Source organism: Pituophis catenifer, unplaced genomic scaffold (genome assembly GCF_029215685.1).
Source record: "Pituophis catenifer annectens isolate HBS135680 unplaced genomic scaffold, rPitCat1.0.hap2 SCAF_4, whole genome shotgun sequence".
NCBI lineage: Eukaryota > Metazoa > Chordata > Lepidosauria > Squamata > Colubridae > Pituophis > Pituophis catenifer.
Window position 1 is genome coordinate 30606895 of NW_027256884.1, and position 144179 is coordinate 30751073.

Consider the following 144179-nt stretch of genomic DNA (forward strand, 5'->3'; position numbering starts at 1 on the left):
ATACACATGCACACACACGCACACGTACACTTCCAAGACTCTGGTAGACCTCCGGCAGGCCGCACAAGGGAAGCCAACCCTGCCTCTTCACGCGCATTCACGTGCAACCACGAACGTGTGCACGCGTCCCTTCCGCCTGCCCGGGATGGGAGCTCCGCATCGCCGGCCTACGGGCGTCCTTGCGAGGAAAAGCTCGGCGTCGCTTAAGTCGAGATTCCCCGGCAGGAAGAGCGGCGGCGGGGTCTGGCGCGCGCGCGCGCCCGACGGCGGGGCGCTGACTCTTCGCGAGGTCCGCGCGCGGAGCAGGCGAGGGTCTATTTTTCTCCCACTCCCCCGCCTCCCGCTGCCCGAATGATGTCATGGAGAGGCAGCCGGCGGGGGGAGGCGCTGCAGGTTCATGTGTACATAATGAAAAGGCGTTTGACAATCTGCCAAAAAGCACGGGAGGGAGAAACTGAACCTCCTGGATTTCGTAAATCGAGTCGTCATCATCTGCAACTACGGGAGAAAAGAGGAGGGGGAGCAGCGGCGGCGGCGGCGGCAGCAGAAGCAGCGGCGGCGCCGGCGACTCGATACTCGGCTGCTGCCTCCATGTGAAACCCCAAGCAAAAAAATAATAATAATCAAGGGGTGGGGTGGGGGGGGAAAAGGGGGAGGTTGGGGGCAAATCCGGGGAGAAAGCGTTGTCTGGAGAGCAACAGTTCCCAGCGCCCCGTAAAATACGACCCTCGCCTCCTCGAGTGGTGCATTGCTTTCCCCGTCTCTGGCGCGCTGGCTCTTCGGTGGGATTAGAAGCTTCTTCTTGGCAGCGGCAGCAGCCATGAATTCAGCCGAGCAAACCGTTACATGGCTGATCACCCTGGGGGTGCTGGAGTCGCCCAAAAAAAGCATCTCCGACCCGGAGGGATTTTTGCAGGCATCTCTAAAAGACGGGGTGGTTCTTTGCAGACTGCTGGATCGCCTGCTACCGGGGACCATAGATAAAGTAAGTGCCTTTAATATTCCTATATTTCCCATTAAATCTCTCCCTCTCCCCTCGCCCCCCCCTCCCTCCCTCCCGCCTACGCCTGCCCGGCCCCATAAGAGAATCGGGTTTTACTTGGGCTTCATCGCCAGGGCGTCGCATAACGCAAGGAACGCACCAAACTGCCCTTCCAGCATGTGCGGATCTTTACAACCATTGCAGCCTAAAACCCGGTGGGCAGCATAAGGCGAGGCTACCGGCTCCTTTGCGATTTTCCCCGGATTATCTGGGCAGAGATACCAAGAGGCTAGGGCAGATTTAAAAAAAAAAAAAAAAGCGCGCATGACACGCCTGGATTCAATCCGTCAGGCTCCTTCTCTTCTGGATATGTCGGAAAGTGACTCGCCCGGGACTCGCTTAGATCCACTCACTTTCCTTTGTCCAGGGTCTCTCACCCCCTCCCCCCCCCGCAACACAGCCTTTCCCCACCCTTGGAAAGGCAGGAAGCGTGTGGCCTTTTCCGTGGGAAGGCTCTTGCGCGGACACATCCTTCCTGTCTAGCTGCAGAGGCTCCATTGTCAAAGCTTGAAGGAGGGGATGGAAACTGAGGGAGTGGGTGGGGAGGTGGGCCGAATTGGGAGCAGAGTTTGAAATATAGTAAGGCAGCTACACTTTTAGCTCTTCGGCCTTCAGGCAGAAGTGCCCCAGGCTTCCTATCTTCAAATCGTACCAAAAAGGACAAAAAACGCATTAAGCCATCAATCACTTTCTAGAATTATCATCTATGTGTAATTTGTGTGTGTGTGTATGAAAGAAAAGATGAACCTCTAGAAGAAAGAATTCCTTTTTTCATAAAATTTTTAGATTCGACGATGTTTTTTGTGTATGCATTATGTATCTTCTTTATTAGTGAAATGTAAAAATTGTTTTGCTTTGATAGATATGGAGGCGTATTTAATTTTACTTTGAGGTTATTTTCCGTAGATAAATACACACCACAATTTTGTACTGAGACTAGGTGTGATCGTGCAGGGTTTTTATATTATAGTTGCTATTTAATACAAACCTCACACACAGACACATGTTAAGAGCACTTCAACATGCAATATAGGCTTCTATTTTTAGGAGAAAATGAGAAAAATCACCTAATTTCAATTCTGCCTTGACACTCCCATCCCTAGTGCTTGAATATGTTCTTCTTAGTGAGAAATTTCTTAAGGTGCCCACATTGCAAAAATGATGACCTAGTTAGCAAGGCAGCTCCTGTGATTTATTGTGTTATTTTAAAGTCTAAGTTTAGTATCTTGATATTCAGATGGAGCACTGTGTGATGGGAAAAACCAAGGACATAGTTTTTTTAAAAAATTTTATTGGGCATGTGAAATGATTTTTAAAAACTCTTTCCTTCCTCAAATTCTTGTTTATTCAAGCATTTTCAAACATTAGTTTGAAATGAGAAGGTTCCATGTATTCTGCAAGAGAGAAGGGTATGTTTATTCCACATGTATACAAATGTACTTAGATCAGCAGATTGGACTTTTGTTTCTCTGTCTACTAGGAACCAGATTGTAGGGAGGAAGGAAGGGGCAATAGTGCTACACATTGATTCTTCCCCCCTCAGCATGTACTGTACAATGCACTTTGACCTAGATATTGACTGAAGTTGCACTTTTGTTCTAATTAAGGAGAGACTAAATGAGAATGGGCAACTGAGCATTTCCATGTTTTGAGGAAATCACAATAGCTGTGAATTAATCATGAGGGGCTGGGAAAAGTACATAGACTGTTTAATGAAAAGATTATACTGGCCAGAACTTTTGGTGCTCTTTTAAAGCAATCAGAATATTAGATGCATAGTAATGGCCACTAGAGGGTGGATTTGCTATGGAAGGTGGCTCCTACTTACATCCTGAGAGGTTATGAATTTGAAATTTGATTTTCTTTTTACCTTTTCACTCTGAACAATAGCCTGGGAGCCTGGGAGGTAGAAAAGTCCCTTGCATTTTCAAATTCCTTTCTTTAGAGATTTATAGAACTTGCTTTAATAAAAACACAGACTATTTCTCATAAACCTTGAGTCCTCTTCAGGAGTTTATAATTTAAATAAATTTATCAGTGTCATCCTGAGGAAGTTCTGAGTATATCACAGAATCACAGGATTGGAAGTCTTCCAATCTAAACCACTCCTTAGGGCAGAAATCCACAGACCATGGTGGACAAATGGCTGCCCCACCTTTGCCTGAAAGCTTTCAATGGCCCTCAGAGCTCCAGGAGGGAGGCTTTTCCATGGCTGAATAGCTTGCATGGTCAGGAAATTCCTCCTTATATCTAGATCTTCTTTAAAATCTCTGCCAGGTGCTTCTTACCCATAAGAGCAGTAGTGGGAGAAAAAAACCACACCCACTTTCCTGCGTCAGCCTGGATATGTATGATTTGGTATAGACTAGAGTACTGTGTGGGCCCAGCTGTTGTATTATATAAAATATGTCTTATGGGTTTGTGTATTTAGTGAAGCCAGTCAAAAGTGATTTATTCAAGAAACCATGATTTAAGCACACCATGCCTTAGCATAATTTGTGGACCATTATGAAGTATAAATCAAACACATGTAGCCCAATGGTCAACATGGTTTTGATGGAGGCTGCCTAAGACTTATGGACTCATGTTCAACATTTTTGAGATCCAAATTATGTTTATAGTAACCTTGCCACATATCTTGCAAATACATCTTTTTCAAGGCTAGGATGTGTTGGCAGACTGACTAGACCTGAAGTCTAACGAAAGAATGATTGATACGCAGCAATTGTTGAATGTCCTGGCATTCTTTGAAATTAACATTATTAAGGAGTAGAGAGAAAATAAGGGAGTAAGCAAGTAGAATTAAATTTGCAATTTGTGTGTCATTGTCACTAAATAAGAAATTTTGGAATGGAAACTGAAGGCATTTTGTGAAAGAATGGCTATCTGCAATGTGCTTACTCATCATTAATTTGGATAATGTAGCAGTGCAATTCACAAAAGGAAATCCTAGATGGTTTATGTGTGATTTAAGATAACATGGGATTCTGTTATTATCTAACAGTTTTACAGAAAATAATGACAAATGGGGTTTCTCTGGATTTCATTCAATAATTCTGCTGTATTCTAACGTTGGCAACTATTTACTGGGCTGTGGGCAAAATTGGAAAGTTAATATTAGTGGATTTTGGAAAAAAAAGAGTTATAGTTTGAGATAAGAGGAAAGTGAAAATGCTGCATGTATAGGTAAAAGGTTCATTGGTATTTTAGCTAATTTAAGTATATGATTGTCCAATTTTTTTATTGTGATATTCACATTCACAGATAGGGGAGTGTTCCATCAGACTTTCTGATTTTTCACTTGCTGCTTTATGTTCATTACTTAATTTTGGAAGGATTTATACCATTTCAATATCAGTCTAAATTTTTGGATGAATGATTTGTGTCAACACACATTCATTTTAAAAATTAATATAACCAATAATACTGCATCAATGAAAAGAAAATGTACTGAACTGACTCTTTGAGATGTATCTAAGCCTGGAGAAATATTAGGCATACAAAATAGTAGAGATTTTAATGACCACCAAATACACTCATTTCATTTTAGGATTCATCACACACACTTCCTGCTAAATGCTAAAATGGCTTGCTTACCATTTATGCAGGACATGTCCTCAGAGCCTTCCTCTTGGTACTAGTCAAAAAACAGTGTTTTTTCATTTGAAAACTGTACAGTTTTTTCTTTATGAAGATATTCTGCAACCTTGAGGAGGAGCCTGAGGGAGGTCCAGCTGACCTTCTCATCCATCCAGTTTCTGTGACCATTTCTCCTTTGATTGATGAAGAGATTAGAACAGAGGTATCAAACTCGATTTCATTGAGGACTGCATCAGGGTTGAGTTTGACCTCGGGGGCCTGAGGTAGGCATGGCCAGCTTGACGTCATGTGAATCAGGGGTGCCTTGGGTGATCCGAGCATTCTCCCGAGCTCTGTTTCCGGCTGCGATGGTCTCCTGCAACCCTCTGCCAGCGAAAACGGAGCTGGGGGGGGTGCGTGCTGTGTGTGGCCCTCTTAAGCTCTGTTTCCAGCTGTGACAGCCTCCTGCAAACATCTGCCAGCGAAAATGGAGCTGCATGTGGCCCTCCCAAACTCCATTTTTGCTGGCAGAAGCACCGTGGGCCGATCCTTAGCTGTTTCCAAGGCGGCCCGTGGGACAGATCTAAGCACACCGCAGGCCGGATCCGGCCCCCAGGCCTTGCGTTTAACATCCCTGGATTAGAATTTACCCAGCAATCAAATGTCTCCTTTAGGAGCAAAGAAATAGCAACCTTGTGGAACCTTGGAAGTTACTGGTGTGGAAAGTTTGCTTTCCAACAGTAACTTCCATACAGCCTGTTCCTGTCTCATACCACAACAGTCTTCTCAATGATAGCTTTCTTTGTCACCCCTTCTCCATTCTTCTTATCTTCCTACCTGTATTCACCCTTATCAAATGCAGAACTGTTGCCTTCCCTGTTCTTATCCCTTTGCTGCCCTGTCTCTTCTCAGTATGCTTCTTAGAAAGTATCATGATCACTTAGGAAGCAGCAGTAGTAGCTAAGGACTGCACGTGTAGGGATATGTTCTTGGCCCTATTTTGATAATGATAAAGTGGTAGATCAAGGGGAAGATAAGGGCAGCAAAGGAGAGTTGGATAAGGGAAGGAGAGGCAGGCAGATAGGAAAAGAATTCCCTCTTTCTTTCATTGCCGATTTTCCCCCCTGACAGTAATAGCAATAGCGGACCTCTTTTCCTCTGCCAGTCTCATTTGAGAGACACAACAAGAGGAATTGGATTTCCAAGTAAAATAATTTTCCCCCTCTTAGGGAGAAAAGCATATCACTGGGTTTCTGGATACCATCTTTAATAACAGTGGTGTGGCTCTGATGCATGTAAAAAGGGGTAGGGTTGCCATCTTGATTTTTTTGACTCCCGATGAATGCCCTAGATCACGGGTGTCAAACTTGCGGTGTCACGTTGATATCACATGACTTATTGCAATGTTTCCCCTTTGTGGAGCTGGGGTGGGTGTGGCCTGTGGATGACACATCCGGCCTGTGGGCCGCCAGTTTGACACTCCTGCTCTAGATGTTCAGGAAATTGGATGAAAAGTACAGGCAGCATGTGGAAGGAACAGGCAGCAGAAGAGTGATTGGTTCTTTTATTGAAACAATGGAATTTAAAATCAATCAATCAATAAAATAAATTCCCATTATTCTTTCCTTTTACAGAAAGAATAACTAAACAAATTATTTACTTATTTATTTATTTTTATTTTATTAAATTTCTTATTATTGCAAAAGTTTTACAATTACATTTTCCCCCCTTTCCCCCCCCCCCCACCCACCCCAAACTTCCCAACCTCCCTAACCCTCCCTAACCCTCCCCTCCCCCCAGACTTCCACACAATATACTCATATCCGATACAAACCCCCCTTAGTATAAAACTTGTATAAAACTTGAACCCCTCCCTCCCCCTTTTAATTTCTCTTTTTATCTTCATTACATTAAAATATTTCTAATACATTATTTTCAAATAAAAGCTATTTGATACTTCCTAGTTTGATATTTGTTCTGAACATATTCTATCCACTTTTTCCATTCCCATTCATAAGTCTCTTGTGAACAATCTTTTAAGTATGCTGAAATCTTCGCCATCTCTGCAAAACTGGCCATCTTCAAAGTCCATTCCTCAATAGTGGGCAAAGCTTCGTTCTTCCAGTATTTACCTATCAACAATCTTGCTGCTGTTATCATATGCAATATCAATTTTGTTTCACCCAGTGTAAAACCCTTAACTATACCCAATAAAAACAATTATTAAATTTCTATACCGCCCTTCTCCCGAAGGACTCAGGGCGGTGAACAGCCACAAGATAAAACACATAAATACAAAAATTTAAAATAAATTAAAAACGAATTAAATAATTTGGCTGAATTTAAAATACCCATAATTTAAAACAAATTAAAATTTACATTTAAAAAGGGGAGAAGATTTAGGCCAGGCCAGCTTGATGAAATAAAAAAGTCTTAAGCGTGCGACGGAAGGTGCGCAGATCCGGGATCCTCCGTATCTCCGGGGGGAGCTTGTTCCAGATCGTAGGTGCCCCCACAGAGAAGGCTCTCCCCCTAGGGGCTGCCAGTCGACATTGTTTGGCTGACGGCACCCGGAGGAGCCCCTCTCTATGGGAGCGTACTGGCCGGTGGGAGGCTATTGCTGGTAGCAGGCGGTCCCGTAGATAACCAGGTCCTAAGCCATGGAGCGCTTTAAAGGTGATAACCAGAACCTTGAAGCGCACTCGGAAGACCACCGGGAGCCAGTGCAGCTCGCGCAGGAGAGGTGTTACATGGGAACTCCACATTGATCCCATAACCACCCGCGTGGCCACACTCTGCGCCAGTTGGAGCCTCCGAGTGCACCTCAAGGGGAGCCCCATGTAGAGAGTGTTATAATAGTCCAGATGAGAGGTGACGAGGGCATGAGTGACTGTGTGTAGAGAGTCCCGATCTAGAAAGGGACGCAACTGGCGGATCAGGTGAACCTGATGAAAAATCCTCCCGGTCATGGCCGTCAAGTGCTCTTCTAAAGACAGCCGTGAATCCAGGAGGACGCCCAAGTTGCAAGTCCTTTATGTGGGGGCCAGTGATTCGCCCCCAATAGTCAGCGATGGCGCCAGCTGATTATATCGGGACGTCGGAAACCACAGCCACTCAGTCTTGGATGGGTTGAGCCTGAGCCTGTTTCTCCCCATCCAGATCCGTACGGCCTCCAGGCACCAGGATATCACTTCAAGGGCATCGTTGGGGTGGTTAGAATTAGAAGTTAATAATAAAATAAAATAATCAAACAAAGAAAAACTCTTACTTCTTCCTCCAGAGTTAAATAGGAAAAATCTATTTTTTGTTTTCCAGGATCACATCAGAATTTTCAGTTGAATCTAAGGCCCACTGTTAATTAAAGTTGTCTTTTTAAAAGCAATATGAATTGATTTTAAATTTTGATAGTTATTAATATTTCTAATACTATTTAGTAAACTCCCAAAGTGAACAAGGAAGTCTATTTTGTTTTTTTAATCGTCTGTTGGTAGAGATACCAAAGCTTGAGCAAAAGATTCTGATGATATCAGAATCTTAGGTTGTAGATGATTCCAGATGAGAAGTGTCCACAAAATCCAGAACTTTCATTAGAATGACAAAAGCGTTGTTGCGAAGTAAGAAGCTGGATATAAAGACTATTTATGCGTTTAAACATTGATGTTCGAGAAGACTCCTGAGTACAGGTAGTCCTCGATTTATAACAGTTCATTTAGTGACCATTCGAAGTTACAATGGTACTGAAAAAAGTGGCTTATGAGCATTTTTCACATTAAAGACAATTGCAGAAGCCTCATGGTCATGTGATTTACATTCAGATGCCTAATAATTAACTCACATTTATGACAGTTGCAGTGTCCCAGAGTCATTTGATCCCCTTTTGCAACCTTCTGATACGCAAAATCAATGGGGAAACCAAATTCACTTAAAAACTGTGATACTAATTTAAGAACTGCAGTGATTCACTTAACAAATGTGGTGAGAAAAGTCATAAAATGGGGCAAAACTCACTTAACAAATGTTTCACTTAACAACAAATTTTGGGCTCAATTATGGTCGTACGTTGAGGACTGCCTCAATACCATTCATGGCCAAGAAAGCAAATATATGTGTCATATCCTCCCTTGAGGCACAAATGACCCAGCACAAATGATCATATATTGGACACATTTTGGAAGCATGCCAGAAACTGGGCCACGCAAACAAGCAAAGCTCCATCCGCAAGATGCAGGCAGCACGCGAAACTACACCCTAAGATAATACATAGGGCAATGAGTATAAAATAACCATTTGTATACATTGGCTTTGCCAACATTATTTTAAGCATTTGAAAATATACTCATATTCCCTGTCTTGTTTTGTTCCAGTTCTGAGTCAGTCTAGAACCATGATGGCGAACCTATGGCACGTAGCCATATCAGTGGGCACGCCAGCTCAGCTGATATTTGGGCCTTCTGGGCCCACCAGAAGTAGGGAAACAGGCTGTTTCCTGCCTCCGGAAGGCCTGGGGGCGTGGAGAAGGCCCGTTTTTCTTTCTCACCTGGCTCCAGATCCTCTCTATGCATCTAGGGTGGGCGAAAACAGCCTTCCCCACCTCCTCAGAGGCCTGAAATGGCCCATTTCCCAACTCCTGGTTGGACAGGAAGTGATGTTTTTTGCTGTCCCCAACCTCTAAAGACTCCTAGAGAGGCTCACAAATCATTTTTCTAAATAATTTACCACAAATTTATCCTAAAACAAATCAAATGCACTTTGATTTGGAGGGTAGAGCTGAGGACTTTGTACAGTATCTGCATGACAAAATCACTCAGATTCGGGAAGATCTGGACTCCGACTGGGTAGTTTCAAGGGGGATGACTGAGGCAGGTCTTGAGAATGTTATCTGTGATGAGTTTGATCCTGTGACTCCTGATGACGTGGACAGGATTCTGGGTAGACTGAACGCGACCACATGTTTGTTGGACCCGTGTCCCTCCTGGTTAGTGCTGGCTTCTCGGGAGGTGACACGAGGCTGGCTCCAGGGGATTATAAATGCTTCACTGAGTGAGGGTGACTTCGCCGCCTTGAAAGAGGCGGTGGTGAGGCCTCTCCTCAAGAAGCCTTCCCTGGACCCGGAAATGTTGTCTAATTATCATCCGGTCTCCAACCTTCGCTTTGTGGCGAAGGTTGTTGAGAGTGTGGTTGCGCGACAGCTCCCCCAGCACCTGGATGAAACGGTGTATCTGGATCTGTTCCAGTTGGGCTTAAGGCCTGGGTACAGCACGGAAACGGCATTGGTCACGTTGGTTGATGATCTCTGGAGGGCTCGGGACAGAGGTTGCTCCTCTGTCCTGGTCCTATTAGATCTCTCAGCAGCTTTTGATACCATCAACCATGGTATCATGCTGCACTGGTTGGAAGAGTTAGGGGTGGGGAGCACTGTGTTACGGTGGTTCTCCTTTCTCTCCAACCGGTTGCAGTCGGTGTTGGCAGGGAGGCAGAGGTCGACCCCGAGGTGCCTTATATGTGGCATGCCACAAGGGTCGGTCCTCTTGCCCCTTCTATTCAACATTTATGTAAAGCCGCTGGGCGAGATCATCCGTGGTTTCGGGGTGACGTACCATCAGTACGCTGACACTCAGCTGTACATCTCCACCCCGGACCACCCCAACGATGCCCTTGAGGTGATGTCCCGGTGCCTGTAGGCCGTGCGGATCTGGATGGAGAGAAACAGGCTGAGGCTCAACCCATCCAAGACCTAGTGGCTGTGGTTTCCGATGTCCTGATATAGTCAGTTGGTGCCATCTCTGACTATTGGGGTGAATCGCTGGCCCCCACAGAGAGGGCTCGCAACTTGGGCATCCTCCTGGATTCACGGCTGTCTTTGGAAAAGCTTTTGACGGTCGTGGCCGGGAGGATTTTTCATCAGGTTCGCCTGATTCGCCAGTTGCGTCCCTTTCTGGAACGGGACTCCTTATGCACAGTCACTCATGCCCTCGTCACTTCCCGCCTGGACTACTGCAACGCTCTCTACATGGGGCTCCCCTTGAGGAGCACCCGGAGGCTCCAACTGGTGCAGAGTGTGGCCGCATGGGTGGTTATGGGAGTGACATGGCGTTCCAATGTAACACCTCTCCTGCGCGAGCTGCACTGGCTCCCGGAGGTCTTCCGTGTGCGCTTCAAGGTTTTGGTTACCACCTTTAGAGCGCTCCATGGCTTAGGACCTGGTTATCTACGGGACCGCCTGCTGCCACCAGTAGCCTCCCACCGGACAGTACGCTCTCATAGAGAGGGGCTCCTCCGGGTGCCGTCAGCCAAACAATGTCGACTGGTGGCCCCCAGGGGGAGAGCCTTCTCTGTGGGGGCACCTACTATCTGGAATGAGCTCCCCCCGGAGATACGGAGGATCCCGGATCTACGCACCTTCCCTCGCGCTCTCAAGACCTTTTTATTCCATCAGGGGAGCCTGGCCTAATTTTTCCCTTTTTTCCCTTTTTAAAATGCAAATTTTAATCTGTTTTTAATCAGTGGGGTGTTTTAAATCTGTCTTCGGACAAATTGTTTAATTCAGTTTTATTTTGCTTTTAAATTTTGTATTTATGTGTTTTATCTTGTGGCTGTTCACCGCCCTGAGTCCTTCAGGAGTAGGGCAATATATAAATCAAATAAAACTAAAACTAAAACTAAAAATGCACTTGCACACAATGCTAAATCATGGTTTATTTAAAGATGCATTATTTAACCAATGTGCTTATACACAAATCACAAACACGGGGCGTGGTGGGATTCCAACAATGATAGCCTAAATGATGTTTAAGGTGAAATCACGTACAGCAGGGGTGGGCTTCAAAAATTTTAGCAAGGGGTTCTCTACCCGGTTGCTGGGTGGGTGTGGCCATGGTGGGTGTGGCTTAGTCGACCTCCTGCACCACGGCAGGGGGTGCGTTTTTGCCCTCGTCAGGCTCCGGAGGCTTTCCTCGAGCTTCCGGGAAGGCGAAAATGGCCTCCCCAGGTTCTGGAGGCCCTCTGGAGGCTGGAAACGGGCCTGTTTCTTGCCTTCCTGAACTTCCAGTAGGCCCGTTTTTTGCCCTCCCCGAGCCTCCACATGCGCTCTGCACTTACCTGCATCCAAAACAGGCCGCGTGGGGACTCCTAGGAAGGGCGGGGTAGAGTGGGCGGGGCCAGCCAGGAATGGGATTTGTGGTTTCTCCAAACTGCACAGAATCTTAGCTAGAGGTTCTCCTGAACCCCTGCGAACCCCCAGCAGCCCACCCCTGATGTACAGTACATATTAATCTAATAGATTAAACTGGTGTACTGGAAAAAGTACTAAGTTAGAAACTGACTGTGAGGTCTAGTCACATCTTGGATCCGGATGAGGCCATTTGGGTTACTTTTGGCCAGTTAGTCAAGAAAGAAGGCAAAGACAAAGCACTTACAAAAATCTTGCCAAGATAACCTTCAGGCAGTCACCAGGAGTCCAAAATGGCATGAAGACACTAACCAACTAATTAACTAACTAAATAACTAAATGGTTTTTTTTAGAAAAATAACTTAAATCAGAATTTATTTTTGAATAGGTAGGAATACAGTAGTACTGTGTTGTCAGCCATTTTCTCTTGCTGATTTTTTTTGGGTATTTACAGATATGTATATTTATATAGAAAACAAAAAGCTGGTTTTAAATAATCTTTCTATTAAGTGGATTTTTTTCCTGGCATGGCTCCTGTTTTTTTAAAAGTTTGATGCCATGCCAAAATGCAGCAAGTAGAATATTTTTATTAATTTTGCATTTGCCTGTCAGTATTGCATTTGCTTTGGCACACACCAGGAAAAAAACATAGGAGCCTTACTGGGAAAAAAAGTGCTTGCTCTTATTTACATGATTACACATTCCAGAAAGAAAAGCTGGTTCTGTTCATACAAGGCAACGACGCACACTCATCTAGTGAAAGTGACAGTACCTGTACCATTACATTGTCAGACAAATGATGCAAATAATTTCTGTCAATTGCATGATGAAGTCATGATATACGTGGCACCCCTCGCCCTCATGTAGATGCCCATGGAATCATGTTATAGTAAATTAAGTCAAATGTATGGATTTACACTGAATCCAGACTAACCAAAGAGGCTGGATCTGCAGATCATGGTAGGTTAAAATATAGTTGCTTGGTTTGGTGTCAATTAATCATGGCTAAGTGTACCATCTAAACACAGGTCACTCAGCCACAGACTAGCCAGCCATATTTCAGCACGGCATATGTATGTAAAAGTCCCAGCTCTTTCTAAAAAAAGGCAAGAGTTTGTATTAACACTATTTGTTTTAGAAATTGTAATGGTTAGATTCACGTATGCTGAACCATAGTCCATGAATGGAGAGAACAATTTTTGAAGCCTTCATGTGTAGACAATTCCATTTCTCAGGTTCCTACAGCTTTTCGAAATAGAAACTGAATGGCAGATTGCAGATTTTAAAATAAATTATTTTGTAAAGTTGGCAGGTTTAGCACACCACCATCCCCCAAAATAGAAATTTTAAACAATCTGCCTAAAATTTGTACAATTTTAATTAAAATTTGTAAAATTTGTACCTGTATTGCTTAGGCTTCGTGCCTAAGGTGAATCTAGAACTCTCAGTCTGTGGATTTCTAGCCTGGTACTTTAGTATCAGTCCAAACTGGCTTTCATGGCATGTAAGTTTGTTTTCAAATCCTAGTCCTCACAAAGATCCAAGAGCCAACAAGCTCTTCCTCCACAATATTTGAGTACTGGGAACTCAGTTATTTTGGGGGTCATTGATATGTCAGAAATGAATGCCTCAGTCTGGCCTCTTGGATTTGCCCCAAGAAACAAATCTCTGCTTTCTCTATAAACAAAGTGAAAGAGAAACAACTGAATAAAATTGATAACAAAGCAGCAACTATACTTGGAAATTGATCTCATGCCGCTGACCTGTAAATCACACCACTGTGGTGAAAGTAGTTACCAAAATACTGCAACTGTATTGAAATAAAGAAGCCCCCATGCAGAATTCTCTGTGACACTTGATCAAAGACATCGTCGAAAGAAATGTCCATTTGGGTTCAGTTCCAAATGGGAAGAAAGACACTGGAAACATGGAGACTGCTTGGAAAGATGGTTTAATGGTAGACAGGACTACATGGTTTGAGGTCCTGTGCAAAAAAGAGCACATGGGTGAGAGAGGGAGAGAGATTTATACCCTCTCTTGGCTCCCACCTTGTAGCTTCCCGTTCTGTGCAAGAAATATACTCTGATTGGTTGTCAGACTCCAATGGGGCCAGGGTGGATTTGATTTAAATCGAGTTGATTTAAATCACAATTTAAATCATGATTTAAATCACTAGTAAAAAGGCTTGATTTAAATCAACTCGATTTAAATCATAATTTTTAAAGAGCAACTGTCATCTCTGCTACTTCTTTGACCCACTGTTGACTCACCGATAGTCCCAGTGTTGCAGAATATACAGCCTCGTACTACATAACTAAGCTCCATTCCATGCTGAATAAACTAAATTATTTATGTATCTTAAATAGAAAACTATCTTATGATAGATTTTTAACCCCAAAAGTTTTTTATTAAAATAAATTTGATAAAAATCAAAAAAATCCGATTTAAATCAAAAAAATCAGATTTAAATCAAAAAAATCAGATGTTTTGATTTTTTTAAAAAAAATCATTGATTTTTATCCACCTTGCATGGGGCCATGCAGGGGTAACTTTGTAGGTTGTCTTGAATCCCAGTCCTGGTTGAATTTTGCTGGGTGATGATGTAATGAAGGGGCTTTGGACACTTCCTGTTATGGCTTAATGGCTTTGTCCTGGTTTGGATCTTGAGTGAGGGCTAATCCTATCATGCTCCGAGGGCCATGTCATTTGTTTTGTAGATAAACTGGCCCGGCCTTTGTCTTGTAGATAGGTTGGCACCGAAATATCTGCTGAGGGCGGGGGGCAGGGAGCTGACACTCTGTGTTTGTCTTTAAGAAACATATTTCTCCTTTAGGAAAAACATAATATTCTGTCTTTTTAATATTTCCTAGAATATTTCATTTTTTCTAGGAGAGGGGTCAGTGCTAACTTTCTACAACATCATAGGGCTGATTGTAGCCATATGGTCTTTTTCTCTGACAATTGTGACGATGTGCAGCCTTCTATGGAGATTTATGTATTCTGTCAGGAATACTCTGAATGGGGCAGCTGTGTTTGGTCTGTTCAGGGAATAACAGTGCACATAGTTATTTGTCATTTACAATGTTAATTCTATGAAAGCTGGTGAGACAAACATTTCCTAAATGTACATCAAATTAAATTGTATACCAGCTGTCCTGGTGGTTCAGGGAATAGCAAAATGATAATTGCTTCTTAAGGGCTGCAGTTCTACTGTAGCTTTTGGGAAAATTTCACCTGTTAGCTGACCTCTACCATGTATCATTTTAGAGGCACCATCTAAATTTCCTTATTTTGCTAAAGCATAATGTGACTTTGACTTAGCACAATGTATAATTATCAACTGCAATATGTTGGTCATAGTTTATGACTTAGTCTTATCTATGAACTGTTGTGGCTTTTTGGTGAAAATGTATGGCTTAGGAAGGCAGTCAAAGGGTCGTGGGCATTTGCCCAATTCTATTTTGTGACTTCAGTGGCCTCAAGATTACACTTCTGAAATTTGCTGGCAACTGGCTGTATAATAGTAATACTTTCCATCTCCTATTTTTATTAGGAAATGAACTAGGTATACAAACCCCCTGTGCATTATTAAAAAAATGAAAATAGAAAAACTGCAAGTAGAGCATCTCTTTTCAGTTCAACTGCTTTTGTTGTCTCTGGTGTGCTGGACTTGTAATTAACCATGAAACCCTCAGTTTCATCATTCGGCTCCTTCCTGCCATCTTACATTCCCTTTGGCTGCTTCTGCTTTGTCTAATTGTAGAGTTTGGCAGCATGATGCTGATGTGATGTTCTAATGCCAATATTAAATAAAGAATAAATGAAATTATCCCAACCTTGTGAAATTGCATGAGATATCAGCATACATGCACTCCATTTTATGAGAACTCAGGCAAGAACACTTGGAATTATGTAAGATCTAAGGTGATGATATGGTTGCAAGATTCAGCCATTGCCATTGATGTATTTATTTTGTAGGATGGGCAAGCAGTGAAATTGTATGATTATCCAATGCCTAAAATAGTTGTTGACTCCTGCTTCTCTGTATTGCCTATTTTTTTTTACCAAGATTTTTAAAAAGGTTTGAAAACAAGTAAGCAAGCACTAGGAAGTGATAGTGCAGTGCCAGAATCAAACAAAATGAATGCAATTGTTCTATCATCAGTTTTTTGAATTATCTGCATCAGAAAATTGAGTAAGTCTGTAGTACCACATTAGGGTTGAGGAGTCATGAACTTGGCTTTTATGTCTAGATGGTTTTTCCATTTTCTTCTTTCTCTGTTGAATGAACTCAACAAATTGCATGGTTGTCTCTGCCAGCTACATCCTGAATTCTGGAGGTTGGGCAGATAAAGAAACATTCAGCTCTAATCAGGAATTTTCTCCTATTATTCAATTATGAATCTCCAAGTGTTCCATTATTTTAAATGTATTATGTCTCAAAAGAAACCTATTTTGCCTTGAAACATTCCTCAATGATTTTCTGAATTAATTGATACAAACTAATTTATATATATATATATATATATATATATATATATATATATATATATATATATATATATATATATATATATATATATATAAAATATAAACTGTATAGTCAACTGTAGATCTGGAATCACAAGATGGGAAACAAATCTTGGATATAAAAAATAAGAGCTTGGAAGTAGATATACCACTGTATAACTAAAGCAAGATTTGAAATAAGATTTTTTAAAAAATGGTTATGGAGGAAAAGATTCAGTGGTGGGATTCAAATAATTTAACAACCGGTTCTCTGCCCTAATGATTTCTTCCAACAACCAGTTCACCAAACTACTCAGAAAGTTAACAACCGGTTCTCCCAAAGTGGTGCGAACTGGCTGAATCCCACCACTTGATTTGATTCAAATCAAAGTTGGTTTCATATATTACACTTAACCATAATGTAGTTTAATTTGGTTTGCACCTACAAGTTGTATCTTAGCATGAACCTGGCAAGAATTTGTTCAGGTCAAAAGACATGAAAGGTAAAGGCAAATCAACTAAAAAGTGGCAACTAATTCTGAGGTCATATTTTGTGAAAGTTGTGATTCACATATTCAGCAAAATCTATTTAAACTAGGTATGTCCAATGTCTGGCCCACGGACCGCATGTGACCCTGAATAGCTAGTAATATGACCCCACAAGATAATATATATAAAAAGGAAGTTTATTATTTATATACATTACCTATATCATATAGTTTATATGCAGCCTAGGATTATTCCTCTTCATTCAGTGTGAACTAGGCAAGCCAAAAGATTGGGCAACCATGGTCTAAGCTCTAAACCATCTTAACCATTGGGTGGGAGCCATGGCGCATGCATGTGTGTGGAAACAGAGAGAGACATTAACATTAGAAGGGAATGATATAAATAACTGAGATGTCATGTGTATTGCATTTACTCAAACGATAGGCAACCATAATTTAAGAACTACCCTTCCCACAAGAAAAGTTTAGATAAAAAACAATTATTTGCTTCCATAATGTGCGGGAAAGGTAGCCTTATTTTCTGATAAATGATGTTACTATTGATAGCTGGTCTGTTCACAAGTGCATATTTGGAGGACAGTGCTTGTTAGCACCACAAAATTATTTTCAGTCCTTTTAAGTTGCTGTCATATATAAAAACCACTTGATGCTCTCTGAACTTAGTTGTTTTCTTGTAGACATTTCATTACCCAAACTAGGTAACATCATCAGTGTTAGCAGGAAAACCAAACACAGAGAGCACCAAGAATTCCTCATTTCAACCCTGAGCCACAAATGTTCTCCTTTATTAAAACCTATTTTGCAATAAGTTACTCATCTTTTAGCTTGGCAGCCTACATTGTCTTGATAACTGATTGCATTTTATCACAAATAAGGCCGACATGCATAGTGAAATTATTCTTTTTGCAATAAAGTATTTCTGTTTAATATGGGTACCAAAGAACAGTAATCGATTGCCAGCATTAATTATGAATGATGCAAGTATGAGGCCACCTGTTACCATTGAATGATGGCTATTAATTTCCACCCTTTTGTGTCTATAGTTTAAATAATCAATGAGAAGAATTTACCCTGTAAAAGGAAAAAGTTCCAAACTTGCTCTTCTATTGTAAGGTTTCTTCGGCAGTCTTATTGGCACTTTCATGGAATTTATTCATCAATTCATTTTTGAAGCAGTTTAAAAAAAAGTTGGTGATCATGTATACATTAAAATATTTCTACAAGGACAACATGTGGCACATTTTTTAACTTTTAAAACATTTTTCCTTATAAGTTCAGATGAAGTTATTCATTAAAGTCAATTATCAATTGCTAAAAGTACTGAGAAATTCTGAGTTTCAGAATCAAGACTGAAAAATCCAGACTGAATTTTCCTATAAATCAAAGATAGATGAGCATTGAAAAACTGTCTAGATGTAAGGAATTCATTGTTACCGTGACTATAAGGTTTTATGGTACAGAGATAACTAAGATCTTCCTTATATTAACGGTATAGACTTTGCATCACTCCCTTACTATTACCTGTATTGACCATGGTTGACAACATTTGGAAACTCCACATAAAGATCCGGGACTTCATTTCTCTGGAAGCTTCTGTGGGCTTCCAAGTTAGTACATTGTGCCTGGGGAGTTGTGCTGTAGGATTAGATGCATATTAATAGATCCAAAACTGTTTGACACATTTCTGATAAGAACTAGTGATGTTTTTTCAGTCCTGGCATAGTACAATAAAAATGAGCAATGCCCATCAAAATGTTGGCTACCCGTTTCCCAACCCCAGGCTATGGACAGGCACCAGGCTGTGGCACTCCAGAAATTGGCCAAGTAAACGAGCAAAGCTTTGTTTGTCAGCTTGAAAACATTTGTGTTTTTTTCATGTCCTGGAATTGGGTAAGACTTTTTATTCTCTGTTAACTAAGGGGTTTTGATTCTGATTTGTTTTTCTATTAGGTTTTATAATGTAGTTCATGATTTAATGATTGCCAACTCTCTTGAACACATCTAGAAAAACATATTTTGAAAAATATATCACACAACTTTTGCTTCAAATGACCCAGTTATAATGGATGCCTGTAATGTGCACATAACCTTTTTTAAAAACCAGTTTTAATAATATATGGAACTCTGTATAGACATTTCTCTACTCTTGAGGTGTAGCGTTTTCTGTTCATCTTTGAACCAACAAAATTACGGTGGCATGACTTTTGCCAATTCCTGCCCTGCTGTTATTGCATCTATTTCCAATTGTTGCCAGTCACTTAATTTCCCTTTTATAGATGGTGCTTTTGGATGCCTTTGACATGATAAGGGGATACATTTTACTTTTAACCTTAGTTCCATTTGGGATGTCTTAAAGCTATTTCACTCATGGGGATAAGATGAAGGCAATGTTGTGAGGATGTTAAAAATGCAGAAACCTTTGAGGGAGGGGGAGCAGCTCAGGAGAGGAACAATGAACCACTTCCATTTGCAACCGTATTAGTTGTTTTTTTTCCCCAGTGGCTGAAAAAAGAGATGTGCGAACAAATTTGCCTTTTTTTCCCCCCGGGATGGGGGGGTTGGGGGGCGGAACTCGTTAGGCGCGCTTTTTTGGGGGGGGGGGAAACCAAGTGGTCCTCAGGATGGGAAGCATCTATTGGGTAGGACAGGGAGGGAGGCAGCAGGGAAAATGACCCGGGGTGGGTGGACAGAGACTTCCCTCGTCCTCTTCACACGCCATTTCCTGCTTTTGTGTTTACTTCCCGGTTCACCTCTCCCGTCACGGGCACAGCAAATCAAACGCTGCTTTCAAGTGAAGCCCAAGACGGGAGAAGCAGGGGAGTGAATGGGACTACAGGGAAGAGTTGTCCCGGAAGGTAAGTCCGGGGTGGCTTCCCTCGAGCGCTTTCCCGCAGTTGGAGCCCAAGCCAGATCTGCTTCTCCTTCTCCTCTTGCAGGTTTATCCGGAGCCGCGCACCGAGAACGAGTGCCTGAGCAATATCCGCGAGTTTCTTCGGGCATGCGGCGCCACCCTTCGCCTGGAGGTGAGGAAACGGGATGGGAGGCGACTGCATGTCTACCTGTGGAGCGTCGGGGGAGGGAGGGGGGGAATGGGGGTGGCGGAGGACCACCGCCGCGGTAAAATCTCTGCAAAAGAATGAATCGGGGTGTGTGGGAGCCGGAACGGAGTGGCTGGGAACAAGAAACTTTCCTGTCTCTTGTTTTAAACAGGCGAGGCTGTCAATAGCCCGGTATTAATATAGTGATTTCTATCTGCAAGTCTATAAATCTGTTTATTCACCCGGATCAATTCTATAATTTCTATACATTTAAAACCGTAATTTATGCCACCTTGCTGTTGCATTGTTTGAACAGTGTTTTTGCAATCGAGCTTAAAGTAGTATTCCCTACAAAGAACTCTGGTGGAAGGACAAGTTAGGAAAGATATGATAGATCTGTGGTTCTGGAGAACTCTGTGTTGCATTGGAATGCTTGTCTTGGGGCTGAGAGTACTTACCCCACAATGCCCAGGTTGCTCCTAACTGGTATTAGCCTCACAGCAGAAAGCATCCCAGTGTGGTTTCTGCTAGAGAACTAGTAAGGTGCTTAGATTGGAGAAAAAAGTTAACCTTCACCTTGTGTGTTCACTTGCTTTTTTCATACCTCTACACTGAAGTCTCTGTATATTGTGAAAATCTAGCCTGTGCTGTTTGATTATGGTGTGGTATATTATGCACCTGAGTTACTTCAGTAAAGTTTTATTGGATAAGCCTGTTGTGTAAATATAACCAGTTTTGACCTTCTGAGTAATTTAGTGATAGCTCTTTTCATGTTGGGGAATTAAGAGCCAGTTTGGTATAGTTTAGGTGCTGCAAGGGATCAGAAGATTATGAGTTCTAGACCTCCCTTAGGCATGAAAGCTGGCTTGGTGACTTTGGGCCAGTCACACTTTTGCAGCCCAGCACATTTCAAAAAGTGGCTATGGGGAAAATAGGAGGAAGGGTTGTTATGTGTGTTCACTGCCCTGAGTTGACCAAATTAAACAAAGTGGGATATATGCTCATTTAGGGCATTCTATATATTTATAGGTGTGTCTGGCTTTTCTGTCAGAGGTTCTGCTATTAAACATGTTTTAATGCATTACTGTAGATGAAGTCCTCCGTGAACAAAGTGCCCACTCATTGATAAAAGTGTTATTTCTATCATGTCCAAAATTCTTTTAATAAGTTTTTCACTTAGTTGCAGAATTTTTTAATTTGTAGTTTCATATGTACATTTGCTGTCTCATATGGAATACAAAGTTGCTCTTTATCTTAGAATCTGTCTTGGAAATCTCATACATGCAAATCTAGTGTGCTATTCCCTTTTGATAAAAGTATGCAAATAATGCCTCCCCTTGTCCCTTATGAAAAAGACAAAAGAAAAAGAAATTTAACTAAATTTAGTTAAACACCATTCACTACATCTATGATTCTGTGATCTCTATTTCACCATTGCTTTCTATTCTTGCAAATATCCTATCTGTACTCTGCTTTATATGTTGCCTTTTGTTCTTTGAACTTATCACTTATCTCTTTTGGAGGATCTTGTCACCTCCCTCTAACCACTATTTTTGGGTCTTTTCTATCTTCTAATCTAAACCCATTTTGCCCTCCTTCATAGATATATTTTGCAATTTGTTCCCCATCCATTTTCTTTTTTTTAATTTGATTTATATGCCGCCCTTCTCCGGAGACTCAGGGCGGCTTACAATGTGCTCAGCAATAATTTTCTATGATCTAACCATATTATCAGTTCTTCATTCATTTTTTTTCATCTTTAGTAAATGTTCTAATGTAAAGATGTGTATCTAAAGATACACTAATATATAAAGTTGTACAAATACATTTATTTTTTCATCATTTGTGCGTAACTTGAATTTATTCACTGTATTTTTACTTTCAAACCTTGAACTTCGATACATTGATTTTTAGATCCATATTTCTCATTTTATTATACTGTGTATCTAATGTTTGGTATAAATCATAAGGATTCTTAGCAGCAGTACAGCATCTTTATTAAAAGATAGGTTTTTTCGAACATACATAATCTGTATGTCACCATTAGTGTTTATTACATAAGAATCCATAAAATAGATTAAATAATCAAAGAGAACTCATACATCATTGTTCCATTCTCTACTCTGGATCATAAATGTTTATTACATTTACTAAGCATTCCATTTATTTTCACTCATACATTTGTTTGGTTTTATTTTAGCACAGTGTGTGAGCTCAACTATTGGGAGTTAGCAAAATTATATGTCTTAGCATTTTGGACCAACACAGGCAATTGTTTATTTAGTAGCCAGTGATTTAAGAAATTGACTTAAAATTATCTATGTCAGGGATCATGCTATATCTGGAGTGCTAGTGTACTTGTAGGTGTTCTCTTTGGTGCCACAAGGCTATCTTCCATGTCTGACTGTTTACATTAAAAAGTATAATCAAACAAATGGAAGTTGATATTAAGAAAGCAAAGCATCATTTTTTAGCACCATATTTATTTCCAAGCCTGATCCTGGGAATTCTTAGAAAATAAGAATGGGTGGTTGCTTGTTTTACAAGTGTACTGACCTGCCCAGTAAAAGTATAAATATATATATATTTAATTTTTTCATTCATTCATTCATTCATTCATTCATTCATTCATTCATTCATGTCAGAAGCATCACATGGCATACAACACAACACAATTTTTAATACATAAAATACAGTATTAAAATATATACAAGTTAAGCTAATTTTGTCTAGAAACTAGCAACATTAATTACATTCTGTTGTGCTGCCATGAGATCCACAAAGGACAAGTATACATATGTGTTGTTGTCTGCATGTCACCACAATCATAAAGGGCAGAAGCTACCCTTTAGTCCTATTTGTTCAGAGTGTCTTTGGATGTTGTTGTATCCATGTGCAGTCTATTCAATGATTTCCATACTTCCCAGCTTTTGCCAGACCCAGGTACCAGCTCCTCCATTGGTTCCATCCAGTGTTGGTTCTTTGTAGCTTTCTAGAGGTCCTCTCTGCTTTTAAATTCTTTGAAGCCTTCTCTCGATCTAAGGAAGCCTTTCCTAGATTTTAATCTCTGATGAACTGGTTTTGGCCATGGAGAGGGTGTTGTCTAGATACAGTATTGATGATTTAAGCCTCTCTCTATATCTTGCTGCTTCTCTGTGACAGCAGATGGAGCAATGCCAGTTAGATGATAGATCTTATCTAGAGGGGTAGGTTTAAGGTCTCCAGTAATAATTCTGCTATCTTCATTCAGAACAACATCCAGCATGTGCTGATTTATATCAGACTGGGCAGGCATATTCACCTGCTGAGTAGCAAAGAACTAAAGTTGTTGTCGTAAAAATCCTTGAGTTAGCACCCCAGGTAGAGCTTATTAATATCCTGAGGATGTGATTTCATTCACTGATCTTCAGTTTAGAGTTGGTACAGTGCTGTTTACCTGTTAGGGTCTTATCTAGAGTCATCCCCTAAATATTTAGGACTGTAGCAATGCTCCAATAGCATCCCTTCCATATAATTTGCAGCACCCTAGCAGCCTACTTATTGCAAAAATGGAAGGCATATATCAGAGTTTGCAGCACATCCGACCAGCACACAAGTAAATGAACTTCAGCAGGATTCAGCATACAATATCAGGAACACAGAAGCAATATTTATAGAAGTAAGTTATTACAGAGTAGAGAGATGCAGAGGCTAATATATTGTAAAGAGGCAACATTTACAGAGGCCAAACCAACTCTTATATACAGTTCAGCAAGTCTAAGCCATGCCCAGACTCCAAATTGTCTCTTATGGTCCCATACAAACAAATACTATGTTTCAATTTCCAACCAGTCCCCATTGGCGTGTTACCATGTCTATCCAACCAGTCCCCATTGGCTGACCTGTTGCCATGGCTATTTCAGGCTATGAACATTCATACTCTTGACAGCATATACCTGAGTTTTTGCTGGATTTTGCCTTAACTGGTTATCCCGGTAGTATCGATCCAGCTCTACCAGAGCTTCAGTTAAATGATGTTGAACCTCATCAAATGTTTTTCCCTGTACAGCCATTGCTTTGTCATTAGCATACATATAGTTGTTAATACCTTCATGGAGTAGCTGATCATTGGTTAAATATTAAAAAGGGTTGAAGCCAATACACCACCCTGTGATAAGCTGTTCCTTTTAGTTCTTCCATCTACTTTGCCTTCCCTGGAACTCCACAATAAACATGTGGTTCTGAAGCAGATTCCTGATGATATTTGTAAGTTTAAAATCTTTAGTATAACATAAACTTTCTGCTTCAGTCTTCGAAGCATCTGAAGCATAGTACAAAGATAAAGTGGGATGCTAGAGAGCATTCTGGTAAATTGGTATATTGTGAGTGGTTGTATTGATAAGTTATTTTGTGAATGGGAAGAATTCATAATTCATAATAATTCTGAAAGAAGGTTCACAACATGAACTCTTTATTCTGAATGTGATCACCTGTTCAAAAAGGTTTTGGTACACATAGCATCTGTTTTTATGAAAATCAATTAGTTTTTTTTCATTTTCAGAGTTAGTGTGCTGTAAAAGTGAGCCAAAATAATTGGAATTTGGGATGTGGAGAGATGACATAAAGGCCCTTGCTTGACTTAAAATCTAAAAACTTTCCTTGTTTAAATAAGCAAGTAGGAATAGATTTATAAATATGCCAGCTAGAAACTCTGGAATTATTTATTCAAAACATGCCAGCGCTTCACTTGGAAGAGCTCCCAGTGTAGTTTGCAAATCAAGGCAGTCTGTTCTGCCTTCCAAGCTTACACACTAAAAAGAAATGACATCAAAGGAATAAGAATGGAGTAGAGAAAGGAGAACAAGAATATTTAGGTAATAAGGCTAGTGATCTTAGCATTTCCTCTGTAGTATTATGGTGGAAATTCTGTTAGATCACTGTTCAGAAAAAGGCAAAAATTCTTTTCTATAACTTGAGGTAGGTGGTAAGATGATCCTAAAAAGTAACCCAGAGATTCACAACCCAAGGAGTGCATCCCCTAGAGATTCACAAGCAATTTAGAGAAAGTTTGTAAAACTTTTTTTTAAAATAGCTGATCAGACTTTGTACAGTATAAATAACTTCAATAAATAAAACTCATCCACGCCTGAGCAAATCCCTGGGGACTTTCTGGTCATAATCAGAACAGAATTGCAGTAGTAAGATTAAGAATAAAGTAGCACTGAAATATTCGAGTGGAGGAATTTCTATCTAGATTTTTTGCCCTGGCATCACGTTAAAGAAGTTGTGATTCTCAGCTTTTTTCCACTAGAGAAAATCAGCATCAAATCATTCTAACCTAAAAATCAAGACAAGTGCTACATCTCTGGCAAATGATACAGTTGGCAAAACAGCCTTAGGTAATAGAAGGTATTCCAGGCCACTTTGCATTGCAATAACTAAACTCAGTGCAAACCTACAACTATAGTTTTATTTATTATATTTAGTATAGATGACTAGATCAGATCAGGTGGAAACTTATAAACAGCATTTTCATCTTGTGATACATACATTTGTCCTGTTCCCGCCATCTGTTCGAGTAAAATCAGATAGAAATAAAGGACATGTATCAAGATTCTATACCCTAAATTTCTGTATGATCTCAGCTAGTAGTCTTCTATGTAAATCAGGGAAAGGAAATCTGAAAGACTCTCTCACTATTATAAATGGAGAAAAAATGGAAACATTTTAAATATACAGTAGATGTAAAGCTTTGGAGATGAGACATATTTGCAACACACTCCACCCATAGCACTTTAATATAGAAGGCAAATCCCTTTAAACCAGATTTTAGAATTCAGTTCTGAGAAGAATTGGAATTCTGCAGAACAGTGCTTCTCAATACTATCCATGCAAGGACTCCCAAGAAAATTGGCATTATGTACTAATAAAAGTAGCTGTGATATTATAGGAAAGCCTATAGCAGTGATGGCTAACCTTTTTTCCCTCGGGTGCCGAAAGTGCATCTCGCGCATGCCCACACCTACAATGCAATGCCTCCCTGCACGCCCCGCCCCTGGGCATCCGTGCATGACCCCCTCCCCAGCTCTGCTTCCCGCACATGCACACACAACCCGCCGTGCCCTGTTTTGGGCCTAGCAGGCCTTCCTGAAGCCTCCAGAGGCTGGAAACGGCTCGTTTCTGGACTTCCAGTAGGCCCATTTTTCACCCTCCCCAGGCTCTGGAGGCTTTCCTGGAGCCTGGGGAGGGTGAAAACGGCCTCCCCTAGCCTTCCAGAGGCTGGAAACGGCCTGTTTCTGGACTTCCAGGAGGCCTGTTTTTCACCCTCCCAGAGCCTCCACGCGAGCCCTGTACTTACCTAGCATCCAAAACAGGCTGTATGAAGACTCCTAGGAGGGGAGGGACAGCATGGGCGGGGCCATCCCAAAATCAGCTGGCCGGCGCACACATGCGCGCTGGAGCTGACCTCGGGCAACAGCTTGCATGCCCGCAGATATGGCTTTGTGTGCCACAGGTTCACCATCACGGGCCTATAGGAATCTTCCTATGCCCTTACATGTTGTCTTAATACCATTAGATACCAGAAATATTAAAGCTTGATGGAAAAAGAATACAGCTAGTTTTATCTGAAAACTCATGAGATCTATTTCAGTTATTCCAAGAATGATAGACTTGATTCTATGTCTAAGTGTAAGTAGCACAACCATTATACTTCCAGAGACAAAACCTCCACCACAACTACAAACTACATTTTAACTTACGTGGCATAATTCACATGCAGGAGACTCTTATATGTGGTGATGGAATGCTAAGTTTGGTATAAGGGACAGCTTTGTTCTCCTAATGCTTTAGTGTCATCCCGTACACTGTAATATCTGCCTCTTGAGGCAGTGCTAATGATTGACTGATATGTAGCATTGTATTTATTGTTGTTAGGGTTTTTGCCTAATGACTAGAAAGCTAGTCATACAGAACTGAATTAGTTCTTAATGGACCAAAGGCAAAGTCCTAATCTATGATTTCAGTTGAGATTGAGTTATAAAGTGGCGAGATATTAGACAAGATATATCCTAGGGCCATGATGGTGAACCTATGGCACGCGTGCCACAGGTGGCACGCAGAGCCATATCTGTGGGCACCCGAGCGTTACTCTAGCTCAGCTCCAGCGCGCATGTGCACGCCAGCCAGCTGACTTTCGGGCCTTCTGGGCCCACTGGAAGTTGGGAAATGGACTGTTTCCGGCCTCTAGGGGGGTGAGGAAGGCCGTTTTCGGCCTCCTGAGGCTCCAAGAAAGTCTCTGGAGCATGGGGAGGGCAAAAAACGGGCATACTGGGCCCACCGGTAACCTTTTTGCCGTTGCGTGCCAAAAGCGGGGGGAGCGCAGGGGGGTTGCATGTGCACGGGGTGGGCCACAGGGGGGGCATTGAATTATGGGTGTGGGCATGCGCATGCGCGACCCCCCTCGCTACCCCTGCTTTTGGCACGCAACAGCAAAAAGGTTAGCCATCACTGTCCTAGGGAGTACATGTGCCATGAAATTAAAACAAACCAACCCAAAACCTTTCCTGTTCTTATTGTAAATGAGGGATAGGAATTCTTGTTTTTTAAAACCCCAGACGTAGGGTATCTGGAATGGATCTACGGAAGTTTAGATCTACTCTGGACAGATGCTAGAATGTTAGATGCTGTAGTGTTGTCCATGCTAAAAAAGCAACACAGGAAAATTCAAGTCCAAAACAGAGGCAACTCCTATGTACCGGTAATAGCTACATATGTAACCTTAGAGTTGGCAATCAATCTTGAAATAGAGGTTTCAGAAATAATGGGGAAGAAAAAAATAAAAGAAATGTACCAAATGTGCACTAATATGTTTTCCAGAGCACTGCTCCTGCAGTCCATAGCTGGGATCTCTTCTTATTGCTTCGCCTTGACTGGGTGACATTTTTTTATTAGAGTCTCTCTTCGTGCTGTGGCCACGTCCTTCAATCCCATCATGCACCAGTCTTTTCACTCAGTCGCTGAAGGACTGGTGTGATCTTCTTCTCTTCGTGCCCTAATTTAGAATTTCGCGTTTAGATTTTGCTTTATTATTGATTATTCTCCTTTTTTTCTCGGTGCGAGCCTTGTTAACGCTGCAGGGGTGAGAGTTGGATCTGGGGCTCCAGTCCGTCCTCTCCTGAGTCGTCTGACGGCTGTCAGACTGCAGCACGGGAATCCCGACCCTTCGGGGCGGTTCCCTCTTCAATTTAGCCGCCAGTGTGAGCGCGGGGTTGAGGGCTGCTGTTTCACCCCCCCCACACCTTGATTTTCCTTTCGGCTCGACTAGGAGCGGCTCCAGAGCTCTTTGCACGGTTCGCCCTGCAGGCTCTGACGTGCGACCAGCTTTTCTGCTTGTTTGAATCTCTGCGGGCGATCGCGCCCTGGGATCGGCGGTTTTCTGCCTCAACGAAGCGATCGGCGGTTTCTGCCTCAGCGAAGCAATCAGCTGGTGGTGAGCGATCCAAGCGCCCGTCCTTCGGGCGGCGCTTCTAGTCCTTTGTTTACCGATCTGAACTTCATCTGGTCAGGCGGTTGATTCCCTTGCCGGTTCTGCCTCCGACTCCCGGCCTGGCGCTGAGGGGCTTTATATTGCGGCCGCCATTTTGTTGCTTCTATTGGCGGCCATTTTATTGTGCCTCCTTGCTGCTGGTCGCTCCCACCTGAACTGTTCGTGGCAGCTCTTTGAAGTTGGTGGCTGCCTCAATTTCATTTACCTTGCTGTCCCTGTGTTATCGGGACCTGAAGGCTTGCCTGGCAAACTCATGTCTGCTTGGACGCTTAGTCACGCTGGTCAGTGGTTCCACTTGCTGTGTTTCCCTCAGCCTCTGTCTCGTCTGGGACCTTTTTTTGTACATAGTTCATTGTTGGCTCCTTTTTTTCTCTTAAAAAAATAAAATAAAATAAATAATAATAAAAACAAATAAATACAAAAAAAAAAAAGGAAAAGAGGCAGAGGATCTATTTGCTACATACCTTTTCACCTATTTGAGTCACAGCAGTTGCTGGACAGGCCATTCGGAATTGTATTTGGCCCTTGTTTATATTTACGTTGTTTTGGAGAACTTGTCTTCTGATCCGGACCTGGAATCCAGTCCCCCGAGATCTGTGGCCAAACGCAAATCAGGCTCACAGGGATGATCTACTTCTGTCTCTACTGATACTCGCCAACACAGATCTTCCTTGGCGGCGGAAAAAGATGCCCAGCGTCGCCACAGAGCTCTCGAGCGGCAGTATGACAGAGCCAGGCAAGCCAGGCTGGCCTCCGTTTTTCCTTCTGACCAACGCTTGGTCTTACACGATCGCTCCTCCTTGCCCGCTGAGCCTACCCCTGATCGCGGTACTTCTCCTCTGGACAGACCCAGTACCTCTTCTGCTTCTCAGGAAGTGTTTTCTTGCGGCCTTACCAAGAGGAACTCGAGATCTTTGCCGGACGTATCTGCTGCGGGCCTCAGTGACAACCCTGCTCCTCCACGCAGGGCGGAGGCAACCTTTACCCCGACTGCTGCTGGCCTCAGGGGTCCAGAGGATCGGCCCTTACCTGATCAGGCGGACCTTCAGGTGATGCTATCCAACACCCTCTCTTCCCTCTTGGCATCTGGGATACATCAGTCCGCCTTGCTGCAGCCCCACGCCTCTCGCTCAGCGGCTCCAGTACGCTCCAAATCTCCATCGAGGATGGCGTGCACCTCTTCGGACGAGTCCGATCATGATGAGGAGATGGGGGAGGACATGGAGTTCTCGGAGGATGAGGGTCTTGCGCCAGATGTCCCAGCCTTCTCCGGTCTATTCCGGCCCTCGTTATTTAAGTCCTTGCTCCACAAGGCACGCCAGACGACCAATATGGGAGTTGCATCTTCTGAATCCCTCTCTGTGCCAGCTCCACATGATGCTTTGTTTTCGTCATCAAAGCCGGGGAAGGATTTCATTCCTTGCCCCCAGCTTTTTTCTGATGTCCTCCAGTCACCCTGGTCCCAACCGGGTTCTTCGATGGGCCCCACTAGTCTGGACAAGAAGTTATACTGTGGGGCCCCAGAGTTGGATACCTTACTGGCTCTACCTGTGGTTGATGCTCCGATTGCAAACCTTTCTTTATCTTCGCTTCTGTCCTCTGACTCGTTGGATGTCCTAAAATCTGAGGACAGGAAGTCCGAACTCTCCTTTCGTAAGGAGCATCAGTCTCTTGCCTGGACTATTAAGACCGCGATGGCTACGTCTTTTTTTAACAGAGCTTCTTTGCTCTGGTTGAGACAACTTCAAGGGCGATTGCCCCCAGAAGACACGCGCCTCCACCAGGACATAAATAAAATTGTGGCCGCCACAGAATATTCGGCGGATGCCTCATTAAACTCGGTAAAGTTCGCCTCCAGGGCGTTAGCCTCTTCCGTGACATCGCGCCGATTGTTTTGGCTCAGAAATTGGAGAGCTGATGCCAAAGCCAAGTGGAAGTTAGCAGCTGCTCCATTTAAGGCCCCGAACCTTTTCGGTCCTGCTCTTGATCCTGTTCTTGTCGAGGACAAGGACAAACGGAAGGTTATGCCGGCATCTTCATATCGTAGGCCAGAAAGACGCTATACACCCTATCCTCAGAGACAGCCCTTTCGGGCTTCGTCGGGGTCAGGTGGCCCCTATTCTCAGCGCGCCTTCTTTCCAGGAACCGACCGTCCCTAGGACAGACAGCGATTCTGTGACAGGCCTAGATTCAACAATGCTAAGCGTCCTTTCCGAGGTTCTGGCTTTCGTCAAGCCCGCCGAGGAAAATGACTGCCGGTTGCGGGATCCCATTGGTGGGCGCCTCCAACTGTTCAGCCACCAGTGGGAACTGTCAACCAGAGATGCCTGGATTCTTCGGACGGTGTCCGCTGGCCTCTCCATCGAGTTTTTGGGTCCACCTCCATCCCGCTACATCCGCTGCTCAACTCGACTAACCCCAGACAAGGAACGGTTGCTGCGGTCCGAGATCGTCCACCTACTACAGATCCATGCAATAGAACCTGTTCCTCCGGATCAGCTTGGCAAGGGGTTCTACTCAACGCTTTTCTTGGTTCCAAAGCATTTGGGAGGTTGGAGAGCCATTCTGAACTTAAAGCAGTTGAATCTGTCGGTTCTTTACCGCAGATTCAAAATGCACTCCCTGAGATCCATCCTTGCCGAAGTTCGTCGAGGCGATTTCCTCCAATCAGTCGATCTCAGGGAGGCGTACCTGCATGTTCCGGTTCTCCCAGACCAACGGAAGTACCTCCGTTTCCAGATTGGGGAGGACCACTATCAGTACTGTGCGATGCCCTTCGGCTTGTCATCTGCTCCAAGGACTTTCACAAAACTGGTAGCGGTGGTGGCGGCCGCTCTCAGACTGAAACCTGTGAGAGTATTGTGCTATCTGGACGACATTCTGGTCCTGTCTGCCTCCAGAAGCCAAGCAACTCGAGATCTGGCTCTGGTCATCGAAGCCTTTCAGGCCCACGGGTTCTCGATCAACTACCCGAAGAGTCACCTTTGTCCGTCCACTGCGCTGCAACACTTGGGGGCGGTGATCGACTCCGTTCAAGGCCAGGTCTTCCTCTCCCCGGAAAGGGTCCAGAGTATCAGCGAGCTGATTCATCTCGTTCGCTCCAAGCGTGTTGTTCCTCTCCACCTTCTATCCCAGTTATTGGGGAAGATGGTCTTGTGCTTTTCCATCGTGCCGTGGGCCCGCCGGCACACGAGACCATTACAATGGTTCCTGCTCCCTTTCCAACGCACGGGTCACAGCGACTCTCTCCACAAAGTGTCTCTACCCCCTCAAATTGCCCTCTCCCTCGCCTGGTGGACAAGCCCCAAGCTCCTCCTAGGGTCCCACTTTCTGATCTCAAATCGTCTAAACCTGACATCCGATGCCAGTCTCGCAGGCTGGGGGGCCCATCTCAACGATCAGATGGTGCAGGGCCGCTGGTCGAAGTCGGAGCAACGTCTAAGTATCAACCTTTTGGAACTGAGGGCGATTCGTCTGGCCCTCTGTCACTTTCAAGAACTGTTACACGGCCGTCACGTTCTTGTCCTCACGGACAATATTACCGCCAAGGCCCATATCAACAAGGAAGGGGGCATGAGATCGAGGGGCTTGATGCTGGAGGCGGAGAAGCTCTTGAATTGGGCCGAGAGTCACGTCCTATCCCTGAAGGCCGATCACATCTCGGGCGTGGACAACGTTCACGCCGATTGGCTCAGCAGACAATCAATAGACCAGTCGGAATGGCAGCTGGCTCCCGACATATTTCAAGAGGCCGTCACCATCTTCGGTCTACCCACTGTGGACTTATTTGCCAGCCCGACGAACGCCCAACTCCCGAGATTTGTGACACGTTACCCGTGCCAGCAGGCGGAGGCTCACAACGCGCTCAGATGCTCCTGGCCACCCGGCCTCTTATACGCATTCCCTCCGATTCCCCTGATCCCTCAGGTGATTCGGAAGCTATTGGAGGAAGGAGCGGACCTCCTACTTGTGGCTCCCAACTGGCCTCGTCGACCATGGTACGCAGACCTCGTGTCTCTGTCTGTCCGGCCTCCGTGGGTGATTCCGCCGACACGTCTGTCCCTGCGTCAAGGAGCCGTCTTCCACCCAGATCCAGGATGGCTCCAATTGGCCGTATGGCGTTTGAGAGGGTCATTTTACGGAAGGACCGTCTCCCCGACTTCGTCATAGATACCATACAGGCCTCTCGACGACCTTCTACATCTCGTATATACGAGTCTTCATGGCGTGCCTTTTGCACCTGGTCTGCTGACAATCTGGTGGATCCCACGTCGGCTCAGATCGCCGACATTCTCTGTTTCTTGCAATCTGGTCTGGACAAAGGTTTGTCACCATCCACTCTTCGTCGTCAGACTGCTGCGTTGTCCACTGTCATTCGATGTCCGCCTTACTCTTCGCTATCTCCGCATCCATTGCTCAAAGGGTTTTTACATGGGGCTTCGAATTTACGTCCACCGCCAGTTCATAGGTTCCCGACCTGGGACCTTTCCCTCGTTCTTCAAGCGCTTATGTTTTCCCCCTTTGAACCGTTGGGTGCTATCTCCCTCAAATACTTGTCTTATAAGGTGGCTTTCCTTTTGGCAATCACCTCCGCTAGGAGGATATCGGAACTTTCAGCCTTGTCAATTAGAAAAGACTTATGTATATTCCACGAGAACACTGTTGTCCTTCGACTGGACCCCACCTTTTTGCCAAAGGTGAACACTTATTTCCATCGTGCGCAGGAACTCGTCCTCCTGGACTTCTGCCCGTCACCTAGGCATCAACGCGAGAGAGATTGGCACACTCTCGATGTTCGCAGGGCTCTCCGACGATACATTCGCAGAACTGAGCCCTTCCGGAAAACAGAAGCCCTTTTGGTCTCTTTCCATTTGAGGTCTTTGGGCCAAAAAGTGTCTTCGTCAACTGTAGGCAGATGGATCAAGGCGTGCATTTCTACGGCATATAACCATCAAGATAAACTGGTTCCGTCTGGGATTTTGCCTCACTCGACTCGTAGTGCGGCGACTTCTGCTGCCTGGGCCACTCAGGCATCGGTCTCGGATATCTGCCGGGCTGCCACGTGGTCCTCGGTGACGCCTTTCATAAGACATTACAGGGTGGATTCCTTTGCCTCCACGGAGGCTTCCTTCGGCCGTCGAGTCCTGCAAAGTGTCCTCGGGGCACAGGACTCTGGCGACTGTTGATGTCCCACCCTTGGGGTTCGAGCTTGGGTATATCCCAGCTATGGACTGCAGGAGCAGTGCTCTGGAAAACGAACATTGTCTTACCTGAATGTTCCTTTTCGGAGCACTGCGACTGCAGTCCATTCCCCCCCCTTGTATTTAAGGTCTCCTGACTTATTCTGTGGTTCTGGACTTTTCTACGTCTTGTTCTATTTTCAGATCTGTTTACCGTTATTTGATTACTAATCAGGTGGTTGCGCCTTCGTTCAAAGACTGGTGCATGATGGGATTGAAGGGCGTGGCCACAGCACGAAGAGAGACTCTAATAAAAAAATGTCACCCAGTCAAGGCGAAGCAATAAGAAGAGATCCCAGTTATGGACTGCAGTTGCAGTGCTCCGAAAAGGAACATTCAGGTAAGACAATGTTCGGTTTATCAACCATCATGTTTTGAATATAAATACTGTATTACAACATAGTCTGCTGAAACTCTCCCAAATGTACTGAAATGCAGGGATATTTTTATTATTGCGTGTTCTACTTATTTTTTTTAGAAATTGATATTTCTACCCATATAGTCTATTTATTTCTTTTTGGTTTATTGCCAGAAGGATCTGTAGGTAGCATTCCAGAGTCTTCACAGCTCTGCTTCCTGAGAAGCAACTGGAGAAAAATAGGCAGGGAGTCATTTAATTTTCCTTTCATCTTTATGCTAAAGAGCATACTGTACTTATATATATGCAATTTCTGTGATGCAAAGAAAGACGTGCCTTTCTTGGTGTGATCTTGAGTCCTTAGGTATTAGCTACTTAAATACTTGTCTCTGTTAATATGATTACTGTCTTATATGAAGAGATTTTTGATATGTCATAAAATCACTTTCATATAATCAATTCAGTACATATACATACTTTGTTCTTCCCTCCCCCATCCTTTATCCTGTTTGTTTTCCTGTTGAGTAACACATGCAAGGTGCAGAATGCAGATGATGATGATGATGATGCTTCAGTTTGGGTGAGCCAATCAACTTGTTCCAATATGCCAGATAGTCTGAGTCTGACAGGAAACATAAGCCCCTTAACATCCTGTTATTTTATGACTCCTTTTAATGCTGGTTTAGTAATCTATTACTGAGTGAGAATTTACAATGGATGTGAGTTTAAATCTATTTCCTCCCCCTTGCTATTTTAGAATATATTTTTTTGCTTTTAAATAGTTTGTTATTTTAAATTTTCATTTTAAATGTCTTTCAGGATTTAGAACACCACTTTTTTGCCTTAATTTTGCATCATGTTGTTTAACAGTTTCTGAAACATAAAAACTAGATTTTAAAAAAATCTTTAAAAAATTAATGGAAGTTTTATTTTTTTAATAGACTTTAGGAAGCAATTTGCAGAGTATTTTTTGTTGAGTATATTTACTTAATAGAATCAAAACCTGTCAAAATTGAACCACTGTTGTGTGGGTCTCATGTTAAATTTGGTATTTTTGATGTTTGTTTTTGATGTTATATCTCTTATTAGAGGTATAGCAAAATTGGAGTATGCTTACAAGATGTAGAAGAGGTGCAGGATGTAAATTACATTTTATATACTTTGCTTTGCAAAAAAGTATATATGAAAAGGTGTAATGGAGTAATAGTAATAATCCATACTAAGTTTAAAACTTTTATAAAAGATTTTGCTGTGAAATGTTCTGAAAAGCTAGCAGCATTTAAATTATGAAATAGAAAAGGCTATGCATGTGGAAATGAGTGAATTTGGTTGCTCACATGGATGGGGCCACATACCCATAGAAAGGTAGATTTTAGAACAACTATTTTTTTATGCATATTGGTACATTATAGTAAGCTTTCTATTTTAACCCATTTTTTTTTTAATTTAGTGGATTTAGGTTACATGAAACTAAGAAACACATATACTTTTTGTATATGTGTCTATTGGCAAGTTATCATTACAAATAGTTAATAGGAATAAAAAAAATAGAAGTTTTCATTTTTCTGATATTTATAGTACATGTGCAATTTCAAAAACCAAAAAAGCTGATTATATTGTTAATATTTCCTAATAATATTTATAACTTAATTTTGCTTTTTTAAAAACTGAAGCAAATACTATTAAATGCCATTTAAATTGTTTCCATTATTTCAAAATATGCTGCTAATTCTGTTAAAAGTTCAGGCCATCAATACTTTTTATTTCATTTGCATTTTCATATTTTATAAAAAAAATAGTACTGTGAGTTCAAAAGAATTTTTTCTGGCTTCTACATAATCAATGAACATTCAAGTTATAAAACTAATTTTACATGATTTTATAATAGTTTGTGCATTCTTGTGAGGTGACTACCTTTCAGTTTTTGTTGTGTGAAAAAGTGGAATTACTCTATTCAGCTCTCTGTATGTATTAATTTTATTTATAGAAATAGGATATGTGATCCACTTAGAATTGACAAATATTGGTGAAGTGTATAAGTTTCATGATATATAAATGTTTTTTTAAAAGTGGCAACAAACTCTTGTTTTCCTTCACAGATGCATATGTAATGTATGCTAAATCATACATGTACGACAAATATCATAAACATGTTATTTGCTATGTACTTGTTGTATTGCTGTACTATTACATTTGAAAGTTTCAGTCTCATCATGCTTTATATGTTTACTTTTTAAAATCTGAGATAAAATGCAAAGGGGAATTAACATGAATTGAACATAAAGTTTTGCAATTCTACCCTGTACTTAACTGTAAACTGGCATTGCTTAGTGTTCAGTCCAAACATCAAATTCTGCTCATTAAATAAAATCCTGCTTGTGGTCTTGCATGTGAAACAATGTTTTTCTTATCCTTTCTTCAAGAATTTAGATGGAATATGCCCATGATGGTGAACCTTTGGCACATGTGCCGGAAGTGGTATGCAGAACCATCTCTCTGGGCACACGAGCTGTTGCCCATTGGTCTTCCGGGTTCTGGCGCGCCAGCCAGCTGGTGTTCATACTCACGGGAGCACCGGAAACTGGAAGAGCAGCCACCCGGTGCGCATGCACATGCTGCGAATGTGATCTTCCAGTTTCCGGCATGCAGATGTGCACCGGCCAGCTGGTCTTCGCGCACACATTCGCGCCAGAAACGAGAAGACCAGGTGGCCGGTCTAACACTGGAATATGCTATCCTTTGGACAAGCTCCCAATGTGTATACGAATGATAGATCACTAGATTCATACGTCATTCTAAACCCTGGTTTAAGCACCATCTGTTGAATAGGACACAATTGGCTCCATTCACACATGACATCATTATACAGATGATAATTGTCAATATGATATACTTTTGTATTAATGGACCTTCATAAATAAAGGACATCCCCTCCCCACAATGCTAAAATGATATTTTACTGTACTGTGGCTTACAAACTACATTATATAACAGATAAAATGAAACTTGAGGAAGCCACATTACAGTATTTATGGGTTTAAGTGTGACAACCTGTGATTTAGGGCTACCCGCAAGCTGTTCTAGCTATTGCTCTTGAAAATTCATGGCACAATTTCCATCTGATGATGGAAAAAAGAAGTGGTACAAGTCTAAATAATCCAGTTTATCAGTGTTTTCTTTGTTTAAACAAAGAAAAACTTCAAATATTAGGGAAAACCAAGCATTTCATACATGAATGTATGCAACTGGGATGTATCTTCATCTGCTTTTGAAGTATTTTAATGCAGCCCTTCAGCTGGGAAAAGTTAACGTTCTTAGTTTAAGATGATCTGAATCACTCAATTGTCCGTTCTGGGTTTTGAGCCCAGATCTGTCCAGTATAAGTTTCATATTCTTGATAGCTACAGCTCTGCAAAGTCTTGCATAATTCATTGCTGGTTTACACATCATACTACGGAGTGTTGAATCTGGGATTGACGTGGTGTTTGAACCTAGTCTTGCTGGATTATAAATCATGTTTTATCGCTTTTAAGTATCAATCAGGCCTGTGCAGCTCCAAATTTAATTAAATCAAATAATGGCTTTTATATAAAAATAAGCTATAAATATTGAGGATCGTTACGATATATTAACAGGCTTTTCAAAAAAGTGTTGTTTTTTTTCTAGATTCTAATAAGAGCATGTGTTTTTTTTTAGACCTTTGATGCAAATGATCTCTACCAAGGACAGAACTTCAGTAAAGTGCTTAGTTCCTTGGTGGCACTAAATAAGGTAACAGCAGGTAAATATAAATCCATTTAATACGTATATTTTTTATAGTTTTCTAGAAGTTGATTGTTTTTTGTTACTTAACAATGTAATCACCTTTCCTCCTTTCTCTGTTAACTTGTTTGATTCAAATTTGAATGATTTCAACTACATATCTCAGAACTTTACTCCATATCATTTGCATTTCTACTTTTGGGATTACTTTCTTCCCACTTCCCATCTGACTCTGCAGTGACTGTGAGCTGCAAACTGTAAAGTCAATTTTCCTTTGAGATCAAGGTAACTCCTGTGATTTCATGGACACTTCTGTATAATTTTCCTGGCAAGAATGCAAAAGTTATTTCTTTGATTCCAAATCAAAATTGTAGTACTGGAACTTCCATTTAAAACACTAATCCAGTTTGATGCCAGTTAAATTTTTGAAATCAGCCAAAATTATTTAGATGCTGCTGCATGTGCAGAATATCATTTTTAAAAATAAAACAAATGCACTGATGCCGTGTTCAGTTGGCTAATGTTAGCCACAAAGTGAATAGAACAGATCGGAACGGAATGGAACGGAACAGAACAGAACAGAATTCTTTATTGGCCAAGTGTAATTGGACACACAAGGAATTTGTCTTGATGCATATGCTCTCGGGGTACATAAAAGAAAAGATACATTCGTCAGGAATCATAATGTACAACACTTATGATTCATAGTCATAGGGAAACAGTCAATATAAATCTTAAGGATACCAGCAACAAGGTTACAGTCATACAGTCATAAGTGGGAGGAGATGGGTGATAGGAACGATGAGAAGATTAATAGTAATGCAGATTTAGTAACTAGTTTGACAGTGTTGAGGGAATTATTTGTTTAACAGAGTGATGGCGTTCGGGAAAAAACTGTTCTTGAGTCTAGTTGTTCTGGTGTGCAGTGCTCTATAGCATCGTTTTGAGGGTAGGAGTTGAAACAGTTTATGTCCAGGATGCGAGGGGTCTGTAAATATTTCACAGCCCTCTTTTTGACTTGTGCAGTATACAGGTCCTCCATGGAAGGCAGTAATTGTTTTTTCTGCAATTCTAATTATCCTCTGAAGTCTGTGTCTGTCTTGTTGGGTTGCAGAGCCAAACCAGACAGTTATAGAGGTGCAGATGACAGACTCAATAATTCCTCTGTAGAACTGTATCAGCAGTCTACAATAGCTATCATAGAATACCGTACAATAGCTACCGTATATAGTACTTCAAATTCAAAGGTATACTGGGGCTTTAAAGTACATGGCAGCATGAACATAACATCTGTCTGCAATGCTTTAAAGTAGCCATGCCTTTTCTTGGAATCATTTAGCTAAATTTTTTATTTAATTTAAACTCCTCTGTTTTGAAGTACCCTTTTGCTTTCAGAGGAGTGCTGTTCAGCCCTAGCAGAAATAGCTTCAACATTGACTGAGCTTCTTCTGCCTTTTCCTAGTTCCAGGTACCAGAGCTGTAGATAACTTTCTAAACTTTGGTCTCCAAAGGAAAGACAGAGTAAGTTGCGAAATGGATTCAGAGTCTACATGATACATTTAAGCACTGCTTTGTGTGTACAAATCCCATTGGTTTCAGTAGCATGTGCTTTTCTGTACAATGAAGTGAGGCTGAAAATTCAGCTGACTTAAATGAAGGAAGGATAGGCTGAACATTAAGATCAGCTTTTTCCAATCTAGTACCTGACATATTAAATGACTGAACATTTCTTAGTTGGCTTAGATTCTGACTGAATGATGGGATTTATAGTGTGATTGATCTGGAAACTGTTGAATTGGGGTATTCTGATTTAGACTAATAAAAATATATAATGAATTATTAAATTTACTCTTCTGGAATATTGCTTCTCCCAGATTTTGTTCTGTATCCATTTGAAAATCACATATAGAAGCAGGATTCCTTTTAAATGTAATCTGAGAAATTATATGCGTAAATTTTGGTGCAGCTATTATAAAACCCAATGCCCTCCAGATATTAACACATTTCAGGATTCTCAGCCAATATACCATCACATCTGGAGGGACTGCACCATTAAGGAAGATTGTTCTAAAAGAAGCATTATAATGATTGTATTGCAGATTAATTTGGGTATTTTAAAAGAAGAGAAATTGGGTTTAAAGAACTAGTTTATAGAGAAACCAGTTTCTGTTCACTTTTTAAACTGGAGGCTCAAGGTAACGTCCATCTTAACTTTCAAATCCAGTGGGGTTCAGGATTACTTCTGTGCAATAGTTTTTGCTTCCAGCCTTAAACTTTACAAGGGTAGCAGACATAGCCTTTGGTTAGTTTTTGACTATTTTTTAAAAGTTAAGAAGTAGTGGTTTTTTTGTTTTGATACTTTTGAGTTCCCTCCAATTGATAGAGATCATCTCCCATCCTGTATCTTCCCTGGTGCTTTTCCAGAGTGCTGCTCCCACTGTCCATGGCTGGGGATCTTCACTCCAGATCTTGACATTAACTGAGTGAGAGCTGTAAAACTCTCCCTATTAAGGCACGCCTCCAATCCCATGATCCTCCAGTCTATCACTCAGTTACTGACAAGAACTGTAGTGAATTTTCTGAGCTGTGATATTTGGCCTTAATTTCTACCAAATTTCCCCTTATTCTCTCCCTGCCTCTTCTCTCGTTTAGATTTTTTTCTTTATTTTTGATTAGCTTTCCTTCGCGACCTGCTTGTTTCTTCTGACGGGCTGCTGGAAGCGTGTGGTGTGCCGCAGGGCCGCCCTCGCCTGCGGGATCGCAGCCGCCGGATTCCGACTCTTCGGGGCGGATCCGGCTCGTGGACTTTGGCCGCGGGAGTGGGACAGGCGCGCAGGCTTGCGGCCATCCCTGCCTCCCTTTTCTGCTGCCAGCAGCGGCCTCGGGGTTAGCGTCGCTTCGGGCGCACTCCCCGCTCTTCTACATTGCCGAGCGGACTTGCCGGAAGAGGCAAAATTGGCGCGCAGGCCTGCCGCCATTCGGAGCCGCGTCGTTAACAGCTACCGCGGAGGTGCGTCGTCTCGAGGCGCGCCCTCCGCTTTTGGCAGATTTACTAGTTGGCGGCTGGACAGAGCACACGAGCGGCGTGAGTGACTCCGGGGCCTCTCAGGGCGGCTGGCAACGGCGGGCGCAGTTTCAGATCGTGTTGGGGCGCCCGCCATTTTTTTCTGTTGGACTTGCCGAGACAGTGGATCAGGTGCCATTTTGTCACTGCTGGCGCGCCCGCCATTTTCGGTCATCTCCGGCGCCCGCCATTTTGTGTGTGGGCTAGACTGCAGGATTTGGGCCCTTTTATACTAGCTGCCCCTCTCCTCTGACGGGCTCCCATTTTACGACGGGTGGCTGCTGTAGGACTAAATACAGCCCCAAAAGCCCTTCCTTCACCTGGTGACTGTGTTTTTTCGTGTACATAGTTGATTTTAAAAAAAAAAAAAAAAAAAGAAAAAGAAAAACTGCAAAGCATAGACTTTTGAGCTTTTTGCTTCTGGCTGTACATATATATATATATATATATATAAAAAAAAATGACTCCTGCCAAGTATAGCCTTTGGTCCTTTTGATTTCGGGCTGTACATATTAAAAAAAAAAAAAAAAAGAAGAAGAAAGAAAGAAAAACCAATTATAATAATTATTCTCAGGGGAGACTGAGACCTTTCTCCCGCCAGTGCCGCGCCTCGGTTGGTCGGCCTTGGCCTGAAAATTTTGATTATGGCGGACCAGGCTCTCTCGTCGGACATGGAACCAGAACATAGCCCACCACGTGTCTCACCCAAGCGGGCCAAAAAGTCTTCTCGGAGGCAGTTGGCACCCTCCAGCCGCTCTTCTCATAAATCTAAGGCCTCCAAGGCAGTGGACAAGGATGCCCAGCGCCGCCATAGGGCGCTGGAGAAGCAGTGGGACAAGGCAAGATTGGCGGCGGTGGCAGAAGTTGGCCTTGGCACGGACGCCACGCAGCACTCCGCCTCTATTGCGGCTGCTGGGGATTCTTCCTCCTCCGGGTCCCCGCCTTCGTCTCCAGAACAACCTGCTCCGCCTTCTGTCCACCGAGATGAGCGCTTACGCCTGTCTAAAGGCGTCTCTCAATCCTTACCGGATGTCTCGGGTGTGGGACTATCCACCTCCCAGAGGCCCCTTCGTCCTACGCCAGAGGCCTCCTTTACCCCAACTGCCGCTGGTCTCCGTGGCCCTGATGGGGAGATTCTACCTATGCATCAGGACCTGCAAGCGCTGTTCTCATCTGCATTTTCTTCATTTCTGGCAGCTGGCCTTCATCAGGCGTCGCAAAATCCTCCACCTCTTCCTGCAAGTCCGCCTCCGCAGCGGTCTCATCAGGTCCTTTCACACCAGGGGGCCAAGAGACCGACCTCTTCTTCTTCACGCGCTGAATCCGACCACGGTGAAGAATGCCCGGAGGACATAGAATTTTCGGATGATGAGGACTTACCGGCGGAATCCCCATCCTTTACGGGGTTGTTTCGGCCTTCTATGTTCAAATCGTTGTTACATAAGGCGCGCATTACTACCAATTTCACATCCTCAGGCACGGACCAGTCTGGCGCTTCGACGTCCACGGGACCCCACGACGCCTTGTTTCTGTCTGCTAAACCTGACAAGGATGTGATCCCGTGCCCCCGCCTGTTCCTGGATGTTCTGCAGTCCCCTTGGGGGCAACCCGGCTCTATGACATCGCCCAGCACTCTTGATAGGAAACTATACTGTGCCGCTCCTGAGCTTGAAGATTTGTTAGCTCTTCCCAAGGTGGACCAACCAGTAGCTTCCTTAGCTTCCAACACCTTAGTCTCGACTGACTCCCTGGATGGCCTTAGATCAGAGGACCGCAGATCGGAGCTGGCCTTTCGCAGGTCACATCAGGCGGTCTCCTGGGCAATCAGAACGGCAACAGCAACATCTTTCTTTAATAGAGCCTCGCTGATATGGTTGAAACAACTCCAACAGAGGCTCCCCCCGGAAGAGACCCGGTTACACCAGGACATAAATAAGATTGTTGCTGCCACCGAGTATTCGGCAGATGCGTCCCTGAATTCGGTGAAGTTCGCATCCCGGGCTCTGGCATCCACTGTCTCTTCCAGGCGCCTGTTCTGGCTTCGCCATTGGAAGGCCGACCTCAAGGCCAAGTGGAGGCTGGCATCCGCCTCCTATAAGGCACCGGACCTGTTCGGGCCTGCTCTGGATCCGCTCCTGATAGAAGACCGAGACAAAAGAAAGATACTTCCGACTTCGTACCGCCGTACGGAGAGAAAATACACCCCGTACAGCCAGCGCCCGCCTTTTCGTTCCTTTCAGGGTTCGGGCGGTCCTTCCTCCCGCAGGTCATACTTTTCCGGTCCGGAGCGGCCTCAAGGAAGGGATTCCTTTCGCGACAGGAGCAGATTCCAGCCTCAATCCAAGCGCCCCTTTCGTGGCTCAAACTTCAGACCGCCTCGCAGAGGCAAATGACTCGTTTCTTCCGGGTCCCATCGGCGGGAGACTACAACTTTTTTATCCCCAATGGGCCCGGTCCACAAAGGATTCTTGGGTGCTGCGCACCATTTTCTCAGGTCTATCCATCGAATTCGTTGGAACCCCGCCGATTCGCTTCGTTCCATGCCCGGTCCCGTCATCTCCGGATCGTCACCAACTGATGCTGCAGGAAATTGCCCATCTTCTGAGCATCGAAGCGATAGAACCTGTTCCATCAACTCAATGGGGTTCAGGTTTCTACTCAACCTTTTTTCTTGTCCCCAAAACTTCCGGGGGTTGGCGGGGTATCCTGAACTTAAAGATCTTGAACCTGTCCGTGGCGTATCACAAATTCAAGATGCACTCACTTCGCTCCATCCTGGCAGGGGTTCGGAGAGGGGATTTGCTCCAATCGGTGGACCTCAAGGAAGCCTACCTGCATGTTCCGGTGCATCCCGACCATCGGTGTTTCCTGAGGTTCGAGTACGATGGGAGGCATTTTTAGTACCGGGCGATGCCATTCGGCCTGTCCTCTGCGCCCCGCACGTTCACGAAGCTGGTAGCGGTGGTGGCCGCCTCTCTCCGTCAACTTCCTGTTCGAGTGATGTGTTATCTCGACGATGTCCTGATATTATCCTCCTCTCCGGCACAGGCATCCCGGGACCGGGGTCTTGTCCTGGACACCTTTCAACGACACGGGTTCTCGGTGAACTTCGAGAAGAGCACCCTTGTTCCAACAACGAGTCTGATTCACCTTGGTGCCCTAATAGACTCTGTCAAGGGGCGAGTTTTTCTCTCCCCAGACAGGACTCGGAGCCTCACAGACCTACTTCTTCGCATTCAAGCCCTGGAGAAGGTACCTCTCGTGCTCCTGGCTCAACTGCTCGGGAAAATGGTGTCCTGCTACAACATCGTTCCGTGGGCACGCAGACACTCCCGAGCGCTGCAGTGGTTCCTTCTGCCCTACCAACGGTCGGGCCGCTCGGCTTCGAACCTCCGAGTATACTTACCCCCTCAGACGCGCCTGTCTCTGACCTGGTGGTTGTCGCCGGCGACTCTGGAAGGCTGCGACTTTCTGGAGCCGGAGAGGCTGACCTTGACGTCGGATGCCAGCCTACGAGGTTGGGGGGCTCATCTCGGCGAACTGGTGGTGCAGGGCAGATGGTCCCCGTCGGAACAACAATGCAGCATAAATCTGCTCGAGTTGAGGGCAATCAGACTGGCGTTACAACATCTCAAGACGTCGGTGGAAGGGCGCCACGTACTCATCCTTACCGACAACACGACAGCAAAGGCGCACATCAACAAAGAAGGAGGCACCAGGTCAAGGTCTCTAATGTTCGAGGCGGAACATCTCTTCGGCTGGGCGGAACGCCATCTACGATCTATAAAGGCCGAACACATATCGGGGGTGGACAATGTGAGGGCCGACTGGCTCAGCCGGGAACGGATCGACCCGGCAGAGTGGCAACTCCACCCTCGTCTGTTTCAAGAGATCTGCCACAGGTTCGGGACACCAGTGATGGACCTGTTTGCCTCCAGGAAGAATTCTCACCTCCCTCGATTCGTCTCCCGGTACCCAGACCCATCAGCGGCGGATCACGATGCCCTGAGGTGCCAATGGCCGAGGGGCCTTCTCTATGCGTTTCCACCCATTCCTCTGCTGTCACGCGTTGTGAGGAAATTGCTACGAGAACAGGCGGATCTAATCCTGGTCGCTCCCAATTGGCCTCGCAGGGCTTGGTATGCAGACCTCGTCGACCTCTCCGTGGCTCCGCCCTGGGTGATTCCACCCCATCAAGTGTCACTTCTTCAAGGGGCCGTGTGTCATCCGGAGCCTCAATGGCTCCAATTGGCCGTCTGGCGCTTGAACGCGTCATCCTAAAGAAATCACATTTGTCTGACGGTGTTGTGGAAATTATTCAAGCTGCCAGACGGCCATCCACGTGCCGGATTTATGAGGCTTCCTGGAGATCCTTCTGCACCTGGGGGGTGTCGAACCATGTGGATCCTACGTCTGCGACAGTTGAGGAAGTCTTGGAATTTCTCCACTCTGGTCTCAGAAAGGGTCTGGCCCCTGCGACGTTGAGGCGTCAGACTGCGGCTCTTTCCACTGTTTTGAAATGTCCGCCTTACGACTCTCTCTCTAGACATCCACTCATCAGAGGATTTCTTCATGGCGCAACGAACTTGTCTCCTCCCCCGGTACACAGATACCCTACCTGGGACCTACCACTTGTGTTGCAGGCCCTGACGTCTCCTCCCTTCGAGCCGCTGAGGTCGGTTTCCTTGAAACATCTGTCGCTTAAAACCGTGTTTTTGTTAGCCATCACTTCGGCAAGGAGGGTGTCGGAGCTCTCGGCGCTCTCAATTCGGGAAGACCTTTGTATGTTTCGAGAAAGTGTTGTGATTCTCAGGCTTGATCCTACGTTCATTCCGAAAGTAAACATGCACTTTCACCGAGCGCAGGAACTCTCCTTACCCAACTTCTGCCCGTCCCCGCGGAACTCGACGGAACGGCGTTGGCACAAGTTAGATGTCAGACGGGCACTTCGTATATACATTCGCCGGACTTCTACATTTCGCCGGACGGAGGCTCTGCTGGTCTCCTTTCACCCGGGCTCGATGGGACAGAAGGTTTCAGCGGCCACAGTGGGAAGGTGGCTCCGGGCGTGTATCTCATTGTCATATGAGTTGTCAGCGAAACCCGTTCCGGGGCGCATCCTTCCGCACTCCACCCGCAGCGCAGCCACATCCGCTGCTTGGGCGACTCAGGCTTCAGTGGAGGACATTTGCAGAGCTGCCACGTGGTCCTCGGTGTCACAGTTTATTCGTCACTATCGGATTGACTCGTACGCTTCTTCAGATGCTGCCTTTGGGCGACGAGTTTTGCAGAGTGTGGTATTGGGCAAGGGGTTGGGGGCATCCAGTCTCCCGCCCTAGTTTTTGAGCTTGGGTATGTCCCAGCCATGGACAGTGGGAGCAGCACTCTGGAAAACGGACGTTGGCTTACCTGAACGTCCCTTTTAGGAGTGCTGCGACCACTGTCCATTCCCTCCCTTGTTGTTCCGTTATGTTCTGCTGTTGCAGTTTTCTTTCAGACTGTCTGCAGTGTTTTCTTGCCTGTTTCCTGGACCCGCTGTTGGACCTTTTCCTGGGAGTCTTGTTGTGTCTTCGTGATAGACTGGAGGATCATGGGATTGGAGGCGTGCCTTAATAGGGAGAGTTTTACAGCTCTCACTCAGTTAATGTCAAGATCTGGAGTGAAGATCCCCAGCCATGGACAGTGGTCGCAGCACTCCTAAAAGGGACGTTCAGGTAAGCCAACGTCCGATCTAGTGCACTTTGGGTTGCAATGTATATTCATGAAGGACATCCAATTTACAAATTTGAGGAATAAGTGAATTGAAGTACACCTATACCTATGTAAATATATTTCCTAAAAATAAATGTAACATTATATATAAAGTAATAGGTTAACATTTAAATGTTATATACATATAACATTTTTTTCAGATATTGGTTTAGGGAGTGATTCTGTGTGTGCAAGGCCATCATCTCACCGGATAAAGTCTTTTGATTCCTTGGGATCCCAGTCTTTACACAGTAGAACTTCAAAACTTTTTCAAGGCCAGTATAGAAGTCTGGTAAGCATTAACACATTTTAATACCTTTTTATTTTCCTTAATCAGAGCTGCAAAGTGAAAAACTTGTCCCAGATTGATAGCTGATAGTTTGTTTCTCACCTAAGGTGTCCAAGATTTTTACATTGTTTTTCTTATTTGTTTTTTTTGAGACACAACAAGAAGCAATATCTTCTTTCAAATGCTGCTGCATTGAGATAGATTACAGTCGTGTCCAATGTATTAATTTATAATGAAGTATTTTGAAATAAATGAGCTTCAGTGTATTTAACTGTATTGGAATCTAGCCAGGGAGTCCTAGAATGTCTTTACTGTAGGCACAACAATTTTAATTTCATCTTGTTCATTATGAGCTACCGTTCATCAGCCTAAATCTGTATACTTAATGTGTTTTTAAAAAGTCTTAAATATGCCAGTTTACCACTAGAATATTGGTTAGTTGTTTCAATTTCAGCTAAAAATGAAGTTCCTACAGTACAAATCAACAACAGCTCTATACCCATAAACTATTTGATAAACACATATGACAAAATGATAATATTGTTCAAATAAGTATCAGTTTGATTTGCCGTGGTCTTATAAGTTAGAACTTAAAAACCAGTTCTAATGCAGTCAATATTATCAAAGCAGTAACTTGTTAGGGTTTTATATAGTTGAAAGGTTGATTATATATTTTTTAAAAATTATAGAATCATATGTGCATGTAGGTTGAAGAAGCAGTTATGGTAGCTTTACCTTACAATTCATTGTTAAATTTTTATCTGAATATTTGTTCTTTTGAAAAGTACCTAAACCGTTATTATTTTACTGGTCTCATCATTTCTAGGATATGACAGATAACAGCAACCACCAACTAGTGGTAAGAGCTAAATTTAATTTTCAACAGACAAATGAAGATGAACTTTCTTTTACAAAAGGAGATATTATCCATGTTACAAGAGTAGAAGAAGGAGGCTGGTGGGAAGGAACTCACAATGGCAAAACAGGATGGTTTCCCAGCAATTATGTGCGAGAAGTAAAATCCAGTGGTAAGTTTCAAGAGTCTGCCTTTCTCAATAATCTTAAAATAAGTTTAGTAGCTATCTAGGAATATAAAATGCAAATTTACATTAATTAATTAATTAATTAATTAATTAATTAATTAATTAATTAATTAATTAATTAATTTTGTCGCATTTCTATGCTGCCCAACTCCCAAGGGACTCTGGGTGGCTTACAACAGAGAATAAAACAATGCAACAATATCCCATACAAAAGTTAAAAGAAGACATTAAAACGTTAAAACACATACACTCCAATTTGTGGCAGGGTCTTGCAAGATCACTATAACAAGATCAACGGCCCCAGGCCTGCCGGAAGAGCCAAGTCTTCACCGCTTTCTGGAAGGCCAATAGAGTGTGGGTGGTCCGGACTTAAGGAGGTAATGGGTTCCAGAGAGCTGGGGCAGCCACAGAGAAGGCCCTCCCCCGCGGGCCCGCCAGCTGACATTGTTTAGCTGACGGGACCCGGAGGAGACCGACTCTGTGGGATCTTACCGGTTGCTGGGAGCTATGTGGTAGAAGGCGGTGTCGAAGATAGCCTGGTCCTGAGCCATGTAGGGCTTTAAAGGTAATAACCAACACCTTGAATTGCGCCCAGAGACCGATAGCAGCTCGCGGAGAATTGGTGTAATGTGGGTGTATCTAGGTGCACCCACTATAACTCATGTGGCTGCATTCTGGACCAACTGTAGTCTCCGAACATTTTTCAAGGGTAGCCCCATGTAGAGTGTGTTGCAATAATCTAACCGTGAGGTGACAAGGGCATGAGTGACTGTGAGGAGAGCCTCCTGATCCAAGTAGGGTCGCAATTGGTGCACCAGACAAACCTGTGCAAAGGTCCCCCTAGCTACAGCTGTCAGATGTTGTTCCAATCTCAGCTATGAGTCTAGAAGGACACCCAAATTGCGAGCCCGTTCTGAGGGGGGCACTTTCTCTCCCCTCAGAACCAAGGATGGACAATCGACATAGTCTTTAGGGGGCAATACCCAGAGCCATTTGGTCTTGTCTGGGTTAAGTCTGAGCCTGTTGACTCCCATCCAGATCCTCACAGCCTCCAGGCACCGGCACATCACATCTACCGCCTTACTGAACTGACGAGTAAATAATTACTTTATTTATTTGAATTTATTAGCTGTCCAATTCCAGTGGAGAAATGTATTAAATAAATTAATATAATAATACCAATACATTACAATATCCAAGATACTTGGAAAGAACTTGATACGAATGAAGGCCAACACCAGCTAAAGAACTGGCAGCTGTGATTTCACAAAGTTGTGTAAATAAAAATTTCCTGGCATTTTTTCTGCATCTTTTCCTTACTGGAAAAGGAAGGGTGAAATAGAGCTCATAGGCAAAAAGGTTTTGCTATATCTTGACTGGGCCCCACTGAACTTACGTAATAACTTTAACTTATATACCATATTTTTCGGAGTATAATTCGCTCCAGACTATAAGATGCACCTACCTTTTTTGGTGAGGAAAAGAAGAAAAAGAAATCTCCCTCTGCCTCTGAGCAATTTTGCCTCGTTACAGCAAACAGCCTGCTTTACTTTCATTTTCGTTTTCAGCATAGCTTGATTAGCACAAGGGGAAAAAAAAATCTGCAGCAATTTACCTCCTTGGAGCAAGCAGCAGAGCCCTGCGCAAAACAGCTGAGAGCAAATCAGCTGAGAGTCAGGAGGCCAATCCAATCAACTTGTGCTAATTAGTCTGTGCTGAAGCTGTTTTTTCTTGCTGTTTGCTGCAAGGAGGTAACTGCTGGGAAGAAGAGGCTAAAGGATGGGGGCCAGTGGGTGGGCAGGGCTACATTCGGTGTATAAGACACACCTAAATTTTCACCCTCTTTTAGGAGGGAAAAGGTGCGTCTTATACTCTGAAAAATGCGGTAAGTTCAGTATGTAACTTAAATCAATCTGAATATTGTCTTGAGTGCATTGTTTGAGTACCAGGTTTTAAGATGTGAAAATATATTTTATTGCTGAAATAATCTTTGTTTCAGAAAAACCTGTCTCTCCCAAATCAGGAAGCTTGAAAAGTCCTCCAAAAGGGTTTGATACAACTGCTATTAGCAAAAGCTATTACAATGTGGTGAGTGACTTTATGTGAATCTTATTTAACAGTTGGTTTTTGTGTAGGCTTGTACATTGAAATCAGTGTATTTTTCCAAAGGATAGAAATCTGCAGGACCTATACATATTTAAAACAATAAAGTCAGCGGTACCTTAAGAATTAGCCATGTTTACCTTGTGACCAGCCAAGACCCAGGAATTTCATCTCTCATCTGATTTTACAATCCAGAAGACTTGGCATCCATTTCCATCTTCTGTTTGTGTATTCTGCAGGTCATGTGTTTAAGGACCAAACTTAAAAATTATACAGCCTATTTTTTTTAATGTTATAAGCCATCCGGGGTCACCTATCTCTGAATTTGGTGATTATATAAATTTATATAGTAAAAAAATTGTATAATAAATACTGAAGGCTGATGCTGAATAATATTTTGCACGGTTACTGTATGTCCACTATTAGTCCTTATTTCCTTATGGTCTCATGCAGCAGATAGGTTTGATGTCTGTGCAGTAGCCTGGTAAGGAGTGTTTATAGGGGAGAGGCTGGAAATCTACCTGCTTCACTTCAGAAAACACATTGTATTCCAGATAAGTTCTCATTTGAGTGCTGAATTTGCCGCCTTGTGTAAACTGCATTTGCTCCTCATTCTGAAGTCAATCGCATGCCTATTTTTTTTAGTTTGTTTTTCTCTGCTTTCTGATTTTGTTTTCTATTTTCCATTTTTATTGCTTATTACTTAAATTGTTACTTATTCTCTTTCATTTTTGGTTAATAGACCTCGAGGCTTCAGTCTCTCTGGGAGTATGTGACTCCCTCTGTTCCTGCCTTTTTGGTCAAATATTTATTGAACTGACTCCCTGCTATTACCTTTCAAGTCTTCCATCAATCTTCTGAGAATGAGGCCTTAAAGTTGCAGTCATTGTTGAATTTGCAGATGTCCATATTAACTAGTTCCTGCATTACACCATTCCCCAACTTTTTCCTATTAGTTGCAGAGCCCAAGATTCACATACTATGCAGTCTTGTCTGTGTATCTGAATACTGTCTTTGTCGAACACTGCTGAGGGTAGGATACAACTATGGATAACTGTTGATACATACCTAATACTGCATTTAAATTATCTTAAAAACCCAGCATTGCTAAATTGGTACCATAAGACATACACAGAATTGTACTACTGTTCTGCTTCTTGAATATTCCTCATCAGTCGCAAAGCTATTATATAACATCATTACTGTGTCAATACCATTGGCATCAAGCATTTTGCTTTAGTAGTATTTTTTTACTGGACGGGGCTATGCTCCCAGAGGCTGTATCCATGCCACCTTTTTGATGTTATTAATAGAATGAGCCTACCTTTACAGTTCTATCTATATTTATCTTGCTGGCTCAAAAGATTTTAGAAATTTCCTGAGAACTAGCAGCAAGTATAATGGATACACTGGAATATTATACTGATTCTAATTTTTCATTTTAGTATTAGTCTTTATCTATGCACTAAATGGGCTGGTTGATAATCATGAATGCCCCATGTTTGATATAACACCATTTTTCATTTTCTTAACACACTTTTTCTGTTAATTGAAGATCCAGATGGTTCACTAAGAATTGTCTATAACTCTTGTTTGCATTTCTAGTCTTTTTTTCAGAAAGTGGCAAAATGATAGTAAAAATTTACCATTTTTGCCACCTATTCCAAAATTGGAAAAATTGGTAAGGATGAAGGGTTTTTATTTCTTCATCCAACCTCCAACTGTATAATCTTAAAATGGAAAAAAAGATGAACAAGATGCTGGTAGGTGTAAAGAGATAAAAACAGATATTATATATTTAATAGTTTAGTCAGTATGCCTTCATCATCTGTGATGAGGTTATATTACCTGTACCACATTTTTGATAGAAAATAATTATCTTTCTTGAACATCTGTTGGAGCCTAGAAAATCTCACAACAGCTTTTAGAGTGAGACCGTGTGATTGACAAAATAACAAATTAATGCTTTTTGCCATATGACAGATTGTGCATTAAAATCTACAACAGGTGTTTGTTTTTTTTTATTCAGGAGACCTGCTTAGCTGATATTTTCCAGAAAATTAAAATTCATCCAGACATTTTCTTTGATATCTCTTGTAGAGCTAAAACAGTGGGTGCAGTGGCCAGTGTCCCAGGAATTAAGACTATAATTGTTTAATGATACAGTAATTATTTTTCTAGCTTTTTTTGAAACCGGTATAATATCATCCAGGTTAATATTAAATAAACTCGCTATAGAGCTACAAAGTTAAATTTTACAGTATATTGAATTATTTCAGAATGTGAAATGTATGTACAAGGATTATGGATCTTTGATTTGGGGAGAAACAGACTCAAGTTCAACCCGTCCAAGACTGAGCGGCTGTGGCTTCCGGCGTCCTGATATAGTCAGGTGATGCCATCTTTGACTATTGGGGGCGAGTTGTTGGCCCCCACGGAGAGGGCTCGCAACTTGGGTGTCCTCCTGGATGCACGGCTGTCCTTAGAAGAACACGTGACGACCGTGGCCAGGGGGGCTTTCTATCAGGTTCATCAGATCCGCCAGTTGCATCCCTTTCTGGATCGGGACTCCCTACGCACGGTCACTCATGCCCTCATCACTTCCTGCCTGGACTATTGTAATGCTGTCTACATGGGGCTCCCCCTGAAGAGCACCTGGAGGCTCCAACTGGTCCAGAATGCGGCCGCGCGGGTGGTTATGGGAACGTCATGGCACTTCCATGTAACACCTCTCCTGCGCGAGCTGCACTGGCTTCCAGTGGTCCTTCGGGTGCGATTCAAGGTATTGGTTACCACCTTTAGAGTGCTCCATGGCTTAGGACCCGGATATTTACAAGACCACCTGCTGCTACCAATAGCCTCCCACTGGCCAACTCGCTCTACAGAGAGGGGCTCCTCCGGGTGCCATCGGCCAAGCAATGTTGGCTGGCGACCCCCAGGGGGAGAGCCTTCTCTGTGGGGGCTCCTGCCCTCTGGAACGAATTGCCCCCCGAGATGCGGAGGATTCCCGACTTGCACACCTTCCGCCGGGCCCTCAAGACGCTCTTATTTCAACAAGCCGGGCTGGCCTAATTTTTTAAATTTTATTCTTCTTAAATTATTTAAATTGGGTTGTTTATTTTAATTACGGGCCAAACTATTTAATATTTTTAGACTGTTTTTAAATTTTATTTTTGTGGATTTTATTCTGGCTGTACACCGCCCTGAGTCCCTTTGGGAGAAGGGCGGTATATAAATAAAATAAAATAAATAAATAAATCATTCCATATTCTGTATAAACTAGATTTTTAAAAAAGATTCATCTGATCCGTGGATGGAGACATATATGCAGTCTGGATAGGAAATCATGCACCTTTGTTTTCAGCAATAGTTCCTAAATATGTAAAATGACAAATTTCATCATTAGGAAATATATTTTATATTTCATGTTTTTGAGAACTAGATCTGGCTTTCGGCATACCTAACAGTGGAAGATCCCTTTAAGAAATTCAGTTTTAAAGAAATGCTGAACAAGAGCTTTTGCTTTAGGGAGAATAGCTAGGCTTTGTGTGAATGAACTTTTGATGTACTTTATTTTTTTCTGAATCGCTCACACTGGATTCTCTGGGCGTTTCATTTATTTTCCACATTGTAAAATGTTACCATGTCTGTGAGAGCAATCCACATTTAGTATCTAATTTCATGAACTGGTGATGAAGTTTTCAGAATCAGGTTTGGAATATAATGGGGTCTTGTAGCAGTCTGAATGTGCAGAAAACAGGAAAGAGGAGAAAGGTGATTAGTAAAGTGGAAACATGATGGGGACATCAGAAATTATTAAGTGCAGCCATGTAAAATGTGCTGTACTAATGTATTTACAGTTTTACTGCTGCAATTATAGCGCTCGGTTTTCTCTGCATTGCCATAAATATGGCACCTGTGTAAAAGAGTGTAAAAAATAAACATGTATGAATTTTTGAAGAAAATGTTTGTATGAATCCTAAAATTAAAAAGACTTTTTAAGCAGTTTTTCGTGAATGTGAGAAATGTAAGATGATTTAAAGAATTGAGCCCTTTTTTGAGAATTGAGAAAGATGCACTTTGCTTTGATTAAATTGTTATTGTTTGTTAATTCATCTTCAGTATTAAATTGTTTTATTGATATAATCTTTGTTCAAATTAGAGAAGGTAACTATTTATTTTAACTTCAAAAATACTTTATTAACCCCTAAAAAGATAGTTGAATGGAAAACATATTTAAATTAAATGCCTTTTTATGATTATTGTCTAAATAGCAATTTGATCTGTGCAATTACACAACTAATACACACCAGAGTGTATTAGTAGCAGTAACCTGGCTGGATGAGTTGCTTCGTGGATCCTTGTTTTAGACTCCCCTTCCCACAATTTAAGTCAATCATTACCTAATTTCTTCTTGGATTAGAAAACGGTTTGCTGATTTTCTGTTGTTTAGCCTAACGTTCTTTCAGTAATCTGCTGATTGTATGCTTTTGCATTTTACTTTCCTAAATTTAAATGGTCTAATCTTTCTGATTTTTGTAGTTTTCAAATCTTTTTAGTACTGTACTTTGAAACTGCTGTTTTCATAGTTTATAGGTTCTTTGTAACATCTGTCATTCGTAGTGCTTAGTGCAGAATGGAGGCATTTTAATCTTTGGGGCAGGAGTCAAGTTACCAACAAAAGAATGAACTCAGAAATAGTCTCCCTTCCTCCTCTCCTTTTCAAGTGAATAGGCCTATTCAAGGCCTCCAAACTGAGCTCAGCAGCACTAATGAAAGAATCTACAAATTCTCAGTTTTAAATAGTTTAGTCTGTCCCTTGTTTCATCAGGTTTTCATTCAGGCATGAATAACTGTTTGATATACCAAGCAGGCTATAAATTGGCTGCATTGTATAATATCTGAAGATTATAAGACTCCTGGGAGACTGATCCAGTTTGATTGATTTTATCAAAATGTTACTTATTGGATTGTTTATTTTGGATTTCTTTAAATTGTGAAATATATTATTAAGATCCTGTAATATAATTTTGATATAATATAATTCTGATAAAGATGAGTTCTCTAGGGTTTCAGATTTCCCAGGCCTATCTGAAGCTGAGCCTTATGCTTACAAATCAAGTTTTTCTTTTGAGTTATGACAAGTCCTCTAATTTTTATCTCTTTTCTGTGCTCATTGCATACTGTTGAGAATTTGCACTTTTTCACATAGCCTTTTCTGAAGAATAAAACATTTTCAAAGAATTTTCATGTCTAACACTTCTTGTTTTTTTCTTCATAGTTGTAACATTTTGATTTAAATTTTTATGTGTTGTAGGTGCTACAGAATATTCTGGAAACAGAAAATGAATATGCTAAGGAATTGCAGACGATGCTTTCTAGTTATCTACGGCCCTTACAAACTAGTGAAAAGTAAGTGCATTTGGTCATAAAAAATGTTCGAGTTAGTTGGGATATCCAGAACCAGTGTTGGATGTGGTTAGTACCATAGCCCTAAATTTACAACCACAATTGAGACCAAAATTTCCTACACTAAGCAATGCAGTCATAAAGCAAGACATCTATGTGACCCAACTGATTTATAGTACAAATCAGTACTATACTGATTACAATCATTACAATCATTAACTGAAAATTATGGGTTGTTAAATGAGTGCCCACCCAATCCAAGTGGAATTGCAGGATTGGTCCTTCATGGCCCAGAGCTTCGGTAAGGTAAGGGACTGCCTCCAACTCATCCACTTATTTCCCCATTCCATAACTGTCCTTTAGCTACCCTACATACTGCCTAGTAGTGCGGTAAGCAGCCCCAGGCTAATTTGGAAGATGTTGCTTTTTTAAAAAAGTATTTTGTTTTAATGTCCTTATTTCTTTGGTTACAGATTAAATTCTGCAGATACTTCATATTTAATGGGAAACCTAGAAGAAATTAGTTCTTTTCAACAAATGCTTGTACAGTCTTTAGAAGAATGCACTAAGTAAGTAGTGGGGGGGGGGATTGTTTTTTATTCTTTTATGTTGGGTATTTATTGTTTGTAAGTTGCCCAGAGTCACTAAGAGTGGGTGGCCATGTAAATCTTCTAAATAAAAAAATAAATTAAATTTAAAAACCAGTCAAAAATGAAACTTCCTGACCAGGTCAGGAAACAGACTCAAGAACATACCAAGTGAATTAAGACAAGGCAATCTTGAACTTCTTCTTCACTTCCTTCTCCCTTTTGAGGTTCCTTCGGCCGAAGAGGTTGTAGAAAAAAATGTTTTTAAAAGGAAAAAAAAAGCTTCTGCCAATCAGGCAACTCAGCTGGGATCGTCAGAGGCTTTTAAAAACATTTTTTTATTATGCTTCTACAACCTCGGCCGAAAAGGTTGTAGAAAAAATGGTTTTAAAAGGTAAAAAATAAAAAAGTTGGCCACGCCCACCCAGTCACATTACCACCACCCCCAAAGCCACGCCCATAGAACAGGTAGTAACAAATTTTACATTTCACCACTGGAACCATGTATAATTACTTTTTTCAGAAGCTAATGGAGACCCAGCTTCACTTTAAGAGTGGGGTTATTTTTCTTTTCCCCCTTTTCATACTTTTAAAATTGATTGTTGGCTTGAACTGAATTGAATTATTATTCTACCAAATAGTAATTAGTGTAAAATATAACATTGTTTGCTGTATTTTAATTGTTGATTGAAAATAAAATTTTATAAAGTGATATGCAGATATGTTAAATAATAATTTACAGAACTACAGTATTTCCTGCTACTTTGTTTCTTTCACTATCTTTCCATCCAAATAAGAATGTTCATATGACTTTTGAGATTGGTGCCATGTGTCCTGATAAATTTGAAGGCGTTTTAGATCATTTTAAAAAGGTACATTGATGCTGTTTTATTTCAGGTTGCCTGAAGCCCAACAGAGGGTTGGGGGTTGCTTTCTAAATCTCATGCCACAAATGAAAAACTTATACCTTATGTATTGTGCCAATCACCCATCAGCAGTAACAGTTCTTACAGAACACAGGTATGTTCACCTAGAAATGATACAAATAAGGAAGAGTATATACATTTATGTTTTGCTGCTTTTTCTCTGTTTCAGAAATTATGTTGGCAACTAATATAAGCGTATTGCCTTGGTATTTTCATTTGGTTGTCGTGGAAATGCATTTGAAAAGTTTGAGTCATAAATAACAATGTTTTTGTGTTGGACTTGAAAATAAATATAGATCCTTTAAAATATGTAGCTTGGCATTCTCTTCAATAAAAGTTTGCTAATTTAAAATTAAAGAGCCCTGCTGGATTTCATCAAAGATTTCTCTAGTCCAGTATATCCATATATAGAATCATAGAAAATGAATAGTGTTGGTATTAAACTTTAAAATCTTGAATGGTTTGGGACTGAGTTACTTAATATATTCTTTGCACCAATATTAATTAGGTCATGCAAATCCTTCGAAAGACGTGCTTCATAAGGCAGAATGCATGCAAAGTGCCTCTCTTTGAATAGTTAAAACATGCAATTGCTTCAAAGGTTGTTCTTGATTATTTCTCTGTATGGCAACTGAAAATCAAGGCTGTTTAATGATTCAGCAAAAAACGCTTTGTATATGTTCCTCTGGATTGTATTTTTTCCCAAAGGATTTGGATAGTTATAATGTAACCTAAAAGAAGCTTTGCTTATGAATTCATCATAAGTGATAATTCGGCAAATGGATATGAGCAGAGGTGGGTTTCAGCAGGTTCTGACCAGTTCTGGAGAACCGGTAGCGGAATTTTTGAGTAGTTTGGAGAACCGCTAGAAAAAATGCTGACTGGCCCCGCCCCATCTATTCTCTGCCTCCCAAGTCCCAGCTGATCGGGAGGAAATGGGGATTTTGCAGTAACCTTCCTCTGGAATGGGGAGGGAATGGAGATTTAAAGTATCCTTCGCCTGGAGTGGGGTGGGAATAGAGATTTTACAGCATCCTTCCCCTGCCATGCCCACCAAGAAATGGCCATCAAGCAATGCTACGCCCACTAAGCCACAACCACATAACCAGTAGTAAAATTTTTTGAAACCCACTACTGGATATGAGATAGTGGTCTCTTTCCTATTTTTTAAACCAAGCATTAAAAAGTTTTTTCCATTCTGTTTTAAAAGCTTAGGTTAGCAGTTTTGTTGTTTTAGGATAATTTATGAAACATTCTAGTTATGATCTACAAGAGAGATTTCTTTTTTGAGACAATAGGCATTTTTAGAAGCCCAGTTTGTTAACTGGATGGGAAAAGGCCTTCTCAAATGTTACCAACAATGGACGTTTTTTTTTTTTTCATTTAGAGTTTTTTTAAGCTAGCATTCTCTCTATTTTTAGCCTTTTAAATTACTTAGTGTTTCATTTGATTTTCATTGTCTTCTGCCTATGTCTTTTAAAACATTTAAAGCAACATTTTGATGGCTTTTATGGATGGTAGAGATCTAATAAATACATGATAGAAAATCTGTTTTTAGATCTTATAGTAGAATGGCTGGTTGAAGTAATATTGTATTTGAGTTTGGGCATGTCTTTGCATTTAATATTATTACTTTAATTTTTTAATGTTATATTTTGTATGTTCCCTTGGAAAAATACTGTAGTTTGAGAGAGAATTTATAAATAATTAAAACAAAAAAATGACTATGAAGAACACTGCAGTTCAGAGGCTGAATGCCACAAAATACCAAATATTTGGAAGGGAATAGCAGAAGGATTATTGCCTTAAAGTCTTTTTGTGCACTTTCTAGAAGAATCTGGTTAGCCACTATCAGAGGCTGCATGGGAGCTTGTGGGACCTTTGGTCTGATCTAGTGCAACTGTTTTTATTCTTCTTGCTGTTATGTATTTTTAAAAAACCTTTTCAAGTTACTGCATGAAGAGATTGCTCAGCAGCATGCTATTATTGCAAGTGGGGCTAAGATTTTATTTTTGATAACAGTTGATTGTTGGAAAAAGTGCTGGTATTTATGTACACCAAGGTAGTTTTGAAGTTTGTGGAAAAAATTACTTTTTCTAAAGATTCCCTGCTAGTAATGTTCATGATAGCATTGTCATTGTTATCAAAAGTGTGTCTGTAAAGAGTTCTTTTAATGTGATTGTGCTGTGAATTTAAGAGTTAGTAGCAAGTAGCCGAACTTGCTTTAACAGCCATTAAATGAAGTTATTTCATGTTCAATTTAGAATTTTGCCTGGTGGCCATTTTAGAATTTAGAAAGATACCAGAACATTGCCTTTTCTGGTACCTAAAATTGTAATAATTGATAAATAAATAATTGAAAATAATAAACAAACAAACAAACAAATAATAATAATTGATTGATTGATTGATTGTTTGAGCACAATACAAATGCAAATAGGTTTGGCTGGGAAGGATTTCTGTCCAGATTTTTCTAATAAAAGCACTTCCATGCAGCCATCCTAACAGGACACCTGCATTATTTTTCACTTCAGGGATTCTGTTGTTTATATTATAAGGGCTGTCATCAAGCCAGCCAGTTTAATTGTCTGACATGAATTGGCTGCCTATGAAAGTACTGTTAATAGAATATTTTGAAGAAAAGATATACTTTGCACATGTCTTAGTGTATATTTTCAAACATTTTATGCTATGATTTTATTGTAATATATTTCCTAGGGAAACCCGGGTATAAAAGCTAGTATACAAAAAAAAAAAAAAAAAAAAAAAAAAGCATTATTTTAATTGTTATTATGACTGCCAGGAGTAAAACATTATTTGATAGCATATAATTGATCAAAAATTAATACAACTAAGAATAAGATGTAAAACATACAATATTGCAGATGTATTGCTTCAAAGTAACAATCCTATCTGTAAATAGACACCATTGCTGTTTTCTTAAACTATAGTTGCATAAACTTAGATAATAGAGCTGGAGCTTAATTAGACATGACTATTGCATTAGTTTCATTGCTTTTAATATCAAATTTCAAAATGGGAAGTTTGGAAAAATCACACTTATGAGAGATTAATTGGCGTGTGGGATCCCGATAAGCATCTGAGGCAGACAATCTATTGTCCCTCCCTCATGTGGTTTCCCAAGGGCTGCTAATATAGGGTGATGTCATACTTGAAGCAACAGCCTCAGAATAAGGCATTCAGTGTGGAACGGCAGTCAAGAGCTCAGATCATTTAGTGAGTCAAAGATTTGCTGGAGGGTCTTGAGCATGCATTGTCTATGTGACATCTTTAGACCTTTCAGTTCTGAGAGTTCATGTTCTATGTATTATAGGCAGGAACTGGAAGTGTAAGTTATGGCTTTGAGTGTTTTGCACTTGTTTATAATTACATTTATTCTTGTTCTATTGTTTACTGACTGATTTCTGATGAAAGTACTTGGAGGTTTAAAACATTCTTTTTAATTTGTAGCAATTTTATACCTTAAAATGACAATTGATTAGATTTAATTTGGAGGACAAGTTTAACTTAAGTTTTAATTCATTGGTTTCTTTAGCTCTTTTTAAAAATTACAGTTCTGTATACATGCATTCAGAAATACAGTAAGTGTCAGTGATTTTAGAGGATTAATAAATAGTTCTAAGAGTGTAGAACTTAACAGTGGGAAACGATGAGGGCTATTTAGATAGCAAAGATCTACTGTACCAGGTCAGTAATTCTATATTAGCCAGTAGTCATAATTTGCTTATTTATTCTACGTAACTAACCTGCTTTGAGTAAATGATACGTTGTAATTTATTTTTTGTATCATAGGGATCTATTTGTGCAACTAAAGAATTGGTTTTATCTTATTTTTCTGTTTTCTGTTTTAGTCCAGTATATTGTGAATTTTCTGTTTAATGCTTCTCACGTAAAGTCTTTGTTAAAATAGCTATGATTTAAAACTATATACACATTAATTTTGTGAACAGAATAATCATCTAAGGAAACAGATTTTCTTGTGTGATTAAATCTCTGTAGATACCAAGATTCATATTGAATCTCAAAGTAAAGTTCTTTCACAAGAAAAACAAATTGAAATAGTGAATATGTAAATCAAAATTGTGCTTTAAGTATTTAATGTTTTATGTAAATATAAAATCACAGTTCTGTGCATAATAAAACTTTTTGTTAAAATGGTATGATATAAACTTTTCAGAATATATTCGTGATTTTTGTTAGTGGTGTAGATCAGCTTATGTTTTGGAGATATATTATATTATATTATATTATATTATATTATATTATATTATTATATTATATTATATTATATTATATTATATTATATTATATTATATTATATTATATTATATTATATTATATTATATTATATTATATTATATTATATTTTCATAAAAAGTGGATTCAATTTCATTAGCTGAAGAATCAAAATAGTTACTGACAGAGAGGGAACTGTCTTGGTCATGAAAATATTAGAGAATAAAGCCTGTTCATCTTCTCTACCTCTTTTCTTCATGGAAATATTGACAATTTTTTTAAAGCAGATTTTTTTTTTTGCGTTATTGTTTTTAAAAGGTGATCAGTCTTGGGATGTTAAAATAGAGGGTGTGTGGAAGATGCAAAGCAGGCAGGGTTCAGGATTTTCCAGTTCTTGACCCTCCACTTCCATTAAAAGCTTGGTCTCTTCCCCGCCCCATTTTCCCCAGGTTGCATAAAAAAGATTTGAAGGAGATTTAAAGCACTAGTATTGTGGGTGGCCTAGTTTTGCACTAAATAAATGAAGGCTGAGTCATAGCTATTGATTTTGGGGGGGAATAGTCAGACGGTATGCTCTAATTCTGTTGACTTGTCATTTGGAACAAGCCACAGCATGCTGCAATATTGTGCAGCTCTACATATAGAAGATACTGTACTGGAATATTTTTGAAAATTTCTTACAGGTATGGCTGGCTGCAATTCTCCATTTAAACTTCAAATGTTTATTTGTTTATTTTTCTTTTTATATATACAGTGAAGAGTTAGGAGAATTCATGGAGCTAAAAGGAGCCAACAGTCCTGGGATTCTTGTACTGACCACAGGCCTGAGCAAACCTTTTATGCGTCTAGATAAATATCCCACATTACTCAAAGAGCTTGAAAGACACATGGAGGTACAGTATATCCTCACAGCATTTACATTCCAGTTTAATAGTGATTCGACAAACATCTTAAAATAGCATTTTGAAGATGATTGATAACAAAGTACAGTACTTTGTTCTTATTCCTCTGAGATCATAGAAGTAATTGTTTGGGAATGCTAGATTATATGTTTAAGGTTGACTGTATTTTCAAAGACAAAGTAATACATTCTGATCCTAAACTAATGCTCACTTTAGTTGACTTGTGAAATCTATAACACAAGAGTAAAGCCAGTTTTACTTTGCATCTATGATTCAGAACTATGAAACTGCACTGTAGAAATATGCAGTAAAAATGCCACTGGGCTGTTTCTGATTTTTTCCCGTTTTCCTAAATTTTGTGTCTTTCTTTCATGCTTTTGCAAGATTAGGAAGAAATGATTGAACATGTTTGATAGTTGAATGTTAATCAGCTCAAGAGAGAATTGTGAAGCATATATTTTTCATATATTCCCATGCTAAAGCTCATTTAGTTTATTCTGCAGTGTCCCATTGCAGTTTTATTATACAATACACAGTCAGTCAGTTTATCTGCTAGATATTATTTACTATTGCTTGAAGGCTGAGTCTTCAGTATTAAACGTAGAATTAAGAGCTTTAGTTTAATATATGAATGTGTGTATAATCTTAGTTTTAAACTTAAATATTCAATTTGAGAATTTTGACACATTGTGCCATTAATCATATTCTTAATTGTTTTATATTGATTTACATCATTATGTCTTGAAAAATTGACAGTGCCCAAGTTTTATTTTCTCTTCTAAGACTACAGTCTTAATAGTATTTTTATAGGAAAAGATAAACATTCATAAAATTGGTTCCTATCAAGAAAAAACTTTCTTGCAAAATTATTTGTTTCTTGTTGGCATGATCTTATTTAGAGATTAGTTGCTTAAATCAAAGTAGTTAAGAGGAAAGTTTCTTAAGTGTTTAATCCAGTATTAACAGAAATGACATTAATTCCAAAATAAATAAATAAAATAAATAAATAAATTCCAAAACAAGTTGAAAAGACATTTCCTTTGAATTTTCTTTTAGGATTATCATCCTGACCGACCAGACATTCAGAAATCCATGACAGCTTTCAAAAATCTTTCTGTAAGTAATTTGTAGAACTCAAAAAACAGAGCAGTAGCTTTTGAAGTCCATTTTCTTTGGAGTGGTAGCAAAGAAAAAAGTTAACAAAGCATATCCATGGTGAAATAAAACACGGACACTTCCATTATAGGCAATCCTAGACTTATGACCATAATTGGGACTTTTGGTTGTTAAGCAAGGTGGTTATTAAGTGAGTCACATCCAATTTTACAGTCATTTTTTTACTACAGTTGTTAAACAAAATTGACTCATATTTTATGATGGTTGCAGTATTGTGTGGTGATCTTTTGCAACTTTCTGACAAGCAAAATCAATGGGGAAGCCAGATCCACTTAACAACTGTGTTACTAACTTAGCAACTGTGGTCATTTACTTAATAACTGTGGCAAGAAAGGTCATACAACAGGGCAAAACTCACTTGACAACTGTCTCACATAGCAACAGAAATTTTGGTGTCAAATATGGTTGTAAGTCAAGAACTACCTGTACTAAAACAACCATAGCTACTCCAGTTATATGACGTAGTGATATTTTATTCTGGTCCTATAGGCACAGTGCCAAGAAGTACGGAAAAGAAAAGAACTTGAACTCCAGATATTAACTGAAGCCATCCGGTGCTGGGAAGGAGAAGACATTAAAACATTAGGAACTGTAATTTACATGTCACAAGTCATGATTCAGTGTGCTGGCAGTGAGGTATGGCAGGTTTTACTTATACTACTAGTACCAGAATTGTTTTTACTGTTTTTAATTCTTCTGAGCCATTCAGAATCATTTGGCAAGTGTGTGGCCTTAAAAATACACTCAATCAGTCAATCTAGAGAGAAGAGCCAATACAACACATTTGCCCCTTCAAAATAGTTACTTGTAGCCTTTTTGAGTGTCTTCTTTAAAAATGTCTCATCTTTGTCTTATTTATGCCATTAAAATGATATTTTGAATTTCACATTTACTAGAGGAATAAAGTCTTTTAGAAGTAAACATTTTATCATAATAGTAATAGACGTCATTTTCTTTTATTAAAAATCAGTACTTCTCTGTCTGAAATAAATGTTCTTGCCTTTTCTTTCAAATAAGATTACATTCTCTATAGGGAGTTTGTCCTAAAAATCTCTTAGCCTCTTTTGTTCTAGAGATGTCTAATGTGGTGCTGGTTTAATAATGATGATTTGAGAAGTATTGTGATTGCCATCTCATTTGTTTATCTGCATTTTATTTAACCTTGCCTTAATCTGATTTTCATATGTTACTGGTTTTTCTTCTTTCTAATAAGGAAAAAAATGAAAGATACCTTCTTCTCTTTCCTAACATTTTGCTGATGTTGTCTGCCAGCCCAAGGATGAGTGGCTTTATTTACCAGGTAATAGACGCTTCAGTACAATTTTACTCTCTGGGATGTGATAAGATAATCTTTGTCACTTTATTCTGTGAACACACTAAAAAAGAAATTCTAATGCTCCCCCACACGCCCCATTTTTGTGCAACCAGGCCTCCCTGAAACCTCCTGGAACTAAAAACAGGGCACGGGGGGGGCGCTGCACCCCCCCACCCCCTTGCATGTGCGCTCGATCCCCCCTATCCCCCACGCATGCGCGTGGGTCTCCCAGCAGAGATCCGAAAATCAGCTGGATGGCGGGCATGCGCGGTGGAGCTGACCTGGGCGTTGGCTCGTGTGCCCACAGAGATGGCTCCCCGTGCCACCTGTGGCACACATTTTATAGGTTCGCCATCACGGCTCTATAGAAAGTGGCAAGGACAGGGGAAGGAAGATATGCTCTTCTCATACAACACAGAAAATGCAGGAGCTGCTGTGCCCACTTCACCAATGTCTCACTGTAGTCCAAACTAACCTGCTCATCAGCTGCACACCTAAAAAATTTGTATTACCAACCACCTCCATAGTTGAATTGTTAATACACAGAGGAGTATGGTTGTGCCTGCCTTTACTGAAATCAACAATAAAAACTGCATTTAAAACCAGGCAGTTTTTATTACAGCAGTTCATCAAGCTCTCTACCTCCTTCCAGTAATCAGCCTCATTATCATCCTGAATAAGGCCCGCTATTGTTGAATCATCCGCATACTTCACAATATGGTTTGTAGCAAACCTCTCACAACAGTCATGGGTCAGCAGGGTGAGCAACAGCTGACTTAGGACACAGCTCTGAAGACAACTGGTGCTCCAGAACAAGGTGTTAGAAATATTAGTCCCAACTCACACATACTTTTTCAACCAGAGGTGAGAATATATTGGATGTTGCTTATTCCAGCATCAAGAATGCAGTCAAAACTATTCCCCGCCCTCACCATGGCTCTTCTGACCATCTTTCTGTGCTGCTTATCCCAATATATAAACCTGTATTATTAGAGAGTAACTAACCAACTCTTATAATGCAAGATCAGCTGAGAAATTTAAGTTCCAAATGCTGCTGTATAATTATATGTGATCTAAACTATTATTTCAAACTGTTGAACCATTTGTATCATTTAACTAAGATCTTGCTATGGCATTTTTGCAAGTAAAGGCTTTTTAGGTGCATAAATATATAATTAAACATCATGTCTAGGCATCTAGAACTTTCTTCAGTATCAGAATGTATATGTGTTAATTTCAATTATGATAAAATTTCTTCTGTATGTTTTATTATTCAGTAATATTTGATGAATTAATTGAAATAATAATGGTGCATTTGCTTTTAGGGAAAGCTTCCATTAACAGGGATGACCATCACAAAACTAGAAGATAGTGAAAATCACAGAAATGCGTTTGAAATATCAGGTAATGTTTTTGTTCATTCTGGGTTTTTTTGTGAATATGCAGCAAACAATGTTACCAGAATTGGCATTTGTTTATTTTCTAAATTACTGTTCTCCATCTTGGTTTTCTTCAACTCCATAATCTTCAGCAAGCATGTCCACTGGTCTAACAGGCTGGTGTACATGGGTATTGTAACTCCATAGTTTTTTCAGGCAGAAGAAAGGCTTTTCTAAACCTGTTGGAAGTCTGCTAAGTCTTTATTGCTAAATTGCTAAGCAGCAATTTAGTAGTATAAGCTCTCACTCTAGTTTTGCATCATCCCACTTAAAATTTATTTAGTTCAAATGTACTATGTTTATTTTCTCTTTGAATATGAAGATAGGGTTCATTGCAACTAAAAAAATCCTAGAATGTAAACTAATCTAAAATTAATAGAAGTATATTATCAACAGCTAGAATAAACTCGACTTAATTTGTAGGCTTAGAGAAAGATATGTTATAAAAGCATTGAAGAAATTAGGGCATTGTAGGAAATAATCTTCTCTCAAATCATTAATGGCCTAACAGAGGTACAGTAGCATTTGGAACATAACTTTTTTTAGCTGATCTTGCATTATAGGAATAAGTACCATTTGAGTTTTTTAGGATTTTAGAAGAAAAAACTTTGGCCTGTATTTGAAAACGTACTGGCAGGTTTTCTGCAGATTACCAAATTGAGCAACTACTATTTTTCTAAGATTTACTGATGAATATAAGAAATGGCCATCATCTTAAAGGTCAAGTAATTGTCAATCAGGCAACCTCCAGCAAAGATGTTCCAGGCATGAATGTACACTTGTAACCTTCTCACAAATCTTAAAGCCAGATATTACACATATTCAGAATTCTTGGAAGCAGGAACATAAATTTGGTACTATGGTTATCACAAATTCTTGTACCAAAATGTGGAGAAGACACCTAATGTATTGCATAGGTATAGAAGGATTAAGATCTATGGGTATTTGCTATACCTTATACAACAATTCAGCATTATATACTTTTAAAAGGGTAGTTATTTCTTTTACTTTTTTTGTTCAGCATTTTCTATTTGGTTCTAGGCAATATGATAGAGCGGATATTGGTATCTTGTAATAATCAACAAGATTTGCATGAGTGGGTAGATCATCTGCAGAAACAAACGAAAGTAACAACTGTTGGGACTCCTGCAATTAAACCACATTCTGTTCCTTCTCATACGGTAAGAGGACATCTGTCTTTAGTCCACTACATATAAATTAAAGAGGCCCAACCTATTATGAAGGAACTACTGAAGAAAACATTTTTATATTATAACTACAACTGTAGCTTGACACAAGCTGATAATTAAATTGCAATGATAAAATTACTATTTAGCAGTAGAATTTTAAATTGAATAAATAATTGGTGAAATGATTTCTGATTGTGATTTATTTATGTAAGAAAGGATTGTGAAAATTGTAGCCAAACCTCTTGCTGCTTTGCTGATGTCTTCTGACAAAAGTCATCCAGGCTGAGAAAAAATATGCACGGTTATTTTCCTTATTGACTTTACCCTTTTGTGGACCAGTAATACTCGCATGGAAAGTAGCTATATCATTTGCTTGATCTACAAAGTTTCAGTAATATATACATGGGTCAAAATACTGACAAATGTATTTATATAATTAACTCATTGTTAATATTTGTATGCAACAGAGTTGAAGGAAACATAAATTCCAGTACATATAGCATTGCATGTTCGTGCTGCATATTTAATAGTACAGGTAATAACTAATTTAGCAGGGCGGCATGGCGGCTTAGTGGTTAAGATGCTAGGCTCGAAAGTTGGCAGCCCAGGTTCAAGACCTGAGTGCCACATGACCTGTCCTCGCCCAAGTTCCTGCCAACCTAACAGTTCAAAAGCATGCAAATGTGGGTAGATACCACTTCAGTGAGTAGGTAAGAGTGCTCCATGATGTCATGTTGGCCACATGACTACAGAAATGTCTTTGGACAGCACTGGCTCAAGGGCTTTGAAATGGAGATGTGCACCACACAGAAATAACTAGCAGAGTAAAATCCACAGGGAGTCCTTTACATTTTACTTACTAGTTTAGCATAAATAAGGTAGAGTAATTGTTCATGAGAATAGTGCCAAAATCCATAATCCAATGATATTCATTGTATTCATTTTTTTGGTCCTTTCTGACTCTGTTGTTCAAATGGGCAGCTTCCATCTCATCCTGTAACACCATCTAGCAAGCATGCAGATAGCAAGCAAATGCCGATGACTCCTGTCTATCATACCCTTCCACACCCTTCACATCATGGGACACCTCACACCACTATAAACTGGGGACCACTGGAGCCGCCTAAAACTTCTAAGCCATGGAGTTTGAGCTGTTTACGACCTGCACCTCCATTAAGGCCTTCAGCAGCGCTCTGTTATAAAGAGGTGAGAATGAATATCCCATGAAAGAACTTGCTTGTTTTTAATTCTATCCATGTTCATTCTTTGCAACTTTACAAAACTTTTGAACTAGCCTTCATCCAACATCAAGTCACATATAATTATGAAGAGATGGATATGATTTTGATAGGAGAATTTTCATTCTGAATGCAATGCTCCTAAAAATAGTGTCATCAGCAGAGAATCATTGGTGGTTTATGTTTTTATAGTAAGAAATGTATATGCAATAATGAAGCCTATATGGTTACAACTATGTCCTAGCAGCAGTTAAATTATTTAAAACTAAAGTTCTGAGTTTGATGTTTTATCATATTCAGTGTTGCATCCACAAAGATACCTCAAGCTTCATCCAACAAAAATTCTTAAAAGCAATCAAATGGGTCTCTTAGTGCTTTCATATGGTTAGAATTGGGCTGCATTTTCTTTGGAGCTCATCTAAGACACCTTGGATTGTGGTCGAAGCAAACTCTTCAACTTACTTTCTTGATCCATCTTACCATACCAGATTGGCTTGTCTCCTCCCTGAAATGATAAACCAATCATGATCTTGCATAGTATGTCTTTCTTATTCTGGCAATAACTCTCCTCATACTTAATAAAGTTTTAGCTGATTTTAAACAGTGGGTTTAGGACCAAGACATTCAAATTAATTAGAGCTAGAATTTTCCATGAATTTCCAAACAGGATCTCAGCAAAAGCCCTAAAACCATGAAAAAGCTGTTGCCCAAGCGAAAACCAGAACGGAAACCATCAGAAGAAGAATTTGCTCTGAGAAAAAGTAAGTATACTTTGGAGGGATATGAGAGAAAACTGCAGTTCTTTTTTGTGCACTATGCATCATGGTAATCTAACACATATGAATTATTTGTTTTATTAAGTCCTGTAATATGACTGTATTTTTCTATCTGTAATGCCATTTCCTATGACTGTATCTCATACAATATTCCATTTATTGTCTTCTTTCTCCCTCTATGTAGCATGCCCTTTCATGAAATTGTTGCTAACAAATGAGAAAGATTAATTCCCTTTTATAGGGAATAATTATTATTATTAATTATCTAGGCATAACATTAAAAAGATCCTTAGATGTTAAACTCCAATAAATTAGTATTGACTAGTAAAAAGTAAAATTTGATGGGCAAATTTTAAAATTACTTAATTCAGGATTAGTTGAATAAAACAGCTATATTTTTATAGCCAGAAAGGAGTTATTCTCCTAAACAGGACTGTTCTAATATAAAAGTTCTTAGGGGAAGTGGAGGGACTATGGTCTGTGGAGAGTCTCAATCATCCAGGTCATGGTTGTCTCAGAGGTGCTTTTTATCTGTATCCTCAGAGTCACCTGAATCAGCAGTCCGAAGAAAGTTCCACTCCTTTACACTCTGATTCAGATGACTCTGAGGATACAGATAAAACCCCAAGTGGTTTCAACTACTCTCAACAGTGCTAATGAGCAGATGGCTGAAAAGAATATAAATCCTTCCATTCCCCACCAGTCATTTAGAATTGAAAAAAGCTTCTTGGTAAGAAGTGAAACATTTTCAAAGGGGGTGGGGGGTTCCTCCAATAAAGTCCAGTTGCCTTTTGGAAAAAGCACCTTTGGGAAAAGGTTGTTGTTTAAAACACCAATTAAAACTAAAGAGGGTTAGGGTTAGGTAGCACAACTACAGAATTCAGTTTTGTTCCCTCAGCTTTTGAGGAGTACATTAGACTTGTGATATGGGCCCTGGACCTATCACCAGTAGGATTCCAGGAACAATTTACAGTGCTATTTACAGATGATAAAATACTATGTGACCTAGTGTTGAGATACTTCAGGATAGTTTTTTTCAGTTAGTATCAACCTAAGATACAAATCCCAAGATGGGATTTGTGTTTGTGATTCCTAGCTTCCATGAAATTAGGAAGAAGTTAAAGAATGTTTCCTCATCATTGGCCCACAGTATGGAATTTGATTTGTCCCAGTTCCTACTGCTTTTCAGAAGCTGGTTAAGACCGCTCTTTCGGAGTGTCCTAAATTTAGTTAAGGTGATGTTATCTTAATTTTCTTGTTTGAAGTGTTCTGTTTTTAGATTGTTTGCCAATTGTAATTTGACTTCTGCTTATCTTTTACTCTGGATTTTTCAAAAACTTTTATGCCATGTGTGATTTATACTACCAAGAGTCTTATAACTATTATTTAATAAAATAATAGGAATAACATAGCATATAAAATTTATATTGTAACTATGATAGTTTATATCATAGTTAAATCTATTTGCTGGCTCTCTTGAATTATGTGTGTCAGCAGATTGATAATTCACATCTTCACCTATTAAACAGTTATAAAATGGCTTACTATGTCAAGATATAGAAAGCTACTGTTGCCAAATCCAAAATCCTATCATCATCATCATCATTACTGTGATAAGACACTTCAGAAACAGCTATGATTACAGGTACTCCTTGTAATCAGCTGCCCTGTTTAGAAAGCGTTTGAAGTTGTGATGGCACTGAAAAAGTAACTTTACAACTGATCCTTGCACTTAAAACTGTTGCAGCATCCCTGGGGGTCATGCGATTTGGGCCCTTTGCTACCAGTGAGCCTTCGTGATTGTTGCAGCATCCTGCAGTCATATTATCACCATTTGCACATTTCACAGCCAGCTTCTGACAAGCAAGAGTCAATAGAAAAGCCAGCAGTAAAATTGCAAATTGGGATCACATGATGTTTCACTTAATGACTGCATAACCATAAATCATTAATCACAGTGTTTATTATGAATGTCAGTATCCAGCATAATTGTAATGTTAAATTAATATCTTCTGGATATTTAATAGGTACAGCTGCATTAGAAGAAGATGCTCAGATTCTAAAAGTCATTGAAGCTTATTGTACAAGTGCCAAAACACGTCAAACATTAAACTCAAGTAAGTTTTTTTAAAAATATGAATAGAAAAACTATCTTAGCCATCTAGCAATTGTTTGCTAAATTTTGTTTTTACTGTTGTCAGTGGTCTGTATGGTCTGAAAAGTGAGGTATAAGTGATGAAAATAGTACATAAATAAATTCATTAGGAACTTGAGCAAATGTGCGTTTGCACTGATCTTTTAGAAGTGCTTTGCGATTCCCAGATTTAGCAGTAAGAAATGTACGTGATGGCAACACTGCTATGATGTCTTACTGAATTTCTTGAATAATACATGCTAACGATTTAGTTTTAGATGTTCATTTTTAGTGCATTCACCATCTCATTAAACCATTCAGTTGTACTTACTGAAAGGTTATTAGGCTTTGTTGTTTACTTTTCTAATTAAAAAAAATGTTCTTGCAAACATTTTAATACCTAAGGCATAGTTTCTTTTTGGTTTAGAATTGGAGGCATTCTTTACTTGACAGTCAAAAAGGTAGGTACGCATTTTCTTGATCGGCTCACAAGCACCACCATTTTTATTGTGAGACAGCTGAATGAATGCCACTGTCAACATCATGCCTTTCCCTTTGTCCTATGAGCCAGATTTCAGACCATGTTCTTATGCAGTGAAAGTGTTTCACAAGCATTTTCTTCTAATCTAGTGTTCTCCAGATTTGTTGAATGAATGTGCAGTATGGTTACTGCAGTGGTGAAATCCAATTTTTTTTATTACCGGTTCTGTGGGTCTGGCTTGGTGGGTGTGATGTGGCTTGGCAGGTGTGGCAGGGGAAGGATACTGCAAAATCTCCATTCCCACCCCACTCCAGGGGGAAGGATACTGCAAAATCTCCATTCCCACCCCACTCCAGGGGAAGGATATTGCAAAATCTCCATTCCCACCCCACTCCAGGGGAAGGATACTGCAAAATCCCCATTCCCTCCCCACTCCAGGGGAAGGATACTGCAAAATCCCCATTCCCTCCCCACCCTGGGGCCAGCCAGAGGTGGTATTTGCCAATTCTCCAAACTACTCAAAATTTCCACTGCTGGTTCTCTGAACTGCTCAAAATTTCCACTACTGGTTCTCCAGAACCTGTCAGAACCTGCTGAATTTCACCCCTGTGCTACTGACACTGCTTTGGCAATGGGAACTGAATCCAGTAAATTTGGAGGACAACAGGTTGGGGAAGGCTTTTCTAGGACTTTCTTTCACCTCTCTACTGCATCGTGGAATACATTGAGCAGTTTCTCTGGACTGAAAAGAGCTCACTCCCACAGAAAACGAATAGAGCTCCTGATACTGCATGGATAATGTTTCTGCTGAGAATATATGTCTTTTTTTGCTGTAAAGTGAGAATCATCACTCTGAACAGTTCTGTTCTAATCTAATGCTTATGTATAATAATTATGTATTCTTAATTTAATAGTAGTAAACATGGATGATAAAGTCATCGTAGAAGTTTCCAAACTCAACCCTAAATATGTGTTTACTATAGCAATATTTAAGTAAAGGTAGTCTCTTTTGAATGAAAATCAAATCTTAGACTTATCCATGTAATTTTCTTAATGTAAAAGTGGTTTCCTTTGCCTTCTTACAGGACTTTGCTTTTTTACTTTTAGGATCTTTCCTGGTTTTTCATCCAACTGGATATGGCCTTGCTTAATTTTTCAAAATTGGCCAGGGTTGCCGCTTAGCTAGACACATACAAGTTTTCAAATAGTATAGATGGGGAATAAATCTTGCTTGACTGATTCGGTTGTTTTTAATTTATTTAAGCCAAATCTTTCTTATAATAGTAAATATTAAATGCTTGATATGGTTTGATACGGTTTATCTTTTAAATGTTGTTTTTTAAAGTTCTGCTTAAACTAAGAATGATAGACCACTATTCTGGGAAATTTCGGCTTACTATGTATGAGCTCTGAGTCAGTGTCTTCCTGCTGAACATTTCCGAAATACTTTAATTTTATTATCTAATTTGAAAACTTGGCTTAGATTTTTTTTACATTCTGTGCAAACTAGAATTTCTAAACTGTTAACCCCTAACGTACCATTATGATTTGTATAAAAAACTGCACAACAAGGTTCAAGGTTTAATTAACATGCTTAATTGCAGAAAGGCAGCCTTCAAGTTACATAGTTTTGATAACAGTGTGGAGGGTCAAGGAGCCCCCTCCCCCACACTTCCTGCTTGTTGTTTTACCATTACAGTTAGCAATGGTGAACCAACAATTTGGATCAGGCTCTGTCTGCGTTGCATTAGTGAATGTGTTCTTGTGGTTGTGTTTGTACTGTATAAGAAAGGAGGCATAACAGATATAGCTCCAATTGTCTTCCAAGGATTCATCTGCCACCAGTGCAGCCTTTTATTCATTTATCTTTTTTTTGAAGTCCTAACCCTAAGCTTTGTGCTAAACGAACAATTGTTGATTTATTTATCTGCTTAAGCTAGTAGGAGTAGCCAAGTGAGAGTGAACAACTGTATTAATTAACACATGGCTCATTCATGGTAAGTCAGGGTTCCCCAAAATCTGGCTTACTATGGTTGTTTCTATCAAAAATGGTAATGAGACATATGATAGAAAAATCCATCTATAGCAAAAATTGCTTTTATTATAGTTATTAATAGTATTTTTTTTTATTTCTATATTTTTTAACATTTTATATATTGAGCAAAGCTGCTATTTTCAGTTACTCAGATACATGCTCAACTTTCACTATGTCTTAGGGACCCAGGTTATTTTAATCTTAAACAAGGCTGCAGTGGTGGAGATCCTGTGTTGTAAGTAAAGCATTGCACCTAATCGGACGATCTGCCCGCATGCATAACCTGTACCTAAGAAATACTCTTCTTGATTTGAATCAGTTTGCACAGTTTTGCCATTAATGATGAAAGTGGTCGGCAGTTAAGGCTGTTTTTTCTTCAGAATAGTCAAAGTTGGTCTGTACAGGAAGAAATCAATACAGACATTGATAGGGTTTTTTTGTCCAGTAAATCTCTCTAATTCTTATTTTGGTTTTAGATTTTAGACAATATGCATTGTGGACAATAATTTATGTGCTAATATTTGACAGTTAACTTTTTTTTTGTTTTTTAAAACATCACTTAAAGCTCTTTTGTGTATCCTGTGAATTGAATTTGACCTTTTAATAATAGGGTTAATTATTCTAGAATTACTTTTGCTTTACTGAGAGGTTTTTTCCCCCCTAGAACCTTAATAAAATATTTTGTATTGTTATGGAACCATAGGCACGCATGATTGGTACTCATTGCTATAAAATTGTCACTGATCTTATGTCTTCTTGTACGGGCCTTTTTATAATTCTCTTCTAAATCAGACATTATTATTTAATTTGATACTACCCCTACAATTAACTGAAAGTTATTATGATTCTATAGATGACTGAACTGAGTGGGACAAGATGAATTGATAATGCTTCAAATGGTACAACTGTGCTAAGTTGGTGCTTGTCATTTAAATATATTTTTATATACCAATATGTATAAGGTGAGAGAAGTCTTATGTGAGCATATTCTTTTTAGTTCATGCAAGTGTGTCCTTACTGAGACACAGAACTAGTGCAAAATGCTTTTTGCTGTTTTCCCCTTTCTATGTATATTTTATAAGTATACATAGTGCAAGAAATTTCATTGCATACATCAAAAAATCTACTGCTTTCATTTGTGTTTCTCTGCAATGGAAAATGATAATAGCAATTTGTTGCACGGCTTCTTTTTTCAAGATTGCTGATTTTGTTTAAACTATTATTTTTAAAATCTACCCCCATACAATTTAACAGAACTTCACAAAAGCAAGTGGAGTTGGCCTTGTACGTTGGGAAGATTGGCTGGTTTGTATGTAATAGTTCCTAAATACTTAACTGTATTTTAAGAGATTGGGCATTGTAAATAAATTCATTATGAGTCCAGGAGATTAGATCATGTTTCAGTATCCTTTAGTGCAGTGTTTCTCAACCTTGATAGCTTGAAGATGGGTGGACTTCAACTCCCAGGGATTCTGGGAGTTGAAGTCCACCCATGTTCAAGCTACCAAGGTTGAGAAACACTGCTTTAGTGTCTCTTTACCTCTATGTTGACATTCTCTCTGTTCCTCAAAGTGCAGATCTGGTAATTCTGCTAGTAGCATCATCCTTTTGTCATTTTGGAGGTGCTGCTGGGAAAAGCAAATTCAGCATGACAGGGCAAACCATAAGAGGTAGGATAGAAGATACTTTTAAATTTTCATATAGAGAAACATTATTTGGAAAATAACTTGAGAGAGAGGAGATTTGGAGAGAAGTACTAGCAGATGGCTTTCCTTTGATCTGTTTCTTGTTTTAAATCTCTGTTCTAGCTTGACAACAGTTGTATGCAAAAGTTTAGGTAACCTGGTGAAACTGTACAATTTGCTGAATCCCCGAGGGAACAGAAATTGATGCATGTAACTCTCTACTGTAAGAAGTAAATGACATTTTTCTGTGAAATTGAATGTATCTGTACTATTTATGGATACTTGTTTACTAATTCAGAATGAAAAAAGTGAATATGGCAAATGCAAAACTTGCTACACTCTTCCTGTAAGTTTTCAAATGTGTGTAGTCAGCTAATACTCTCTCTGTTAATGCTTTACGTGTTAGGGTTCCTTTCTTCTCACTCTTCCTTACATAACTCCTCTAGCTCAAAAATGTTCTTAGGTCTCTTACATGGGTTGCATGTTTGAGATTGGCCCAAAGATTTTTACTAAAGACATAGTATAATATATAAATTATTTTTCTTCCTTTCCTGTGACTGCTTCTTGGTTGCTTTGATATAGATAAATGCATAGATAACCTTGAAGAAGACATGCAGGAGCAGTTAAGGAAAAATAAGACAAAACTGAACTCTGGGAAAGGAGAAAGTTTGGGAAGGAAATTCAACCCTATCTTGAGTCTGCTTGGTATAAAAGAGGCAGAAAGTAATTCTGGCTGGATTTCAGGATTATGTCCTTTACAATAATAAGTAGCATCCTAGAATTCCTGCAGTGCCTAGTTCTTGACTGGCCTCCCTTAATGAACTGAAAGTATGTTTTGGTACATTGTCGTGCTAACTTATCCAACCTATTTTTACTTATAAAACGCTATATAGTGGTACCTTGGTACTTGTTGATAATTTACTCTGAAAGATCCAATGAATACTAAAACCGATGAATACTGAAAAGCCGTGTGACTTATCACGTGACCCACAATTTCATCTGGAAGAAATAGTGAGTCATGAGGCACCTGGCATCAGCAGGTTCTTCCTTGTGCATTGACTACTGGGAGAAAGATGAGTGATGGGTCAAGATTTCTGCTTCAAAATTCGTCGAAAACCAAATTCAACAAGTTTTGAAGCAATTGAATGCTAAGGTGTCACTGTACATATTACGTTAGGCTACCAGAAATATTTGAAAGCTGTTATTTCTGCCAAAGGCAGGTTACAAAAAATGTCTGGAAAGACACCCAAACTTCTGTACCTGTCATATTCACTGTTCTATTTTAAATAGCAAGTATACATTCAAGATATGTCATTTTTAATTTTGTTCCATGGAGAGTTGTGTCAGCTTTAAGGAGTCATACAATTTGAGCATGATGCTTAAACCTCTGCATATAACTGTATCTCTATGGGCCTTTTCACAAGATAAGAATATTCTGTTTCTTTGAACACAATCCACACATAATCTTTCCTGAGTTTCACCTTTTTGATGGGACAAAAGAAATACTTTTGCATGGGGAATATGCCATTCACTGCAATTAAAATTATCATATGGAATATGATTGCACATGCCACTAGTCTCTTATTTTTAAAGAGATGTTACATTTTTTGGATTAAACTGCTTTATTAGTTCATTGTATATTTAAGATTTTTATGTTAATTATTTATTTGAATCCTGTGCTATGGATCTCCAACACAGGAGAGCTTACATAGCATCCTGTAGAGGGCAAGTGTAGCTCAACTCCTTATGATTACATGGACATACAGTATTCACTCATGTAATTGTTTCTGGAAACAGTAGTGTTGTGCATTGCCTTCTTCTGAGATGATTTTGAGTATCTCAGAACCAAAAGCCTAAAGTCCTGCACTACCATGATGATATCCATCCAAGAATAACTAGTTAGTAGGGGCTACCCTATTACTTGTTTTATGAATTGTTTTCAGCTTTCCTGTTCTTCGTTTCTTTCCTCTCCTGTAAATCTTTCCTGCACTTCTTGTTTTTGATATATTTCACTTTGTAAGGAAATAGGGACAGCTAATATCCATATTTTTTCTCCTGAAACAGGATGGTCTTTTTCCTTCATTATATGTGGACAATATGTGTCTTCATTGAACAGATAATTTCAGGATTTCAATTATAGGCCTGTAAGCTACTATCATGTGAAAAGGCCTTTATATAATTTTGAAAGGATTGGAAAAGCAGTAAGAAAATCCAGTTCCATTAAGCTCAATAGTAGCTTGTCCTAAATATCACAGTGAATTGTCTGGTTTTGTTTCACCCATGCCCAACTCCATCTTCTATAGAAGTGAAAGAGACATTTAGGGGAGTCTCAAATGGCCCTGTTCACATGTGCAGCCTATAGAAAGCTAGATTGAGAGCCTAAGGAGAATGAGGCAATTCTATGTGGTGAGCCCATTTCCCCATATAACTTTTAGTTTAGTAGTTTTAACTACTGCAAGCCTTCTTTGTTGAAGAGTTCATATTACTGTCACTAAAAAGCTGCAACTATATGGATAATGCCTGGGTACAACTATTTTGGACACTGACTGTATATGCAAATTGGTCCTAAGTGTCTTATGTCTTTACTTTAATTAAATCAAGCTGATTAGTATTAGTTACTTGCATAAATAGTTTTCAGTTTCTCTTGGCATTTTTCAGTTTGAAAGTTGTTTCTCTCATATTGGCACATTCTCTTTAAATTAAAAGTTCCTGAACAAGTTAAATTTTTTCTCCTGTGCTTCTGGTCTGGAATATTTCTATAAAAATAAGTACTTATAAAAATAAGACAGTAATTTCTGATAGGAATTTTGTGTAGAATGGCAAAATGCTAACAACTCCTAGTCATTAATTTCCTTTTTCATAAGGACATTTTTCTAGTCCCCCCCCCCCCTGGGAATTATACCAGATACAGATGTATAAAGAAAGCTATGATCAAAATTGGCTTATAAGGGGAAATGTACTAAATATGGCTAGTAGGTAGTATTTTTTTTTTCAATCTGCACATTCTCCAGATGTATTGTATTCCCAATGTCTCAAGTTGCAATTGGGGGAAGTTGATACCGGCATTCTTGAGCAGATTTTTTTTTCTTCTGGAAATATGATCTAGCCCAACTTTAAGAATTGATTCAAAAGACTTTTAAAAAAACCCTAATGTAATAGTTTCCCCCACTTTAAAAAAACCTTCATGTTTCTTAGAACATTAAAAGCAACATGAAAGCAAATGCACATTCTAAGCAAGAGAGTCAAATTCAGAGAGTTCCCTTTTTTTCGTCTTTAAATGTATATGCCAAATATATTTTGTAGATAAAACCCAACCAAAATAGGGATTTAAAAGATTTGGTGCTTTTTTAACAATATTTTCTCTTTTCCTTTTCTTCCCATCACCTTTTGCTTTTATTTTCATCTGTTTTGGTTGTGGCTTATCCTGTATGTCGTCCTCCTCATCACACCTCTGCCTGTCTCCATCCTCCCTTTCATTTCACCTATACATCCTTAGCATGGCAAGGCACTGACCTGATGCATAATCACGTCTTGGCTGATGATGACCAATCCAGTCTAGATTCCTTGGGTCGTCGCAGTAGCCTTTCTCGTTTGGAGCCTTCCGACCTCTCTGAAGACTCTGACTATGACAGTATATGGACAGCTCATAGTTACAGAATGGGCTCTACATCTCGTAAGAGCTGTTGCTCCTATATCTCTCATCAGAACTAATGCACTTCTGAGCTTTTCTTAACAAATGCTTGTTGTATCACAGCTTGCTTTTCTTAGATGTTTTCTTGAAGTTCTTTGTCTCTTTTAATGTGATATTTTAACAATCTTTTGGAGAAACTTCTGACTTCAGTCACACCTTCTACATTTATGGTATCTTTTTATATTAAGATTCAAGTATTGGTATGTAGCTATGAATGGTTTACTCTTTTTAAGATTTCGGTATATCTACACACTTCTCCCCCCACCCTGATTCTTGCAATATACTGTATACTTGCATCTTGAAACAGTACTTGTGCCATTCACATAAAAATTATTAAGCCTTACAGTGTTTAGGTTCATACATATTTTAAGCAAAACAAATGACTTAAGAATAAACTAACCATAGCAGCTAAAAAAAACCTCCCACCACAGAAACCAAAACTGCCTGAAATGAGAACATCATATTTTGATGTTTGTGATAAATGTCTAAGTTATTTTTTTAAAAAACAACAAGCAGATTTAGTATATTACTAATTAATACTGCATCATTCTACCTACATTTCTTAAATTTTGAAAGAATCAAAAACTAAGCATGGAAAGCTTCAGGACTGCGAAACATTGTTCTGAGAGCAAGTTGAGTTTTACTATGATTTTTGCTAAGGTAAAGAAATGAAACATTCAAGAAATTGTGCAGCCAGCTCAACATAAAACAATGCACTAGAATATTTGCAAATTTCTCTGAGCTGCAATATTACATTGAACTGTAGCTGGCATGTTAAATATAGATTTTATGACATAAGTGTACAATAATAAATCATAGGTCACTTACTGTATTGTACTACAAGGAGATAGGCTAATTTCTGTCTGAAGATAAGCAAGTTATACATTTTATTGGGCGGGAAAAGAAAGTCCCAAGCATCCAGATTTTGGAAGTGCCAAAGTCATATGTTCCTACTGGCAATTTAAGCCCATTCTGTTAAAATTGAACAGTAGGGGTATATTTTCGTAGTTTGCTTTGTCATTGAAATGTAAATAAAACTGTATTAATTTCTCTATAAGCACACTTTTAAAAGCCATCCAAATTTCCGTCAGTAATACTTTTGCAAAGTTTTGCAATGTTTTCTGTGTTTAGCTCATTAACAAAAGGTCTTAATATTTCATGAGAGGTCTGCTGTATAAAATCATTGCCAGACTTCATTTTAGAAAAGAAAGCAGTCTAATAGTATTTCAATTGGTACAAAAATCTTAAAAAACATTATTTTTCAAAAATACTGAATTTATCAAATCACTTTTTCAGTTCAGCAATTTAAGTTACCACTTAAATAAATTTAATCAAATAGACCAATTGTTGCTGCTTGGTACACCTCAGAGTACCAGTCCTTAGAATGCCACAGATCTTGAACCTGTAAATATGCACACAATTTGACTGCTTGGAGATTAGATAGTACATTGGTTAATAGAAGCAGGTATTTGAGCTGATATACGGAGAAAGTAAATGTAAAATTATTTGACTTTAATTCTACATAAATCATCTCATAAATACATGTTTTTAAATAAAAGCCTAAGGTAACATATTTACCTGCTAGCCATGAAATAATTGATGGGTTAGTGAATTGGGAACCTAGGCACAAAATGTCATTTGTGCTACATTGCTGACCTAAATAACTATCACTGCCTCCAAAATGGCTTAATAAAACAGGGAACTGAACCACTGTACAGCCCAAAAGAAGCTAAGAGCAGATTAAGTTACTGTAACCCACAGAGATGAATCAACAATAGCAGTCCTTAGAGGCGGTGGCTTCTGTTCTGCAAAGCTCCAATTAATGTGGCATTAAATTATTATGAATCTTCCAGTAGCATTGGGATTAGGGTTCTATTAGGAAATGAGATTCCTAATCCTTTCCATTGGGCCTGGTTTCCTTTTCAAACACAGTATCTTTCCATTATGAACACCTGAAAAGAAGCAATTTGAGTGTGAAAATGACTGGGCAAAGGAGTTAATGGCCTCCCTTGCTGTTTTCCTGCGCAGATGTATCCTTCCTTGCTGCTTTTCATACATAAACATTTTTTTAGGAAATTATATGCTTTTGCTGTATAAAATCTAGTTTCTGCTGTGAAGACACACTGATATGGGAATGTTTGTGTATTCCATGTGGGTGAACGCTTTGTAAGCCTCCTTAACTCTTACATTTTCAAACTTTAATAAAAGTTTAATAAAGTTCAATATTATTCATAGTTTTTTAAAATTAAAAATACAATGAATAATACTGAATTATAGGTCAATGCTGTCATTAATCAAAAGTGTTTTGGCTTTGAAAGTATTTTTTTTTACAATGGGTAAAATCTATTGTTTTTATGATGTATTACAAATTTGAATTACTGTGGCTGCTCTAAAGCTTTGTATTCTTTTTCAGAATGTTTATTCAAAATGTTCAAATTCTGATAATTTCCCACAATTAATTATTACAACAACTGTGAACCATAGGATGGGATCTTTACAATAGTTTTCTTCAGTGTAACTATATTGTTAAAGTTCCCTATTGGTGTTTTTGCTGTTGGAGACTGCTGGCTGTTTTGATGGATTTGAAATTCTAATGCAACAGCATTAAAAAAAACTTTCTAGTGTTAACATTGTTGTACTGTATTCAGCCCGAATTTTTAGTTATTTTTATGGAACCTGTATGATAACACTGAGTACTTTATGTTATGGAATGTACAGTCAGTATTTATAATGAATGAGTTAAGAATTAGAAAGTAAGTGTGAACCGTTGTGGGTCCTTTTCACATGGCTTAAATGGTATTGTCATTCAATTCGTATTTACTGTAATAATTCTAATCTATATTAATTTTGTGTTTTGTATCATCTCGCCAAAACACAATATATTGTGTACATAGTGATATAAAAATATATGTATATATAAAGAGAGAGAGAGAGACTTTGCATTTTATTTGTGAATGGAAAAGTAAGTTATAGACTTTTGAAAGCAAATATAGATGTATATCTGAATGTGCATTGTATTGTACAGTTTGTATTTAACTGTGTGTGGTAGCTTATAACAGCTGAAGTGTTTTACTCTTTTTTTAAAGTATTTGTTATGTACATTTTAATACATTTTGTATTTACTAGTTTATGCTTTTATTGAAGTTACTATGCCAAAAAAAGAAAAAGAAATAAGAGAAAAAGCAGACTGGTTTAAAATATTGTTTTCTTAAAATAATCTTTTGAAGGTGACCAGAATGGAAACCAAAAATAAAATAATTAATTTAGGACCTGAGTATACCTGAGTAGCTGCTTTCTGTAATTTGAGGAATTATTTCATGCTGAAACAGATTTTTGTTAGATTTCAGACTTTTAGCTTACTTAAAATTTGTTTTTTACAGAATTAATTTCTAATGTTATAGATGAGAATCTCATTGATTTCATTCAAATGCATTAGTAAAACAAGGTAAATCTTCCCTGTTCTGTTCCCCCCCCCCAAACTGCAAAGTAGAAAACTTAAATTAATTTTTTAAATCACTTTGTCCAAATTATAAAACTAGCTGTGGTTAATTTAACCATGTTAGTGAAATCAAGCCTGTTTGATAAACTGATTTTTTATTTGCTTCTTTCTTTCTTAAGAGTTAGGATGAATTACGGTTCATTTATGTTTAGATGACATTGTTGAGTTTGAAAAAGAAAAGATGGGCATGCCACCAGAGAAAAGCTGGTCTTTTTTTGTTAGTCCAAACAAGTGTATTGAACATCTCATATGGAAGACTTGCACACATTTGACATGGGTCAGTTCTTTGAAGTGTGAGACACTTGTATGGAGTCCAGGGAATATATATTTTCTGAGTGTTATTTCAGTAGTTTATTAATGGGGTAAGCAGAATTACATTCACAGTACAGTTCCAAATGAAAGAGGGAGGATTTGTGCATATGGTAGTGCCAACGTGCATCTCTGAGAAATTGGATTGAGGCATGTTCACAAATGGGCTCTTTAATATTTGTAAGATTATCAGCATGCTACCTGGATTGGTAAAGTAATTACTGACTATATCGTTGTTCTTAAACTTTCTATTTGTGTGAACCAGGGTAACTGCCCAAGATTCAGTTATGCAGACATTCAGTTATCCTGAGGAATTGGCAACCCCTCTATACTAAAACAATTGCCTTGTTTTTTTTCTATGTGAACATCATCAGTTAGGGACTTATGGTCTGGGTACCATTTTGAAGTATTTTTTAATTGTTTTGTCCAAATTATAAAACTAGCTGTGGTTAATTTAACCATGTTGAAATCAAGCCTGTTTGATAAACTGATTTTTTATTTGCTTCTTTCTTTCTTAAGAGTTAAGATAAATCACAGCTCATCTATGTTGTTGAGTTTGAAGAAGAAAAGATGGGCATGCCATTTCCTAACATGAAAATAATGTAACTTTATCTGAGAAATTATTTTTTGAATTATCAAAGTATTAGGAGCTATTATTGTAAATATACAATATTAGCAATGTATATTGTTATGATGCTGCAATCATTTATATATTTATTTAGTAATTATCAAATGGCAGTGTTTATGAGTAAGCATGCATATGATCAGGCATTGAATTTTATTAACTTTTATTGAGTCTATGCCCAGTTTCATTCTTAGTAATAAAGAATATTTGGTAATCTTGTTTGCCTTAAAATGGTGTCTAATATATCTGCTTAGTTACATGGTCATTTTCACAAGAAAATGTTCATAGCTAAACATTGAAGATGGTTGATTAGAAGGTGAAACAGCCACTGTAAGTAGAATGAAATGAATAGAAAATCAATGTGCAAATAGATATTTAAAATATTTTTTGTTAAGATGTAGATGCAGATCTCAAAATTTAATTTCTACAATTAGTTTTTGTAGTCGCCTTAAATAAGTAAGTTTATATATTGAGCATTTGACATTGAAAGTGTCTGAGAATTAAATACCATGACTTTCGTCTTAATTTTTTTTACTCATGTTAAAGGTGACTATTTCTTACAACAAACCTCTTCACCTGTAGTTTGATACTATTCTCAGTGCACCCTCAATTTCCAGAAACATCTCAGGGTGAGGGTTTCAGGGAAGACAGGGAAGGCTGTAATCAATGAAAGTAAGGTTTGGCCTGCCAGCAAACACAGGGAATTAATTATTTCATCAGGAATTTTTAATCTGGATTTGAAAGTTGATAGGTGGATTGTCAATTTATCAACTTATGAGAACAGGATGGTGCTCATGGATAAATAAAAAGTATGAGGTCTTAGTATATTTAGTTTGGGAACTCCCAGAATAATTCCTTTACTAGACTATATGTAATGTAAACTAGTAATAAATGATCCTACTTTTCAATTAGCACTATATAGCCTTAATTCTCTTTATAGATACATGAGGTTGCTCATACAGCCTATTTGTTTATTTGATTTAGAAGTACATCTCACCTTTTATTCAGAAGTTCAAAGCACAGCATACATAGTGTTCCTTTTACTTTTTTTTCCACACCAACCATTTCATGGCACAGATAGGGTGATCGGCGGAGATTGGTCCAAAGTCATGCTGATTTTGGTGAAAAATCATTACCAGATCATCTTAGTGATTTTACCTATGACATCCTACATGAAAAAAGTGTTCCTCTCAGTTGCTTTATCCTACATTTTATTTTATTTTTTATTGAATTAATTATTGAATCATCAGAGACAAAATAAAGGAAACAAGCCAGCTGATTTATCTACAGATTTGCATCTGTTGTTCTTGTCTTTAGTTTGGATTGGGTAGGATTCTGTATTTTGTAATTAACTGCATGATAATGGTGCATTTAAGCTAGAGTGATTTTGATTATTCCCTTCCACTAAAAACTATGTCCTCGATTCTTGGTTGATTGCATTTCAACTGTCAGAGTATTGTAGATGCAGAAATTATTTTAGGGGTCTTTTCTTACTTGGTTAATTATTTAAAAAATGCCCTTCTTCTCTTTTCTGATGCCATAAGCCCTCATTTGATCCCTTTCCCATGCTTGATGCACTTTAAGTGGGCATTAGCTGTTCGTATGTTAAAGTTTTTCTCCTTATCCTGAAATATTTTTAGTTGTAGATACAATTTGACATACTTCATCAACCATTCTGTCCTAGGGGGTTGAATCAGCCCAACATTTGTTGACTACTGTTGTTTGCTACGGACATGCCCCTCTGTGTCTGTGTCATGTCTGTGAATTGGGGGAGAAACCATATGTTTAAATTGGACTAAATTCAAAAGTTCCTCAGTTGGATGCTATGGGTGAGTGAGAGACTATGCTGTGAAGCAGGAGGGAAATTCCCTCCATACCTCAAAACTGCTCCATGTTCCTGTTAGCTGTTAGTAGTCCAATAGATATTGGGAGAGTTGTAGTACAGTGGGTTTCCTATTGCTTTACCCCATAACCACCATCCCCGTGTCTGTCACCTCATGGATTGTTTTTGGACCCCCCCATGCAAAATGATTGTACAAAATCTGAGTCTAATTAGTGAATGTTTTTTGTCCAGCTGATAATAGATGATGAGAGAAAACAGCTGGGGGAATCCACCAGCCCCTTTACTTAACATGTCCTGTAGATGGTCAATTTGTATTGGTCGGTTTGTATTGATTTTACATGAGATTTTTAACACCTTGCAGAATTAATAGTGTATAAATATTGTAATTCAGAAAATAATTATGTCAGGACAGAATCAGCAATGGGGCAGCAGTTTTTAAACTGATATTTCTCTGTCAGTTCAAAGATGGATAAATGATACGTTCAATAAGCCCAAAACAAGAAAACTAGAGTAACTGAGATACTACACTTGATGTTAGTCAGAAGGCTGAGAAGTTATGGGCAGCTGAGATCATTTTTAATTATTGATGATGAAAGGCCCACCTTGAAACCCCTTCTGATTTTAATAACTTATATTTGTTCTGGTATTCCATCTTTTTAAAAATAAAATTCAACACATATATTTTAAGTGGAATAAATTACATAAAATAGAAATACATATCCATTTCATTTCTGTGTTTATACCAAATACAAATACTTATAAAAATTTTGGCAGAACATTCTGAACTATTAACACTGTTTTAGAAAAGCCTAACTGCAAGAATGGAAAGAAATTAATGAGTTTTATACAACCATAAACAGTTTTCCATATAAGTCATAACATAGCTTCTGAATTGCTCTTTGTTCAAAATAAATAAATAAATAATTCATCATAACCTATATTAGGGGCTTACTCATATAGTAATGTCCTTTACTTTTACAGATTTAATTTTATATCACAGGCAGTCCCTAGTTAAGAACAGTTTATTCTTTAACTTTGCCTTTAACCTGAATTTGCATTTAAGTCAGAACATGTACTTAAAAACAGATTGCCTAATTACTAAAAATGGTGGACAGCATGGTCCTTCCTCTAGCCACTTGTACTTGTGTAATGCTTTCAGGAAAACAGGCTGTATATTAAAAACATGTGGCTTCATGGTTCCTGAAAGAATTGTGAAGTTTCAGCTTAAGTCGGATATTCTTAACTTAGGGACTATCTGTATGTAAGTGAAGCCTTGATGGTGCCTACTAGTATATTGATTTTTCTTAGAGGTATGCCAAAAGTGTTTCATGTCCCTTTTTTTGGTGCTCAATAGAGAATTAAACTTATGTACAAAAGACTGATCCTAAGAACAGTCTTAAACCCACTGGTGGTATTATTTTAGTTTAAGTGACTTTATGTTTCTAAGAGAATTTTCTTCACATTGAAAATTGTTCCATTTCTCTTTTCTACCATTTTCCCTCATTGTTCTCATGGTTTAATTGAAACTTTTTTTAAAACAAGTTTTATTAATTTTTTCTTTTTCATACATATTTTATGAACAGAGTATTGACCGGGTCACATGTTATACAACTTATAACATTAATTTTAATTAATTGTATATATTAATTTTTATAAACTATTCCAATCTTCTTTTTTGTTTTTTCCAAATACAATTTACACATTTCAATTTCTGCCATAATATTCTTTTTCCCTACTTTTTTTATCTTATCTTAATCTCTTCTTAATACATAATATATAAAATCTCACCATCCGCCCTTCAAATCCTAATTTCTTAGCATTACTTCAATTAATTATCTTATTTCTCCATTTATAAAATACGTTTCTCAAAATCCCCATCACACTTTTGGCTATAAACAATGTACTTCATCTTATTAAATTCTTACATTGAAACCCTTTAACTTAATTGACCTTCCACATAATAAGCAATTTCATTATCCACCCTTAATTCCTAATTTCTTGTTATAGCATCAATTATTTTATTTCATCATTTACATATTTTTTCAAAATCCCCATCACACTTTTTAACATTTCAATTTTGTTTCTTGATTTTAGTTATTTTCATAATTGAACCAAATTACCACTTCATATTTCATCTGCTGTTCCATTTTACAGTAAACAATATACATCATCATATTTGCTTCCTACATTCACAATTACTAATGTTAATACAGTTCCTGTATACAGTTAATATATATCTTATTTCCCTTCCTCCTTTCCACTATTCTTCCCCTTTTAACCATTTTCTCTTGGTCTCTCCAAAATTCCACTTCTTAGTAATTTTCTCCCTTTATCCCATTCTCTTATCTTCTTCTTCTTTTTTTTTTATATTTATTGTGTCTTTTCTGCTGAATCCTTTCTCTAACTTTTGAGTCTATTACTCGCATAATTCTCTATTTAATTGAAACCTGATGATGTAAGATGAGGACTTTGAATCTTTTGTGAATGTTAATTTTGATATATTTTAAAATGGATGTCTTCAAATGGATAGCGACTCTGCATATGTTACAATTTATCTGATTGCCAAGCTGAAACCAAGTTTGTGGACTTCTAATTCCATTTTAAGAATATTCCTTTTTAAATGTATGCTTGTTTTTCAAAGTTCCTTTTTTATGGGATGATACAGTACTTTAACAATACTAGACTGCTAGTTCTAATGTGAATAAAATGAATATGGTTGCTCTGTTTGTGTCCTGTGTTCTGTATTTTCCTTAATTTAGCCTATTATTTTTATTGCAGACAATATTGTCATTAGTTGTGGGACAGCTGTGAATAGTCATTGTAAAATCCTGAGAACTGTTGTTGCTTCTTTTAAGAGTTCTGACAAGTGTTAGTTGAACAGGCCTGAATGCTCTGAAGGATCTTTTTTGGCTTGAATCCCTATTAAACTTTCCATAGAAGTCATTTTTCAAGGAATAATAAGTTGCAATAAAGAAAGTATTGCAATCGGTACTTCATCTTTGTTAAATGTCTTAAACTATTTGTAAATTTTTTGTTGTTGTTGCATTCAAGAGATCTGAAAACTCTGTCCATTGATGAAGTGGAATCAATGAAAGAAAGTGACCAATTTCTAGAAACTCCCTTAAATGGTTCTTTGATTCCTGTGGTCTCATTCTCTCTTCTCCTCCTCCAAACAGATGTATTTGGGTTCTGGACCATATTGTGCTCATAAATTTAGCTACATTAAGACAATCCAAGCGTGCATTATCCTATTTACAGATTTCAAACACGCATATATAATAGGCTAGTCCAATGACACTACTGCCAAAGCTTTTTGCAAAACATGGTTAGAGGTTAAGCTTTAGTCTTATCTCCTATGCAAGCAAATTTTTAAAAGAAATGCGGAGAATAGGAAAAAAATTTAAATTGTACAAAATGTGAGGGGAAAACCTGCATGTTTTCATTTCTGCTTTTTGGATTGCTAAGAAGTGCATTACTTTAAGCAGAATACGTACAGGCGTGTCCATCATCAGCTCCTGCATCTCATATCTTAGCATTTTCCTCATAGAGACATGAATCCACATCAAGAATATCAAGGACATTTTCCAGTATCAGGTTTTAATATAGGATACATCTAATTTTAGAGAGTTGTTTGAATAAATTGTTCTTTGAAAGCTCCAAAGTATCTATTTCTCAACAGCAATTATTAGATTCATGTTATTATCAAAAATATGGAAGACTGATTTGGTGAGATATACAGTAGCTTTTGTGATGCATTATTTGTCCTGTCCAATATTGTTACAATATTCAATTAAACCTCTTTTTCTAGCAAAATGAAGCTAGCAGGCCTAAATCTTGAAGATTGACAGAATCAGTAGGGCAAACATTGGAAATAAATGGCTAGGGACACAGAAATCTGCAGAAGAATAAGATTTATGCTCCACTGGGGCTGTGATCAGACGTAGACAATAGACTTTACTCTTGGAGTTCTTCAAGTCATCAACAGATGCTTGGCAGAATGCATTAATTATAACAGCCATTGTGTCTTATCAAATGTGTTTCTTCTTTTTAAATGTCAGTTATCTAAGGAATATTTGAGTGTGAGTTCTTTGTGGTGTAAGTATTTGTATTTATTAATCCCACCCTAGCTTAAAATTTTAATGGGTATCCTTATCCCGAACAACTCCTGGCATGCTGTAATTACACGAAAGAGTTAATCTAAGGACCTAAATTGGGACCCTTTGGGGAATCACAAGAAACGAAGAGGAGTCCACAGATTTTTAATGTTTAATCTGGTTAGACTTGTGAAGGCAGAGTGGGAGTCTGAAGTGAAATCTGTGCAAGTCTGAAGTAGTCAGTTCTACAAAGCCTGAGAACCCATAAGCATAAAAATTTAACAGTTGAGAATCAATTTTCAATCTGAAATGCCAATGAATACACAGAGTTATTCACATCAATCTGTACCTCATTTTAGGGATTCAGATACGAAAGAATTTGAGAAACCGTGAGCTAGAATCCTTGCATTCTTTCTTTTCCATCATGAAAATCCAAGAGACTCTATACATACAGAAAATAGATTTCTAGATCATCCATACATAATCTAATATATATCTAACCAACTTGGCAAAGGTTGCCTGATAATTCTTTAAGAGGAATAAAGGAATCCTAAATACCAGCCATTTATTTTTCAGGGCTTGCAGCAAAAATTCTTTTACTGGACAATATGTTACAGACTTCCTGAAACATTAAACCCATGTTTTGTTATATTGCTGACATTATAAAGACACCCAGCTGCAGGTAATAATATCCCATCTAGTCAGATTTCCAGTTTATCTAGATCCATTTTATTAATGTTTGTAATCAATTATTGTGATATTATTTCCCTTAATCTGGCTACGTTTTGTTTTACTATTTTTAAAATAAGTCATACTGTGACTGTTCCAGTATTATAATTATTGATTTTACTGTGGTTGTTTTATTTGCTGTGTTAACAATTTATTCTTTTTTTTCCTTTGAGCTAATCAATTACTAATAAAGTGCTGCTATCTACAGACTTCTTGCAGTTCTTGGAATTTTTATCTTTGTCTTTTGCCTTTATTTCTGCAATAAGGTTGAAACTAAAAGTAACATTAAGAGGGATGTTTTTAAACCTGTAAGCGGGAAGTACTTGAGCAAGTGTGTTTATTCGATAATGAGGATTATAGCAGGTAGGAATGGGAGTTTATGCTATATTGCAGAAGGAAATTGCCATTTTGAAAATTGCATTGTATATTGGAGTTCAGTCATGTATTATTTATATTTTATTGGATTTTTTGGCAAAACATTCCCTGGTGAAATTTCCTTTTGTGTTAATGGAATCAAAACTTTAAACATGTTTCTATATTGGGTAATATGTATTTGCAGCAGAAATGACATTTTCACATGGTTTCACACATTTCCAAGGAAGACTGGATTAAGTAACAGTGAATTAATTGAGGCTTGCATTAACAGAATGTCATCAACCTCTTTGAAAACTTGATCTTCTATACCTTATTAAATGTCTTTTCTTAGTAATTTCAATGGATATAAATTACTATTTATTTAAAGGTTAACTAGGTTGTGGTACCACTTGTAAGATAATAGATTTCCCCCACCATGCTTAATATTAAGTGAATTATGTGTAGCTCTCACAATAAAGTTAATATTTTTTCTAAGGAATTATCCTGTTTTAAAATTATTGGTATTTATCTGGTAATAGTTTTATATACTGTTTAGTTTATCTCTCATAAATCAAGGATTGTGCCTCCATTACTTAATTTCAATCCATCTCTTTTGCTTTTTGCCATATTTTTTATATTTGAAATAATCTTTCTGAGTAGAGTAATTTAGCATTAAAACATTGTTTATGTAGTTTGTCCTTCAGTTAACATCTGTCTCGCTACAGATCACTATTTTTTCAACCCACCTGTCCTCACTTTTAAGTTTTTACTTTAAATTTACTTGCATTATGTTTGTACCATAGAAGTTTCGTTTTAATTCTATATGCAGAATTAATATTTTTAAAAATATTTCTGACTCAGTCTGTATCATAATGTATCATAATGATCCTTTCCCAGCTATATAGTTGGTAAATTTATGCCTTGTCCAATGATAAATAGAATTTTACTTCATATCAGATATAAAAAAACCTCTCTAGAATCAGAAATGCTATTCCATTGCAGGAAAATATTGCTATTTCAACGCTTATAAAATTAGTATAATTTTATGAATTATAATTAGTTATATAAGCTAACTTTACAGGTTGTGTGATAGTAATATTTTTCTGCGGTGAAATAGCACCTCTGAATATGCTGGTTTTTGTTCTTAGTTGAGAATGTTAGCAATAAAGTACTAGTCTTTTACCATAGAATAAACAGTGGGAAGAGAAGCAGCAAATGGTTATGTTGGTTGGGGATTATGAACAGTGACCATATGTCTTTTATTATAAAAACCATCCTTTATTTCACAAAGCTGCCTTTTAGATTTTTTTAAAATCACTTTTCACTGATTTTGATATACAGCCATTCACATTTATGTGAAAAATATGGAAATTGAGTTGCCTTTTAAAAATAAGTTTACATAAATTGATTTTGGATATTTTTATTAGAAAATGCATTTTTGTAATTTTTTTTCTTGGATTTGCTCTTAAATATTCCTTTCTAAAGCAAAGTTATAAGTATAAACATTTGTTTTTATCCTTATGAACCTCCTTCAGATTTACCCCCTTTTCAGGTTTATCCTTTATTTTTTCCAGGAAAATATGGATCCGGTACTTGTAAAAACATTTAAAGTTCAAGACATTTAGGCATTTGAAGTCAATTCTAGTAATTTTTAATTTGAATTGTGTTTGATAGCAATGAAGTACTAATTTGAATTTTGTTTTTATCTATAACCAGGTTTAGAGCTATTAGCAACATCTTCAAACACTTTCTAAAATAATAATCTTCACTGAATGTATTTATTAATCACATAATAATTTCTTGATCAACAGAATATTTCATAATCATCATTGCTTATTATTTGCTTATTGCTTATTATTTACTAGCTTTATATCTAACAGTTACACAGTTAGCTTAATTTGGCAGTTTTTGACTAATTTAATACTGGTTGAAAAACTTAAATCATAGTTTGTAGACCATTCTTATTGAAGCCAATGATAATAAACTTGTAATAGTGACTACTACATATCTATAAAATAGAGAACAAGCAAATAAAAGATCAACTGCTCCTATGAACTTTAATTATAATATCTGCCTAAAAGTATGTTTTGTCTTTTAATTCTATTATCTATTATTTATACTAGACTCCCGTAAAGAATCCGCTCCCCAAGTACTACTACCAGAGGAAGAGAAAATTATTGTAGAAGAAACAAAAAGTAATGGTCAAACTGTGATAGAAGAAAAGTAAGATGGTTTCTTTAAAACAAAAGTTTTGAACAGTTTATATATAATTATACAAATATAATTTATAATTTTATATATATATAAAAGAGGCAATAGACATCACGATCTCCGGATCTCCGGAATTCTAAAACTTGAGCTAAGCTTTCGTCGGCCCCTACCGACTTCGTCAGAGTATAAAATCCCCATCTGACGAATTCCGATCCAGTAAAATTTATGCATTACTTATGTACATATCACAATAATAAGGAAATATGGAATATACAGTCATGTGCCAAAATGAAGTACACCACATAGAAATTGTTGGCTTTTTCATCATATTTCAACATACAGGTATTTAATCTTCATTTCAACAATATTGATAAAGGGGATCTAATATAACATACCCTGCACCATTTACATTTTGTACTCCATTTGTTTAGAAAAACATAAATACAGATTTCACATGTGGAAAAAGTAAGTACATCCCTACATTTGTCTCTACCTCGCATTTCTAAAATTCTACCTTGGAAACCTGTGTACTAGATGAAGTGTCAATGATTTGAATATTGTTTGAGAGGCTAGGGAACAAAGTTGTCTTACTGAAACTCCAGACATTTAATTTGATTTGCTCTTTGTTGCTGAAGTATCACCATGTCTAGATTTGAAAGAGCTCTCTCTGAGATTTTCAGAAAGAAGATTATAGATGCCTATGAATCTTGGAAGGGATTTAAAAATATTGCCAAGCAATAGGATATCAATCATTCCACAATCTGGAAAATCATCTACAACTGGAGATTTCAAGCAACTGCCAACTTGCACAGGAGGAAACCTTTGTTGCCCAGAAAAAAATCAGGGCAAGATAAAAGTTTGTTCATGAATACTTAGGCAAAAATTATAGTTTCTGAAACAATCCACTCTGGGCAATAGAGGCAAGCTAGAGTTATTTGCTATAATACCAGAAAACATGCTTGGCAAAGATAGCCTTTCACCAGAAGAATCTACACCAACTGTAAGACACATTGGTGAAAATGTTAATGATTTGAGGCTACTTTGCTGCATTAGGGCCTGGACAGCTAACCTTCACAGAATCCACTATGAATTTTTCCTTATACCAAAGGGTGCTTGAGGATAAGATGAGGCCATCTGTCAGAAGACTGACACTCAGCTGAAAGTGGACTTTACAACATGATAATGACAACAAACATTCTAGTACATCTACCGAGGAATGGCTGAAAAAAGAAGAAGAGAGAAATGGAGTTCTGGGAGGCCCAGATATAATGGCTGGTACATGCAGGGAACATTGCATAGCTGAAAAAATCCTGCATGGAGGAGTAGGGAAAAATTCCTCCCAATCAGTGTCAGAGGCTGGTATAAGAAATGCCTACTAGGAGTGATTTTTGCTAAAAAAGGAGTAATACCAGGTATTGTTGCAAAAGATTTCCTTATTTTTTCCACAGAAGGAAATGGCACATCTGTTAAATTTTTATTGAATAAATGATTGTTAAGTCATAGTTTTTATAGTTTTTATTGTTAAATTACATCAACTTTATCTTTAAATGTTATTTGAATGAAGGTGAAATATTAATATGTCCCCATATGTTAAAAACAAAAAAACTTTACATGGGGTGTACTTATTTTTTTATGTGACTGTATATATGTATATTCTATTGAAATTCATTACTTAATTGCCTAAAATGTGGATCATTAGTCCACTGTTGCCCATTTAGACCAATTCTAATAATCTTGGGTTCTCTAACTTTTCTTTTTGCATCTTTCTTCCTTTGTCCTTGTGCCAGCTGGGAATTGATCAGTGTTGTGGTAAGGTGGCATTCTTGAGTACCCTGGGATTTCTGTTTTTATTTGTATGTAGGATTGCAGGTGTTTTAGTGTGGTTAATTGTATTATTTTTATATAAATGTACATCTGAAGAGCTGCTTTATTTCAAAAAAAGTTTGCAACAAATAGAATTGCTCTTGAACAGCATTTGATAGCAGTTCCGTCCCTAATTCAGGTTACTTTATAGTAATTAGCTTCATAAGCTTATTCCCTTTCCCATGCCTGCAAATGTCTTACTTAAAGAAATACCAGAAAAGCCCTAAATTTACTGCAATACTGCACATAGGGCAGGTTCAATAGTTTCTTCTGTATCTTTTTTATCCCACATTATATATATTGTGATGTAAAATCACCTGTATTGATACAATGTTATATATGTTTATAGTATTTTATCTTAATTTTCTGTTTTAGAAGTCTTGTTGACACAGTATATGCATTGAAGGATGAAGTACAGGAGTTAAGACAGGTTGGTAAAACATACTATAATACATTTTACAATTAAGAATAAGATGATAAAATATGGCAATTATGTCAAAAACAGGGTAGCTATTTTTAGAATTCTTCAGAATTGGCAATAGAATCAATATGTAATATTGGTTCTCTAATGAAATAGATATTAAGTAGCCTTCATGCATAATTGATCATATAGGTAATCTAATCTAATACCATGTTTTCTGAAAATAAGACCTACCTGAAATCAATCTCTCTCTCTCTCCCCCCCCCCTTTTAAGACTCTTATCTCCCTATCATTTCAACCACTAAGACCTGACTTCAACTATACATTAAAGCCTCAGAAACAAATTCCTTGGGAATCCTATTAGGCAAATTACATCTCTGGGACAGATCAATTAGGTCCTTCCTCCTCGCAGTGAAAAGTACCCAGGGAAAACTTCCGGTTCAAGAGAGACTGATTATTCCATTACAAGGGACTGATAACAGTATCCCTCAATTCCAGATGATATTGCTATTATCCTGAGATGAAACCCAGGCCTAACAGGTCTTGTGTGGATTGGGCCCTCAGTAAACTGAATCAAGTTCATAGTTGCTCTGGTAACCATGAACGTCTTGTCCGTCTCCAAGTCTGTACTTGTGAAAAGCTGGATGATGTCCCCCAACAACTTAAATCCGGTAAACGGTACTGCCAATCTAGGTATCACATCAAGGAACACAAGCATAAAAGCTGTTACTCAGTAGAGGGGTTGATATAGTAGCAGCAGCAACTCCAACTTATCTCTGAGGCACAAGCTGATGTAGAATCTCACACCTATCTATCAGAATATTAGATCATGGATGAGATAGGGATTATCAGAAACTGGACTGAGCAACACAGTTGCAAGGGACTGCCTACTACCACAAACAGCCTCCCACCGGCCGGTACGCTCTCATAGAGAGGTGCTCCTCCGGGTGCTGTCAGCCAAGCAGTGTCGACTGGCGGCCCCCAGGGGGAGGGCCTTCTCTGTGGGGGCACCCACTATCTGGATGAAACGACGTATCTGGATCTGTTCCAGTTGGGCTTCAGGCCCGGGTACAGCACGGAAACGGCATTGGTCGTGTTGGTTGATGATCTCTGGAGGGCTCGGGACAGGGGGTGCTCCTCTGTCCTGGTCCTGTTAGATCTCTCAGCGGCTTTTGATACCATCGACCATGGTATGCTGCACCGGTTGGAAGAGTTAGGGGTGGGAGGCACTGTGTTGCGGTGGTTCTCCTCCTTTCTCTCTGACCAGTCGCAGTCTGTGTTGACAGGGGGACAGAGGTCGACCCCGAGGCCCCTCATATGTGGGGTGCCGCAAGGGTCGGTCCTCTCACCTCTCCTGTTCAACATTTATGTGAAGCCGCTGGGCGAGATCATCCGTGGTTTCGGGGTGGAGTACCATCAGTACGCTGATGACACCCAGCTGTACATCTCCACCCCGGATCACCCCAACGATGCCCTTGAAGTGATGTCCCAGTGCCTGGAGGCCGTACGGATCTGGATGGGGAGGAACAGGCTCAGGCTCAACCCATCCAAGACCGAGTGGCTGTGGTTTCCGACGTCCCAATATAGCCAGTTGACGCCATCACTGACTATTGGAGGCGAATCATTGGCCCCCACGGAGAGGGCTCGCAACTTGGGCGTCCTCCTGGATTCACGGCTGTCTTTAGAAGAGCACTTGACGGCCGTGACCGGGAGGATTTTTTATCAGGTCCGCCTGATTCGCCAGTTGCGTCCCTTTCTGGATCGGGACTCGTTACACACGGTCACTCATGCCCTCGTCACCTCCCGCCTGGACTATTGTAATGCTCTCTACATGGGGCTCCCCTTGAGGAGCACCCGGAGGCTCCAACTGGCGCAGAGTGCGGCCGCGCGGGTGGTAATGGGAGCGACATGGCGCTCCCATGTAACACCTCTCCTGCGCGAGCTGCACTGGCTCCCGGTGGTCTTCCGGGTGCGCTTCAAGGTTTTGGTTACCACCTTTAAAGCGCTCCATGGCTTAGGACCTGGTTATTTACGGGACCGCCTACTACCACCAATAGCCTCCCACCGGCCAGTACGCTCTCATAGAGAGGGACTCCTCCGGGTGCCGTCAGCCAAACAGTGTCGACTGGCGGGCCCTAGGGGGAGAGCCTTCTCTGTGGGGGCACCTACCATCTGGAATGAGCTCCCCCCGGAGATACGGAGGATCCCGGATCTGCGCTCCTTCCGCCGTGCTGTGAAGACCTTTTTATTCCATCAAGCGGGCTTGGCCTGATCTCTTCCCTTTTTAAATATGTAAATTTTAATCTGTTTTTAAATTATTGGGGTATTTTAATTTGGGCCAAAAAGTTTAATTTGATTTTATCGGGTTTTTAAATTTTGTGTATTTATGTATTTTATTGTTGGCTGTTCACCGCCCTGAGTCCTTCGGGAGTAGGGCGGTATACAAATCAAATAAATAAAATAAAATAAAATAAATAAATCTGGAACGAGCTCCCCCCGGAGATAGAAGGATCCCAGATCTGCGCACTTTCCGCCGTGCTCTTAAGACCCTCCTATTCCAGCAAGCCGGCCTGGCCTAACTTTCTCCCCTTTCTTTTTAAATTTTAAATTTAAATTTTAATTTGTTTTAAATTATTGGGATTTTTAATTGTCTTGGGCTAAATTATTTAATTTGGTTTTAATTATGTTTCTAACTTTTGTATTTATGTATTTTATTCTGTGCCTGTTCACCGCCCTGAGTCCTTCGGGAGTAGGGTGGTATATAAATTTAATAAAACAATACAACAAACAAACAACAACAATGAAGGCTCTTAAGGCTCGATGAAGAGATCAGGGGGTGAGTCAGCGAGTCAAAATGTGGTACAAATACAAGGCAGCAGGAAATATTATTTGAGGTAGAAGAAATACCTTTCCTTGAACACATGCTAGGTAAAAGGCAAAGATAGACATACAATCTGCACAGACTACATTAATTCCAGTTTAAGAAAAATTCACTGGTTGGGGCCCAACAGAGGTTGGAACATCTGCCACAACGAACTGCTTCTGAGTTTAGTTATGGAGGAATCATTCTTTAAAAGCTCTAATTTCAGCTAGTAATTGTGTTTATCCACAAGAAAGTTCTGGATAATTATTTTGTAAATTAATAAAATCTTGAACATGAGAATTACTTTGTTACTTTGACTCCCTATTCTCCTGCAAAATACATTTCATAAATGTTTCATCTTATTTTTCATGTTGCATCTATCAAGCATCAAGTGGTGCTCCTCCTAATAAGAAAGATAATTCTTTTCTTAAAACTGAATTCATTTATAGAGGATTTTACAAAATAAAAATATTATGTTGAGCTCAGAACAAAACGAACAAGATTTCTTTAAACCCCGAGCTATTATTTCAAGAGAGCACAAATCTATAGCAATATACTCTGAAGGTCTCATTGTAGAAGCCAACTTCTTCATGGAAAACAATGTTTTTACTCATTTAAGGCAAATTGTCATAATGTATTTTGTTTTTGTTTTTTGGGCAGGATAATAAAAAGATGAAGAAATCGCTGGAAGAAGAGCAAAGAGCTCGCAAGGAGCTTGAAAAGCTTGTCCGGAAAGTTCTAAAGAGTATGAACGATCCTTCTTGGGATGAAACCAATTTATAAAAAAAAAAAAAGTATTTTTTTTCTTTCTATTGAAAGACCAGTTGTCAAATCTAACTGTGGAAGCCTTCTGATATTTAGTCAGTGTTGCATATAGAGCACTACAAACCAGGATTAAACTGGATTGAATTATCTTTTCTCTATATATAATAAAATTCAGTCCATTTATGAAGCTGTCTTTACTTAAGTGTAGATAGTGTGGACTCTGAGCTTGACCTATCTTTACTTATTTCCATTTAAACTGCCTCATTTTGCAACAAGTGCAACAGTTGGCTAAGAAATCCATCTCCCTCTTGTAAATATTTGTAATTTTGAATTTGTATGTGATCAGTGTATCAGGACTGATACAGTATTCTATTGTCTTCCTGTAATGATTTCAGCTAAGCAGCAAACATAGCAGTGGCTGATGATATGCTCCTAATGTTTACTGAAAATTATATACTGTTAGATGAATTGTTTTGAATTTTTCATTCTCAGGCATCAGATAGGAAACATTTTTGGTAATTCCCAGCATATTTCCCAGTATTCAGCCTATTTTAATAATTTAATTAAATTTATTTATGTCTGTTTAAACCTTCAGACACCATTTTAACATGAATTTTAAAACTACCAACTGTCAATGCAGTAAGTAAACTGTCAATTGGCATCATTTCATATTAAAGGTAAATATTTTAAGAATCAAGACTTACATGTTTCTTTTTGGCATGTTAAAATGCAGAATAATCAAGTTAAGAGAAATGTGCTTGCTCTTATTTTTAGTGGCTAGTTCTTAGATAATTTGTATATTAGAGTTTGCAATAGTTGTGTATATATTAAACAACTGGCGAATGTTTTAATGAATCACTCGGTACTGTTGTCAGACGAGAAGTACAAGTCCATGATGTGTTTGTTTTGTGAAATAAATGTATTATTTATTTATTATTTTAGCATGAACATAGCAAGTTTTAGGTTAACATATGTCTGTAGTGCTCTAAAGTCAAATCTTATTTTACTGTGCAAACAATATTTTTTTTCCTTCTACAATCTAAACAAAATAATAGTCCTTTGACCTCTGTTCTATTTATATATATATATAAAACACACTAAAAATGGCTTTCTGAAAAGCAATCACCTGTGGTGCTGTAACTTTATGTTGATTGTTTGAAATGTATGTAGATATGGGAAATTACATATGGATTCTTTTAAATTACATTTTGGTCATGTAATACATTTTTTCAATGTTCCAAACTAGTTTGCACAAAATTTTTCAAGGTATTTGGTATTCAAATTTAATTAATGAAAACCTAAATCTAGCTATAGTACTTTAAGAATAACTTTCTGCTGAATTTAGGCAAGTATATACTAAGAATAATGCACAAACTGTATGTCTGCTAAAAGCAGCTTTTTTTATTTTCAATTTTCTTCCTGCTTCTTGGATAGTATAAAACTATGTTCTACTTAAAGGTGTGATGGCCCTGAAAAAAAAGGGGGGGAATAAATCAGTTTTTAAATAAAGCTAGTCTCTCAGTATTGGATTTCACATTAAGTGGACAGAAACATGTTCTTCCCTACCAGCCTTTTTACATTGCACATTTTTAGCTCATAAAATTCTGTTGTCAGCTACTAATATGGAATAGGTAAAACTTTCAAACTTCAGCTAATGACCAAAAATAGGGGAAACGTTCATCATATTTATATCACAGTATAAAATTTAAATTGGTTCATGTAATGGGGTGGGGGGTGCGGTGAGAATTCAGCATGGCCATACTATTAGAAGGGTAGTTCTGTGTTTGTCATAATTTATAATTGTCTAATTCTTGTATTCAGCAAAATAGTAAAACATGTCTCATCCATTCATGAAGCAATAAGATTTGAGCTGTGTATTATTTCTCAGTGATGACAACTTGAAATATCTACTAAAAATTGTCATGGCAGCTGTCATGGCAGAGGGCATAGGTGGATTCTTTTTTTTATGAAATAGCTTTATTCAACCTTAATTAAGGTGAATGTTACAATTGTGTGGGAACTGTCCAGTATCCTTCAAAGACAGGATTAGAGGCCATAGAAATAGAAGGCCCCAGTAATAGCTGACTCAATTAATGAGATAATAAAAAAATTGCCAAATTAAAGGAAAATTGGTTAATCATCAAATTCCCCTCTTCAATTTGTTTTATACAAATTGTATCAATTTTTTTCCTTTTTGATGCTGTTGCTATGTAGCATAAGAAATCAGCTTGAATAACAATTACAGGTAGTCCTTGACTTATGATTGCAATTAGAATTGGAATTTTGGTCACTAAACATTGTATTCATTAAGCAAGTCTTTTTGTGAATGAACCTGATTTTGCAACCATTTTTACCAAAGTTGTTAAGCGAACCATGTGCTTGTTAAGCAAATCATATGGCTGTTAATTGAATCATGTGGCCATTAAGTGAATCCAGCTTCCCTGATTGACTTTGCTTGTTAGAAGCCAGCTAGGAAGATTGCAATGTGTAAATTATCTGACTGCAAGACACTCTAACCATTGAAAATGCAAGCTGGTTGTTAAGCATCCAAATTGTTATCATGTGACCATAGGGGTAATGCAAAGGTCGTACCTTCGAGAATGTGTCATAAGTCACTTTTTCCAATATCTTCATAATTAAAATCAGTCCCAAATTGCTTCAAGGCACCTAGATTCGGCATCTATACTAAGCAGATTTATAAGAGTTTAATCCCATTTCTAAATTCATGACTTTTTATCGTCCTGTATTAATATTCTGTTTATACCCCTATTAATTATGTCTGGATGACATAAGGTAACAGAAATAAAAGGATTAGCTTTAGATGCTGAGAAATTTTGCCTAAGCTTCAAAGGATTTGATGATGACAATGATGACAACATTGAAGATGCAAGACAAAAATAAGAGAGTGGAGCAAAAATTATAAGTGACTTGTGTAAATAAAATCTTGAGGTAAAAGTTGCTCTTTATCTGTATTAAATATTAGTGTCCAAAATGATATCTATAGAGGACAAACCAATCTGTTGGGGGGGGGGGGAATTGTCCTTCACTGTAGTGGTAATTCTCGAGATGTAACTGGTCACTTAACGGCTGTTCGAAGTTATGACAGACCCATCCCGAAACTACTGACGACTGTTTTGAAAGTATAACTGCTGCAGTACTTGCATGGATGTTCACCTTTACAACCAACCAAAGGGATACTGCAGCAACCTTCATCCCCCCCCCACCCCATCAGTTTTTGGCCTGCTCCCAACCTGGCCACTCAGGTCATCCAGCACCTAAGGTAGCCTAAAGTACCTTAAAATTGGACAGCAGAAGCTACTGGTGCCTGGGGGAACAGTTGCAGCCTGTAGGCCAAGGCCTACTTTCCATTACACCACCAAGCGACTTGAAGGACTCAGCCTGCTCCTCAGCCAGCTCCAGGGCCCAACAGCACCGAACTTATCTTTCTGGTTTTTGCAGAAGCACCCAGCCGATTCAATGCAAGGCTCACTTTTCTTACACAGGCTTATGGCAACCTCATGCCATTCTGCAAGCAGGTAGTATTCTCACGAGTCTGAGCTCCGTTTTTTAAGGAGCCTCCATTTGTTTGTGGAGCCTCATTAATAAGGTGACCAACTTTTTTACAATGAGAAGGAGGACAAGTGTGTGTATGCCATGTCGTGTTTCGGTAAGTAAACAAAGCCACTTGCGTATGGTGCACTCTTGCATGTGGCGCACTTTCTCAAAACAATTCTGTGCGGAGTGCATGCATCATAATCGCGTCTTGCTGCACTGTACCGAGCCTTGATGAATTTTCATGTCAAATAAAAATACATCACACGCAACGGATCGGATCGGCATCAATCGAATACAGAGATTTACAGATTAGTCTTCAAATATGGAAAAGGAGGACATGTAGGAGAACACTTTTCGAGAGTGGACAGAACTTACAAAAAAAAAAAACTGTCCTCCCTAAAGGAGGATGATTGGTCACCTTATCATTAAAACAGGCTCATAAGAATAGTGTCTGGCTTTAGGCTGCCTTGCGCGGCTAGACGGGGAGTAGGCCTCAGTCTACAAGCTTTAACAGCCCCCTAGGCACCAGTAAATTCTGCTGCCTGGCTTTAGACTGCCTTGGGTGGCTGAGTGGCTGGGTTGAGATCAGATGGAGGTCTGCAGAGACCCCAAGAGGCAGGAAGTGGAACACCAGATGCCTGGGGTGGGAGGGTGGGGGGGAGAAGACTAGGGTAGGTAAGGGCCTGGGCCTGCACTAGGCCTCTCAGGGCTTCCCTTACCCCTGAGGTATCTGGTGCTCTGCTTAATAACCCACGTTTATTTAATAGACGTATCAAGAATAACAGAAGGGGGATATCACTATGCAAGGCCATCTCACTTAATGGCTGTCAAAATGTGACCCTAATGCATAGGCTCCATTATGGTTATTTTTTGAGGGCTACCTGTAGTGTTTTTTAAAGTTCTTTACTAATTTTTGGCCAAAGCCAAAAATTACACTTACACTTTTAAGTACCATTAATCCAACAATGCAGTAAAAAAAAAAGCATCATAGCTAAGAAATAACCAAGAATCACATGGTAGATCAATTTACCTATATTAGAAAATATACAGGATAAGTGAATTTCAGGATTAATTATGAAATTTATTTGTTTTGCCAAGTTCCTTCAAAAATCTTTTAACCCAATTACTGATTAACAAGTGCATATTGTTAAGATTAGCCAGTCTACATGTCCCACTCTAAAAGAGAGGAAATTCATGTTGTATTGTTTTGACGGATTATATTAACATCTCTATATTAAAATTTTATAGTCAATTCTTAATAGCTTCTTGAAACAGATATGTAAGGAATTTTGTGCCACAAAAAATTCAAATAATATCCATTAAGTTTAGTACCCAGATTTCTTCCTGAAGTTTTTCAAGATTTATTATAAATAAAACAGGTTCTCTTGAAAAAGCTTTTTATAACATTGATGAGATACTTTACTATTAAAGTCAGTGTTAATTACGCTGAGTACAGTGTGTAAATTTTATAAGGGATCATTGAATTTTACTCATTTGAAACCAGATTGGTATTTGTATCCATTCCTTTTAAAGTCTGAACAGTTAAATTTCTAATTATATAAAATGCTCTAAACATATAAATGTTTATATTTCTTATACTGACCAGAACTATCCTCATGCTTAATAGATAAACTTTCAATGTATTGGAAGCTCAACTGCTATCTTTGCTTTCAGAAATTAAGACAAATGCTATACCATGTTTATATTTAAGACACTCCGAAAGTTGAAAACAACCTTATCTCTTGATCTAACTCCTGGATTTTTCTATTTTTGCTCTTTGAACAAAACCTCTCTTATCACTGCTGTGATGTCAAAGCTGAACAAGAAAGAAAATAGAAATCTTATGCTCCAACAATCTTAATTATTTTCTTGGAGGAAAAAAAATCATAAAGTTCTTAGATACATATAAAGCAGTTTAAGTTTTAACAGATTGTACATGCTTAGTGTTCGACTCCCTTTAAGGTTCTTGTTCTTGGTCCCACTGATGTGCAAAATATTTTAAGCTCAACTTAACTCAAATTCTAATTTGACAATATCAGCAGTATTTTGAGTTATGTCCTGGATTAATACCTGAGCAATGAAGTAGTCTGAAGGACAACTATTGTAGTTTCTGTCAAAACATGTGAAGGTTGAGGTGGGCAAGATTGGAATCAGTGATTTCCAAGCCAGAGGTGGTGGTTGCTATTTAAATGTAGAATGTCATTTGATTTCAATATCTCCACGCATGGTGCTAAGTACCTGTTAACTTGGGAAAGTAGAAGGAAGAAATCTCATGTTTAAATTGCTGAAAGGATAAAAATCTTTATGCCTTTGCACTAGCAATGGGAGTATGGTGTGTGACTTCATTCTTGTCTGCAGTTATTATTATTTCTACTGAAGTGTTGCCAATCTGGGAGCTGAGCTAAGTTGTCAAACATCAAAACTCTGGTGATTTACTACCAAGCCCAGATTGGGAAGCTGGACAAAACAAGCACAGTTTTGACCAGGCTCTTCAATTGAGTAGTGTTTAATCTCTTTTTTAGAGAGATATTTTGTGATCCATGGAAGAAGCATAGGTAGCCTTAGGGACTAGCAGAACCTTATATTAAATCATAGTTATATATTCTAGATACATATTTACCTTTGGCAATTTCAGGGCTTCCCAATGATATGGAGTTGGTAATCACATTTTGAAAGAGCCATTTGAGGAGAAAGAAAGTTAAAATAAAAAAAGACTTGTGCAAGATATGTCTGAATTCCAAGAGACAAAAATATAAATTGGAAATCAATTTTCTGCTACTGCAGTTGTGTTGGGAATGCTAAAGCACTTCCAGATTGAAAGGATTAGCTGGTGACATCATGTTGCCCAGGGAACACCCAGTTGGGGCTCCTTTCATGTGCCTGTTAAGCTGCCCACCAAAGTGGTACCCATCTATCTACTCACGGCTGCCCATTTTCAAACTGCTGGGTCGGCAGGAGCTGGAGCGACTAACGGGAGTTCACCTCTGTCCCGTGACAGCAACCAGGTCTTGAATCCCAGCCTGCTGATTGTTGGCCCAATGTCCTAATCATATGAACTATCATGGTCCTTAATTTTCTGTTTAACACCCATTCTCCCAAAGTTCATGGGGGATTTATACTCCAAATTACATGTCCAGCCAAAAGACTCACAAAAGAATATTTTTTTGCACAAGACAAAGTGATAATGATGCCTAAAGGCATATTCAGCATGACAGCCAAAATCTTTCTAACACTCCTTATTGTCTTGGATATACTCCACAACTTACACTTTTTCTAAATAGTTGGCTAAAAAAAGTGAACTGTCTACTTTAGGGCCTCTGTACCATCAGAAACATTTTAAATATGAAAAATGTGCTGGCAATTAGCATTTGGTCATCAATTAGCTTGCTGATTACATGTTTTCATTTTAGAAAATGAAATGTTTAAAAAGAGCTAATGGAACTCTTGGTTTTCATAAGAAATATGCCATCAGGAAAGCATTGGGAATTGTTAGTTTACTATATTGAGTTATATGTACTGCAACATATGAGGTCATTTGACTTTCATCCTACCTGTTGGCAGTCCTACTCATTTCCTTAGTTATCTGTCAGCTGATATACTCAGAGGAGCCTTCTAATTGCAGCACATTTCATTCTACATCTTTCTTAGAGTAAACCAGACCCTCTTTCCTTTCTGTTTTCCATTTTCCCCCTTGTAGCTGTCATCTCAATAATCAGTTTCCTTGGTGACCAGTTTAATGACAACACAAAACAGAACTGTGATGTCACAGTTACATTTTCTAGTCCTCACCATAGTAGGTGAAGGACTAAGTAGACTGAATTGATGAGCCAATTGTGTGGCTATACTCCTTAAATTGACTTACTACTTGTAAATGGAAATACTGATTTTGCTAAGTGTTTCTGAAAGCAAGCTAATGGCTATTCCATCTACCTCTCTTTTTATTCACAGCTATATTAAGTATTTTTTATAGATTGATCTCAATAACCTCATTAATGAAATGCATAGAAAACCAGGACCAGAATCAAATGTTTATTTTTCTAGTACCTTGCTTACTGTGGCTTCCTTCAGGTGCATGCATTAAATTGTCCTTTAAGTTCAACAGTGCAACACAGTCACCATCAAGGGTTCTTCATCTGGAAAAAAGAAGTAATTTTCTTCGCTATGGATTTGCAGGTAAGTTTGGAGCTGATGACTATTGGTACTATGGTAGCTGAATACTCACGTTTTATAGTATATATTGTTCATTTACAATAACAATAATATCAAAGCTTATGTATTAAATAGCAGGATGGTGCAAAGCGTTACAAAGAGATGCTTTGCAAAACATATTGAGACAAACATAGCACTATCCTTGAAGGGTTCAAACAGTTGCAGTCTTTGCAAGACTTGTGTGTATTTTCATGTTATTATCAATTTGCTTTTAATGTTGTTTGCTCCCCAGAATTGCTGTAGAGCGGTGATGGCTAACCTTTTTGCTGTTGCATGCCAAAAGCAGGGATAGCGAGGGGGGTCGTGCGTGCACGTGCCCACACCCATAATTTAATGCCCTCCCTGTGGCCCACACCCTGTGCACATGCGCCTGCAACCCCCCTGCGCTCCCCCCACTTTTGGCACGTGACGGCAAAAAGGTTACCGGTGGGCCCAGTATGCCTGTTTTTTGCCCTCCCCATGTTCCAGAGGCTTTCTTGGAGCCTGGGGAGGCCGAAAACGACCTTCCTCATCCCCCCAGAGGCTGGAAACGATCCATTTCCCGACTTCCAGTAGGCCCAGAAGGCCTGAAAATCAGCTGGCTGGTGTGCACATGTGCGCTGGAGCTGAGCTAGGGCAACGCTCGGGTGCCCACAGATATGGCTCTGCGTGCCACCTGTGGCATGCGTGCCATAGGTTCACCATCATGGCTATAGAGTCAGGTGACCTTACAAATTTGATAAATAAAGCAAAAATAAAAGCAGCCTTGCCAGTCTTGCAAAGGGAAGCATATTAGTGCTTTTTTATGTTAACACACTCTTTCAAACATTTCATATAGCACTATGAAGAAATATGAAAATAGTATTTGTGTGTATAAAATAGCAAAAAATATTATGCAAGAACACTCATAAAATGCCATGCTGCCTTGCAATAAATCAAAGCTGTATGGCCAAACCCATTTGCTTTACTTCATTTATAGACAGAATAAGAAATAAACTCATCTGGATTCAACAAAGATATATCACTTACATTATGTCAAATATTATGTTACGTTCCTATGCTTGGTACCCTGTCATTAACTCCAGTCCTCTTAAATAATTAGTCCATTTTTGTAGGAGTTCAAAACTCTAAATGTGATTATTCTTCATGTATATGGAGAGTGCTTGATTTATCTTTTTTTTAAGGTTCCAAACAATAAAACTTTTTAAAAGTAATTGTATGATTCAGTGAGAAACTTGAAGGTACATAGAGATATATTATTAACATTTATTTTGTTAATACTTTTAGATAGTCAAGAGGAATAAATGAAAAGCTAATTGGTCTATATGTTAATTTTTCTTTGAGATTCTGGGCTTGAGTATGTTTTACATAAATGCCAGTATGGAGGGACTATCAAGATTGGAACTGACACTAGCATAATGGCTACAGCAATATTAACACTTTCTTCCTATTTCTGTCTTATTTTGCATAATGTGTCAAAGAATATGGGTAATCATGCACCAATTTACTCTGTTAGATTCACCTGCAAGTATTTTATGAACAGCACTTGATAAGGATTAGTTTGCCTTTCTTACCTATAGATATTTGGCAAGGTTACCTTTGGTAAGAATCTTTCTGCCTTCATTGATTAGGTTATGTTTATCTGTAATTTGTAATTTAAAATATAAGTGATAGTTTCTTGTTCATATAGAGATTGTTGAATCTTTCTAGGAGCCTGAATCTGTTTTGATGAAACAGCATTTTATGTGTATGATTTGTTTGTTTTATATTGCTTTCATGAGTTGGGTATTTATTTGGACTTCGTTGTTTAGTCTTACATTAAACAAAACCAAAGAATTAAGAATTTCTTAATAATTAAGTCTTGGAGTGCTACTAGGTACAGCAAATTGGTCTGATTTAGTATATCTCACTGAAAAGAAGCATTTGTTTTCATCACTCTAGCTCACTACTTGAGGATTCTTCTTTCCCCCCCATCCAGAGGTGGAGGGAAAAATATTCAGCTAAAGCTAGAAGAAGACGAAAAGACAAAGCTATCAGACTGGAGCGTCTTCCACTGCTGTATTTTCATTTTTTGCAGGTAGTCCTCAACTTATGACCACAACTGAGCCCAAAATTTCCATTGCTAAGCAAGACAATTGTTAAGTGAACTTAACAACTATTGATTGCTATGATTTAACAACTGTAACACAAACATGCACACACATGCGAGTGTGAAGTCTTCATTGAGGCTTTGCAAGCCTTTAATATTCCCCAAGGCTCATTCCACTAAACACACAAAACCCAATGAATCCAAGTCCTGAGCAACCTCAAGTCTGAGGGCAAAGAATAAGTCCGTAAGTCCACAGTCTGAGCACAATACATGAAACCAAAGTCCATGTCCAAAATCCAAGATTCAAAGTCCAGTCACAGGGTCATGGCACAAGTCTGGAAGCAGGAGTCACAAAGGCAGAACACACAAACAACAGGAAACAGATGAGTTGTCTCGAGTGTCACTTTGCTTCATGTGCCAACAGATGTAAGCCCATTATGAGGAATGAGGCTGCCTCCTTGCAAGTAACCTCGCCAACCTCCATTGCAAGGTGGGGCACACTCCAGTTTGAAACCTTTGTCTTTTCATCTTCCTCTCCATTCAGCTCTGGCTGCGGAGGCAGTTCTTCCTCCGCCCCACTGCATCTGTGTTCCCTCGTTACCTTGCAGTTCTAATTGGGTCCATGAGCTCTCTGGCTGCAGCTGCATCTCCCCTTTCTTCTTCAGCCTGGTGCTCATCTGGTTGTTTCCTGATGGTCTCTCCTAGGTCTCTTCTAGGTTCCTGGTGCTCATCTGGTTGTTTCCTGATGGTCTCTCCTAGGTCTCTCCTAGGTTCCTGGCCTCTGCCCTTCCCATGACCCATTCACTCCCTGCTCGGAGACCTTGGTGTCTTCCTTACTCCCCCACGCCCTCCTCTAAAGTCTCCAGAGTCTGCTCTTCCTCATCGTTGGAGCTGGCTTCAAGGAAAGCCATTACAGTTGTTAAGTGAATCTGGTTTCCCTATTGATTTTGCTTGTCAGAAGATCACAAAAGGTAATCGTATGCCCCCCCGATACGGAGACCATCATAAATATATGCCAATTGCCAAGCTTCTGAATTTTGATCAAATGACCATGGGGTTGCTGCAATGATTGTAAATGTGAAAAATGGCCATGAGACACTTTTTTCAGTGCCACTGTAACTTTGCATGGTCACTAAATAAATGGTTGTAAATCGAGGACTATCTATATCAGTGAAAGGTTTGCATCTGCTTTTGGCAATTTGTAGTTGTAAATGCAAGTTATTTCCCAGTAGTATTTTATTTACTTCTAACATATTGTGTATATATTCTATAAAGTTGCTATGATCTTGGTGGCTCTATGAATAATGATTCCAGAATACTTTTCGCATCATTTTTTTAGCATCGACACCCTTTGAGTAGTTAGGATCTGTGGACTAAATTCTTCAGATATTATAAACTGCTGAGGAGCGCTCTCTGGTGGTAATTACCTAAAAATCTGAATTCCCATAAATAAGGAAGAAAATAGGAAGAGCGCACAAATTTAATAAGGAGGTTCTAAATGTATGTTCATCTTGAGAATTCTGGCCTTAAATTTTATTATGGGTACATAAAATATTTTAAAGCAGATACAACGTGAAATTTAAATTCTGTGTCTATTCCTCTCTGATTTCAAGTGAAAGTTTATTGTATTCTCTTTACCACCATTGGCTAATTCTTTGGAACTCTTAGCAGTCACTGAAATCAAAAGTGTTGATGATGCAGATCCTCTCCATCTCTTTTTCTCTCTGAAATTTATTCATCACCTCAATCCAATTGCATTCTGGGCAGGTTACACCATATATAATACAATAAGAACAGAATATAATAAAATGTAGCAAATATATAACTGAAATAATTGCAAGGTAAAAAAAAATACTTAAATATCCTTCAGAAAAGGTAGGACAGGACTTTGTTTGATTGGATGTACTGTTTTGAAGGTAGGTGACCATTGCTGCAGACACTTTTGCAACTGCCTCCAGATAGCAGGGCTTTGTCATGCTTTAGCTTTGAAAGGAAAAATGGACCTCAGAACAGAGTGCTCAGAACAGAGTGCTCAACCTTGGCAACTTTAAGACCCCAGTTGTCTCATGAAATGCCTATGTTAATGGCCTTTCACTTAATAGCTATTGCTTCTCCTTCAATAGTTCTGTGAGAATCCTAATGTATTCATGTTTACTGAGAGCTCATAGGTTTTATGGTTATTGAATATAATTTATAATAAAATGACACATCATAGTTTAGAATTGGCTTGATAGATCTCATGATTTCAATTTATATATACATATACAACTTTGTGTATTTCTCTTTTTTGAAGTATGTGAACTTCCTTTTTATGAAGTGTGCCAGACAAATGTATCAAGGATTGAGTGCACAGAGCTAGGATGCTGTTACCACAAAGAGACATGCTATAAGAAAGCTGTACCAAGTAAGTAATTATCACAGTAGTTCAACAATATCCATTTGATAGAAACTACAGTGATGTCACGTGTGTCATGACACTATGCAAAAGACAACAAATCTTTGTTATTTGCATGTTGCATGATGTACATGGCATCACTTGTCTCCCTATGACACTCTTGCAACCTCTTAGTATGGTTGCTAATTTTTCAAATGAATCTAATGCTATTGTTTGTTGTTTCAAGTAGAAAACAGATCTGATTCTGATGAAAGGTGGACTTTCATCAGAAAAGAAAGACACTTATATTGTACAACATAAACATATATTATGGCCAGTTTGGTGTACTGGTTAAGGCACCAGGCTAGAAACTGGAAATCCAGGAGTTCTACTCCCACCTTAGCTACGAAGCCAAGCCTAGGTAACCTTGGCCAGTCTTATTTCTCTTATTCCAATTCATCTCACAAGGTTGTTGCTGTGGGGAAAACAGGAGGAGGAAGGTGTGTTGGATATGTTCACCACCTTGAGTTGTTTTAAAAGTAATTTAAGACAGGGTATAAATAAAAATAAATAGGAACTATTTTTAAGTATCCTTTAAAACAACTGATATATTTTAACACTGTACAACAGCTACAAATTTGGGATGACTACAAACATAGGCCCTAAACACCATTGATACTGGGCATATGTTAACATATGTGTAGTGTATAAAGGCCATTTTTAATGAGATATACAACAGAAGCCAGAGTTATGTAGAACTTAAAACTTAAAATTGGTATTCATAATTCTCTCTCAGAACAAGTCAATTTTATCTGAATTATTTCTCCTGTTATAAAATGAAAAAGACATAAAAATATGCAAAACAAAGCTAGAAAAGGTAAACAATGGATTTATTAATCTTCCCCATTATTAAAAAAAAACTGGAAATGTCATCTCTCCTCCCCCTTTCCTCTTGCTTTCAAAATGTACCTTGTTCTTCTTTCTTTGAGTGTTGCCTCAAAGCAAGTGGATGTTAAAACATTTTCCTTTTCTGGAAGACTACTAGTGAGCAGGCAAACAACCATAATAGACTGTGGCAAATGAGAGCAAAACTTCATAAATACCCTGCAGGTGTGCCAATGCCTTAGATCAGGGGTGTCAAATTCAAGGCCCGGGGGCCACAGCAAAGGACCGGCCTGCAGTGCCTCTTGCCAGCGAAAATGGAGCTCGTGAGGGAAAGAAACCCTCTGGCAGAGGTTGCAGGATGCCATCGTAGCTGAAAATGGAGCTTGGGAACCCATTTTCACTGGCAAAGTGCTCATGCCACTACAGGCGCCCCTGACATGAGTTATTTTCAGCTGGCTACACCCACCCTGGCCATGCCCCCTGCCCCCCCAAGGTAAAATCTTAATGTGGCCCTCAATGAAATTGAGTTTGACATCCTGCCTTAGATTTTTTCACAGTGGGCAGGAAAGCGAGTTTTAATTAGAAGTAGAAAATAATACTTCTTCTCCTTCAGAGTTCTGTTTGCGAGGCCCAGAGTTAGAAAAAAAGCTCAGTCTCGTAAAGCTCATTTTTACTTGGGCTAGGAGTTAATAGTGGTGAAGGACATAATGGGTGGGCCAACAATTCTCCATCATAATTTTTACAATCAGATTTTCTTTATACTTTATGAAGGCAGTTTTAGTGAACTTCCTATTCCATTTCTCTTCTTTATTGCTTTGTAAGCTTTGGATGAACAGAAGGCAGTGACTAGGGCGGTAGCCTACTGGCTAAAAATGACCCAGATGGATGCCAGCAGACTCCCTAAAATATGTCTAGAGGAACAGCAGATTTCAAATCCTCAAAGGTATTCCTGGCTAACCCGGCTGTCAGAAATATTGAACCAATATGGCGAAGGGTTCCCGTTGTGTGACACACTGAACCAAGTTAAACAATGGATTAAAGATATACATGGGCAAATGGACATGGCAACCCTTTCAACTAATCATTCCCTTAAACTGCTGACAGCAGTTAAAACAACTTTCACTCTGGAAAAGTATTTACATTTAGAAATGCCATCAGTGGAGAGACAGTTATTTGTTAAAGTTTAGATTCGAACTTCTAGATACCAACGTTAGATTCGGCCATTATCGGAAAATCCCGTATGACAAAAGAATATGCATATGTGGGGTAAACGTCGTGGAGGACACGGCGCATATAATATTCGAATGTAGTCTCTATCAAGAAGTAAGAAAACAATATCTGTCCCCAATTATAAATAAATTTTCCCACTGGAATATAAGCCAAAAATTAGCATTTCTGTTGAGGGCTGACTCTCCTCCCCTGGTAAGAGCGATCACTCGATACCTTAAAAGAATGACGGCAATACGAGCCAGTTATATCAAAAAAAAAATTATTGATTGTAAGGAAGATGAGCTCAGTTAGAGAGGAGCTATCCTATTTGGGTTATCTAGTCTTGGCAACTTAGCTATTGAAATTTGATATTGTAAAATTTTAATGTCATCTATCATATATTTTTAGATTGCTATTTTTGTAACTGTTTTATCTTTTTCCCTTTTTCTTTTCTGTTTTGTTTGAAAAGGCCTTCGGGCTATTCAATAAACTATACTAATACTAACAGAAGGCAGTGTCTGATTCATGATCGAGATTCTTCAATTTCCTTTAAGCAAACAGCCATTTAAGCCAACAAGTTCTGAATTATTTATTAGCCAAAACAGAAGAGATACAGAATATAACATTCTAAAGAACTTGTATTTATTTGTTACCCAATAATAAGAGTTCTCTGGATAATATTTGAAACAAATAATGTGGAACTATTTATTGATTTAAGGAATTAATTACTATGTTATTAAGGTAGCATATCCTTTTTCTCAAAACTCCCCAGAATCTCTTCAAAATGGTTTAGAAATGCAGTAGAATAAATATATTATTATTCTTGGGTCTGGCAGATTAAAAGACTGTGAACTTAATATAAAGGTCCATAATCAGCAGTTCAGGTGCAGTCAAGGAGTGGACAAGTCAAGCTTTATAAACCACCTAAAGCACTCACGCTCGATACCTTGACTGTATTGCAATTTAATGACAGAAATTTGTAAAATATTTTAAAAGCAAATGAACATGGGATTTGCCAAACTGAATTAAATCTACACAGCTTCTGTCTTAACTGTGTCCTGACAAAGTCCTCTGTCACTATACAGGAGATCAGAGTAGTCTTACAGTGATTTGCAGAAATATTTGAGATGAGTTGTGATTCCTTATTTCCAAGAGCCAATGAGAAAGTGGGGAGGGGACCATCCTATCTCCTGTTGAATATTGTTCCTTGGAGGAGCCTCTGGAAAGTCTGGGTTTATGAATGAAATAAAATAACCTTATTCTAATTAGCCTTCATTTTTAGGAGGACTTTCTCTTAAAAAGTGAGCCTTTTGTTTCAATACTGGTAGAACCCAGGTTCTATGATCCAGAATGGTAAAATACAAAATGTTGAGAACTACTGATTTAGTGTGTGTACTTGTAAGTCATTCTCAATCATGTGAGGAAAACCCTGGGTAAAAAAAGGAATTAGCCAGCCATTCAGAAGATTTGAATACCTGTTGGCAGAATTAGGAATATTATTTTCCCTTATGCTTGATGGTTTTAAATTGGTACACTACACCCTCTTTCAAACAGTGCGTGTCTTAAAACACAACTTTTTGTACATAGACTAATATGTTGGTTTCTTTTTCTTTTTTGGAGAGTCATCTTCCACTCTTTTCAAATCAGTAAATGAAGGAAAGTATATTACAATTGAGTGGAATATTCTGGCTTTTTAAAATCATCCCCCAGGTAGTCACATTCATCCTTAGTTGTGGAATGATAGATGATACTGTGCAAATTCCATGAGTCGTGTACTTGAGTTAGATACTGAGATGCAAGAACTTAATCATGGTATTTGTGTGATGACATCACCATTCACAGATCATTATTTTAGCTTTATTATTTTGATACAGATAGTGCTACAGTCATTAAAAGTGTTTCTATTAAATCTGCTGCTTATTATAATTTTTTAAAAATATATTTTTATCTTGTTTGAGGGTTGAAGAATTTTTTATTTTTCTTTCACTTTTTTAGGTTATATGAAAGCATTTATTGCCTTAATAGCTATAATACTGGCAGTGTTCACTTTATTTATGCTGCAAAGGTAAGCTGATGATTTAAGTACGGTAGACTTGATTGCTCAAAAATTGACCTTCCATGGATTACTGGCATTATTCCAGGAAAAGAAAATTCAAGAAAATATTCTTAAGGATATAGTGCGGCAGAGATGGGTTTCAGCAGGTTCTGGCCACTTCTGGAGAACCAGTTGCAGAAATTTTGAGTAGTTCGGAGAACTGGTAAATACCACCTCTGACTGGCCCCGCCCCATCTATTCTCTGCCTCCCGAGTGCCATGGGGATTTTGCAGTATCCTTCCCCTGCCACACCCACCAAGCCACACCCACCAAGCCATGACACACCCACTAAGCCACACCCACAGACCATTAGTAAAAAATTTTGAAACCCACTACTGTAGTGCAGAGAAGGAGAGGATTTTTTTTGCTCATGTTTATGTGTGCATATGTATATTGAGGGATTCTGATGGATTAATTTTTATAGAGGAATGTTTTAAAATATTACAAGAAGTCAGTCTAATATCTATAAATTTATATTAAATTGCTATTGCATTATTTTACTTGTGAAAATCTTTATTTAAGCATAAATGCTTGATTCCTCTAATGCACCAAGCTAGGGACTAAGGCTGCACATAAGAGAGTTGAAAGCCACAATGAGCAAGATAATGATGTAAAGTGCACAGGCCTATGTCATGTACATTGGTTGGGCTAAGGGTTTTTTGTTTTTGTTTTGTAATCAAACGAGTGATGGAGAAGTTACTTTATAAAACTATGTTAAACTATTTTAGAGTTTACACAAGCATAGAACAATACCCCCAATTTGAATGCAAAAAGGTATTGTGCAACTTTAACCAATGTGTCCTTTCCTGGGATTGTGTTGCAGTTGCTACACAATGCTAGGAAGAGATACAGTTATTTGAAGGAGTTGCTGAGAGATATTATTTGAGTGTCCAAATATATATTACTATATATATATAAGGTCATCCTTGACTTACGACCACAATTGAGCTCAAAACTTCCACTGTTAAGCAAGATAATTGTTAAGTGAATTTAGTCCCATTTTACAACCATTCTTGCCTTAATTGTTAAGTGAATCACCACAGTTATTAAGTTAATAACATGGTGGTTAAGTGAATCTGGCTTCCCCATTGATTTTGCTTGTCAGAAGGTCACAAAAGGTGATCACAGGTGATCACTTACGGGACCGCCTACTACCACAAACAGCCTCCCACTGGCCGGTACGCTCTCATAGAGAGGGGCTCCTCCAGGTGCCGTCAGCCAAACAATGTCGACTGGCGGCCCCTAGGGGGAGGGCCTTCTCTGTGGGGGCACCTACTATCTGGAACAAGCTCCCCCCGAAGATAAGGAGGATCCCAGATCTGTGCACTTTCCGCCGTGCTTTGAAGACACTCCTATTCCAGCAGGCTGGCCTGGCCTAATTTTTTCCCCTTCTTTTAAATTTTTAAACTGAAATTTTAATTCGTTTTAAATTATTGGGTGTTTTTAATTGTCTCGGGCAAAAATTATTTAATTAGGTTTTAATCATGTTTTAACTTTTGTATTTATGTGTTTTATTTTGTGCTGTTCACCACCCTGAGTCCTTCGGGAGTAGGGCGGTATACAAATTTAATAAAATGAAAATGAAATGAATGAAAATCACATGACCCAGGGATATTGCAACCATCATAAATAACATGCCAATTACTAAGCATCCCAATTTTGATCAGGTGACCATGGGGATGCTCCCCCCAAGCTTTTGTAAGTATAAAAAATGATTATATATCACTTTTTTCAATGCTGTTGTAACTTTGAAAAAATGGTTGTAAGTCAAGGACTATCTGTGCAGTCCTAATTTATATTAGAGTTTCCATGTGTTGCATGTCTCAGAATAGTGGGAAATCATGTCACCAATTTTTTTTATTTTTTATTTTTTTATTTGATTTATATGCTGCCCTTCTCCGGAGACTCAGGGCCACTTACAATGCGTTAAGCAATAGCCTTCATACTTTTGTATATTTTATACAAAGACATCTTATTGCCCCCACAATCCGGGTCCTCATTTTACCTACCTAAGAAAGGATGGAAGGCTGAGTCAACCTTGAGCCTGGCGAGATTTGAACTTGCAGTAATTGCAGGCAGTTGATGTTAATAACAGTGCTTTAGTCTGCTGTGCCACCAGGGCTCAATTGTTGGGTATCACATTTAAAGAAGATTGTACAGCTCAGAAAAATATTGGTTTGAAGGCCACATGCAACTAAGGCTTCAGGATGGCCACCCGAGCACATTATATAGCTTGATGGACCTTCTTTAAACTAATGTGCAGACTGATGCATCATTTTAAAATCTTATTTTATGGCAGTGGAATAGCAACCAAAGACTCCAGGGCTATGTAGTATTGAGCATTTAATTTTGTTCAATATTGATAAAAATTGGTGGACCAATTTTTCATCCTTTTGAGGCAAGAAAACCATGAAGACTGCATTCATTGCTAGTCCTACAGTATATTTTAACAAATTTAAAACGTATTGTAGGACTCCCCTTATCTTCACAGAATATGAACAAAACAAGCCTCACCCATTATGCATTACACTCTCATTTATTTTGATGTTTGGATTCCCGAGAACAGTTAAGTGTAGCCCTTGGACAGAGTAGGATAGGGTAGGGTAGGGTAGAGTATAATATAGAATAGAATAGAATAGAATAGAATAGAATAGAATAGAATAGAATAGAATAGAATAGAATAGAATAGAATAGAATAGAATAGAATTATTGGCCAAGTGTGATTGGCCACACAAGGAATTTGTCTCTGGTACATAAATTCTCAGTGTACATACAAACAACAAAATATTATAAGATATCAATAGGAAAAGGTAATAGTAGTAATAGTAAAGATGAAAAGGATAATAGCAATATAGCCCTATTACATGGGTAAATATCTTTACACGTAAGGTTAAATATCTTAAGATAAAGAAATCACACACACACACACACACACACAAATACATACAGTTAAATATCTTAAAACATACACTTATCATGACTGATGATAAAGATGGATAATTTTTTTGTAGCTGAAATGCAGGTAACATTTGTTTGGAAAATAAGTGTTGTAGATGAATTGATTTTTAGGTCTTAGAAAGATACAGGGTTACTTTCACAATATTCATGTATTCATGACAGTCCAAGCCCAAGACCCAAATAGGTGTTTAATGTCTATGCAGGCTAGTGTAAGTGATAAAAAAACTGATTTTCAGGAACTTGTCATTTTCTATAATTCTATAAATTCTATTTTGGAATTGGTGATGAACTTTAGAAAAATCCTAGGTTTACTACCCTATTTTGAAACCCATCAATTAAGCAAGATTCCATTGCAGAATACTGCTATGTTGCCATTTATTACTACTTAGTAATAAATAAAACTACTAATAAATGTACATACATACTTATATACTCCATCTTGCTATTTCTGTTTGGGATAAACAGTGTTATGCAATGCAAGACATAGAAAAGAAGAGATTGTAAGCCAACAATATTAAGGCATGAAGTACAAGAAGGAAAAGGGAAACATGGTTAAAACTATAAATATCAAATAATTGAATGTCACTAAAGTTGTTTAGGTGGGAAGGAAATCTTGTCAGCCCAGAAAAAGAAAAACAAAGAAGATAAAGAAAGTGTATCTGATACAGATAGTACAAGTGAATCTGAAGAGGAGGAATATGAAGAAGACTAAGTTGATGCTTTGAAATGTAAGCATATTATGTATCCTGCTAAACTGAAAGAGTATTATGATCTTATTCAGTAGAGATAATTTAGTTTGTCCTGAAACACAAGCATTTTTGGGGAGATGAAGAACAGCAAACTAGGAGGTTTGTGTCCTGACATCAGAAGGCGAATGATGTGATTTATATTCTGGTATTAGACTTCACTATATAATAGAGCAATTTACCCAGTCATTTAATAAAGCACATTATCCTTTTGGGGTTATTATGGCTTGTTATGGACCCCACTGTAGCTTTCTGTTTGTTTTGTCAGATGTTAATTTTTGCTGATGTTGATAATTTAATATTTTTGTAGAATTTACATATTATTAACTGTTATATTTTTCTGCAAGTGCTGTGCAAGCGAAAAATATCAGTATCTTAATATACAGACTATACTAATTGGGTAAGTCCATCTTTTGCCCCTTTTTCTGGGCCTTATGATCTGCCATTTGCACAATAATTGTGTAATAAATGAAAATAAAATTCCATTGGCCCTCCACTGTTTGGTCTTGCTTAGATTATGCTGTATTATTTTCTATCTTAGTGAACTTTACAGAAAGCACTCTGGTAGTTTTCAAAGCAGCTGGAAATTTGCAGTGACTGTTATGATGTAAGTTAATTGGAGTTTTCTGCAAGGCTCAACATGGGAACAAAGGCTACAGGAGGGCTCAATTAGTTTGTAGTCCGTTCACCATCTTTATAGTGGTGCTATTTCTCTATTGTTATTTTGCTTAAGTCAAAGTTTTAGTGGAGATGGCAGAGGCACACACTTGCAAAGGCAGCTGGTTGGAATTCTAGAAATAACATCCCTTGTTTTCCTGCTATTATTCCTCTCTTTAAAAAAATGCAAATCCTTTATAGAGAGTAAATTTGTTAATCAATAGATTGTTTGGGAAATTGTGCCTATTTTTCCACTTGCTAATGAGTTAATATATGCATGAAACTTTAAGATTTACTCATTTGGTGAAACAGTCAATAAATGTCCCATAAAATTCTTAGTTCTCAATGACTGACTCATCAAGAGATATAAAACTTAATTTAGATACGATTTGTGCAAACCAAATGAATATTCATCTGCTTCCATTCATTTCAATGGCAGATTATATCCCAAGTTACTTGACTAAGTATCCCTTAGATCTGTGATGGCGAACCTTTGGCACGCTTGCCACAGGTGGCATGCAGAGCCCTCTCTGCTGGCACGCGAGCTGTCACCCAGCTCAGCTCTAGACCACATGCACATGCGCCTCCTGCCGGCCAGCTGATTTTCGGATCTCTGCCGTGCATGCGCAGAGGGCGAGGGCATGTGGGAAATGCACATGCATGTGTAGGGGAGACCCATGCGCATGTGTGGGGGCAGGGCAGAGCATGAGGGGGTGTGGCGCGCCTGCCTGCGGCCTGTTTTTGGTCCCAGGAGGCTGCAGGGAGGCCTGGTAGGCCCAAAACGGGGCACGGGGGTTGAGTGTGCATGCACAGGGGAAGTATGGGGTGGGGGTTATGTGCACATTACATTATGGGTGCAGGCACACGCATGCGCTGTCACGCCCGCTTGTGCCCACTTTTGGCACACACCAACAAAAAGGTTAGCCATCACTGCCTTAGATTCTTCACCTCACAATTTGAATATATGAGAGTGGCTATATTATGAAGAACAATATAGAAGGAAGAACATCTCACTAGCACTTTTTCTTCCCTCATTTTATTACAATATGTTCTGAAGCATTCAGGTGAAAATAATTTTTAGATGAGAGCGGCATTCCTTCCCACTGGCCATACTTTCTATGAATGCTGGTAGCCTTTGTTTAGCAACACCTGGGTTCTCCAGGATGCCAATTCCTGTATTATAGCCTCTACACCAGTCATCATAGATATTCAGTTAGTGACACTAGCATTTTATTGTTCAGCAATGAAATCTTAAGATTGGTGGCTCTGTGATAAAACATACTGTTGCAATATTTTCAGGATCAGACTCAATAAAGATAATAAGAATTAGAGATTTAAATATATTTCTCTTTAATAATAATAGGCATTCTATATTCGCTGAATATTCAAGATAGAAGCAAAGAAAATGGTGAGGGTGGCTCCTTATATATACAAGGGGTGGAGCCAGGAATGGGAGTGGTAAATTATGAATACATTAAAATCCAAAGAATAAGTTAACCCCTGATGTCCCATATATACATTATTTACACAATAGAGAATAAGGCATTTACATCTGACAAATCCCCCTCTAAATGCCGGTTCGCTATACAACACCAATTACATTCAGATTCAGGACAATATAATACATACAATTTAGAAGTTAAATATTTGTGCTGTTTAGAAGGTAAAGGCTTCGTTAATATGTCAGCTAATTGTTCAGAAGTATCACAATGTATTGCTTTGATGAACCCATCTTGAGATAATTGTCTCACGTGCTTAAATTTTATATCAATATGCCTGGACCTTTGTCCAATGGCATCGGATCTGGATATTTCAATGGCTGCTTTATTATCTTCATGCACAACAAAAGGTAATGCAGGTTTTTTCCAAACATCTGAGATCAAGTCATTGAACCATACAAGGTTATTTGCAGCTTTGGATAAACAAACATATTCCGCTTCTGTGGTTGAAGTGGCTACCAGTTCTTGTTTACCAGTGTACCAGTAAACTGGACAATCATTCAATAGAAAAATATAACCAGAAGTACTCTTTCTGCATGATGTATCGCCAGCCCAATCTGCATCCGCATAACAGGTAATTTTTGGTTCTTTGTCATTATTAGGTTCTAATACTAAACAAAAATCTAATGTACTTTTCAAATATCTTAGAATTCTTTTGACAGCTTCCCAATGATACATGGTTGGTTTGCTAACATATCTTGACAATAAATTGAGAGGTAATGCAATATCTGGTCTGGTCCAATTAGATATATAAAGGAGTGAGCCTATAACTGATCTGTAAAATGTATTATCTTTAAATTCAGGGGAAGACTCATCAGTGTTTCTAAGGAAATCAGTTTGCATAGGAGTGTCACAGGTTTTGGCATTGTTTAAATTACATTTGTTTAGAAGTTCAATGATCTTATCTTTCTGAGTAAGTTTGAATCCCCTTCTAGTTTTGTTAATTTGTACACCAAGGTATTTATTCACTTTACCTAGAGATTTCAACGAGAAATGTTCGTTTAACTTATTTACAAAGATTTCTCTGCTCTCTTTGTGTTTTCCTATATATAAAATATCATCCACATAAATTAATACAAATTCAATGTGATCATCACTCTTTTTTACAAAGAAACAGTTATCAGCAGTGGTAGCGTTGAAATCCATGGTCTTTAGTACTTTTACCAAGCAATCGTACCATCTCTTGCCAGATTGCTTTAATCCGTATAGACTCTTGTTTAATAACCAAATTTCATTCTTATTAGTGTATTGACTATGTGGTGCTCTTACATATATTTCCTTATCTAGTTTTGCGTGTAAATACGCAGTCTGTATGTCATATTGAAATACGTCCAGATTGAGTGCAGATGCTACTACTAGAGCTGTTTTAACACTCTCTGTCCTCACCGTGGGGGAGTATGTGTCAGTATAATCTTCTGGATATTTTTGTGCATAACCTTGTGCAACTAGTCTAGCCTTGTATAAAGTATTGCCTCCTTCTAGGTTCTTAATTTTATAAATCCACCTGGTACCTATAATTGTTTTATCCTTAGGTGCGATCGCAGGAGTGAATACATTTAATCCTTGCAAACTTTCCATCTCTTTTTTCATAGCTAGTTCCCATTTTTCTCTTTCTTCACGAGGGAGTTTTAATACTTCCTCATATGTATTAGGTGTTATTTGTTCTCCATTCATATGCATTATGTAATCTTTGTATTTACTTGGTATTTGATTTCTATTGTTTCTAATAGCTCTTTCAGGTTTGCTATGGTTGTCGTGCAAATATCTAGCTTCCTTTTTTGTTAATGTGTCTGTCTTTATTTTATGCTGACTATTTGTCCAAGTTTTGGTTTTGTTCTTATTTTTGTTAATGTTTTGATTTTCTATTGTCCCTTCCTCGCAAGATATCGCATCTTTGCATTTATTTGGAAATATTTCATTAAGGTGCAGTTTAGACCAATTGGCCTGCTCATGGAACACAGCTGTTCTGGAGACTATAAATTTGTTATTATTATCAATGAATCTGTACCCTTTGGTTCCAGTTTCATATCCCATAAATCTTAATCTTCTGGATACGTTTTCTCCCTTTCTCCTCAACTGCTTAGGTATGTGCACATCTGCAGTGACTCCAAATATGTGCATGTGTGCTAATTTAGGTTTCCTATTGTACATCACCTCATACGGTGTCTTATTCACAATACTGGACCAGGTTCTATTTTGAGTGTAATTTGAATAATGTAGGGCTTCTGACCAGAATTGTTTGCCTAAACCAGCATCCTCTAATGTGCATCTAATCATGGTTTGTAGTGTGGAATTCTTTCTCTCTGCAATCCCGTTTTGAAACGCAGAAAATGGATTGGACGTGAAATGTAGCATTCCCCTATCCTTTAACCATTGGGAGAATTCTTTAGACATGAATTCACATCCCCTATCTGTCATAATTTGTTTTATTTTGATATTATGCTGTGTTTCTATGCGTTTGTAGAATTCCTTAAATTTCTGAAAGGTTTCATCCTTGTGCTTTAATGTGTAAACAAAACCATAGCGACTATAATCATCCACTATTGTTAGAAAGTAACGTTTTCTATAGGTAATTGATGGAGTTAATGGACCAACTAAATCCATATGTACTAAGTCAAAAATATTGTTAGTTGATCTGTTAGATTTTTTTGGTCTGGGACTGGTTTTTAGTTTGGTGGATTTACATACTGAGCATTCCAAATAATTATCACAATTTTTTATTTTGACACCTTCTGCGTGTTCAGTCATTTTTTGAACTACAGGAAAGCTTGCATGTCCTAACTTCCTATGTAAGATGTGAGCACACTCATCATGAATTGGTTTACCTATTTTTGGTTTCTTCTCATTGTGTGTATTTTTGTGATCATGAGATATTTTACATTCATCATTGTCACTGTTACTAACATTTTCATCATCTGCTTCAATACAATCTTCCATATTTGAATCAATGTTATGTAACCATCTTTCTTTTGTTATCAGATAGGGTAGACCTCCTTTTATCATCACAGTGCCTATATTTGTTTTGTCCTTCTCTAAAGTTGCTTTCCCCTTTGAGAAAACTATATTGATGTCAGAATCTCTGCTTAGTTTTATAGCACTTAGTATGTTATGAGGTATTTCTGGGATTAATAATACCCCCTCTATTTTACCTAAACCAGGCAAGGTCACATTTCCTCTGCCTAATACTTGAACCTTTTCTTGATTAGCTACCTTTATCACAAACTTATCTTCTGTAAATGAAGATAATATACTTTTGTTGTTAGTGGTGTGATTGGTTGCACCAGAATCAATAAGCCAATTATTGTTCTCATTTTGTTGTGTTTTGGTGCTTTCTTGTTTGTTTAGTCCATTTAGTGACCCAGATTTTCTCTCTTTTGAATTTTCTCTACCCCCTCTACTTTCTCTGTAATTTGGTGGGCTTCTATATTTGTGTCTATCTGTGGAAGACTGTCTATAATTGTATTTGCTCCTATATTCTGGCCTATGTCTCTCCCTTGAGACTTTGGGACAGTCTCTTCTACTGTGTTCCCTGGACCCACAATTGTGGCATCTAAAGGCTTCATTATATTTTTCTTGGAAAGCTACTTTCCTAAAAGATTTGTGTTCTGTTTGATTACTGGAACGATTTTTTCTTGAATTGTCTTCTGCTATCAATTTGTTAGATAGACTTTCTATGGTTAAATATCCTAAATTAATAGTATCTAAGTGTGACATAAAGCTATCCCATGATGAATCAAGTGAATTGATAATAACACTTTTCATTGTTTGATCTGAAATCACTTCCCCCCTCAATTGCAGCTCAGCTCTTATTTTGTTTAGAGATATCAAATGCTCACTTATAGAAACCCCTGGTTTCACTCTAGAAGAAAAGAAATCCTTAGACATTCTTGTAGTTGTAGCTACGCTATCGCTGTGAAATAGATTAAACATGCATTGAATTATTTCTGACACAGTTAGGTTTGATTTGATGCTATGATACATTGCAGGAGACACGCTAGATATTATTATGAAAAATGCTCTATGATGTAAACAATCTATTTTTAAAGTCCAAGGTCTTCTTGGAGGACTAGTTATAAAGAATAGTAAATTTTCTTTCATAAAGACAACCTGAAGCTGTTGATACCACTCTTGTAAATTAATGCCATCAATTCTAAGTTTTGGGAAGTCACTGGGTAAGTTCCCCACATTATTTTGTCCATTACTTACAACCTGAGGCAGTCCGTGGTCTCGCAAGTGCAGGAAATTACAGAACGGCATGGGGATGCTCGCAACGAGTCTGCGCGGTTCTCTGGCCAGTTCAAGTCTTTTGGGGCCGTCTACGTAGCTTTGCACATGCGCGTTGCTCATTTCTTCCTTGGCGTCGTCGTGGAAGGTTCTCTCCATTTCAGCTCTCTCGTTCCGCTTCTCTTCAGATGAGTCGGTCTCTGGTTCGGTTTTAGGGGTTCTGGTGGTGGCGACAGCTCTTCTCTTTCTTTCGTGTGCGTTGGCACTTGATCCGGTCTGCGGTGTAGGACGGAATCGGCATGGCTCTCTGGGCTCAGGTGTCGTCGCCTTCGAAGTCAGGATGGGAGCGTGCAGGTCTCGAGTTGTCGGTTTGATCTCTTGCTTCTTCGTTGGTGCCTTGGAAATTTTCAATCTTGGCCCAAAAGCAGCAAAAAGCGTTTTCATTGCTGACTTTACTTGAGACTTTGTTAAATCGTCTTCACTTTCTGATTCTGATTCTTCTGAAGAGTTTGAGTCTTCTTTTTCACTTTCGTCGTCTGATAGCGTTTTTCGCGCCAGAAATTTTGAACTGAGCGTTTTGATTGGCTCTGCTTCACTCTCTTTTGAAGTTCGTTGAAACCAAGATGGCTGCCATTCAAAATTTCGCGCGGGATCACATCTTTTCTTTTTCACAACGACTTTCTCAGTATTCATTTCACTCACAGTTTTTTGATCTTTGGGTTTTTCTTTAACGACGTTTTTCTCTCTCGCTGCTCCGTTGTTCTTCAGCATTTCTTGGAGGTTCGCGATGAGGCTTTCATCGTTCTTCTGGCTTTTTAGTATCTTCAATATCTCTGACCTGAGTTCGTTATTTTCTATTTCGATTTCTTCCTGGTCATTATTTTCATTTATCAGTTCTTCTTCTTCAGTGGTGTATTCTTCGGATTCTCTCGAAATCGCGTTAGTGGATTCGTTGATCATCTCTTGTTCAGTTTCTATTTCCTTGCTGTAGGCCCTGGTGTTGGGCCTATCTTTCTTAGACATTTTTAATTATTTATTGAGTCAATTAACCATCCTCTGCTACCAGCTTGTTGCAATATTTTCAGGATCAGACTCAATAAAGATAATAAGAATTAGAGATTTAAATATATTTCTCTTTAATAATAATAGGCATTCTATATTCGCTGAATATTCAAGATAGAAGCAAAGAAAATGGTGAGGGTGGCTCCTTATATATACAAGGGGTGGAGCCAGGAATGGGAGTGGTAAATTATGAATACATTAAAATCCAAAGAATAAGTTAACCCCTGATGTCCCATATATACATTATTTACACAATAGAGAATAAGGCATTTACATCTGACACATACTTTCAGTGTAGAAGATCCCAACTTCAGTATTTTTATATAGAATTGGAAAAAGCACCTGTTTCAAACCCAGGAAAGACTGATTAATATAGATATACTACTAGTCTAGGCAAATAAATCAATGTGGTCATTAAATAACTGACCCATAAGGCCACATATACAGTATAAGATCTGAGCTGAAGTGCAGTGCTTCCTAACATTCTTGCTATGTTGTTTCTGCAGATATATTTCAGACTATTGGAAGAAAGATGGCACTGAAGATGTAAGAAGAACTACTACCATGTTTCTATATGGATTTTATTAACTGTTAAGCATGCATTTTATTCATTTAATTTTCACTGAAACTGCAGAATTGCAAAAAAAAAAAAAGAATTTAGATTTTAATTAGTTATACCTGATTGGTTACTAGTTATTAAAATAATCTACTGTGTCCATTGTGGAAGGGAGATTCACTTGATATCTCCCCCTCCCCCCCCCAAAATATCCTAGTTATCCAGCCACAATTGTTCTATGGCTCATTTGATATGATTAAATAGAGAGCGAGATATCCTTTTGCAGTGCTATTGCTTTAGATTCCTCCCTACACTGATTATTTAGTTTTGGGAGAAGGGACCATTGTCAGTGGGATAATACTCTCTCCCCTCTTGTTGGAAATTGTGGAACTTTTTTACAATGCTTCATCGTTTTGCTGTATGCATCCAAACTACAGCCATGAAAGAAAAGAATTATCTGAAGGATGAATAGGTAATGCATAAGTCTGCCTGAGAAATCAACTAAGTAAAAGCCTTGTGTAGGAACATGGCATAATCTTTCACAGGGCATCCATTTTATTCTTGACAGATGAATCTTTCTCCAGAAAAGAATACAAAGGTATATACAAATATACTAGAAATATACACAATTTTATCCAATTTTTAAAGCAAGATCAAAGCTAAGATAAAATATGAGCAAAACAAAAACCAAAAAAACAAAAACAAAAAACAACCTGTTCCCACTTTTGTAGGTTTGTGAAATCTTACAGAACTTTATGTATACATGATTGGTCAGCATTATTGGCATAGTTCCTTCTCCAAACACATTCCACCTTTTGTTGCATTTTAACTCCATAGGGAAATACCAAAATCATTATCCTGTGCTGTCAATGTCTCCCAGTGTTCTGTCCCCGTCTCACACATGCACACCAGCAGTCGACCAAGAGTTAAAATAAACCAGCAGACAAGAATTTCCTTTGATAACAGAATTGGCAGCAACCCAGTGGCTGCTTGCCAAAAGTTTTTACTTACAAAGGGAGGTTTATCTCCTCCGAAAACATCAAAGTAAGTCCACAAAAGCCAAAGAATAGTCAAGTCCAGTCCAAGAATCAATCCAAGCAGAGCATATAACAAAGTTCCAGAAATGCAGAATGACTTGCTAGCTTTCAGTTTTGTCCGTCACAAAGCCTGAATGGCCATCACACCCCCTTTTATCCGCTGTGGGGTGTGGTCCAGTGACTCAGCTTAATCTCTGGCATGCCTCCTCTGCTGCGCGTGCTTGTCTTTCCGACGCTGTTGGGGATCCAGCCAAGACTTATCTCCGTCGCTGTCTAACTGCGGCTGCTCGGAAGTGCCTGGCTCCTGGCCTATCTCTTCTCCTTCGGAAGACACCTGAGGCATTGCCAGAGAGGAGAGTCCTGGAGAGGGAGGCCTTGCCAACTCCTCTCCTTCACTTTCGGAGTCTTCTCCCTCCGATAAGATGGGTTCGGGGGTCGGAGTCACAACACCCAGCTGGTATTTCTTGTCAAATATTGTTAGGGAATTTAATTATTATAGTATATATAATAAAATCATTGCTAGGGCCACTACTATGTGCAAGGACATTCTTTTCAAGTACAATACTTCCCAGTTCATCATCAATGTTACCAAATGCCTCATTGTCCATCTTTTTGAATAGTTCCTTTTCTTCCCTGAATCTCAACCACACTTTTTTCTTGTTTAGAGTTAAATTTGGAGTGTTGCTTTATCAAGCCCATTTGTTGTTACAGGCACTAGCTGATTGCAAATGTACATCAATTCTCCCCCTGCTGCCCCGTCTTTTAAAAAGGGCCAATCTCTATGGTAACCATATTACAGAAACAATCCTTTTGCTTGGTCTTCTGAAATCGTCCTTCAGAAAAAGGTCATTTGGCATCCACATTTTCTGACTAAATCTTGAAATGTTAATTGAACTCAAACTATTCTTGCTCCTTGGCCCATCATTTGGTTTTATTCCTTTCCATCTCTTTTACTGTTCCAACATATGTTATTCAAGAAGTTATTAAAACAATGCAAGAATGTATCTTTCTCAGAGTTTTACAAGTGCAATGGTTGGCAGATTGAAGATAAATTTTTCTTCCAGGTCATACTTATTGAATATATTAAATGCATTTTCCCCCCCCCCCCCCAATTCTTTTTCTTACCTATTTGAACCTGCTCTTCTGTTCCATAGAACAGAATGCCAATATGAATTAGAAGCATTCTATGGCAACTGATTAGGCATCTGAAATGGCTAAAAAGATTCCCATTATACTGAAAAAAATCGGTTAGCCAAAAATAAATCAATCAATCAAGAAAAGTCAGTGCAGCTTGAATTAATTCAGACATTGATTTCTGGTTATACACTGGTTTCCATGCCTCTCATATTCTTCATTGGATGAAATGTTTTAGTTACACATTTCAGATTTATAATGCCTGTTCAATGTAATATTTTTATCTCAAAGAGCAAAACATCCAACATTATTTCCTGAGTGCTTCTCTCATTGTGATAATGGCTAAATCAATTAAAAAACTATCTCCTCCTTCCCCCGGATTTAGAGAAATTATGGGGAGAATTACTGATTCCTACTGATGGGTACATTCCATTGATACAAAGTTTTGAGTTAGTGACATTCTGACTTCATTCCTTCTCTTTGGCGAGGGGTTGAGTACAGCAAAAGACTAAGAGGATGTTCATTTAATTGGAATGCCTACTGAGATCTAAGGCAGCTGGGGCAAAGGATGGACCCTTTCTCTGCACAAAGGCACTGGCTGAAGGGTGTATATAAGGTGGCCTTATTAAAGTGACAAGGCAATTTAATTCTTTTGTGCACAATGATTCTACTTCATTGATTTACAATGGGAAGGATATAATTTTGCTAGTGTTGGCAAAAAGCTCAAATGTCAGGCTTTTCAAATTGCCATACTTGCCTTGTTCAGGATGAATAATGAATAAGTCACCTTTTGTCTCCTGTTAAATATCCTTGAATAAATACAAAGAACATGGGAGACATAAATGATTGCCTGATTTTATGTTTAAAATACAGATCAACATTGTGATAAATGGTTGAAAATGTTCCAGGTGAAGTAATATGACTCTGCTGATAACTACATTATCTATTATGGAAATGATCAGGTGTAGAATGTAGGACAGTTTTGTATGCCAAATTTCTCTAATGAGGAGAAAAGTCAATTTAGAACTACATGGAATTAGAACACTGAAGTTCTAAAATCCTTTTGACAGATTCCTGGGTTTAAATCTACAGTATATTTCTTGGTTCCTTATTATACTTTGGAAGACACCGGGTAATTTCATTAAACTTCAGTTGTGTCTGAATATTTGATAGAATATATTCAAAGGAAAAAGTAGAGTTACTAAATAATGGAAAAATATGATTTCAGGCTCAGTAATTTTCACATTTTATAAAGTTAAAAAAAAGTGTTCCAGATCTGCTGATTTTTACATAGAAAAGCATGCTATTGAATTTTCATTCATGCAGTTGCCTATTCGTGTCTCAGCAGGACTTAACAGGATAACAATGGAAGGAAAAGCTATTCAAACAGATAGTGTCCTCTAATCTGCATTTTTTCTTCCATTGAAGGGATAGAAATTCAACATTAGCACATGGAGATTTATGCAGAGCATACTTTTTGCACCATTGTCCCATAACTTCCTGATCAGTTGAAACAGCTAACTAAAGCTTTTGTATTTGTACTGTATTTGTCCAAGAATGTGCAGAAAAAGTTACCTTCTCCCTGTCATCTAAAAATGTCATTGTGTTCATGCTCATGTTAAAGATGGTTAAAAAGCAAATATTTTATGAACCTGATTATGAAAGCCTCTTGTTCTTCCCTTTAGGAATATTAACAACAAAAATAGTTTAGATTGAGAAAATCAGATGCGGATTTAATCAGTCTTAGCACAGACCCACTGAAATGTAGGACTTTCTTTGTTTGTATATTGGATTTATAAGCTTCCCAACTCCATTATAACTACACAATATAATTTCATGACAATATAATACAAATAAAATGAGTATCAAAGCAAAATAAAAATGCAGTTATGCAGAAAAGTATTTCCAACAAACTGGTTATCCATACTGTTCTGCTCCATCATCCAGTCTAATCCAAGGAACAGAGTCAGGTTTTTAAAATTGGCCTAAATAAGGCAGTGTGATGGACATATAAGTCTCTGGGAGATTTTCCAGAGGTGTCAAAGGTGGCCTACTTCCTGAGTCCCATCAAATGGCACTATTTAGAACCTGATATGTGCCAACTCTTCTGGATCATGCAGTAGAGATAGAAAATATATGTCCCTCAGATGACCAGGCCTATGACCTCCTGCAGCTTGACTCAATTTGAAAACTTTTATTAGTCAACCTGGAGTATTTTTGGGCTTCATTTATAAATTGCTGTGAAATATGATTCAGAAAATGAACAAGTTAAAAGCTGTATTTAAATGGATGCAAATTTGAGATGAGGTAGGTATGTAACCATTGGAATTTCAAAAGGCAAAATATAAGCATTCCTATCATTTACTCTCTCACACACATCTATTTCTATTTCTATTTTGTCTATGTCTATTTCTATTTCTATCCATCCATCTACAAGTAGTCCTTGAGTTTAGGGGTGGGTTCTAAATTTTTTTACTACTGGTTCTGTGGGCATGGCTTATTTTGTGGGTGTGGCTTGATGGTCATGTGACAATTCTTTAGGATTTAGCAGAGGTACTGGTCTACCAGGCTATTAAGTGCTTGCAGAGCTGTACCAGTCTGCTCATTTGTTTTTGGAGGTACCGGTCTACTCATTTGTTTTTGGAGGCACCGATCTACCCATTTATTTTTGCAGGCACCGGTCTACTCATTTGGTTTTGGAGGCACCAGTCTACCACCACACTGCTTTTTAACACTGATCAGCTGTAGGGCGGCCCTTTGAAGCCCTGTGGCAAGATTTAAACAGTTTTTTTCCTTCTAGCCGATCAGCTGGGACTCAGGAGGCAGCAATAGATTGGGGGTGGGGGTAAATAAAAGGTAAAAATAATGCGGGGGGGGGGGCAGAACCGTTTCAGTGATGTCATATTGTCCCCGCTACCGGCTCCACAGAACCGGGCCAAATTGGGAGGAACCCACCACTGCTTGAGTTACAACCATAATTGAGCTCAAAATTTATGTTGCTAAGTGAAACATTTGTTAAGTGAGTTTGTCCCATTTTTACTACTAAGTGCCATATTTGTTAAGTGAATCACTGAAGTTGTTAAATTAGTATCACTGTTAAGTGAATCTGGCTTCCCCATTGACTTTGCTTGTCAGAAGGTCACAAAAGGTGATCACATGACCCTGGGACACTGCAACTGTCAAAAATGTGAATCAGTTGTCAAACATCCAAATGTAAATCACGTGACCACAGGGATGCTGCAACATTCATAAGTGTGAAAAATGGTCCCAAGTCACTTTTTCAGGTGCCATTGTAACTTCGAATGGTCACTAAGTGAACTGTTGTAAGTTGAGGACTACCTGTATCGTCTATCATCTATCTATCTTCTTTTGGGGTGAATAGCATGATACAAAATCAAGAAAAATAGTAAGAAATTTTAAATGAAAAAAATTAAAGACAGCAAATAGGGAAGAAGAATGAACATGTGTCTATTTTAAACCAACACAATCAATGGTGGGTTCCTCCCAGTTCGGCCCGGTTTGGCCGAGCTGTAGCGGTGACGATATGACATCACCGAACTGGTTCTCTTTGTTCGGGAGCTGGGCCCTTCCCCTCCTTATTATTACCTTTTATTTGGCCCCGTCACCAATCTATTCGCTGCCTCTGAGTCCCAGCTGATTGGCTAGAAGGAAAAAAAAACTGTTTAAACTCTTGCCCCGGGACTTCAAAGGGCTGCTCTACAGCTGATCAGTGTTAAAGGCAGTGTGGTGGTAGACCGGTGCCTCTAAAAACAAATGGGTAGACCGGTGCCTCCAAAAACAAATGGGTAGACCAGTACAGCTCTGCAAGCAGTTAAAAGCCTGGTAGACCAGTACCTCTGCTAAATCCTAAAGAATTGTCACATGACCATCAAACCATGCCCACAGAATAAGCCACGCCCACAGAACCGATAGTAAAAATTTTTAGAACCCACCCCTGAACACATCCAGTATACTTCTCTATATCTTCCCTCTTTGTCTCTTGTTCTTTAAACTTCTCACCTCATTTCTCATCTCTCTTTTATAGTTTTGGTTCCAGCATCAATTATTTTCTTACTCTTCTTACCCTTCTTCCTGACCCATGTGCTTTTCTCTCATTGTTTGTTATGCAATTCAGTTCTTATTAATTCTCTTCTATGACCAAATCGCCTTAATATATTTCTTCATTATTGGTCATAGGCTCCTGTATTAAGTACACTTTAAGTTCACCATTCATTCTTAATCCTATCCTTGCTTTACAACATTGCTTTTGTAAGCCATACCAAATTCTTACTTACATATAAAAAACTGTGAAGAATGCTATTATTTGCAACCATTTTTACTTCTTGGAAGAAATGTTTATCCTTATCAAGTAACTTCCTACAAGCAATTGATGTCTTAAAATGTCTATCCATTTTTCCATGTTTACTAAACATTCTACCAATGTACATAAATTCATGTACTTTGTTTAGATAATAACCATTTCTTTATAATTGGAAATCTTTCACTCAGTTTTCCTTGCTAAATAGAACTACTTTGGTCTACAATAAATTTTCATTTTTTTCTCTTTGTTGCACTATAAAATTAATCTAACATTTACTGGAAATTGTTTGCATTCTCAGTGAACATTCTGTACATTCACATAGCTGAGCACAAAATGATCAGTGAAAGGGATAAGGGAATATCTCTGTAGACATTTTAGACAATGACTGAAAAGTCCTGGTCAGGACACACCTTAGTTCACATGGGGGTAAAGGTAATGGAATTCCTATGGATTTTACTCTGCTAGTTGCTGCAAAAGGTGCTCATCTCCAGCTAGCATGACATCACGGTACACATGGTAGAGAAGCAAATAACTGAAAAAGACTTGGATGAAAGATGTCTCTTGAAGAAGTGAACAGATTTTAAGAGCTTTCAGTAGTTAACCATAATTTTGAACTGAACCTGAAAATGGGCTGGCCATCAGGGCAACTGTTCTACATAGTAGTGAAATCAAATTCCATTAGTTAGTCTCACTGTGACTTGGGAATTCTGTATCTTGAGTGTTACACGAAGTCTTCAAAGACAACACAATACAACTTCCTTCCCCAGACTGTTGCATTCCAGATATGTTGGGCATATTCCCATAGTCTCCATACCATGTTGGCTAAGGAATTTAGGCACTAATAACACGTCTGAAGGATTGAACAAGAATTCACTATAGTTACTCAGTCATGAGGTTATTACATTTACTTGCACTGTGTGAGTTTTCCAGTTTTGTTACAAAAATGGTGAGCTGTTATTTTGGAGAGATGGGGGTGGTTATGTGTTCCTCCCTCCCTTCTTCCCTCCCTCCTCCCTTTTCTGCCTAGTTTTCTATGTTGAACCTTCACACCTTTTGAGTGTACTAAGGATTATGGAAATTGAAGTCTAACTCATTTCCATTGCATTACAGTTATCCATTCAAACAGGCATTTGGACATGAGTCATTTTCTTTTGCTTATTATTGTTCATGAGAAACTAACATAACAATGGTTTTTGTGTTGGATTTGACACAAACTGAATTTTTAAATGTTTTAAATATAACAGGGAGTATATTTATGAATATTTAAAATAGGAATTCATTCAATATACTTAAAAGGTGGTTGTAAATTCACTACACAAGTAGGAATCTTATTACTGGTATATGGAAAGCTAAGCACCAACATACATCATGTTTTAGTTAAAAATAAGTAATTACATAAGACCTCTAATCCCCTTCTTCCCAAACTGATGCCACAGAAACTTCTCTAATTCACCTAATTTCATTTTATTTCATTTAGATTTTTTTTATATTAAATGAAAAGCTAACATGTTACAAAATATCATACCACTCTCAATTACAGCAAACAATGCTTGCCAGTGCCATATCTTCCAGAAATAATCATAGATATAAAAATGATTGGGGGGGGAGGGAGAATGAAGTTGAGAAATTGTAAGTTTGCCTATTTTGCCAAGAAAAAAAAAAAAGACACGCTTTCATGAGAGTCATGAAGTAGTTGCATGCATTTTTAAAACAGTACTTTATTCATTTATTTATCTCCCTTTTATTTTATTTTTTACAAATAACTCAAGGCAGCAGACATACTCAACACATCTTCCTTCTATATACAGTCTGTCTAGACTTCCTCTGAAGATGGCTGCTGCACAGTATGGGCTTCTTTTTTCTCTTACCGATAATCTGCTGATTTCACTCCCAGTGCTGCTCCCTGGTTTTGAATGGAAGCATTTAGGAATGACCCAAGACAACTTTTGGATGATTGTGAAGCCAAATGGAAAGGGTTGGTGGTCTTGAAGATTCCAATTTCCTCTGAAAGTGATGGAAGTCACTGGTTGTATGTATCTTCCTGTCTAACAGTTTCGTTCTAAGCGTGCCTGAGTATTAACTTTCACTTTTTGAATTTATTGTTTTATTTTGCTTTTTGCTTTTAAAATTGATTAGCAGTTGAATACTGATTTATTTCAACCCCTTGCTGGACTCTATTTGCTTTTACTTTTTTTTCCTTTTGATATATGTTGTTTTGGATAACCTCTGTCCCTTCCATATGGAAGCAAACATCGTCAGGTGTGTGTGTTTGTGTGTGTGGGGGGATGTTGAACACCTCTCAGACTCACCACTGGATTCTGTATTTTTTGAATTTGCAAAATATCTGGAATTTATTGTTGTTTTACTTTTTTTTCTCTCATAAATTCTCATAGGCCAGGATTTCATAGAAATGCTTCAAGTAGCTGTGTTCTCAGAAACTTCTCTGTCTTAATGTGAATGATGTAGGAATAGTACAGGGTCAGCTATATGAACACTGAAGGACCCTCTTTATTCACATTATTATAAGAAAGAAATGTGCTTGTTTAGAGATTACACTAAGTCAGCTAAACTCCATTCTTGGTAATATATATCTTCTGAGGGGCCTAGTTGTCAAGAATACAAGGACATCCATATGAAACAAAAGTTACTTATTATGCAAAGCGGCCATGAATTTACGCATCAGCAATCACAGAACTGAGGAAGGTTGTTTAGCTAAGATAATCTTATGAACTAGAAAATAATGTAGGAATTTAGTAATTTAGAAAGTATCAATTATCATGTAACAAATGCATGTTAACCATATATGGAAAACTGCTGTGCTCACAAAATCCTTTGTCTTGGATATGTATAAAAGCAGTTGTATCAGAGCTCTTCTTGGTTCAGAATTGCAGATACAAATCTGATTCTGAAACTGCGCAATAAACTGTCTCTGGCTGACAGGAATGTTGTTTGGTCTCATCATTCCATAACAGTCTCTTTCTTTAGGGGGAAAAAAAGGACAGTTATAGCAGCCTTCCTTGGGATTTGGAGGATTATGTAATTGCTGTGCTCTCATTTAGGAAGTCTGAGAAGCTGACAAAGATCAGGCTTCAGATGTGAGACTGTTGTGCCCCCCGACTCTCATAAAACTAAGAGCAACTATATTATTACAGAAAAAGCAATAAAATAACAAAGGTGTTCATAATTTGCCAAGTCCTGTTATAATCAGCAAATAGTGGAACAACACTTTGCCTTATTTAGAAATATGAACTGCATATTAATCAGAAAATATTTTGAGTGAGTCTGAGTGCCTGGAAGAATTAGTTAAATGTGGGGATATAAAGTGGAGATTAATGTCTGCTGTACCTAGATTTGATAGTGAAGGAGAGTGCAAACTGCTGTTTCAATGGCATTCGTCCACATACAGACTTTTTTTAAAAAAATTCCTTCTGTGGCAGCTATAGGAAGGCAAATAACATAGGCTAAATTTAATTCCCCTTTGAATTTAGGAATAGTGAAAGATTTAGGTATTAATTTTATAAAAAGTCTATTTGTGAATGTTTCTGCATAAACAGGGCTGTTTTGGATACTATGCCACCTTATGTTTAAGAAAATAGAAATAAATTTTGTTTGGTTTCTTAGTGTCAGAATGAACAGAAAAAAAGTAAGAACTTCCTGCTTCTTAACATGTAGTTCACAATAATGCATGAAGACAGCAAACTTAATGCATTATTTCATTTACTGATAGAGACAAAGGTTTAGTATTCTGTTCCATGTAATATTTGCTTGGATGAGAAATATTGCATCTTTCATCAAGGTAATGTATCTTTTTAAAAAACTGTCAGAATCATTTTGATTGAATGACTGGAGAAATCAATAGTAGAATTGTATTAAAGAAAATGCTGCTTTGCTCACTTAAATGTCTCCAGTTCAATAGCAGTGGACTTTATAAAGGAAAAAAATATCCTTTTTAATGTTTGATATACTGTATAATGCGCTTAATGCATCATAGAAGAAAGTATGGGAAGTATGCCTCTGATTCTTTTGTATTTTTTTCAAAAGTCTTGCATTGGCTTTCATTTCTGCCTCTTTTGAATACTTTAGTTCAGAGAGAGGGCAAAAGAGATTACTTTTTCAATAGCAGACTAAATTCTATGGCATCCCTTAAATGGAAATTGGCACCTATTTATATGTTCTTATCAACAAGAAGAGTTGCCTCTTTACATTTCTTTAAAACAGGATAGACAAATACACAAGGAAATACTGAACCCTATAACATTATTGGTGCTGTTTTTCATTTTTAAATAATAAATTACTACTAATAGCACAACAAATTACGGGTGAAAGATTCCTCTAACGTTAAAAATGTTAGGGTCTCAGAAAAGCAAGAAATCGATACTATATAGGTAGAAAATAGTCTATAGGAATACACACACACACACACACACACACACACACACCACAAATCCAATTTTTGGTCATCAAGATATAAAAAACATGTTGAGACTCTAGAAAGTGTAGAGTTTAGAGAAGAGCAACAAAGATGATTAGGAGACTGGAAGTTAAAGATATGAAGAAAAGTTGCACATCTAGTTTAATAAAAGAAGAACGTAGTAGCAGTGTTGTAATATTTGAGGAGCTGCTACAAACTAGATATTCACCAAAGTACCTGAAGGTAGGACAATGAATGAAACAATGAATAGAAACTAATCAAGGTGAGAATTAACCTAGAAATAAGGAGAAATTTCCTGACAGAAGAATTAATCAATGGTACAGCTTGCCTTTAGAAGTTGCTCCATCACTGAACATTTTAAAGAGAAGAATGCATGATCTTTTATCTGAAATTATATAGGATCTCCTGCTGGAATAAGGGATTGGACTGGAAGACCTTCCAACTCTGTTATTCTGTTACATCTCTGTTAGTTGCTTCAAGGTTTTCTTGCATAACAATTTTCCAAAAAATTAAGGGCAAAATGGTCAAGTGGAATTACTTTGGATCTATGACTAATATGTGCTGCACTAAATATTTCTCATTGGAGAACAGTTTGTGCTAAACTTGGCTGAGGAAGTTGAGGAGATGTAACTCTTTTTCTTTTCTTCTGTTCAATTGTGTCTGATTCTCTAAAACTGCCTGGAGAAGTTGCTTCAGTTTTCTTGGCACGGTTTTTCAAATGTGGTTTGCCATTATTCATTTCTAGGGCTGAAAGAAAGTGACTGGCCCAAGATCACCCAGCTGGTTTTGTGCCTAAGGCAGAACTAGATCAGTCTCCTGGTTTCTAGCCTGATGTTTAATGTCATGTAAGATGTCATTGTAACTTGTCCTGAATGTTTATACTGATTAATAGGTGTTCTGCATACTGAACTTTCATGAGGACACCCAGCTTCTAGTATCTGAATTGGTGAAATCAAGAAAAACTTTTCTTAAAATGTTGATAATCCCCTCCCAATTACAATGTATGGGGCCAGATTAAACTTCTTCTTGTTTCCAATTGTCATATATGTTAACTCTTAGAATTCCAATTCAGTTTGTGCAAATATCAGGATGAGAATTGTGGAATTTGATCAACGTATATGGTAAGGATCAGGTTGGTGATAACTGAATTAAATGAATAATGGTCAAGCTCACACTAAACATCACATGTTGTATATTCAAATAGCTTAATTAATGAACAATCATTTCATACCCAGAATTTAGCACAGGTAGTCATTAACTCACGACCATTTGTTTAACAATGGTCCAGAATTACAATAGCCTCAGAAAGGGTGTTTAGACCTCTAGCCATAAAGTACTTCTGGCCATCACAAAATGTTGCATCACCACCCCCTTGATTGCATGATCGCAATCTAGGTATTTGACAACCTGTTAGCACTTACAACAGTTGCCAAGTGGTGTGGGATAATGTATATAATCACCATTTGCAATCTCAGTGGGAAAGCTGGCAGGAAAGATTGTAAGCTGCTGTTGCCTGCCAAGAGGAATCCCCTCATCACTGGGGATTGGCTGAAAGAGTTGCTGCTGAAAGAAGCTAAACTCCTTTGGTGGGAAGCAGAAGATTTGAAGATTTCAGCTCCATTCCTGCACCCTGCCAAAAGAGTTTGAGTTTCCTCCCATGCATGGAGGGAACTGAAATCCTTTCCCAGGCAGCTCTTTCAGCCAGCCCCCAGAGATGAGGGGGAGCTGAAATCCAAGCAGAGAATAGAGAGATAGCTTGGTAAGGTAAGAAGTGCAAGGTGCCTTGAGAGACTTTGTGAAGCCTAGTATAGGCTTCATGCAAGTGACTCTTTGCTCACTGGTTTAACATCCTGCTTGTATTTCAGCATACAGGATTTTCTGTTTCTGAGTGGAGAGGTAGCATGGTAAAGAAAGGAGTGCAGAGTGCCACAGGCAGGTCTCTGGATCTGGAAACCCCGATGCAGTCTGCGTATGAGTGTATCCACAGACTGATAATCTTGTTTGGATTTCATCAAGGAGGAATTTTAATTTTGGAGTGGAGCTCTCCCACCCCACTGAGATACCCCACATACCTTATCTGGGACTCCATCTGCTTAACAGCCCATGAAATCACTTAACCACAACTGGGAGTGCTGGGATTGTGGTAGATGAGAGAAGCTGTCACATGGGCTTCACACTTAATGACCAATTCGTTTGATGATTATTAGGCCTAAACCCAGAAACAATACAGTGAAATCCAACTGAGTTCAATCCTTTATTGCTTTACACCTAATGGACAGAATTTTGCCAAACTAAAGCTATAACCTTCTAACATACTAGATACATCCTGAGAGATTCTAAGGCTGGCTATCCTGAACCTCCTCCCCACTTTCCTCATTCAATTTGGGACTGTGGAGTTTCTTAACCCGGGCCTCTCTATTGAAAAATTCTCTATTATCAAAACTCCCTCACTGCTTCTCCAGGTGCATATTCCATCACATGAAGATTCCTATCCCAATTGTGTTTGTAAGTCTAGGACTATATGTAAAGCACTGCCTTTCAGTCCAATGTCAGATTCAGTTCAAAGTGTTAATCTTTAAAGCCCAAACTATAAAAAAATTAATTCCTGGAGGTTTATTTTCAGAAGATTATCCAATAATCCATTAAAATGGACAATTAATGGCAGACTGATTCACTACTGTAGGTGAAGTCGTTTAAATATCTAGGTGTTCACTTTCAATTCTCCATGTGCTAGAACCATCAAATAAAAGAGTTAGCTATTCAAAAAGTATCTCTAGCAAACATAAAACTATTCAGCACCTTCAAAGTTCTTGTTATGCTGCTATGTGGATCTCAGTTGCACATTAACAGAAAAATGTCTGTCCTTGAACAAATACAAATAACGTTCTTAAAATCAAAAGCACATATCCCATACTTAACTTCTAATACTATTAGCAGGTAAGAATTAAGTTGTAGATCATGCAAGGTGTAAGCAAGATTATGTTGCCTAAGATTTGGGGTGAAACAAAATTTCTGGATAATCTCATTGGTACATCTCATTCTACATGATGTACATAAATCTGCACTGATGATGTTACCTAGTTTGGTAATGAAATGTCTGCAAGAAAACAACCAAACTCAGAAAGCACCAAAGACACCACAATACATAAATCTGTACTGAAAAAACAAATCAGTTAAGATCTGAGACAATGTGGACTGTTAATACTAGCTTTACTTGTTTTAGGCCTAGAAAAAACCCTGACAGAACTAAAGCAGAGAATATGGGACTTAGACATTCAAGTAGAGAAAGCTAAACTTTCCCATTTTTAATATAGATGAATTGCTCTCTCCTTGGACACTTGCCAATTACTTGTATAAGAGTCTATATATCCTCACATAGAAGGGTCTTCTCCCTAGCCCATACAGATGCTCTTCCTACTAGAATGACAGCTGTTCAATATGCCAACTTTCCATATGAAGATCAAGTATGCATTTGTTTGAATATAGGATTAGAGTCTGTTTTGCAAATGCTTCTAAAGTGCCCACTATACAGTACTTGCACAAGTGATCAAATCTAATACATTCACTCTTAATCTGATAAACTCCACTTACGATAAGGAGATCGAGATATTCTTATTAAATGATAAATACTCAGGTGTTTTGAAGGCGGGAGTTTATTTATAGTCTTAGTTTATAGAAACCATTTGGTCCCTTCAATGAAATAATAATTCTATAACATTACTTTTACATATTGTTGTACCAGGGGTGAAATCCAAAATTTTTCCCTACCTGTTCTGTGGACATGGCTTGATGGGCATGGCAGGGAAGGATATTGCAAAATCTCCATTCCCACCCCACTCTGGGACCAGCCAGAGGTGGTCTTTGCTGGTTCTCCGAACTACTCAAAATTTCCGCTACCGGTTCTCCAGAACCTGTTAGAACCTGCTGGATTTCACCCCTGTGTTGTACTATATATAGTTACTTGTGCATTATTAATGCTGTGGTGTATTTTTAAATCCTGTGACTTAAACCACAAACAAAAAGATCTTTAAAGCCCAAAATAGTTTGTGGCCACGGTACTTATGCAATTGCTTGTTTGCTTTCTTAGCACTCAGTATTTAACTTTTTCATCATGGCTATTTTATTCACAGGCTTCTGATTTGAGAATGATCTATTATGGAGAGGAATATTCAGTATGAAACATCTTATCTACAATCATTCATCTGATGACAAGATATTCACTTTTTGGTTCTAAGTGAAAATGTTTTTATCTTACATATTTTAATGTATTTTATTGGCACTAATATTTTTTTATTCTGTGCATTAAATATTTTTAAGGAATACATTTTGAGGTGTTTTTATTTATTGGTTAGATGTATTTCCTTTAGGAGCTCAAGCCATTGTACCTAGTTTTTCGTCCTCTCATATGATCTGACAACAGTGAAGTCATCCAGTGAAGTCTAGGAAAACTCGGCACGGCCAGCTCAGCGGTGTCAGCTTGCCACTGCTAAGTCACATCTACCAATTCACTGCAGCCAAGTTGTTGCAGGACAACTCAACATAGCCAACTCGCCATGGGCACAACTCGTAGTGGGCAGCCAGAGGGAAAGCCAGGTGGGTGGGAGAATGAGCGGGTGGGCAGAGTGGTGGCGGCTGGTGCTTCCCATTTTCACACATACCCAGCTGTCGCTACTGCTATCATGGGCCATTTGGTGATGGCAGTAGTGTTTGTGCCATTCACGGGAGGCAGTGGTAGGAAAATCGGGATGGCCCAAACATCACCATTGCTGCCACCCCTGAACGGCCCAAACATTTCCACCACCCGGGGTGGCAGTTAGAGGTATGAAAATGAGATATGCCCAGCCTCTGCCATCTCCCTGCCAACCCCCTGCCCACTGTCACCCCCCCCCCGAATGGCCGAAACACCACCACTATTGAACAGCCTGTGGCACCAGCAGTAATAGTGGTGTGTGTGTGTGAGTGAGAGAGAGGGAGAGAAAATGGAAATCCCCTGGCTTCTGCTGCTCTGTGCTCTGCCCATCTGCTCGCTCACCTGTCCACCCACCTGGCTCTCCTTCTGGGTGCCCGTAGTGAGTTATCCTATGGTGAATTGGTTGTGTTGAATTGAGCTGTTCTGAGCTGGCAGCATTGAGTTGTCCCATTCGGCATCCAAGGAAGCTTAAATGCCGAATGGTGGACCTCAGTCTGGATCTTTTCAGTGAGGTATCTTAAATAATTTATTTATTTTTCACATTTTTGAACTGCCCATCTTCCTTGGAGAGGGACTCTGGAGAGTATATAATAAATTGTTAAAATATAAAAACCAGCATATAAAAATTATATTGTGTCTTGACCAGCTGTCTGCAAGGAATATAAATCCTTCCATTCCCCACTATCCTGTCAGAGCTGAAGAAGCTGCTTGGATGAGAAGCAAAACATCTTCAAAGAAAAAACAAGAAAGTCCAGTTGCCTCCTGAAAAAGCACCCTTGGGACAACCATGTCCTGGATGACTGAGAATCTCTACAGACTATTCCCCATAGTCATGTGATCAAAATTCGGATGCTTGGCAACTGATTCATGTTTATGATGGCTGCAGTGTTCTGGGGTCATGTGATCACATTTTGTGACCTCCTTACAAGCAAAGTTAATGGGGAAGCTAGATTCACTTAACAACCATGTTAATAACTTAACAACTGCAGTGATTCACTTAAAAACTGTGTCAGAAGAGATTGTAAAATGGAACAAAATTCAATTAATAAATCTTTCACTTAGCAACAAAATTGTAGTAATAGGTCGAGGACTACCTGTAGTACACTGGCTTTTATTTCCTTGAATTGTGGAATAAGCATGCTTGTGAGTAAAAAGTTGTGAATAAATAAGTTATGCATATAAATATCTGTTTTTAAAATGCTTATTTTCCCCACAAATCTCTAAAGATCAAAGCCCAGAGGCAAATAACTTTTACTGGACTACACTTAAGCCTAAAATAGTGCATTAAGGCCTTCCCTTTGAAAAATAATAAGTGGGCCAGGAGAAATGTTACATTTCATTTCAGTAATATTTTATTCAATCAATGAGTTAACATAACAACATTGAAAACTTGTATTAATAGCCAATGATAAATTGATTATTACGACTGGAGATTTCAGGAATCATATCCAAGGTTTTTAAAAGGCCCAAACAAACTCTTGGGTAATGTACTTTGAAATAAATAATACAGTCAAAACTGCCATGAAATCTAATTTCTTCTATGATATAGGATAGAATGGAATTTTTTAAACAGTAATTCCCTTTTCCTAAGAAACTCTGGGAGACTCAGAGTTCCACAATGAGACTAGCACAACAAAAGGTGAGAATTCTGAAAGTGATCTGAGTTTGA

General features: G+C 38.5%; 2 protein-coding genes across 2 annotated transcripts; both read left to right on the plus strand.

Moving 5' to 3' along the window:
• Positions 1–781: 781 nt before the first annotated feature.
• ARHGEF7 (Rho guanine nucleotide exchange factor 7) lies at positions 782–99319 on the plus strand. Its single transcript, XM_070944182.1, has 21 exons — positions 782–985; positions 19744–19830; positions 37667–37751; positions 46709–46839; positions 47663–47864; positions 49879–49967; positions 55300–55394; positions 55865–55960; positions 56876–56998; positions 61916–62054; positions 63120–63179; positions 63729–63875; positions 64453–64539; positions 65880–65958; positions 67035–67174; positions 68165–68389; positions 69089–69182; positions 71225–71314; positions 92800–92899; positions 95126–95180; positions 98695–99319. Exons 1-21 carry the CDS (start codon positions 821–823, stop codon positions 98815–98817), a joined length of 2412 nt encoding a protein of 803 aa, XP_070800283.1. The 5' UTR covers positions 782–820; the 3' UTR covers positions 98818–99319.
• A 7027-nt stretch (positions 99320–106346) lies between these two features.
• TEX29 (testis expressed 29) lies at positions 106347–118864 on the plus strand. The gene is made up of 4 exons (XM_070943293.1): positions 106347–106527; positions 110925–111035; positions 115095–115164; positions 118744–118864. The coding sequence occupies exons 1-4, from the start codon at positions 106347–106349 to the stop codon at positions 118862–118864; spliced, it is 483 nt and encodes a 160-aa protein (XP_070799394.1).
• Positions 118865–144179: the final 25315 nt, after the last annotated feature.

Excerpts from the sequence above, each read along its gene's own strand:
- ARHGEF7 (XM_070944182.1), top strand. The coding sequence starts at position 821 with ATGAATTCAGCCGAGCAAACCGTTACATGGCTGATCACCCTGGGGGTG. Across the intron at positions 46,840-47,662 it reads AAGGCCAGTATAGAAGTCTG|GATATGACAGATAACAGCAA; the intron begins GTAAGCATTAAC and ends CATCATTTCTAG. Across the intron at positions 47,865-49,878 it reads GCGAGAAGTAAAATCCAGTG|AAAAACCTGTCTCTCCCAAA; the intron begins GTAAGTTTCAAG and ends TCTTTGTTTCAG.
- TEX29 (XM_070943293.1), top strand. The coding sequence starts at position 106,347 with ATGAAATGCATAGAAAACCAGGACCAGAATCAAATGTTTATTTTTCTA. Across the intron at positions 106,528-110,924 it reads TCTTCGCTATGGATTTGCAG|TATGTGAACTTCCTTTTTAT; the intron begins GTAAGTTTGGAG and ends TCTTTTTTGAAG. Across the intron at positions 115,165-118,743 it reads ACTTTATTTATGCTGCAAAG|TTGTTTAGGTGGGAAGGAAA; the intron begins GTAAGCTGATGA and ends ATGTCACTAAAG.